The sequence below is a fragment of the Myodes glareolus genome, chromosome 14, assembly GCF_982192425.1.
Source record: "Myodes glareolus chromosome 14, mMyoGla1.1, whole genome shotgun sequence".
NCBI lineage: Eukaryota > Metazoa > Chordata > Mammalia > Rodentia > Cricetidae > Myodes > Myodes glareolus.
Window position 1 is genome coordinate 73,805,607 of NC_142039.1, and position 143,783 is coordinate 73,949,389.

Genomic DNA, 143,783 nt, shown 5'->3' on the forward strand with positions numbered 1-143,783 from the left:
GGGACCTCCTCCTTTTTTCTTCTCAGTTCTCTCTGTCCAGAAGTCCCGCCTATACCTCCTGCCTAGCTAATGGCTGTTCAGCTCCTTACTAAACCAATCACAGTGGCACATCTTCACACAGTGTAAATGAATATTCCACAACAAATATCCATGTTTTATTGTTCATACATAGTCATGCATTGACTTGGCTATCCACATGTTTTGCTCATACATAGTCATGTGTTGCCTTGGCTATCCACATGTTTTATTGCTCATATGTAGTCATGTGTTGCCTTGGCTATCCACATATTTTATTGCTCATGTGTAGTCATGTGTTGCCTTGGCTAACAACACACCACACATAGCAGTGGTCTCATGAGATTGAAGCGCATGATGCTGCACAGATGCAATTCTAGTACTTTGGAGGTGGAGGCAGGAAAATGTGAGCTCTAGCCTAAGCTATGAGGAGAGTTCAAGGCAAGCAAAACCCCATCTCAAAGAAATAAAAGCCAATCAAATAACCAAGTAAGGTAATGTTGCCTAATGACGTCTGTGTTGGTCTCTGTAAGCGGTCCTCTGTGCTGTACAATGACTAAATCACCACCATATGCTCTCAGGACATATCCCTGTCGTACAATATGAGACTCTCCCATCCATCTGTATGAAAGAGCTCCTCTTTGCCCTCCCCAAAGGCCCATGTTAAAGGTTCTGTTGCGAAGGCAGTGCTACTGGCAGGTGTTTGAACCTTAAAGAGGCTTAAAAAGGTGGGGCCCGGTGGGAAATCAGTGGGGGCAGCTCCTGAAGAGGGTGGTAGAACCCCACACCTTTCCTTATTTAATCACCGGTAATGAAATGAGTGGTTTTACTTGCTAAGTGCTCCTGTCCAAATGCAATGGGCCAGTCAGTCATAGCCAGCGCCCTCCAAAACTGAGCCAGAATGACTCTTCCCTTTGGAAGTTGTCAGTTGTCCTTATCACCACAATGCAAAACTGACTGTTTGGTTTGGGAACCAGCTATTCCAAGTGAAGAGATCTCTAAATAGGAAGTTTGGCCCACTACAGTGAGGAGGAATGTGACTTTAAAAAAAAAAAAGTCTTCTTTAGAGTGAAGCTATCTACACTCTCAGAGATTTCTATCACTGCCTCTCAAATGTAGGTAAGTACTTTAGGATATGCATGTATTTGAAGAAGACCCTTGCATGAAAGTGCAGTCTAAATGAAAAACAAGAAATGTTAAAAGAATAAGATGTGTGTGGGGGATAAGAAACCAGTGCATAGGTGGGGAGATGGTGGTGCACGCCTTTAACCCCAGTACTCAAGAAACAGAGGCGATCTCTGTGAGTCTGAGGACAGCATAGTTTACAGAACAAGTTCCAGGAGAGCCAAAGCTACACAGAGAAACCCTGCTTCCAAAACAAAACAAAACAAAACAGTGCACAGAGCATAAAAAGGTATCAGTTTTTTTAAAAATAAAAAAAATTTAAATTAAGAAACAACAATCTCACGGATATGGGTGTTTTGCCCGCGTCTATGTCTGCACACTGCATACATGCAGTGCCCGCAGAGCCCAGAACAGTGCACTGGGTTCCCCGGAACTGGAGTTAGAGGCGACTGTGAGCCACTTTGTGGGTGCTAGGATTGAAGCCTGGTCCTCCAGTAGGGCACTGTCCTACTTAGGCTTACTGCTGCTGCCATGATGAAACACCATAACCAAAGCAACTTGGGGAAGGAAGGGTTTGTTTTTCTTACTCTTCCATATTACTAGAACCCAGGACAGGAACTGAAACATGGCAGGAAGCTGGAGGCAGGAGCTGAAGCAGAAGCTATGGAGGGGGGTTGCTTAGTGGCTTGCTCCTCATAGCTTCCTTAATGCTAACGAGAAAGGAACAACAGCAGCAGAGAGACCTTGGATAATAGAAAAGACTTCTGAATTAAATTAGCCAGTGTATTTCAAGGATGTGTTGACCTCAGAATGTGTAACATGAGGGCCGGCTTGTTGGGGTATCCATCCCGCCCAGTACCCCACAACCAGCAAGTTCCAAAGAAAATCACACACAGGACTCCATAAGATTATAAAGCTGATTGGTCCATTAGGTCAGGCTACTTATTAGTTCTTATGACTTATCTTAACCCATTATTCTGATCTATGTTAGCCACACGGGCTCAGTACCTTTCTCAGTGTGACAGCTTACATGTTGCCTCTTCGGTGGTCTGCACAGGAGTGGCTGAGGGAACTTCTGCTTCCAGAATACTTCCAGTCTCTTTGTTCCACCCCTACTTCCTGTCTGGCTTTCCCGCCTATACTGCCTGCCTGGCCAATCAGCATTTTATTAAAATATGATTGACAGAATACAGACAATTCTCCCACACCAAGAATGGAAACCAGGAGATGTGCTGCATGGGGAAGGGGTTTCACTCTTGTTTCCACAGGAGAATAAAAACTATGGATACCATCAAAATTAATAAAGATTCCCTTTCAAAAAGTGAACCAGAACCCTCTTGAGACAGAGAAATGACAGGTCATCCACAGAGGTGACAATCATACAGGTGGGGAAAAAAAAAACCTCACAAGGGTTGGGTAAAGTTGATGTGAGACACAATTGCTCCTGGCAGCACCGATCTATTCCCGAGAGAATGTTGGGCACCGAAGACACTCCACTTGGAGCTTGTTTTCTTCTTGGCAAAACTGGCCTTTGGGCAAGGAACTGCCCATGTCTCATCCACTGACAAAATGCACTATGTCTGGTCAGGAAAAGCAGGATAAAAGAGAAAAGACTGCCAAACCTTGCCAAAACAGGGTAAGATGGTTTTGAAAATTTTCCTGCCTTGGAAAATGATCTATCAGTTACTCTAGGCCTTAGCCAATGTTGGTTGCTCCAACGTTGCAAATGAGACTTTGGGTGATTGCCCAGGTAGCCAGTTGTCTCTGTCATCTACTGCACATTTTGGAAGTTGCTTGATTGTACCTCCTGCTTACTCAATAATATTATCTCCCTTCTCAGGCCTTTGATGTGGTTGAAGATTAGTCAGTTGTAGTTACTTTCCTCTTAATATTTAGCCACGCCATTTCTAATACAAGATTTTGACTCCTTAGGATAGAATGATTATTGAAACATTTAGCATATGTTCCTAGCTTAATATTGCTTTTTCTGGTTGTAATTCTAATTTTTATACTTGATATTTGGTCTTATTATATATAGTTTTGTATTAGGCTTAGAACGCTTTTATTTAAACAAAAGGGGGAGGTGCTGTAGGAATTCTTTCAGCCAGTAGCCTTTACGTTACCTGCCCATGTGGGTGTAGCCTCTTATACTATAAATGCCTATGTAAAGCATGCACTCTCACTTCTGGCTTCTGGATTCGGTTCCTATTCCCCATTCCTGCAGAGGACTGTGATCTGTGATTCTACCCCGAAATAAATAACCCTTTATTATACACAATTCTGAGCTAGTGTGAGATTATTTTGTAACTTCCATCTTCACAGTCTCCTTTTACACTTAAATGCTGAGCCATCTCTCCAGCCCAAACTCTTAAATATCCTAATTTCCCATCTGCTTTATCCAGGAAATTGCCAGAGAGAAGTACTCTATCCAAATAAGGGAACCAATCAAGAAACAAAAACATGAGCATCGGATAAATAGAAGCTGGGGTGGGGGTGGGGGTGAGAAAAAGTCTCCAGGAAGAAGACTATGCCGGGGCTAGAGACCAACTGGCCCATCCTGATGCTGGCAGGCAGAGGGGCTCCAGGGAGCTCATCTCCCGTGTGGGGTAACAGTGTGTTTGAATCATATGAATGAGACTTTCCAACTCTGATGGGATCCATGATGAGATGCTGAGAGGCAGACTAAAGAGAGGGGCTTATACATGCCAAGCAGACAGACGCTTCTAGCCAATTGCCTGTTCCAGAATACCAGTCTCGTCAGCCAATGAAGTAGAGGCAAAAGCTGTACCACTTCATGGCTCCCTGTCTGTTCTGCCACAGACACTGCTCAGAAGCGCAGGCAGCAGAGAGCTGGCCTGCAGCTGTCCCACGGCTGGCGAGGGGAGCTAGCTGGATTGGAGGTGGAGGGTACCTGCAGCTGTCCCACGGCTGAGCGTGAGGGGAGCTAGCTGGATTGGAGGTGGAGGATTCTGTTGGTGTCAATGTGATGCGGAAGTGGATAGGTCTCTGGGAGTTCAAGGCCAGCCTGGTGTACAGAGTGAGTTCAGGACAGCCAGGGCTACATAGAGACTGTCTCAACCAACAACAAAACCCCAAACTTAAGAAAGTCGCTGTCTCCATTCTTAAGGAGTCCAGGTTTGCTATAACTTGGCCAATTAAGATCAGTCAGATCTTTAATATCTAGCTTCCTTGCTCATGGAAGACACTAAATTTTCTACTTTTAGATGCTTGGAATTTAACTTGGAGCCTTACACATGCTAGGCGAGCCCTGTGGCACTGAGCGATAGTCCCAGTCCTCACTTAGAAGTATCTGGGAGTCTTCCTCCCCTCTTATTGGTTCACAATCCCACAGAACTCTTCAGACTGTAGGTTCTGCTCCCTACAGTCCTGTCCTCCTGTTTGCCTGGTCAGGTCACGGATACTGCTATCTAGAGACCAAACACTTCTTAACGTTCTAGCTACGCATAAACTAGCGGGAAGGTGCTCCCTCTGGAAACCCACGTGGGACAGACTGACACGGTAACGTCAGAGTTGATCTGCCTACTTCTATGTCTGTAGTGTAGATCAGGACATGCCACATGAAGGCGGTCTGCCAGTCGGACTACCTATCCATAAGATGAGCTGCCAAGTGAAGTTGATCTGCCTACTTCTGTGTCTGTAGTGTAGAACAGGACATGCCACATGAAGGCGGTCTGCCAGTCAAACTCCTATCCATAAGATGAATGGCAAGAAATGTTATTTTTCCAGCTATGGTTCAGTTTCTCTGAAGAATTATTGCTAAAGGAAGAAATAACAAATAGTCAAAAATACTGGTCAAAATCCCAGTAAAAATGTAGTTTTTCACTCATAAATTAAGGGCAGTCACAAAGTATGATTTATTCCTATAAAAATGGATTCAGTAAGTTCTTAAAATACTTTCCTGACACAAGTCACAGGAAAATGGCAGAGACTATGGTGGCCTCTGTTGCTGAGACAGACTAAACTGGGGATCATTTAGCAAATGCTTTGCTCCGTGTCTGCTGGAAGGTATTCTACATACATAGCCCCACTTTGGGAATTGATGGATAATCTCATTCTGGACACACAATGTGTGCTTAAGGAAGTGCTGTTGTAGATTTCTCTGGTAAAGCATCAGACTCTTTGCCATATATAACTGAAATGAGCGCTTCTCAAAGTGGTTAAATGTTGCTTTTGAAATATTTAAGAGTAAAGGAATGATAAGTGGTTTTCTTGTTTTTAAAGAGGTTTACTGGTGGTTTAGGAAACGCGAATGCACTCTATTAAGATTTTAACAGCTGGTGATACCAGAGCCACCTGGGAAATGTCTGGTGAGAGGAGATGCATGTAGACTGAGGCCTCGAACTGACAATTTAGACGCTGCCTGGCCTTGAGATGATGGCACTGTCAACACGGGGCTGGCTTTGGCATAAAGCCAAACTTCCCATTCTTCCCAATTAGAGGATGCAGTCATGTTAAAAAATAACAAAACCAACAAGTTTGAAACTGGAAAATTATTGGAACTATCAGTTAATAAATTCTGCTAAGTCCTCGGTACTAAAATGTTGGGAAATGTCACTGCAAGTCCCAAACAAAAGTGGACACATTCAGCCTCTCAAAGCAGACAAATAGCTACTGGTTTTAGTCAGGTCTCAGTGAAGACATTTTCTCCACATGGATATTTTAGTGAAGGAAAAGCTAAACCAAATAATTGAGATGATCCTGTTCAGTAGCAATGAATCCTTAGCTTGTTTGTTAGATGTTTGCTCGACCCTTTCTGGTTCCTCACTGTTAAATCTCTTTAGGCTCAATTAATTCCATTCATTTATAGATCGACTGTTTCTTGTGTGTCAGTTGAATGGCTTCCTGTTTCCCCCAATTCTGCCTTAGCCGGCTTTTTATATAATCCTCAGTAAATGGTAACCACAGGGAAAAAGCCAGCATAAAACTGGGCTGTATATTTTCAAATGGCAAGTTCAGTGCTCACGTCCAATGTGGGTGTCTGTTGCAGGAGGGGGCCTCTGTCTGTGGGTGTCTGTCTGCTGCAGGAGAGTCCTCTGTGTCTGCCTGCTGCAGGAGGGGTCATCTGCGGATGTCTGCCGCACGAGGGGTCCTCTGAAGGAATCTTCTGTAGTCTTAGAGACACCTGGATGCTGACATTAAGTTTCAGTTATTTTGCCAGAAAAATAAATCCTCCCCAAATTCTTAAATTCTTTGCTGGTTTCTGAGATCCCTTCTACTGTTCCCTCCACTCCTGTCCCTAGTCATGTGTCTTCTCAGCTGTCACTGGATCCCAGTGGAGATCCAGGGTAAAGCACCACACGCCTATAATTTGCTGCTGATAACTGAGGACATGGGGCCAAGTGGTGATTCTTTTCAAACAATGCATAAGCTGCTTCTTAGGCTGGGACAGTGGTGACTGTCTGCAACCCCATCACTCCAGAGGGCCTGGACAGCGAGTTAAGAGCCGGAGACAAAACCTAGACAGAAAGGAGGAGAGATGAGGGCAGGGTAGAGAATAGGATAGAGTAGGAGTGGGGAGAGGAGAGGAGACAGAGGGAGGAAGGGAGAGGAGAGGAGGGGGAAGGGGAGAAGAAGAGGGGAAGGAGAGGAGAGGAGAGGGAAGAGGAGAAAGTGAGGGGGGGAGGAAAGGGGAGGGAAGACGGCACGAGCCCTTCTGGGGCTGCAGAAATGGTTCAGCTGTTAAAAAGCTTAAGACTTTCTCAGACAACCAGCGACCAGTTCCCAACATCCTCACCCCGCAGCTCACAACCACGTGTACCTGCAGCGCCTTCTGGACAACTTGGGCACCCTGCAATATGTGCGTATTCTCTCTCTTACACCACATAGAAAATTTTAAAATGTTTTTAAGAAAAGACACTTAAAGCTCAATGTTGAGTGCTTATGTAGCACACGCAAGGCTTTGGGTTTGATCCCCAGCACTGTGAAAAACTGATGCTTCAAATCAAGTCAAATGAACAGTATTTACCTATCTGGACTTGAAAAGTTGTATTTTGTTCTGTATATACTGTAACAAGCTTCAAACATAAAACCATAAATAATTTTGAAGTAATTTCCTTTGTTCTACTTTAATGACATAAGTATTTTTAAAAGGTTTTTAAACTTTACTGTTTTCTGAGTGGCTCTGTTCCTTTAGCACAATGAATGAAGTCTACGAAGTGGCTCTGTCTCTCTTAAAGCAATGCCGCAATAATCCAGTAGGGAGCGCTGTGTCGAAAGTAGTCAGTAGAATAGAGTAGCTAAATCTAATCTAGTGTCTTTGGGTTCCAATTACCTTGCAACCACTCCCAATAAAGGCGGTTCTGTGGCTGAGGACTGTTGCGGGGGATCCACCAGGGAAGACAGCTCAGACATGGGCTTAAGTCAACACCCGTGCAACCCTGAACCTTCCTTAGGGTGTGCTCTTAAGCACAATAACCATATCCTGTCATACTTCAGTTAACAAGAACAATTAGCTAGAAGAAGAACTAACTACAGATGCAAAAAGGCAAGGTTAGTACATTTAGAGATTTCCCACAACTGATGGGTTAGGCCTTTGAAAAGTTTTTGCATGCTGAGTTCTACCGTCTGACTGGCACTTCCATCTTGGAGTCAGTTGTGCTAAGGTCTGGGGCCCCATTACAAGGACCTTCACGTAAAAAAATATTAAAACATTAAAAGAGACAAATACAGCTTGCCTGCCGTGGGGGCTTTCTCTAAAGTCTAATGAAACTGGAGAGAGGGCAAAAGAAAACTAGCGGAAACATTCAAGACTTACCAAACTTTTCTGCTTTACACCTTCCCTTGTTCTGATACTCCCATGCTGGGGTCAGCTCAAAGGATGTCATGACCATGAATACCATTTTCAGTACCTGGTGCCTGTGAGCAGCTCACTCTAAGAGCACCCCCGTCACTGCACGCAGGTCAGGTGTGCTTTTCTGTAAGAATTGAAACAGGTTAAGCCCCTGGGAAAGTCGGCTGTTAGCAGCAGCAACTACAGCAACACTGTCTGCAGGGTAGATGAGCTCTCGTGGTAAACTAGGTACGTTACCCTCCTTGTGATAAATTACAGCCCAGATAGGCCCGGTGCACACTCAGCGTGCAAGAGACATTGATGCAGAGGATCTCATTCTCACATTTTGTAAGTTTTGAAAATGTTATCAAGATTAAGACAGCCTATAGCTTGTTACAGTTTTAAATGTAAGATACACATATTTTTAAAATTCCAAGACTTGAACTGCCGCAGTGAAGGACCTCCTGCTTGGGCCCCTGTGGATCATCCCACATCTAACGTCTGGGACAGCTGTACTGAGCCCAGACCCTGCCCCTTACTGGTGATTCGATTCCATTGTAAGCAGTCATGTGAGGCGCCTGTTCTTCAATGAGCAGAATTTTATTGCTGTAGGTTATTACAAACTGAGTAAGTGCTAACGAAAAGAAAGTCTGTATCACTGAAAATCCTATTTCTCCTGACTCTCAGAACTCCAAGTTCATAAGGACTGAGGGACCCAAAAAATTACATCAGAAGAGAGAGCAAACTGAAGCAGTATGAAGTGCCCGTGAGCTCAGCAGAGCACTGCCTAGCGCGCCCACAGCCCTGCGCTGACCCCGGCACAGGAATCTGGGTGCATCACTGAGGTCGTTACTAAGGTCCTACCTAGCCTTACCAACTTCTCCTAGTAACACTCCGGTTAGGGAGGGAAAAAACATTTTCCCTTTAAATATTCTGTTGCATGTGGAAAAATAAAAGAATATAATGAACAACAAAAATCTTGTTTTATATAAGCTGAGAGGTGGTGGTGCATGCCTTTAATCCCAGGTAGGGAGGCAGATGGATCTCTGAGTTCGAGGTCAACCTGGTTGGTCTACAGAGCAAGTTCCAGGACAGTCAGGGCTATACAGAAAAGCTCTGTCTTAAAAAAAAAAAATTATATGTGATGATTTTATATGTGATGAGAAAGTCAGACTGGGGAGATGCTCGTGGTAAAGTGCTTGCTTCTTAAGCATGAGAATCTGAGTTCAGGTCCTCAGCACCCACAAAAAAGAGAGATGTGGTGGTGAAGACTCTAACCCCAGCACGTGGTGGCAGACGGGAACTGGTGCTCTTGGGGTCTTTCTGCCTCGCCAACTTAGTCTAAATAGTGATCAGGTTCAGTGAGAAACCCTTTTCCAAAATATTACGAGGAAAGTCATCAACTTCCTTCTCTGGCCCCCAGAGGCACATGCACAGTGAATATGCATGAGCAAGCAAAAGCATGCACATCCGAGCAGGCAAAAGCATGCACATCCGAGCAGGCAAAAGCATGCACATCCGAGCAGGCAAAAGCATGCACATCCGAGCAGGCAAAAGCATGCACATCCGAGCAGGCAAAAGCATGCACATCCGAGCAGGCAAAAGCATGCACATCCGAGCAGGCAAAAGCATGAACATTCATTCCCTCAATGGGAAAATGGAATCTTGGGAGGATGTATCTTATATTTTGATTACTCTATTAGCATACTGACCTAACTAGAATGAATTGTTCACACCTAAATCACATGTTTGGGATATTATGTATATATGTTTGAGTATATAAATAAAATCTATCAGAGCATATACAAGATACAAATTAAATGTTTAACAAAAAATGGGGAAAATATACCTTTGTTACACGGCAATCAATTCACAGCTGTATTATCTGATATGATCATTACAGTTTTATATAACTTCTGTTGCTCTGCTAGTGAGAACACGATTTTATATTTCCACAGGTAAAGTGAATGTTTGAATTGGTAGGCAAGAGGAATTCTAGCATCAAAACACATAATTGTATGAATTATTTATTAAGGCATAGCACATTATTTAAAAAGGAATTTACAATTAGTACCCTCATTAATAAAAAGGTTTTTACTAGTCCATAAGTTTTGGTTTTTGAGACAGGGTCTCTCTATGTAGTCCTGGTTGTCCTAGAGCTCACTGTGTAGACCACACCCAGCTTAATATATAACTTATGTTTAGTTAAAGGCACTCACTTTTGTCACAAGACTAATATATGATTGTGCGTGCGTGTGTGTGTGTGTGTGTGTGTGTGTGTGTGTGTGTGTGAAAGATACACTTTCAAAATGAACCAGCAGGGAAAAAAAAAACCACCCCAACTTTGGCTTATACATGAAGGTCTGGAAAACAAAATACTTCATGGCATTACATTGGGATGCTGTCTATCACAGACAAACGCGGTAGGGAAGAACTACTGCTCATTTAATTGAACCAGAAAAACTAACGAGATTGCATGGACATGTTGACACCCAGTGCCGTCAAGCCTGTGAAGCTGGAAACCTGAGGCTGTCAAGCCTCAGCTCTTCGCCTATCTGACGGATGCATTACCCATGCATACCCTTATAAGACCACACTGCTCACAGTGGTGTCTTTCCTTAGAATGGTGGAATGTTCTGTGTTACTGTCCCTGGAGCTGCGGACATGGCCCACAACTGGCATCATATGAGAGGGATGTGCGGTGCACAGGGCAGGACAAAGATGGAAATTTGCAGTCTGTTGTATCATCACACAAAGAATATAAAATAACTATAAAAATGAAAGATGCCATGTTAGAGTTAAGGCTGACGTAACACCTCTGTGGATCCCAAGAGCTGTAACACACCCTTGCCCCCAGGCTGAATTCTGGCAAACATTTCTGTCTTACCAAACAAACACGGCAGGTAGAGAACTCTGGCACAGTTGGGGTTTATCTGCAGTTTAAAAAACAGCAATATATGTATACTTAAACATTCTAATACTTGAGGGTTAAAATGTACTTCTAAGATATGCCTTTATATTATATAGAATAATATACATTTGAAGTGTGTTTTGGTCTTAGTTTTGTTCTTCAAATGTATTAAAAAATAAAGGAAATATGGCAGAGAACTTCAGTACACTTACATAAGTAGAAACAGTTCAATGTACCAAGCATTCAAAAACCCATTTATAAAACAGTAAACCCTAAAATACACTCTAGTACCCAAGACCTTTCTGTGTCCTGGGAAGAAGCTGGTGACCCTGGGCTTTCATTCTGTAAGTGAGAAAAAGGGACCTCTCACATGATTGCTAAATTAGAAGTTTTATTGTCCAGGGCCTATGCTTTGAAGTGACTAGGTTTCCTCGGATACTTCAAGGGAATCAGCAGTCACCGACCGGACCCCAGCTCCAAGACTGGAGCGCCGTAATGACAGCTCCGAGGCAGAAATCTGACGTAACTCTCTGCGACACAGTTTAACAGGCTTGACACCCTGGAACTGCCCCGCACTTCTCAGTGTCTGGAACTGGGGCAGCGGTGGACTCTGCAGCTGTGTGAAGAAAGGGGCCCCTGGTTTATCGGCACTGCTCGGCAGATGGCCACTAGAGGGTGCTACTGAGCCATGGACTGGAAGTGAGTCTGGGCTTCCCTCCCGAATCTGCTGTGGCACCGTTTCCGTTTCTAAGCCGCTTGAAGAACTGTCTCCTTCTCTTTCTCCTCCGTTCAATTTTGTCTTTTCAGTTCTAGAGGCCCATTTTGACTCTTCAGAAGCCGCCTCTTCCAGATTCAGGACTCCATCTCCAGCATCACGTTCTAAGGAGGAGCCACACAAACAAAGCAAACATCTTCTCAAAACCAGGTACTTTTGGGACAACAGGCTAACAAATCACATCATTATGACTATTATATATATGATGCTTTCAGATTTTTACTTAATGACATCTTCAAATAGATGTGTGGCTACGAATCAATCCTGACTCACATAAACATCTTGAAATGTGAATAACATTTTTGTTGTTGTTGTTGTTGTTTGAGACAGGGTTTCTCTGTAGCTTTGGAGTCTGTCCTGGAACTTGCTCTGTAGACCGGGCAGGCCTCGAACTCAGAGATACGCCTGCCTCTGCCTCCTGAGTGCTGGATTAAAGGTATGTGCCACCACCACCCGGCGTGAATAACATTTTTTTTTTCAACTCATTGACGATGAAAAATCAAGTAGTGATTTTGGTACTCTCTAGAAACTTGAGTACTTTGTGTGTCTCTGACATCTTTTTAAAGAAATAGCTATTCATTTTTTCTATAGTTTAATGCAATTCAGTGTTTTATGCATACGGATGTTTGCCTGCCTGTGTCTGCACACCTCACATCTTTGGGACTAGAGCTGGCAATGACTGTGAGCTGCCATGTGGGTGCTGGGAACCAAACCTGGGCTCTCTGAAAGAGCAGGCAGTACTTTTAACTGCAGAGCCACCTCTCTAGTTTGGAGAGTTGTGTATATAAGTGCATGTATGTATGGGTATCGTGTGTGTGCAGGGCCTGAGGAGGCAGCGAGGGTGTCAGAGTCCCTGGAGCTGGACTCACAGGCGGTTACGAGCCACCTGACATGAGTACCAGGAACTGAAGTCCGGGTCCTCTGCAAGACCAGCGAGCTCCTCCCCATCCTTCCACCTCCCTCTATCTTTGTCCTCCGCTTGGCTGGTTACTCGTTAATGCCAAGTCCTGGCCAAGTTAAGCTTGCTCTGCCCTTATCTCCAGACCTTCCTCATCACATACATGTATGAAAATCTGGTCATGTTGGCCCCCTCGCATGATAGCAGTATTCTGTTATCCATCTGTAGTCTGTGATTTAGGGTCAGGTTATTTCAGAAATATTCATTGCCCCCCTATTTTGAGGTCTTATAAAAAGGAACAATGTATAACCTTCCAGGAACTTTTGACTTTTGTAGAGTACTCTGTCATGGTAACTGTTCTATTATGAAGGGGCTAATTTTACATATGTACATTTAATTATTAGACAAGGATATGTCTGAGTTTAGTCATATCTTTTTTTTTCTTTTAAATTTCCACCTACTCCCTGCCTCTCTTTTCCCTCCCCCTCCCCTCCCCTCCCTTTAGTCATATCTTTAAATGTCTGGAGGGCATGCCTTAGGACTGACCTTAGGAACACATGGTTTTACTTTCATTTGGACAATATTGTTAAAAATCTTGTTTAAAAAGATTTATTTATTTTTATTATGTGTTTTTGTGTACATCTATCTGTGTGAGGCCAGAGGATTTCTGAGCCTCTGGAACTGGAGTTACAGGTGTCCGCTGGCCACCATGTGGGTCCCAGGTCCATAGCCAGAGCAGCCAGTCCTCCTGACCACTGCATCTCCTGTTTACAGTGGCTGGTTTTTTATAATACAGGAAAGTAACAGATGCTAGGCTGCCCTAAGGGCTAAGAGCCAAGGACAACAAAAGTAATTGCCCCATAGTAGGCAATTAATAAAAGCAATCATTCTATAGTTTGTAATTTTAACACAGCTTGTATATTTAAACTTCACACATTTTTAATGTTTGAAAGTCAAGTACATCCCTCAATAGCGAATGAGAACATGAACAAACCTGTAGCTACAACCCTAACTGGTGATTGAAGTGAAATGAACAATCCTATAGCTACTGTCCATGCTGGTGCACTCCAGGGCAGATTCACACGTTTGAGTTGAGCCTAAGCCTCACCATACGCTTGCCGAGCGCGTGTGAGTGCAGCACTCCTAGACAAGAGTGCGTGTGAGTGCGGCACTCCTAGACAAGAGCGCGTGTGAGTGCGGCACTCCTAGACAAGAGGCAAGGGGTTCAGTTCACTGATTCACTGCACAAGAAAGAATTAAGCGCAGTATTTAAACTACCATAACATATTATTTGAAACCACCTTTATTTGGAGTTAATATATTTTTTAAACAATGCTTTGGGCATATTATACTTTCATTTTCAAATTTAACTTGAATATTTTCCATAATTAATAAAGGCATGCCCGTAATAAAAAAAACAAAACAAAACAATCACTTGGGATGGTGGTCAGGTGCACTTTACTCCCAGCACTTGGGAGGCAGAGACAGGAGGATCTCTGTGAGTTCGAGGTCAGCCTGTTCTACTAGAGCTAGTTCCAGGACAGCTGGGACTACATTGAGAAACCCTATCTCAAAAACCAAACCAAACAAACAAACAAAAAAAGAAAAGAAAAACATTATGATTCTCTCTCTCTCTCTCTCTCTCTCTCTCTCTCTCTGCACACACACACACACACACACACACACACACACACGTTCATTTCCCCAGCACTTCCCATGGGTCTGTCTTATACACAAACCGAGTAAACAGTTTGTCTACAGAGAGAAATTAAGCACCTCCCCTAAACAACTTGTCACTTGGGAAGAGGGTTAGCATGTCAGGTGACACCTGAAGCCTTACGCTCTGCTAGTGAGAGCCGCCACGGCGATGCTCCTCCGGTAGTCTCCTTCAGTTTCTTCTTAAGATCTCTGCTGGTTTTCTTATAGAAGTAAAGATCCTTTTCCAGCTGCTGGATTTTATCTTCATATTTTCTAAAGGTTTCTATAATGCCTTCTCCATCTTGCTCTACAAAGCAAAAATTGACATTTAACCTTGGCTTACACAACTGACTCAAAACTATAGCTCAGAATAGCTCCAGACTCGCGTTAAAGGGTCAGAAGCATTTATATGGATCTGTTGCCTGAAAGGATTTCCGCAGCCACAGTATGGATTCTTCTCGCTATACACCTTTCTTCAAAGGATCGATCCCTTCGTTCCCTTCTCTTCCTACTCTCTGCCAGCTACTTCCTGCCCTGCCTCGGCGCCTTCGCCATGGCTTATCAAGAACAACAGAAACGGGCATTCCTCTAGAAAACAGCTCAAGTGTGTAGACCTCTGCACATCATCTATGTTAATACATTACCTGGGGCTTGCATCAGACTGTGGCTATATGGAAAGTTATATGCCTGGGTTATAGGCCCAAGAAATACACAGAAAAAACCCACAAACAGAAAAGCTGTTAGTAATGAGTCTAGAAAGGTTAAATAATAAAGAAAAACACTACAGAATGGGAGTGGAAGCTTTGGTTGATGTTCTAGGTAATAATATTTGTGACTGTGTACCACTGTTCTACAATGATAAAATCTAGTTTTCTGATCTTCAGAAAACACTTCCAGACTTACACCCTCCTTTGTATAGTACATATATAAAAAAACTTGGTTTCCATCTTCTTTTGCTATTCTTATATCTTATTTAACCCATCATCTAGCTTTAAAAATGACGTGCAAGGTCCCAGGGTCTGGTCTTCAGCACCAAAACCAAAAAGGCCAACCAATCAAAAGCCATATAGCTTATCAGTTTAATTTCCCATATGAATACAGCTGAAATTAGAAAATTCTCAAATTGTTAATTATAATTATAGCTATTGTGCATAATCTGTATGCATAACTATAGAAACAATTTGATTTTTATTGATTTTTTGAGACACAGTATCATGAGAATCATGAGAATAAGAGGTGGTAGCAATGAACCCAGGCTTCACACATGATCTGTAAGGACTCTTCCAAGCGAGCTATGAGTTACTGGTGTGTGATCCCAGTCGTCTCAAAACAACAGCGTTCTATTCAGCTCCCACTCTTAGACATGGCTACAGAAAGGAGAAGGTGTGTCTGAATGCAGTGGTTGTGGGACAGGCCAAGGGAAGTCCTGTTCACTGTGCAGAGACATGAACACTGGAAAGTTAAGCTGCTGTCATTTCCTCAAGACCCAAATTTATGTTTTCCAATTTTCTACTTCTTTCAAATCCCTTCAACCAATCGCAGCTCTGTGATCATGAGTGTCAGGGCTGAGCAGCCTGAATTAGAGTGGAAGCAGGCTCAGCTAGCAAGGACTGTGCTGCCGCAGTGCCTGTGTGGACACCAGCCCGCTCCTCAGGTAACGTGAGGCCAGACTACTGTGATAGCTCTCCAACACCAGAATCTATTGTTGAACCACTGCTGGCCACTAATATTACAATATTATGTACCCATCAATTTTGATCTATGATCTAACCTTAATGCATAACATTTTATAATCAACTAAAGTTATAACAAGAAATAGAATTGGGAGTTGCAACAGAATCTATCACTTCGTCTGTACATGGAAAGACGGATCACTCGCCAGCAACCACCCGCCAGGATGACAGGCCTTCTTTAGTGCTGGGAGCAAGCAAAGGGGACGGCACTTCGAGCATGAGTCATCTTACACCAAATGACACAAAACATGGTAGCCACACATGTAAAGGAGCAACTATGTACACACACTGGGAGATGGCATGGGGCCTGGCTTCCTTCCTCAGCACGCCCCTGACCCAGCTGACCTCCAAGGACTTGCCTTTGAAGTGATCTAACAACAACTGCATCTTTTGTTCATGCTCCTTCTGCTGGAGGATCAGTCTCCGGTCACACTGCAGCCGCAGGTGCTCCAGGGCAGACTCTAACTCGTGGATCAGAGTATCCTGCTCCAGAACCTTCATCTTCATCTCCTTATTCTGCAGCTGTTGTTTGCGTTCAGCTTCTCGCAAATTAATCACCTATCAAAGATGGGTTTTGACCTTTTAAGAAGGTATCTTACATAGTCTGACAATATAGATTAGTATACTTTTCTTGGACTACATGAAGTTGGAGCTACTTAACCTCAATAAGATCTTAAGTGCCTTTTAAAGGTGTAGGATACATGGCAAATGTTTTAAAACATAACTAGAAAATAGCCTAACAACCTTTTGAATTTGTTGGCATTCTGAATTGGTAATATTTTCATTTTCAACATAATATTTCACTAATAGTTGCCCTTCTAAAACTTATTAGATATGATCTCTGAGTTCAGATTTTATAATTCTCCTTCTTGCTTGCTATTTCTTTTGGAGACATGGTTTTTGCTATATAGTCCTGGCCTCGAACTTGCCTCTTAAGTGCTAGGAATATATAGTCACGTGCCAGCACGCCTGGCTATAATTCTGTAACTCTGTTCCTCTAGTCCACATGGATATTGGGGATGCTATATTCTTACAGCATCCACTCTGTCCTCAGTTACAGAGTATTCTGGCCTGAAGCACAGAGGTGCCACTTCAGGCCGTACGTGTGTCTGCTGTGCCATAGGAAGCAGAGCACCGTGGACAGCGTCTGTGCAGTAGATCCTGACAGGACTCTCAAATGACCGCCACAAAACAACACCCACTTCCACACAGTGGCCTTGGCTGAGCCCTCAGGATGCCACCCGAGACTCTGTCTCCAAGCCTAGGCCACATGCCAACAAAATACAATGCCAGCAGCAGCCACCTACTCCTGTCACAGTCTCAGGAGACTGACTAATATTTTCACTTATCTGTTTCGAGACGGTCTCACTGTGTAGCCCTGGCTGCTCTGGACTCTCTCTGTTGACCAGGCTGGCCTCGAACTCACAGATCCACCTGCCTCTGCCTCCCAAGTGCTGGGATTAAAGGTGTGCGCCACTATGTGAGCTTTGCATTCACTTTCTATTTTACACAACCACACCTTGAAAAAGTATTTGTCTTATTTTGTATCAACTGTTGGATATTCTCACTAATTCAATATATTTTTAGGGGGAAATGGTACATATTTAAATGAAAAAATAATAGAGAAAATAAGAATATAGTTCTCAATGATACAAAGTATGCCAGTATCAGAAAGTTGCCAGCTCTGTAAGATAACCTGATTAAGCAATCCAGATTATAAACCTGTTACTGTCACTGCCACCGGAGCACCACTTCGTCTCCGGTCAACTCAGGCATCATGGTCAGAAACGCACCAGGTTCATGTATCCACACGGTGGAGGAACGACAGCCTGCAGGGCCCTAGACTTCTCATGGATAGCATTTATGTTTAGAAGCAAGAAATAAGGAAGTATATAAATTAATTTGTCTAAAAAAGACCTCCTATCAAGGGGACCTCACAAAGTTAGGTTTATTTTGATAATTCACACACCTTTCTGGAAGCGCTCAGTAACGTAAAGAGAACAGTGCTTAACGGAAGTCAAAGCGCCAGCTCTCCCAGCCCAGCACTTAGTTCAGGATAAATAAGGGGACCCTGACCCTCTTTTGTAAGAAAAGTGTTGTTCCTTGGATACATACCTTTTTAAAATATTTGAAAAGAATAGCTCTGATCTCGGTAAGATTCAGGCAAACTAGTTTCCCCACGACATCTGCCTCACTCTGAGAGAGAGTCTGGAACGATGCTCTAAGTGAGTTCTGGCGACTCTGGATGCTTTCGTTCTTGAATTCAATTGCGGCTTCCAAAGCTTCTATTCCTTCTTCAAGTTGGAAAAGAAGATGTTCTTCCTAGGGACCACAGAGAGCATTTATCTTAAAAAAAAAAGTTATAGCCTGAACTTTGTTGTACGCTTACTTTGGGTCTTACCATGTGACAGAGTCTCCGTCTAAGGGACTATTCCATGACTCTCACCATAGGATGGGTCACTTAACAGAGATGTCCAATCTTTACCACAAACATTACATAACAAAATGGAAGAAACAAAAGCTAAATGGGTTCCATGATGTTCCAAGGCTATGCAGCAAACACTGACTACCTAATCCAGAGGATACACCTGAACATGACCTCAGCTCACAGAATCTGCAATACTGTCATCTCCCTCCATAGTCCTCTAGTGCATTTAAATGTAGAATCCCCACTGATGATGGGGGTACTGTTGTACCTCCAAAGACCTGGCAAAGCAGACAGCGCTAGGTCAGGAGGAGGGGACATTGCACTGGGAGCCAGCGGCTGAGCACTGCAACCAGCAGAGTCTGGAAGGAAAGGAGCAGAGGTGACAGAGTAGTCAGGACTCAGGACTGGGACACGTCATAGGATTCCTAGGAAATGGACCAGCCGTAGAAGCATATGCCTAAAACTCCAGCACTTGGAAGGTTGAGGCAGGGGAATCATGAGTTCAAGAGCTGTTTTAACCCCCTTCTGAGAAAAAAAAAACCCTCCTATGCAGTGTTATTTTAAATGGTGGCAATATAGCATTAGATAATATACAGCGTGTATCAGAACAGAAAACTGGCCTTTGAGTTGTCCAGATTAAGGCTATCGGAAGGAAGGAGGGGAACTCGGATCCCTGGTGACTGAGAGGTGGCTGTCTCTGTGTCCTGTGTCTGCACTGAGGTCCCCAGAGCAAGCTTCTTCAGGAAGACGGCTTTGCCCCCACACACATCTGCTCAGCACAGTATTTATCACGTGGTGTAAACTGTTGAAGGACTTAATGAAAATTTAAAATTTTCATATGTCTGATTATTTTTTCCACCTCTCCTGAGGGTTTTCCAGTGACTCACAGACCTCCTTTTCTCATCTTGAGAATCAGAGAGTGACCTCATCTAGCAGGGAGTCGAGCACTCACTTTAAAAGGCCATCTTATTAAATCTTCTGGGAGAACGATTTGGGGAAAACATTCAATTGCCATTTCTCCGGGCTAACCATCCTTTGATTATATAATAATTGTTCCAAAATAAACAAAATGTATTTTGAGAGATTAATTTTTACAACGTTTAAATTATGTCTATCTGCGTACTGTCTGTGCACATGCGTGCAGGTGCCCTGCAGAATCCAGGCGAGGATACTGGCAGGACTGGAGCTGGAGTGACAGGCGGCTGCAAGCTGCCCAGCGTGGATGCAGGAACTGAACCCAGGTTCTAGCCACTGAAGCCATTTTTTCAGCCCCAACAGAAGAAAGAAAACCATCTTAAATACCTCTGAGAGGTTCATAGGTGAGTAAGGAAAAGGAGCCTAGAAGTGAGTTATCTAAAGAGAACAGTCTGACTTTTTAATTGATACTCAGATTGTATTTTATCACAAATAAATATCAAAGGTGTGCTGAGAACTACTTAGCATAATTTTAGTTTTCACAGTTTTGAATATAAGTTAAGGAATGGCTAAGCAAACGAGGTGGTCTAACTATGGAATTCTGAGGGCTACTACTCCAAACAGCTGCCGCCCACGGGCACTGACACGGCTCAGGGAAAGGCTTTTGCTGCCAAGCCTGACTACCTGAGCCTGTTCCCTGGAATCCGCACGACAGAGTAAAGAGCCAACTCCCAGCTGTCCACAGACCTCTGTATATGCGGAATGGCACACATGCATGCACACGCATACATGTGTAAGTGTATACATTCACGTGCACACGCACAACCACATGAAACTTTAAAAGAGTGAAGGGGTGAAAACACAGTGACTACCACCTACGGTTGTGGGTCCCACGAACTCAAGGTAAGTGGCCATGGTAAACCGTCACAGCACACACTTGTAAACTCTCATCTAAACTGAAGATGTTGATAAAGATTATGAGAGAGTAGGTCTGGGTGTGTCCTAAGGATTTATTTTTCTAAGAGGCTTCCCCAAGAACATCGGCCTAAAGCAGTAGTCTCTAAATGTTTTAAATTAAACACTCTCAATCAAGAAATAAAACAAAAGACTAACAAAAGTTTTCATGCAAGTATTGTGTTACATGTACATTTGGGATGAAAGAATGTTTAGACATAAAAGAAGGAACTGAAGTTGAAAAGGCAGAACAGACAGAAAGGTTACTGTGTTTTCCTCCTGTACACCACTTACTAGAGAACAGCTCTGAATTATTAGCAAACTTCCGCGTTCATCTTGTCACCTCCAACAACATGTGCAGCTGTGCAAAGCATTGACTTAATAAGACAAGCCTCATGCAGAAAAATGAAGACGAAGCATTTTCAACGCATTTGAGCAAGATTAAAAAATCCTGACAACCTACACATGGGGAGTAGAACAATGGCCATCAGAAACTCTAAGTGGGGAGGATGGTGAGAGGTTAGCTGGCACCCCGAAACAGTTAGACCTAGTTCTCATGTTCCCAGTTAGATCTGTCAGCTTGACACCGCGAGTCAGCATCTTAAGCAGGGGTTTCCGAGACAAGGCCGACCTGGGGATAGACCTGTGCGGGACTGTCGTGACTGCTGACATGTCTGGGCTGTCTACAAAGCGATCGGAGCCCCAGCCTGCACATGCGCCAGCAAGCAGTGCTGCTGCACGTCTCTGTTTCAGGTTCTTTCTCATGCTCCTGCCCTGACTTCCCTGAGGGGAGGACGCACCTGTGAGCTGAACAACCTTTCCTTACTGGAGCTGCTTCGCTCAGAGGGCTTTACCAGGGTGGCAGAAAGGACGCCAGGGCAGAGACTGGCAGCAGAGGAGAGCTGGTGGACCTGACCACAGTTTAGAGAAAGATGTAGAAGACCTTAAACTGAGGGCTAAAAAAGCTGCTGGGTGCTCAGAGCTTTTAATAAACATTGTGGGCGAGGAAGATAAAGAAGCTAAGAGAAACACAGATGCTGGAGGCCTGGAATGGGCAGGTCGGAGGGAACTGTGGTGGGGCCATGGTGAGGCATGGAGCGAGAAGTGAGAATGATGGATTGGCTGGGGCTGAGAACCACCCCACTAAACGAAGTGCCTCCCATTGAGGCAGCAGGGAAGCATCTGCTCAGGGTCAGCACACAGAAGCTGGGTCCAAGGGGCCAATACTATGTCTCACACTGGTAGCCAAACTCGGCAATTTATAAAAGTTCCCACAAAGCATGAGAGACGCAAGATTGCAGGAATCACAGAGAGCCTGGTGGCATGTGGCAGGGACAGAAAGGCCAGGTGTTCCGGAGGGCCCATTGGTGAACGCGCAACCCTGGTTGTAGTGGAGAACATTAAGAGATGCTGGGGCTGTGAACGTCTGGCAAGGACAGTGGCAGGTGTACAGGGAGCGGGCACAAGCTGCAAGTCACACTGTATACTACAGATGGCAGAGATGAGACCGTTCAGCCTTTTGGAGCTGGAAAACGGCAGTGAGGGAGTCCCAGGGCCCAGGCGCTGAGCTACGGGATCCGGATTTACACTGCTGATTGTCTATATGCCCCAGCTCTCTCCTGCAGGGCTAGGAAAGTGTGTAACTTTATTCCGCAGCAGCCCAGAGTTAAAGAGACTTTGGACTTCGCATTTTCATTTATGTGTATGTACATGTCTGTGTGTGTGTATGCCACATGTGTGCAGGTACTCCCAGAAGGCAGAAGATTACATGAGTTCCCCTGGAGCTGGAGTTACAAGTGATGGTGAGCCACTTGAAATGGGTGCTGGGAACTCCAGTCCTCTGGATGCAGCCAGTGCTGTTAACCACTGAGCCATCTCTCCAGCCCTAAGAGACTTTGAGCTCCTCCCTTCTTCTTCTTCTTCTTCTTCTTTCTTCTTCCTTTCTTCTTCTTTTTCTTCTTCTTCTTCTTTCTTCTTCTTTTCTTCTTCTTCTTCTTTTCTTTTTCTTTTTTTTTTTTTTGAGACAGGGTTTCTCTGTGGTGTTGCCCTGGCTGTTCTGGAACTCACTCTATAGACCAAGGCTGGCCTTGAACTCACAGAGATCTGCCTGCCTCTGCCTCCCAAGTGCTGGGAATAAAGGTGTGTGCCACTGTAGGGAGCCATCCGGAGAAATTGCCATTACAAGATGGCGCTGGCGTTCCTGCAGCTTGGAGGTAATCAAGTCCTTATTTGGTATTGCTGCGTGGGGTTGAGCGCCCTTTGCCTGCACATGCACAATTGAGCCTTGTCACTGGCCAATCCTGAGGCTCCAGGCATCAGCAGACTGGTATTTACCAATCAGGGCAGTACCCGAGTCCCCTCACCCTATTTAAGCAGATGCCACTTGGCTCTTGCTCTCTCTCGCTTTCTCTCTCTCTTCTTGTTCTCTTTTGTTTCTTGCTCTCTCTCGCTTCCTGCTCTCCCTTTAACCAAGAGGCTCCAATAAAGTGTGATGTGAGAAGAATCCTCGACCGTGGTCGTTTCTTCCTTGCTGGTCAAGGGGTTTGCCACATGCCACCACCACCCAGTCTCAAATATGTAAATTTTAATTTTTGTATTTCATCAAAAAATGGAAGTGTTCTGTTTCCAGTGAATTGTTGGGCAATCTGCTACTAAAATGATCTAATGTCTATCATTTCTTGTAAAAAATATAATTAGAAAAATAATGACTGTAAAAAGAGAAAATAATTTGAAGCAATTTAAAAACATCAAAATTGCAAGCTATCCCATACCTATTCACGTCCTGGTCACTTTAGAATCTCCTGATAATGCACCTCTAGCGACCTATTGAGATGCTGACCTTGGCTTTAGAACACAGCAGCGAGAGCAGAGGCACTTCAGTTAAGCCAAAGAAAGCCAGAGAAGCTTGCAGGGCTCAGCGGAACCCAGCTGTGTTCCACCTGGGACGGTATTGTTCAGGGAGTGTTGCCAATGTTCTGCCACAGAATTCCACAGGGAACAGAAGCCATTTCCTGTGAGAGCGACCTCGCCTGTCGCTGGCCTTGACTTGCAGTCGTCTGCCCAGCCTCCCAAGTGCTAGGATGTGGGTATGTACTAACGACCATGGCTTCACTGTCTGCCAGCAATGGGCTCTGCCCTCTGCAAACGGGTTTCTCACTTCTGGCTGCTCTATCTCGTAATGGCTCTATCAAAACATTCACCATGTTTTTTGAAATCCAACTTACGGTTGCAATCCACCATGGCAGCGCTGACACTGCTTTCCCCGGATGAACTCTGCACTACTTTGTGTAGATAATGTAACTATAGCTTTACTACGGTACCCATAATTGTCTGTTTAATATTCTTTAGGAATTCAGTTTCTAGTATGTCCATCTTCCCCATGAGAATATGGATTCTCAGGAGAAACACGACCTAGCAGTTGGCTTCCTTTGTTTTCCTCTACATGTTTTCCTCGTAGCAGTCCTGGGCAGACAAAATTCTTTAAAGCTTGCTGTGTTTAGGTGCTTATCTGAAAGTTCGGAGCTCTGGGAGCTCTAAGTCATAAAATAGTGAACAGATGTGTGGAAAGTCCCTTCAGTTGGCAGACAGCTGTCTACGGTAGCCTGAATTCCCTTCATCAGTTCATTCAACACTGGATTTACAGGAAACCTACATGGTACCCTTCCTGCTGTTCCTCAGGAGCCCCTCTAATGCCTTCCTCTTGCCCAGGCTAACACATAAAGCACAAGGCTCCTGGGGTTCACCTTCTTTCGGCAGCTGCCCTTGCTTTGGTAAAGATAGGCTATAACGATAAATATCCGGAGAGAAATTTCAGGGCACTGGGATCATTTCCCACTGAAGTAAAACATGTTCTAAAAGACTAAGTTTGGGGTAATTTGACAGCCAACAAAAGAATCAATTCTTACATAAAAAAAAAGAAAAAAAACCAGGCTGGGTGGTGATGGTGCATGCTTTTAATCCTAGCAGTTGGCAAGCAGAGGCAGGTGGATCTCAGGTTCAAGGCTAATTCCAGGATAACCAGGGCTGCACGAAGAAACCCTGTCTCAAAAAACTAAAACCCAAACCAGACGGGAAAAGCTATACGCCCTCTCAGCTGAAAACTGTAAGTGGAAGGTATTTCATTGGAATTTGTGTTTTCATGTGAATGGTAGAGAATTTTCTCTGAAAACCCAGCCCTTTCTCAGTCAAGTTTCTACAGAAAGAATTAACTCTCAATGCCATAGGCATGTTTTATGTAGTGAACTACCTAGCAATGTCACCAAAGACACCCAGGTGACAGATGAGTTGAGGGCCAAGACTGACCCTTGAGTCCCACATGGTAAGAAGGGAGAGCTGACTCTCCTCCATGCTGTCATGACCCCACTACACACCATGGTTTGTGCACACGGGCAATGGCCTCACAATGTGACAAAGAAAAAGCAAGCTATGTGCTCTCCTTGAAAGACGAATGGGAGAGACTTTCCTGTGATCTGTGATTTCAGGTGAGAATCAGCTGAGGAGGCACGCACAAGGGATGTTGAGTATTGGTTCCCTAGTGGCACACTCAAGGGACCTATTGGTTCCCTAGTGGCACACTCAAGGGACCTATTGGTTCCCTAGTGGCACACTCAAGGGACCTATTGGTTCCCTAGTGGCACACTCAAGGGACCTATTGGTTTCCTAGTGGCACACTCAAGGGACCTATTGGTTCCCTAGTGGCACACTCAAGGGACCTATTGGTTCCCTAGTGGCACACTCAAGAGACCTATTGGTTCCCTAGTGCCTGAGGCCACGCTCAAGGGATGTATTGATTCTCTAGTGCCTGGTGGTCCAGGAAGGTCCATGCGGAATGCCATTCTGTGAGGACATCTGTCTCTCACCAAGCATGGCTTATAGAACCACACAGATGCCAGATGAACTCATTAGCTGACACAGTCAGAAGGGTTTATCAGGTTTATGATCACATGACCCACATCACTCGTCATAGGACAACTCCAGCTCCAAGGAGTACTGACTTACTTTGGGGGACAGCACTCTGCCACTCTGAAGCTTCTCATCCACACTGTCTCTTTGTCGCTGGAGCTGATCCTTTTCTTTCTGGAGAGCCTGAACCTGTTCTGAGATCTTTATTTTCTCCTCAGCTGTGCAGCTCTCAAGTTGTAAACTTTTCTCCGACAACTCTTGCTCCAACGAGTTCAGGCGATCTGATATTTTTAGACTATCTGTGCTTAAGTCCTAAAAGACACAACCCACCAGTAGAAAGAGAGTTACAAGAAATTCAGACAGCTTAGAAAACAGAAAAAAAAAAATCAATAAGAAACTAAATGGTTCTATTTTTATTTTTTATTTTCTGCCATAAACTTTCTCAAGGGATCCATTAACTAAAAATTTAAATTTAATCGTTTTTTAAAAGATATATAGGTTTGAAGTATGAAGTTATGGGGGCCAGGGAGGCGGCTCAGTCAAGAGCACTGGCTGCTCAGGCAGGATGGAGGTTCAGTTCCCAGCATTCATGAGACAGTTAACAACATAACCAGTCCCAGGGAATCCAGCGCCCTCTTCTGGCCTCCTTGGGCACTGCACACACATAGTGCACTATACATGCAGGCAAAACACTGACACATTTTTAAAAAATCAAAGGTTTTGAGCGTCGGCATTTTTCTTTTTATTATTTTATTCCTTACTTCATTACATGGTAAGACTGTTGTTACAGTTTCTTAAGATGCTAATATTTGGTGTGTTTCAGCATACTTTTTATTCTTATTTCATTATGGTCAGAAAATATAAGAATCTGGTCAAATTTGTGGAGATGTCCATTATTAAAATAATTTGTAAAGATATTATATTATATACTTCCATATGGTTTCTAACATACACATAAACTATCATAAGGTTTAACATATCATAATAATAAGCAGAACCATGTGCCCAAATAAACCTCCTTAATTTGTTTTAGTTGGTTCTTCTGGTATTCTGCCCTGTGTGTAAACAACCAACTTTAGACGCTGTTGTAAACCACAGGGTAAGAATTTAGCACTCACACCTCCCCTTCTCCACGTGCTGTCATCCTTCCTCTGTTTTCCCACTGAAAGTCATAGTGAGCTTTTAGTTAAATCAATATTCACTTACCTCATATGAACTTGTGACTATTATCCATAGCTAATATATCTGTAAAAAATGATCATACTTCTACCTGATATATCTATTTTGTACCATATAACTAATTCTAGCATGTGAGTTTTGGGGATCAAACTGAACTGGTGGCCACTCCCATCCACTGAGCTGTTTCAGCCTGTTCTTTGCTTAAATGCCCACGTTGAGTAATGTCTGCAGATCATAAATCCTTCTTCATACGTGAAGCGCATGCTCCTCCAGCAGCTCCCCAAGGCAGGAGACACTCTATGGAAGATGCTCTACCTTCACACTAATTAGGCCTTTGGACTAAGAAGAGGAGTTTTAGTTGAAATAGTTTTCCTCATGAATCTGAAGGCTGCTTCAGATCTTCTGAATCCCAGTGAAGAAAGCAGAGAAGCCAGTGCCATTCTGGCTCCTGAGATTGACAAGTGACTAGTTTTCTAGTTGGGGTGCTGAAGATTGGTTTCTCCTCAGTTCACCTAACCCTTCCACAAAGCTTTGCTCTGAACACTTTTCGACTGGGACCTTGATGGGCTTTTATGTAAGTCTAAAATCTCATATTATGTTGGGAACCTTTTCTTTTTAAGATCTATTTATTTTTTTTGCCTTTAATCCCAGCACTTGGGAGGCAGAAGCAGGAGGATCTCTGTGAGTTCAAGGCCAGCCTGGTCTACAAGTGCTAGTTCCAGGACAGTCAAGACTGTTACACAGAGAAACCCTGTATCGAAAAACAAAAAAGATTATTTATTTTTATTTAATATGAATGTTTTGCCTACATGTGTATAAATGCAATGTCTTAGGGTTTCTATTGCTGTGAAGAGACACCATGACCATGGCAACTGTTTTTGTTTTGTTTTTCGAGACAGGGTTTCTCTATAGCTTTTGGAGCCTGTCCTGGAACTAGCGTTTGTAGGCCAGGCTGACCTCAAACTCACAGAGATCTGCCTGCCTCTGCCTCCCAAGTGCTGGGATTAAAGGCGTGTGCCACCACTGCCCGGTGACCACAGCTACTCTTATAAAGGAAAACATTTAATTGGGGTGGCGGTTTATAATTTCAGAGGTCTAGACAATTATCACTATGGAGGGGAGCATGGAGGCTGGGAGTATGGTGGCATGCAAGCAAGCGTGATGCTGGAGAGTCTACATCCTGATCCCGAAGGAACCTGGAAGTGAACTGTGACACTAGGAGTAGACTGAGCAAAGGAGACCTCAGCACCCGCCCCACAGTGACACACTTCCTCCAGCAAGGTCACACCTCCTAATAGTGCCACTCTCTTTCGGGGCCATTGTCTTTCAAACTACCACATGCACCACATATGAACCTGAGGAGGGTGAATAAGGGCATGGCTTGATGTGTGCTTTCTCTGATCCATCTTTTCACATTTCCTGCTACTTCAATGCTGGCTTCCTAGTTTATCTGAGATTTCCTCCTCTTTATTTTCTATTGATTTTTCTTTTAACTTACTCTCAAACATTTCAGCTTTTCCTGTCTACCCTTTCAATTCCTAACACTTCCTCATGTCTTTAATGACCTGTGCTTCCTGTTTTATGGTTACAGTATCTTTTTTTCTTAACCACATTTACTAGCCTAGGCAACCACTATTCTACTTCCTTTGGAATTGCCTAGTCTGGAATAGTATTACACAATACATATTGTGAATAGTTTATTTCACTTAACTTGTGTCTTCAAGGTTCACCCTATGGAGCAGATACCAATGACTCATTACTTCCTAAAACCAATACTCAATACATCACCAGCTGATGAACACTTGTGGTGTTTCTATTATTCAGCCATGGTTCCATAAACCTTGAAGTTTTTATATAGACACGTGCTTTTATTTCTCTTGAATACATACCTAAGGAATTGTTGCATAACAACATGTCTGAATATTTAGCCTTTAGAGGAACTCCAAGATAGTTATCCAAGGTAACTGTACCATACCACAATCCCAACAGCAGTAACCGAATGCTCCATCCTTCCCCTGCTCCCTGAGTGATACTTCTAGTGAGCAGGCTCTCACTTGAGGTTTTCTTTGTATTAATTACTTTGATGACTGACATGATTGTCATCTTATGTGGTTATTGCCACTTTTACATCTTCTTTGGAGAAAAGTCTTTTCAGATCCTTTGCTCTTTATTAGGTTATATTTATTTTGTTTTTGTTTTAGACAAGACTGTGCTATATAATCTTCCCAGTTCAACAACCCCCTAAGTGCTAGCAGAGCAGGCAGGTTAACCTTTTATTATCAAATTTTAAGTCTTTCTCAACCTCTTATCAGATAAAGAATTTGCAAATACTTTCCTATATTCTGTAAGCCATCTTTTTACTTTGCTGGTTGTGTCTTTTAAATCTCAAATATCTTTAACTCCATCTTATTTGTTTTTCTTTTCCTGCTGTGTTTTAGGTGTGACACCAAGAAATCCCTACTGGAATGTCACAAAGAGCGCCTCAGAGATTATCAGCAGTCAAGAGCGCTCACTGCTCCTGCAGAGGACACAGGTTTGGCTCCCAGCATCCATATTAGGTGGCTCACAACTGTCTGTGATTTCAATTTCAGGGATTCAACACTCTCTTCTGGTCTCTGTGGGCACATATATGTATACATATATGCAGACATATACACATAAAAAATAAATCTTAAAAATTACATTATAAAATGCCTATGGTCCAGACTGTGTGTCTGTCCAGTAGGCTTATAACTTTAGCTCTGATTTTTAGGCCAAGGCCAGGTGATATATTTTAATTTTTATTTCTTTTGTGGCAGGGCTAACGCCTTCAACAAGGTCTGTAGGTCAAGTGGGCCCAGAACTCCTAATCATCTGACCTTATCTCAGGAATGCTAGGTTTACAGGTGCTAACACCATGCTTGGCTTGAGTTAACTGTATACGAAACATTTTTCTTTTCTATCATTTTAGATAAGTATTCAACCTATCGTGGTCCTTGTCTGAAATGCATACAGCAAAAGTCTTGTATATAGTCCTCAAACACTAGAAAAAATGAAATCTTTTAATGCCTCTTTCTGAAAAGAATCCAGTGGGCTGATAGTCTTCAGTCTGCATTTCTGCTAAGAATTTCAAAGAATGAAGGTGGTTTTCATTGCTATCTCCTTCCTGCTTATCTCACTGTGTTCTGGCACCTCTCACTGCTGGAGAGGAGTTCCGTGGCTAACACCATGCGCTGCTCCTGTACAAGACCCAAGTTTGGTTCTGAGCAACCATATCAAGTGGCTCCCATCCACCTATAACTCCAGCTCCAGGGGACCCAACATCCTCTCCTTCAGGACCCCTGCACACACACCCTCACACAGACATATATATGCACCTACTTTTAAAAAACAAAATCTTTTTTAAAAATTACACTCTCTAAAATCAGAAAACAGCTGTTTTCTGTCCTTTTTCCATCTTGTCACGTAAATGCTTTCAGAAACTGTTTTCCTCCACCTCCCTTACTTTCTTCTCCTCTTTGTGAATAGAACAGATGGGAAAGAACCAGGTAATTCTCTTCTATCATTCACTGTAATTTTGATTTGTTAATCTTTCGCTGTTATTTTACATATTTTTGAGAAGTCACACTCGGAGAACATTGAACATGTTACTTGAGAGTGACAATGCTCCAGAGACAGTCACTTGATAAAGCAGCAGAACACACTGGGGATAACCTTCTTTTCCTTTTAACTACAGTTGATCTTTATGTGCATGTGTATCTGTGTATGCACACGTGTGAACATGTGTTTCATCTTTATGTGCATGTGTATCTGTGTGTGAACACATGTGAACATGTGCTTCATCTTTGTGTGCATGTGTATCTGTGTTTTTGCACACATGTGAACATGTGTTTCATCTTTATGTGCATGTGTATCTGTGTTTTTGCACACATGTGAACATGTGTTTCATCTTTATGTGCATGTGTATCTGTGTGTGCACACATGTGAACATGTGTTTCATCTTTATGTGCATGTGTATCTGTGTGTGAGCATATGTGAACATGTGTTGAGGCCAGAAGTCAGCGTTAGGTGTCTTTCTCAATGGTTTTTTCACATTATGCTTTGAGACAGGGTCTCTCAGTGATTTCGCCAGGCCAGCCAGCCAGGTCCAGGAACCCCATCTCCGCCTTCTCAGCACAGAAATTACAAGGGAAAGTTTCCATCCCCCACTTTTATGTGAGGTCTCAGATCTGAACTCAGGTTCTCACACTTGGATGGAAAGAAAATTACTTAATAAGCTTGTGATTTATCTTTTAATTTTACTAATTTTTTTATGCTTATGGGTGTTTTGTCTGAATGTATGGTTGTGTTCCATGTGCATTCCTGGTGCCCAACAAGGCCCAGAAGAGATTTCCTGGGGCAGGAGTTGTATAGAAATGGTTGTAAACTTCCATGTGTGTATGCTGAGATCAAACCTCGAACCCCTGAAGGGGCAGCCAGTGCTCTTAGTCACTTAGCCATTTACCCAGCTCCGGATTTACCTTTTAGAGAGAACATATCCCAGAAGCAAAGAAAACTGACAAACACGATACCTGACTAGATCGCAGCTTCTTATTTTCAAGTTGGCTCTTCTCCTGGAGCAGGGCTTCCTTCTTAGAGACAATGGCTTCACGTTTCTTCAGGTCTTCCTCCAGCATCTCTAGTTCTTGGCGTTGGTTCAAAACTTTCTCAACTTCTTCATCTAACCATTTCTTTTGTTCATCCAATTTCTATATTAAAAGAAACACTATGGTTTGTTACTCCCCCACCACAAAAGATACATCATTTCAAGGGGCTGAAACTTCTAAAATGAATGCTACAATTATCAGAGCGGTTCCTGTTCCCCTGGCTCTGGTGATCCTGAGAGTGTGCTGCTGTGTTGTTTTGTAGGGAGTTATAACTTATTGCCCCACAGTGGCACAGTCCAGCTATTTCTGCCTGACAAAAGCATCCCAGTGTCTGTTAAAGTCAGGCTGGGCGTCTCACTGCTGCAGAGACCATGCTTCCACCACGCTGCACTGGTGGTCGCTCTCTCCACCTGCCACCTCCACCCGAGCTATTCATGGGCTGCAAGGGCAGTCTGGTCAGCTCCCTATGGCTAGTTCCTGATGTGCTCTGGCCTGCAGACGGCATTCGATACGAGGTCAAATGAGTAAGTAAATAAATTCCTTATTCAATCAACCAATGGAATAAATACACCATGGAAAAGAAATCGACTTTGTAGATTGTCAACTTCAAAGGCCACGAAACAAAAGGAAGGGTGGGAGGGCATACAAAGCGTGATAGTATTTTGTTAGACATGACCAGGAGCAAGTACAGACATACATAAAACACGACTAAAACACATGCCATCACAAGCACATTGAAATGTCATTAAATCACTAAAACAACAAATAGAGATGTCAACATAGCACTGTTTTCCAGTCCACCCTGGGCCCCATAGAAAGAACTAGAAATCTGTATTAAGACAGTGAGAAACTAGACACGGGGTCCCACGCCTGTAATCCCAGTACTCCAGAGCGGAAGCACAAAGATCAGAAGTTCAGGAAAGTTTTGGAGTAATCTGGGCTTACCTGAGACCCTGTCACAAAGCAACTGCACAAAGACAACAAGGTAATAAAAATGCAGGAGAAAAAGGAGCAATGGAGCCGGGGCAAGAAAGATGCAAACCCAGCCAAATCTTAGAACAGACTTATGAAGTATGATCCTGTAAGCACTGTCAACCCACACAACACTGTGCCTCAGTTTAGCCTCCAGAAAAGGGCCTTAGGACGTCCACAATTAAGTTACTATTCATTGCATTTCTCAAGTGTGAGTGGGGTCTCCAGTAGACAAAAAGACAATTGCTGAAGACATTTCTGAGTGCAAGTGGTATTGTGAGAATACAGCCATACTCTAAATGTTACCATTAAAATACATAAAATGTAAATATTTTCAAATTTTAAATAGATGTATTTGTATTCTGAATATGATTACAATTTTAACTACACTTTTTTGCTTATATAAATATTTTTAATCTCTTTGACCTTTGAATTTAGTTTATGGGCTTTGGTTTTATTTTTTAAAATATAACACAAAAATACTATATGTTATAGTACATACATAATTTGGTTCTGTTTGAAAGTAGAGCTCTGGATTTTAAAAATAAACCTTCTGAGAAGACATCTGTCTTTAATGGGATGAAATATAATCTAGTACATGGATTTCATACCATATTTTAAAAAATCATTTCTACTAACCAAGAAGGTAACACATTTCTGGATGAGAAATAATTTAATAACATTTTTTGAAAGAAATACAGAACATTTTACAAACAAGCAACAAAAAATCTAACATTTGAAGATTTTATTCAGAATCTGCTATTTTTTAACCTATATTGAGGCTCTCATCAAATTGAAGAGAATTAGAAGTACTGAACAGAGCTGACCAACCTGGACTTGGTCCACACTTCTGAAAGGACTTTTCCTTCTGTCCGAGCTAAGCCCGTCGAGGTCCTCAGCCTCTGGGGTCAGACCTTCTCCCTGCCCAGTTGTTAACTGCAGGTCCTGCACACAGAGAAGTTAAAAATGCCTTATTCACATTTACTCCCCACCTCTCATTAATACGCAGATAAGCACTCTCTCTGCTTCCTCCTCTTCCCTCATCCCGCCGTCCTATCCCTCCCAGTGCTGGTCAGACCCCACAGCCACACGTGTGCCACGTGTGCTCTGCTGCTCACAGCCACCGTCTTAGAGGGATGCCCTCAGCGTTCACATTCCTATTACAATAGCAGAATAAGATGAAGAGTGAAGCTAGTTGAGCTCAGAGGCAATAAGGTCAGGGTTTGCTAACGAAACTGAACCTTTTTCATTTTGTGCTACAGATTTCCGTGTGTTTTCTCTTCCTTTCCGAGACGGTGGCCCTCACAGCCGCCGTGATGCCCACCTGCCGTGCTGTGTCTGAGCTGAGAGCAGGAATGCAAGCCTGCAGTGCAGAATCTCGGGCTGGAGCAGTGGCTTGGTAGTTAAGAGTGGGTACTGATCTCGCAGAAGACCTGAGTACCCAGAACCCATGTTGGGGGGCTCACCACTGCTGTACCACAAGCTCTGGGGGATCAGGTGTCTCTGACCTCTGGAGGACCTGTGCTCACAGGCACATACACACCCATATATACAGAATTAAAAATGGTAAGCATTTTAAAAATGGGAGCCTACAGTTTGAGAACAGCCTTATAAGGTCAGACAGACTCAAGCCTTGTTGAGAGCAGTCTCCACCTCCATCAGCTTCCCTCCACATCTGAAGGACTAAATCAAGATGCCCAATGCTCATGGTGTTCCTCTACTACTGACACCTGGAGTCAGGCAGGAGGGCATGGATGAGACGCTTCATACGTGCGAGACAGCAACTCAGGAAAAGAAATATGGGAGGAAGAGACTAAGGGGCCTGGCCTTCTAACTCAAGAGACCTAAGGATTATTTCAATTTTCAGAGTAATTTGAACAGATATTTGGTTAAATATGGGCTTGTTACTGACCTATGATGGAGAGGTATAGAAGATGAAAGTGTTGAGTTACTTTCACAGCGATTCCACCTCATAATTTTTTATCTACTGACTTTGTGCTTAGCTGAGCCTAGTTTACTCCTATACTCTTACTACTTGGGAAGCTTGCTGTGAAATAATCCTCTTGTACAATGTAAAGATTCATCACTTGAATTGGTTTAATAAAACACTGATTGTCCAGTAGCCAGACAGGAAGTATGGGTGGGGCGATCAAACTAAGGATGTTGGGAAGAAGGGCAGGTCAGGAGTTGCCTGCCAGACGCAGAGGGAGCAGGAGATAAATGTGCCATCCTAAATAAGGGTAACACCACGTGGCAGAGCTTAAATAAGGAGAATGGCTTAATTTAAAGTGTAAGAGCTAAGCCAGGCATGGTGGTGCACACCTTTAGTCCCAGCTCTGGGGAGGCAGAGACAGATGGATCTCTATGAGTGAGTCCCAGGTCTACACAGTGAGCCACTATGTATGCCAGAAGGGCACTGGCCTAGCAGTACACACTTGACCGTCAGCTGTGAATCTGACCTACGTAGTAACATCCTGTCTCAAAAACAAGTAGAGAGAGCCATCAGAAGTGAGTGTGGGACTTTCATTAGTATACTTTTACTTCATTTTTCTACTAATTTATGTTTTACAAAAGAGTTGAACTGTGGCAAATGTATAAAGAAGTAAAAACTGCTTCTCAAAGATAATTTCAGAAGTGCTATCAGAAAAGAAGCCAATGGAAAGATCAAAACCTCTGAGTTCTGGAAATGAAACGATCACATGGTCCGTATGGGGCGCTCAGCCTTTCTGAAGGAGCAACAGGCACAGATAGGAGACACTTGGTATCATGGGCATGGACTCTAGGTGGAAATGCATGCAGGCCAGTCACCAGGGACAAACAAAGACCCAAAACTGAAGGCGACGAAAGACTGGGCTAACAAGCTAGGTGAAAAGACTCGACACAGTTTATAATGCCATTGGAGAAAAGATAAAATAAAGCAGGGCCAAGCTCTAAAGCAGAAGCCAGAGCAGCCTGTCAATCATTCCAGCAAGGGGCCCAACATCAGGAGCCAGCGTTAGTGGGTTAAGGCGGGCCAGATTCTAGCCAGCAGTACCCTCAACTTTGTGGATGCAGCAGGAGAGATACACACACTCAGCCACCAGATATGGGGATGCCATAGTGGGTGAGAAATACAGGAAACATAATGGACTGGAACTTCTTACTCCAAGAGAAGTAAGTTATATAAAGGAAATGTTTACATTTCAGCACAAGCTCTGAGTGAAGGGACAGGTGTTTTCTACATTCTTGCCTTATTTCCAGCGCTGGCATGAACGGTGGCACAAAGCTGAACTCACAGAGAACTGCCCTGTCATGCCCCAGGAACGTCAGGACACTGAAAGCAGCTTCCTCTGAGCAAAGGTACCTTAACCCAGGAAGTGACCCTCTACAATGCCTATTCATCCCTCCCACGTGTTCCTTTAGAAACCGCTGCCTTTTTCTTGTATCTGTAATTCCTGTCAATACAAAATAATGGTGAAATTGATGCCTGAGCAAGACTTGAAAAAAACAATGACCTAATGATAGTATTTAACTGTTGGAGAATATTCGTACACCGTGTGAAGATGTGCTGCTGTGGTTGGTGTGATGATGAGATGATGTGCTGTGGGATGATGCTCTTGTACACTGTAAAGATTTGTCACTCATACTGGTTTAACAAAATGCTGATTGGCCTGTAACCAGGCTGGAAGTATAGGCAGAGCAGCCAGACTAAGAGGTTCTGGGAAGAAGAAAGACAGTCAGTTACCACTCAAATGCAGAAGAAAAAAGGTGAGAATTCCTCACTGAGAAAAGGTACCAAGCCACATGGCTAAACATAAATAAGAATTATTGATTAATTTAAGTTGTAAGGGCTAGTTAATAATAAGCCTAAACAATAGGCCAAACAGATTATAATTAATATAAGTCTCTATGTGTTTCTTTGGGACTGACTGGCTGAAACTTCCATATACAAATGGTGCTCAAACATTTGGCAAGAATTTCCATAAAGCCTACGAAATCTTAAAAAAAAAAAAAAGAAAGGATTCTAGACAGACAAGAACAGAGTCAAGCACAGCTTCTTGGTAACCTACTCCAGCAGGCTCTGTTTGCTGGTGGTGAGCAGAGGCATGTCTTAAGAGAGTTTTCCTGACTCGGTATTAGCAGCACAAACCTTTCAGCTCTTTTAAGAGGCTCTGCCACTAAACACTTAAATGGTGTTTATGAGCAGCCAGCATCAGGCTTCTTGGTAGTGGTATGGACCTAAAAACTCCACAGAGCTATGGCAATAAATATGGTTCCTGCCAGTACCTCTGCCATGAAGCTAGACTCTCAAAAAGCTAAGGAATGGAGTGGAGCCAGCTGCCAAATCCACAGCTTTAATCCTAGCCATATCGCTTAGCAGATTAAAGACTCATGCGGTCAGAAAAAAAAATACAGAATACAGTACAGACAGATTCAGATGGAAAAAACTCTAAAGGATTTACAGTGTGTTTAAAAGTATATGAAGGTCAGCCAGGCAGTGGTGGCTCACGCCTTTAATCCCAGCACTCAGGAGGCAGGGGCAGGTGGATCTCTGTGAGTTCAAGGCCAGCCTGATCTACAAGAGCTAGTTCCAAGACAGGCTCCAAAGCTACAGTGAAACCCTGCCTCGAAAAACCAATATATATATGAAGACTTGGGAGAGGAAAGAAAAGTGATAGAGAAAGTCCTTTAAAAAAAGAAACAAAGTAGTTGGGTGTGGTGGCACACACCTTTAATCCCAGTACTTAGGAGGCAGAGGCAGGTGGATCTCTGTGAGTTAGAGGCCAGCCTGGTCTACAGAGTGAGATTCAGGACAGTCAAAGAAACACAGAGAAACCCTGTTTCAAATAACTAAAAAATAAAAAGAAATAGTTTTTTTTAGGCCACATAAAAATGGAAAATACACAGAGAATCTGGATACTGTATTTTTTTTTAATTGTTTGCCAAGGAAGGAGCAACAGCTGCTAAAAGACATTTGATTATAAATGCTGCTGGGTTAAACCAACATATATATTTTAAAAATATCTTGACTTCAAAATATAAGTCAAAAGATATGATACTCTTGGAAAGAGGTTTTGCTTTTGTTTTCACAGAAAATGAGAGGCTGTGGATTCATTCTGCATTAAGAAAAATCAGGTTTGATCAATGAGGACCCCCTGAAAAGTCTCCAATAGGAACAGATGTCCCAGATGATCCAACATCTCAGAGCACCTGTGTTACTGTTTCCTCTGAGTTCTACAACAGAACAGCTTCAAGACTGCTGACTAAGATGATCCAGCCTCATAGAATACTCCAGCCAGGACTTGACCATAATCCTAAATTTTTTTTGGGTCCCCATAAGATTATCAGTGCCCCCAGTCAACAGGAAGTAGCCTAGAAAATCAGGCCCACATTCCCAAAAAAGTGGATTATGGATGTTTGTCTTTATTTAGTGTGTTGGTTACAAGTTTTTATGAATAATGATTAGGAAAAAAAATCAAAACTAAGGAGATTAGATTTAGAGTTCTTGTTTTGAAAAGAAAAAGAGGGGAAATGCCATGGGATAATGCTTGTACATGGTGAAGACTCGTCACTAATATCGGTTTAATAAAACACTTACTGGCCAGTAGCCAGTCAGAAAGTATAGGCAGGGCAACCAGCTAAGAAAGTTCTGGGAAGGGGAAAGGCAGAGTCAGTCACCACCCAGGCCCAGAGGAAGCAAGATGAGAATGCCTTATTAAGGAAAGGTACCAAGCAATGTAGCTAAACATAGACAAGAATTATTGGTTAATTTAAGTTCTAAGAGCTAGTTAATAATAAGTCTGAGCTAACATCCCAAACAGTTTATAATTAATACAAGCCTCTGTGTGTTTCTTTGGGACTGAACTGCTGTGGGGCCAGGTGGGACAGAAACTTCTGTCTACAAAGATTAATGGCCAGTATCTAGGCAAGAGGCATAGGCAGGACTTCCAGACAGAGAAAAATTGAGAAGAATCTAGACATGCAGAAGATACCAAGAGATGCAGAACAAGTTGAACACACAGAAACGAGAAGAGGTAAAACTATCACTTGGTAGAATGCAGATTAATTTAAGTGATTAGAGCTAGTTGGGGGCAAGCCTAAGATAAAGACTAAGCTTTCATAATTAAATCAAAGTCTCTATGTCATTACTTTTGGGCTGGCAGTCCAAAGACTGTCCAACAAGAAAGCTTGCTACATTTGGCCCTTGCAGAGACAGCACAGAAACAGGACTACTATAAACTCCATGTAAGAAGGAAACAGGTTGGTATAACTAATAAAGCCCAGCGTCACAGCACAACCCATAGTTTTAGACATTCTCCCTTATTTCTTTGCAAAAGCTCGGTATGGTGTCTATGACTGTAACCAAAGCACTCTGGAGGCTGGGGCAGAAGGAGCACATGCTGCAGGCCAGCCTGAGTGATAGAGACACAGTGTCTCAAAGCCAAGCAAAAGCCAAATCATCACAGGGATGTGACTCGGGTGCCCAGTGCAAGCCTCATCCACAAAAGACCCTGAGTTCCCAGTCTAGTGCAGCTAAGACAAAACAGGGAAGAAGAGCCTGTGAACAAGCCATTCTATGCCCTGGAAATGGTTTGGACAAGTATAAAGTGGACAGACAGACTAAGTTACCTCTGAACAAATGCCAAGGTATCCTTTTGGACTGAGCATGGTTCTTTGTTTTACAGGAATGAATATAATCTTACTACACTTGGAGCAATCTGTTTCTTTTCCTGGAATACCTACACTGAACAAGTACTACAGAGTGTAAGAGTTTAAGTTGTAGGTAGAGTTGCATTTCAGCAGGTTATAGCACGGTTTTAGGGTTTAGACAGCACTATGTCGGAGGTAAACCTTGGTCTGTGTTACGTGAAACTCCCAAAGCACAGTCTGACAGGCAGGCCTGATCCTTATATGGATGGAAGAACAGAGACCGAGACCTTGAGTTGCTTACAACAGAGACAGAATTAGAAACACTACAAACTGGCAACCGACATCCCCAAAGACGGCAGTAACACCCACTCTCAGGCTGCCCTCTAGAACCTGCTCCAGGGACAGCTGGAGGGCGGCTCCTACTACCTCCAAGGTGGTAGGCAAGGGCAAACACCAGTTTCAGCAGCAAAGAAAGGGAAGTTTGGAAAACAGAACAGAACAGAAACGTGGGGGAGTCTGTCCTAGAGGGCTTGTCCCTGACTGGTAAAGGACAACCGCAGCCTACAGAAGGACAGAGCAGGACAAAAGGCAAGACTAAGAAACTGCACAGGTAATTCTATAGGACCGAGGGTGTGGAGGGAGGAGGGAAAAAGGAGGGGGAGGAGGGAACGGGGGAAGGGAGAGAAGGTGCTTGCAGCAGACTACACCGGCAGAGGGAAGGAAGCTGGGAAAACCCTCTCTTCTCAGCACTCAAACAGCCAGGCAGGTTAGGAGGCAATGGTCCCTCCTGGGATATCTCACTCCGAAAATCCAAAACAAATGTGACAGAGCTGTACTCTGAGATTTGAGCTGGAGAATACCTCTAACTAAAGAGGGAAACTTTCAACCACATAGTCTTCCATGAGGTGGGGATGTGACCTAAACTAGAGATCCCAGTGGCCCACAGAGACAGGCGCAGCACCCACGCTAGGCTATACTAGGGACCGTACAGAGCAAGGCCCAGCACCCGCACTCACAGTCAGGGCCAGCACCTGAGCATAGCCAGTGATTCTCTCTCCTTCATGCTCACCCCTCCCCCACTAATCTCTAACTGCATTCAGCAGACCAGTTGGGTTTGCCCTGCTCACTCTCCTCCCCTCTTCTGATTGGCTGTCACCTCCCAGGTGCTGGGCTATTCTGGGTGCCTGGCCTCAGCCCTCTACCTTTAGCTGCCTCACTGTCTCACATCCCTTCTTTTTACTTCTCCCTCTGGGTTCCCCTTCTGACGCTCACCCTGAGTGCGATCTTCTGCCCCTCCCTAGCCCTGGATTCCAGGATTGAAGATGCTGGGCTACCTTGTCCCTTTACTCTTCCCAATCTCTGTAGTCTGGGGCCAAGTTTTTGGAGGCAGGATCTCAAGCTGTAGCCTATTTTGATCTTGAACTTTCAATCCTCCTGCCTCAGCCCCTTGAATGTGAGAATTCCAAGCCTGAGTCATTAGATCCAGCTTTCTTTAAATACACCATTTGTTAGCTGTGGTCAGTAATCTACCCATCAGAAGTCTAGACTTACTCATCTAGCTTTGTACCCTTTAACCAATGTTCCCCCATTTCCCAACCCAAACTTAGTTTTGACAACACCCTTGTCAGTTCCGTCAGGAAAAAAGAATATCATCCTCAACAGATGGTGCTGGTACAACAATAATTCTACATGCGAAAGAATGAAGCCAGACCCGTGTGTCACATCATATATGAAAACCAACACCAAACAGATTAACAAGCTACAACCACACAGCTTCTGCGAGCAAAGACAGGCCTTGGACATAAAGTGACTTCAGAATTTAAAGCCGCTGTGCATCAGAAGCATTGCAGGAATGTGATGAGGGCGCAGCTCAACTGGTACAAGTCCTGTCTATGCGGCAGGAGTCCTGGTTCAGTCCCCAGCACCACATAAACAGGGCATGGCTGTGCAAGCTTGGAATCCAGCACTCAGGGAGAGGAGCCTATACGGTCGGATGTTCATCAAGGCCATCTTTGTTACATAGTGAGTTGGAGGCTAGGCTGAACTATATGAGACCTTAGCTCAAAATAGAAAAGGAGAATATCTGATATGACTGGGCCTTTCAACACCCTGCCATGGAAAGGGGAGGGACTCGTGGGTCCCCTACCCCCAACAAGGATTTATGAGCAGTTGACAGGGGAGGGAGAACACTCTCTGCAGTGGTGCAGCCACTGGTAATGAGTAAATGCTCCTGTACACAACTCAAATGAGTAGTGGGCAATAGCAAAAAATAAAAAAAAGACAGGAAAATTAAGGGGAGTGAAGTGGGATTGGAAGAGAAAGTAATTAACGGGAGTGAGAGGGGGCAAAGGGATAGCAGGGGAAAGCAGGAGATATCCATGTGGGAAAAAATGTCATATTCACCAACCCCACATCTGACCGAGTGCTACTACCCAATATATATAAAGAACTCAAGAAACTAAACATCAACAAACCAGATAATGGAATACAGATTTAAACAGAATTCTCAACAACAGAATCTCAAATGACTGAGAAACACTTAAAGAAATGTTCAGTATCGTTAGCCACCAAGGAAATGCAAATCAAAACAACTCTGAGATTCCATCTTACATTTGTCAGGATGGCTAAGTTCAAAAACACAAGTGACAGCTCATGCTAGAGAGGATGTGGAGCAAGGGGAAGACTCCTCCATGGCTGGTGGGAGCGTAAACTTGTGTACAGCCACTATGAAGATCAGTATGGCAGTTCCTGAGAATCCTGGGAATCTATCTATTCCAAGACTTAGCTATACCACTCTTGGGAGTATACCCAAAGGATGTTCCGTCCTACAGTGGGGACACTAACTCAAGTGTGTCCATAGCAGCTTTATTCATAATAGTCAGAGACTAGAAACAACCTGGATGCCCCTCAACTGAAGAACAGATAAAATGTAGGACATTTACACAATGGAGTATTGCTTAGCTGCTAAAAAAAAAAAAAAAATGATGATAACATAAAATTTGCAAGCAAATGGATGTAACTAGAAAAGATCATCCTGAGTGAAGTAACCCAGACCCAGACAGACAGACAGGGCATGTACTCACTTATATGTGGATATTAGTTGTAAAGTAAAGGATATCCGTGCTACAGACCCAGAGAGGCTAAATAACAAGGAGGGCTCAAGAGGGGATGCATGGACTTTCCTGGGAAGGGGAAAGAAAACTGGGGCAGGTGGGGATAGGAACAGGAGGGATTAGGTCGGGGTTAGGGGATGGAGGAAGAGAGTACTCGAAGAGATGATTTGAACTGGGGAGGCATTAGGAGGCCAATGTGGAACCTAGAGCAGTGGAAACTCCCTAGAATCTGTAAGGCTGACTCTAGTGAAGACTCCTAGGAATCGGGGGTGTGGAGCCTAAACAGGCCATCTTCTGTAACCAGGCAAGGCTTCTGGTGGTGGTACTACCACCCACAAAACCTCACAAGAGGGAGCACATGCCTGAGAGTGCCTGGAGGGCCAGGAGCCAGAGGCTGGACAGCCCAGAGACCTGGGAGAGAACCAAACACGGCTGACAAAACAAAGTCAATAAAATGATTCCTAATGATATGCTGATATAATCACGGACTGGCGCCTAGCCCAGTCATTATCAGAGAGGCTTTATCCAGCAGCTGATGAGAGCAGATGCAGGGATCCACAAGCAAACACTAGGTGGAGCCAGGGGAACCCTGTAAATGAGGGAGAGGATAGACTGTAGGAGCCAGAGGAGTCAAGGACAGAAGAATATGGTCCACAGATTCAACTAAGCAGGGCTCTCAGGGGCTCACAGAGACCAGAACATGGAGCCTGCATGGGTCTGAGCTAAGTCCTCTACATACACACTATAGTTGTGTAACTTGGTGTTCTTGTGGGACGTCCAACAGTGGAAGTGGGGACTGTCTCTGACTCTTTTGCCTACTTTTGGGACAAATGAGAAGGGAGGTGCCTAGTCTTATTGTAACTTGCTATGCTGTATTTGTTTGATATCCTTGAGAGGCCTGCTCTTTTCTGAAGGGAAATGGAGGAGTGGATCTGGGGGAGAGGGGTAGGTGTGTGTAGGGGGGGGATCTGAAGGAGTGGAGAGAGAAGAAACTACACTTGGGATGTGATGTATAAGAATAAATAAGAGCCAGGTTGTAGGTTGTAGTGGCACACACCTTTAATCCCAGCACTCAGGAGGCAGAGGCAGGCAGATCTCTGTGAGTTCGAGGTCAGAAAATGTTCTAATAAAATCTACTCTGTGTTACTAGTAGGAATACAAAATGATGCTGCTGTTGCTATAGAAACCCAGCCACTGGCAACTCCTCAGAAAGCTAAAGGAACTTAAACACTTGTAAATTTAAAAGGTAACAATACTATATCAACGTTCTTATGAACAATAGCTAGGAAGTCCAACCTCAGCATCCACTGATGGGTAAAAACAAAAACGAATAAACAGGCCGGACACAGTGGCACATGCCTCTAATCCCAGCCCTTGGGAGGCACAGGCAGGCAGATCTCTGTGAGTTCAAGGCCAGTTTGGTCTACAGAGAGAGTTCCAAGACAGCCAGGTCTACACAGAGAAACCCTGTTGGGAGAGGGGCGATGGTCTTGCTGTTTGTTCAGGCTGGTTTCAAACTGATGAGAAGCCACCCTGTCTCAGCCTCAGGATCTGGCACACACACAGCTGGCACACACACACTGCACCCACTGCCACAGTGAGGAGGGTGAGGGTCCGACAGGTCCTACAGCACCAACGAATGCCAAGGGACAGATCATCCCATGTACAAGAAATACATGAAAATGCAGATTCACAGAGACAAGATCCATCAGAGCTTATCAGGAGCTGGAGGAATGGGGGACAGGGAATAGCCATTAATAGTTACGGAGTTTCTCTTTGAAGTCTTGAAGATGTTTAAAAAACAACTATGATGGCTGCACCTAGCTGTGAATATAATTAATGCCACAAAAATAAACATTTATAAGGGTTGGATGGTAAGTTTTATATTACATATATTTTGTCATACTTCATGAAAATTGACAGGGCTAACAAGCTGGCTTAGTAGGCAAGGCACTTGTCACCAAGCCTGATGACAAGAGTCTGACTCCCAGAACAGACGTGAGGAGAGTGGGAAAGAAGGACAAACTCATGCAGCTCGTTCTCTGACTGCCACACGTGCACAAAAATAAGTGCAAAAATGAAAATTTAAAAATTATAACAAAAATAAAATTTAACAATATATCAAAGCCCATTATAGGGTAAAGAAATTATAACCCAATAAAAATTATAATAAAAAATTTAGGATGGACAGATTCAATGCAATGTCAATCAAAATCCCAGCAAAATTCTTCAAAGACCTTGAAAGAATGGTACTCAACTTCATATGGAAAAATAAAAAACCCAGGATAGTCAAAACAATCCTGTACAATAAAAGAACTTCTGGAGGCATCACAATCCCTGATTTCAAACTCTACTACAGAGCTACAGTACTGAAAACAGCCTGGTATTGGCATAAGAACAGACAGGAGGACCAATGAAACTGAATAGGAGATCCGGATATCAATCCACACATCTTTGAATATCTGATTTTTGACAAAGAAGCAAAAAATATCAAATGGAAAAAAGAAAGTATACTTAACAAGTGGTGCTGGCATAACAGGATATCAACATGTAGAAGAATGAAAACAGACCCATATCTATCACCACGCATAAAACTGAAGTCCAAATGGATCAAATACCTCAACATAAAGCCGGACACACTGAACCTTATCGAAGAGAAAGTGGGAAATACACTTGCATGCATTGGCACAGGAGACCACTTCCTAAATATAACCCCAGCAGCACAGACACTGAGAGAAACAATTAACAAATGGGACCTCCTGAAACTGAAAAGTTTCTGTAAAGCAAAGGACACGGTCAACAAGACAAAACGACAGCCTACAGGATGGGAAAAGATCTTCACTAACCCCACATCAGACAGACGTCTGATCTCCAAAATATACAAAGAACTCAAGAAATTGGACACCAAAAGATCGCATAATCCAATAAAAAAAATGGAGTACAGACTTAAACAGAGAACTCTCAACAGAGGAATCTAAAATGGCTGAAAGACACTTAAGGAAATGTTCAACATCCCTAGTTATCAGAGAAATGCAAATCAAAACAACTCTGAGATTCCATCTTACACCTATAAGAATGGCCAAAATCAAAAGCACTGATGACAACTTATGCTGGAGAGTTTGTGGGGAAAAGAGAACACTTCTACATTGCTGGTGGGAATATGAGCTGGTACAACCCCTTTGGATGTCAACGTGGCAATAGAAAATTAGGAAACAACTTTCCTCAAGATCCAGTAATACCACTTTTGGATATATATCCAAAGGATGCTCAATTGTGCCACAAGGACATGTGCTCACCTATGTTCATAACAGCGTTGTTTGTCATAACCAGAACCTGGAAACAACCTAAATGCCCCTCGATTGAAGAATGGATAAGGAAAATGTGGTACATTTACACAATGGAGTACTACACAGCAGAAAAAGACAACGACATCTTGAATTTTGCAGGAAAATGGATGGAGCTAGAAAACATTATTTTGAGTGAGGTAACCCAGACACAGAAAGACAATTATCACATGCACTCACTCATAGGTGGGTTTTAAAAATAAAGCAAAGAAAGTCAGCCTACAAACCACAGTCCCAGAGAATTTAGACAACAATGAGGACATTAAGAGAGACTTACATAGATCTAATCCACATGGGAAGTAGAAGGTAGAAAAAGATAAGATCTCCTGAGTAAATTGGAAGCATGGGGACCTTGGGGGAGGGTTGAAGGGGGAGGGGAAAGGCAGGAAGGGGAGCAAAGAAAACTGTAGAGCTCAATAAATATCAATTTTAAAAACTGAAATAAAAGATCAAATTGAACTCTAAAGGATATATTAAATAAACGGAAAGGGATAATAAAGACCCCCCCAAAAATTTAGGATGGGCAAATATGTCATAAGTTCCATAACTAGGTACTGTGTTGGCTTTGAAATGGTCTGAAGGCAGATTACAACCCATGTTAAAATACATCTAATCTGGGGTGCTGACAATGGAGGAAGCTGGGTGCTTCAGGAACAGACGCCAGTGTCTTTTGTTCAACCACTCTAGAAATAAGTTGTCACTTAAAAAAATTCTATGCATTTCTAAATATGCTGCAACCTTGGGTTCTATTTGCTGTTTCAACAGAACGGAGCCTGGCACAAGAACTAGGAAGTGTTTTTAGGATTGTCTACTTCTTTTCCAGAGTCCGGGGAGGTTAATTCTGATGAAGCAACTTTAGTTAAGAAGAAACCAACTCAAGGAGGGCTAATGCTTTTCTCCATGCACCTCGTGCAGGAGCAGAGAAAGCTGGCAGTGAACACAATGCCAGCCTGGCTCCAGATCGCAGGCTGGCCCGTGTTCCTTTCCAGCTATCCACACCATAGAACACCCAGTATGCAGACTGGCTCACTCGCACTTTTAAGAGGATGCTAGCAGTCCACCTGAACTCTCCCACCCAGCAGCTGGAACAGCATACGGCACAGCACTGGAAAATGAGCAGTCCTTTACAAATGGCACCGTGTAGAAAGTGACCTTTATAAGCTTACATTTTCGTCATCCTTAAAGATCTGAGTTTTTATCATTGTAACTTGTGATGTCAAAACCTTCAAGGCAGTCCTCAGAGTTGATTAACAGGTTTACTATGTGGCCAAGAGCTTTACAGGAAAGAGGACATCACTGAAACACAGGCAAGGCCAGAGACACTGCACAGGGCAGCCGAATGAGCCTGGGCTTCGGCCTGAGCCTTCGCCCTCTCAGACAACGCTAAGCAGGAAGTATGGACAGTATTACTTTGATTTTTTGCTGGTCTCTCTTAATCTCTGCATCCAGGTGCTTCTTTTTCTCGCTCTCCTCACGAAGTCTTCTCTGCAGTTGCACTTTCTGGTACTTCAGGTGATCCACGTTCTGCTCCAGCTCGCTGGCGCGCCTCTCATTCTGGATGGACAGTGAGGCTAGCTTCTTACTATCTTGCTGCTTCTTCTGTAAGACCTGGGATCACATGGAATAATCCAGAATAAGAAAGCATATTTCTCTCATTTCCTAATGACACAATAATTTTCCTCAGTGGTAAGGACGGTCATTGTCTTGGATTTACATTTATTTTGGACAGGCTCACCAACACATGCTTACTTTTCTACACCCCTTTTAAAACCGTTTGAGTTAGGATCTCTTACTTCTAACTCTGTAATTGAAGAAAACCCTGTGTTTTCATCAGATATCCAAAGAAGGCTGAAACCTGTATTGACAATCAGAGGAAACCCACCTCTTTTGCTTTTATGATGAAGTCTAATTTAAATTTAGATGGCATGAAGTATTCTATTTACTATAGTCTGCAAACCCCTGCAGTGTATTCAGTAAACTGTATCTCTCTCTCTCTCTGTCTCTCTCTGTCTCTCTCTGTCTCTCTCTCTCTCTCTCTCTCTCACACACACACACACAATCTCTCTCTCACACACACACATTTCTCTCTCCTCTCGAACACACACATATCTCTCTCTCTAATGCACACACACACACACACACACACACACACACACGCATGCACGCACAGGGGCTCACACCTATACTCTCAGTACTGAAAAGGCTGAGGCAGGATGATCACAAGCTCCAGGACCAGCCTGGGCTAGACTGAGGCACTGTTTCAAACACACACATACATGATAGACATGTGGTAAAAATTAGAACACAAACTGAGTTTATAAATAAAAGTATGCTACCCCAGACTCTTTATCTACCTGTCCTGTCCTGTGACACAAATTATTCGTGGCATGTTCATCAGATGTAGGGAGACATGCATGTAAATGGTGCCCCTCCCTTTTCTTTTCTATGGCTCCTGGAGGTCTAAAACTTCCTGCTTTGTACATGACTACACAATACTCCACTCCTATTTGTCTGATTCAACTGTAGCCTGAATTGTTGAATCTTTGAAGAAGTTGACTAGAATTGGTCATCTGCCCTGAAAGCCCATCACGTCTATAGTCAGCTGTTAGCAGCACTAAAGCAGGCTCATGTTTACAGCAGTATTAAATGCCAGCGTGCTACAGGTTAATCCCAGTCAAACAAACGACACATGTAAGACTTGTATCATGGCACTGGGAGATGTTCCAGGGGGAGGGAATGGTGACTATCTAGCTTCAGAAGGCAAAAACAGGAAGATGACCACAAGTTCAAATACAGCCTATTCTACACAGCAAGTTCCAGGATACCCAAGGCTACAAAGCAAGACTCTATCTAATAAACAAACAAACAAAACTATGGGTGCTATTAATAAATTATACACATCGTAAGTAATTATTATCTTCATTATAGCAAAAGATTGTTAACATAAACAATTTGTTCTGATTTAAATATTCGTGGAAATAGTACGATTTACAGCAGTGCTATTCCAAGTCAGTCTATGGACCAGCACTGGTCAGACTGCGGCTTGCATTGCAAAGCATGTTTTTAGACTGAGGTAATATTATTTCTATGCAAGACATCTCGTTTACTTCAGACAGAGAAGAGTTCAGGTTGGGCTTGAACTTGCAATCCTCAGATCTCTGAATGTTGGGAGTATAGCAGTGTGCCATCTTACCAGCTCCTTAAAGACTTTTTCTTATATATAGTTCTTGAAATTAAAATATAATCACATCATTTCCTCCCTTCCCTTCCCTCCCTCACCTTCTCTGCATGCTCCCAGATCTCTCTCAAATCGATAGCCTCTACTTCTTTAATTGCTGTTACGTGTGTGTGTGGGTGTGTGTGTATTCCTAAATATATAAATGCAACTGATCAGTCTGTATAATGTTACTTGTATGTATATAATATTGGAGTTGACCAACTGGTGTTGGACAGCCAATTGGGGGACTTTCCCTAGAAAAGACTATTTCTGCCATTCTCGGTAACGAGGGAAGCTGTGCACTGACTGGCTGTATTTCACTGCAAATGATGAGCTAACGCTGTGCACACAGACCCACCAGCATACTGCAATCTCATGCTGGCTTTCTCACTTACTATAAAAAATAGCAAAAATTAACAATGCTAGCATTGAGTGTTTTTCATATACTATTAAATATAGTGTGCAGCATAACAAACTTATTTAAAAATCAAGTAAGGCTGTCATTGTATTCCACATTTATTCCACAGAGGCTCAGACGTACACTTGTATCAGCATTTTAGTATGAATGTAGAATATAGCTCTCTTTGAAAATATAACATTTTCACAACTTTAAAAATTAAGCTTTAAAATGGAAACGAACTGTTTTGTTGGAATAAAAACACTAATATTTCAATATTCTAAGATGCACACTACAGTACTGAAAACTAGTATTACATTCTGCAACTTGAGATGAGTCAACTAACTTTCTTTCTTTGTGAGTAATGGAAAAACCTCCACCGCCAAGGGTGGTGATTAAAGATACATATTTCTATTGGGCTTGTGCATGGCACGTTGAGGACAGTGAGCAGACGGTTACTGCAGCCTTGTCTTAACCCAACACCAGCCAGCACCGTCAGAGCACAGGACCTTCTAAAGGGCACATTCTGTTTCAGCCCTCCTCAATCAGATGTGCTTCTCTGAGGCCCAGTTGCGTCTTTTTTCTTTCCTTTTCAGTACCGTGGATAAAAAAGAATATACAGCAGAAAGCAGGAGAAGCAAAGTAAGTTCCACCTATTCAGCTATTCAGAGTTTTATTAGGTTGTTTTTGTTTTTGTTTGTTTTTGGAGTGGAACAGTCATTTTTATTTTCAACAAGATAAATGCCTGCTGCCACCCTCTGGTATGTCAGGATTTACCACTGTTGAGATGCATAGGTGAGCAGACCAAAGGAACCCTTCCTTCTGAAGTCTCTAGTACTACCTTAAACATTCCAGTAATAGAGCTCTGAATAGGCCAATTATAAGTCAACTCTATCTACAAATGCAGAGTATAAATATGTTTCTACAATATGGAAACAATAGATAAAATTAAAAAAACCTAGATATGGTAACATACCCCTTTAATCCAAGCACTCAAGAGGCCAAGGCAGGACAATGGTGGAAGCCAGTCTTGGCTACATAGTAAAATACTGCCTCAAAAACACAAAGCAAATGAAATACATAAAAAAGAATTGGAAGAGGCATTCTAGAATCTTCAAAGTTCTTGGAAATAGCTCCCTTGCATAAAAACCTTTCTGTACAGAATATTCTTCCTGAATAAGGTGTGTGTGTTCCCCCCGAACTGAACTTAGAGCCTCACGCATGCTCACCAAGCAACACCCTAACCCCAGAAAAGCAGCTTTAACTCTTCTTAAAGTTGTAGCCAAATCCAAAGCTCTTGGAAATGAAGCCTAAGTTGTAGCACTCAAGATCACTTTTAAACCAGTCAGTTCTGGTCCTAAAGACTGTCTACAAAGTGTCACACTGGTACCTCCCCTTTATATGCAGCCCTCAACTGTTAATCTTCTGTTCTTCAGAAAAGAATACAATTTCTGCTACCTTGATGTCTTATTATATATGATTTTATGCCAATATTTAATGTTTACAGAATAAGGAAATATACTATGCAGACTGCAAATACATAAAGTAATGGGCACACTAGGCAAAAGGAAATGTCATACAGCTCTGAGGACTAAAAACTGAATCCCATCTCTCTCAACACAGGAATCTTCTAAGACGAGATTTGTTTTCATTTTGTGCTGCCGGGGATCAAAATCAGAGTCTCCCACATACTAAGTAAGGACTCTACCCCCTGAGCTTCATCCTCAGCCCATTAGGAATCAGAGTTAAGAAAGGATGGCTTGGCTAGCCATGGTGGTGCACGCCTTTAATCCTAGCACTCAGAAAAACAGGCAAACAGATCTCTGAGTTTGAGGCCAGCCTGGTCCACATAGTGAGTTCCAGGACAGCCAGGGCTAACATGAGACTATTTTAAACCATAAAACCAAACAAACCAAAGAAAGGATGGCCATATGGTGTCAGCCACTCACCTGAACTCTCAGCTTGGCAGCGTCCATCTTCTTACGGAACTCTTTCTGTAATTTTACCTTCAAAGCTACATCAGAAAGATCTTTACTCTCCAGCTCCTGCAGCTGCTTTCGGGTTTCAGTGAGCTCCACTCTCGCTTGCTCAGCTTCGTGTTCCAGCTTTGTTACCTTCAAAGAATACTGTCTGCTCACAGACTTGGCATTGTTACCTTCACCGAGACAAGGGGGAAGAGTAATTACAAACCACAGCTCCAGCCCTCTACTCTAAAACAACACCCAGCTTGACCTCCAAGCCCTCTTCATGACTGTCCCTATTCGGTTCTAGCTGATCTCTTCACTAGTTATCCTTTGTGTTTTAATGTTATAAAGTTTAATGAGATCAATTTTTTATGTATGAATGTGTGTATTTGTATATGTAGATGCCCATGTGTGTGGTACCCACTGGGGCCAGAAGAGGCTGTCCAGTCGTCTGCAGCTGGAGTGGGGAATGGTTTATGAGCTGCCCCATGTTAGTGCTGGGAAGCAACCCAGGGCTCTTGAGCCCCAGCAAGTTGTTTTTGTCTTCCAAATTTGCAGCTGAAGTTTGCTAGTGTGGAACTTCAGCTAAGAGATGAGAAGGCCAGAGAAGTGGCTCAGCAGTTAGAGGGACTGGCTGCTCTTCCTGAAGACCTGAGTTTATTTCCCAGCACCCACACAACCATCCGAAGCTCCAGTTCCAGGGGATCCAATGTCCTCTTCTGGCCTCTGTGGGTACCAGGCACACATGTGGTACACACATGCATGCTGGCGAGATATCCACACACATTAAAAGAATAAAAGCTCCTAGGAGGGGCTTTTCTTCTTAGTTAGGGTACTTTAGCTTTTTACTCTCCATGATGTCTTCTTAAGTTAAAAACAATATGAAATATTTTCTGCTAACTTAACCAACAGTTAGGCTTTATTTTTCTTCGAGGCAGGGTTTCTCTGTGAAACAGCCATGGCTGTCCTGGAACTTGTCTTGTAGACCAGGCTGGACTCGAACTCACTGTGATCTGCATACCTCCGCCTCCCAAGTGCTAGTATTAAAGGCGTACGCCACCACTGCCCGGCAAAATATTTTTCTTAAAAAAACTTTATTATGCCAGGTGGGATGGCAAATGCCTTCAATCTCAGCATTTGGGAGGCAGAGGCAGGTGGATTCCTGTAAGTTTGAGGCCAGCCTGGTCTGCAGAATAAGTTCCAGTACAGCCAGAAACCTGTCTCCACAAAAAAGGGAAATTTTATTATGAAATATTTTAACACATTAAAAATAAAGGACTAATAGATGGAATCCTATTGCTTAGATTTAAGAGATCAGTATTTGTAGCAGCTATTTCAGTAAAGCCTATTTTCACTTCAGTTTGCCTCAATATGGATCCCAGATATTATTTTGTTGTTGAGACAGGGTCTCACTATGTAGCCCTGGGTGGCCTAGATCTTGCTATATAGTCCTGGTTGGTCTCAAAATCACAAAGACCAACCTGTCTCTGCCTCCTGAGTGCCAGGATTAAATAAAGGTGTGTGCCACCAGAGCTAGATCCCAGATAGTCCGTCATTCCATTTATATCCCCTGAAAACTACCTGTGTCAAGTGCAGACAGAATCACAAAGTCTCTATCCCAGCAACAGCATGAGTGCCCGCTGCTTCAGACCCACACTTCCACACTTCCAGCTTTACTATGCCTTTTTAATTGGTTTATTTTAATCAGGATCTACAATAGGTTCACAATATAGCTGATTGTTATATCTATTAGGAAAGCTTTAATCTATGGCAAGCAAGATGGCTCAGTAGGTAAAGGCATTTGCTGCCAAGCCTGACAAACTAAGTTCAATCCTGGGAACCCACATGACAGAAGAACTGACTCTCTGTATTGATGCTATGGCATGTACATACAGACACACAATAGATAAATTAATTTTTAAAGTATCCTTTAATACAGAGCTAACTATTTTTCATTTCATTATAGTAATTAAATATTTTAAATTTTTATTTATGTATAATTATTCATTTTGTATGTGTGTGTGTGTGTCCAGTGCTGCAAGTGGAGGGGCCTGAGGCGAACCTTCAGGAGTTGGCTTTTCTTTCTACAGTGTGGGTCCTGGGAATTAACTCAGGCCCTGGAGTTGATCACTTTCGGAGCCTGAACTGTGTTTTGGCTCTTTCCAGCTCCATGAATGCCTCTGTTGTTCTCAGTAAATCCCAGGTGTTGTGTTGGGTACGGTGGCACATGCCTTTACTGCCAGCTCCCAACGCTCGGAAGGCAGAAGCAGAGGCAGGTGGATCTCTGTGAATTTGAGGACACCCTTGTCTACAAAGCAAGCTCCAGGACAGCCAAGGCTGTTAAATATATTTGAGAAACCCTGCCTGGAAGAAGGGAAAAATCCCAGCTGCTACTTAAATTAGCAGAAACAGTGCAACATACTTTACAGCTTGTACTTGTTTAATAAAGTGGAGTTCTTAACCTAAATGAACAGTGAGATAACTTCTCTCTCACTCTGAAATTCTATGAGCACATAACAATAATACATACAACTAGCAGGCTGGTAGAAACCACACACGACTACTGCAAACTTTAGCAAACCTTAGATAGCTGTCAATTCATTATTTAAAAAGTATTTTATGAATCACTAATCAAAAAAGTATAGGGCCAATTTTCTCATAAAAAGATGCTGAGCTGCTATGGATTTATGACACACTGACCAAGTACACACCTTTACCCCCCCATACACACACATTGCTGTGGAGGTATGACATGCACACCCCTACCCCTGCATCACAGTAGAGGTGTGAGGTAAACACCTCTATCCCTGCACTGCTGTGGAGGTGTGAGGTGCACACCCTACCCCCTGCACCGCTGTGGAGGTGTGAGGTGCACACCCTACCCCCTGCACCGCTGTGGAGGTGTGAGGTGCACACTCTACCCCCTGCACCGCTGTGGAGGTGTGAGGCAAACACTGGGGAGGTTCGAATGAATGCCGCCATAGACTCAAGTATTTGAATGTTTGGTTTGCAGTTGGTGAAACTGTTTGGGAAGGATTCAGAGGGGAGGCTTTATTGAGGGAGGTGTGTCACTGGGGGTGGGCTTTGAGGTTTCATAAGCCTCACTATTCCCAGTTTGCAGAGAGCTTGTAAACTGAAATGAGAACTCTGAGCTACTACTTCAGCACTATGTGTGCAAACTACTACTCCACTCTCCACCACAACAGTAATGGACTCACCATCTGAAACTTAGAAGCCCCCATTAAACTCTTCTGAGCTGCCTTAGTCATGGTGTCTCTTCACAGCAATAGACAATCACTAAAATAACTGGGGAGGCAGAGACAGGCAGATCTCTATGGGTCTACGTAATGAGACCTTGTTCAAAATGAAGAGATACACACTGATTTCATAAGACACTAAGGTATAAAAAGCATATTGGAATACACGAGATATAGTACCTATGTCCCTGTCATTACTAATGACTGGCGTGGGTGTTGCTTGGGAGAAGTCTTCACTGAGAATACTAAAAGTTAGGGAAGCCCCACACCATCTTTGTCTATGAGGGAAAAGATAGCCTGTATACAAGCTTGGATGCCTTCTCTGTTAAAGCACTCACAGACGTACACAACTACAAAAGCATATGCACTCAGTGAGCTCCAGGGTGATACCCCACTCCTAAAGCTCACTTATTCCAGGAGGCACAGATATTGCAGAGGCACTATCCTGAAACCCAAACCTAGATCAGCTCCCCACACTCCTAAGGGGGTATCTGAGGGAACACAGAACTTAATGAAATGTCTGGGCTTGCCAGAGTGAGGGTGACATGGTGTATGACTGTCACTAAGAATGAGGGAGGAAGCAGACTTTGGAAAGCAGAAGGAAGGACCAGTAGCTAGACAACAGCTTGTAAGAAAGAACATGGAAACGGGGAAGCCATGTTCTTGCTGGAACAGATTTGAGACTCAGCATAATTTATATGGTTGATAAAAATGCTGGCTTTGCCAGGAGGACCTCAATCACCAGAACTCATGTAATGAGAGATGGTGTAGAGGCACACACTTGTGCTACCCTAGTCTACTTGGTGTATTTCAGCCAGAGAGAGACTCTCAAAAACTAGGCAGACAGTGCCTGAAGAACACCCATGGTTGTCCAGGCCACTGCAGAACACCCACGGTTGTCCCGGCCACTGAAGAATACCCATGGTTGTCCTCTGGCCACTGCATGCACACAGCTCTTCACCCCACTCCCACACAAGGAAACATTTTCTTCAGTTCCCTTAAATGAGACCAGAGTCATTTTGCATAGGAATTACAAATAAATGATGGTGTCTCTTTCACCTTCAATTCTTTACTGAAGTTCAAAGTTGTCAGGTTTGACCATTTAGATTACTGGGAAGAAAAAGACCAAAGAGCCTGAGTCGCCCTTAAGGCAAACCTAACCTGCCTTACCATGGGTGTCCACCCCAACCTGATAAAAGTCAGACACAGGACAAGAAATAAAAGCTTGGCTCATCAAAGAAAATAACTCTTAAGACCAAATCTTTACATTTTCAGAGAAATAAAATTACCTATATCCAAAGTACAATATTTAATGTTAATAATAAACTATAAGGCTAGGGATATAGCCCACTGGTAGAGTACTTGTGTGGTGTGCTCAAAGTCCTAGTTTCAATCTCCAATACAGAAAAAATAAATAAAAATGAACTATTTAAGTCAATGGTGACTAATAGTTAAAAATCTATTGAAAAAAAAAAACTGGGCAGTGATGGCACATGCCTTTAATCCCAACACTCCGGAGGCAGAAGCAAGCAGATTTCTGTGAGTTCAAGGCCAATCTGGTCTACAGAGTGAGTTCCAGGACAGTCTCCAAACAACACAGAGAAACCCTGTCTTGAAAAAACAAAAAGAAAGGAAGGAAGAAAGGGAGGGAGGGGAGAGGAAGACAATTATTGTTAGGGCACAACTTACTGGACAGTTGCCCAGCGCATGCAAATACCTAAACTGATTTTGCTTTGGTTTTGCTATTGCTGTTGTTGTAGTTCAGAGTGATGTCACTCTGAAGCCCAGACTGGCCTGGAATTCACTAGCTAATCTAGATTGTCCTTGAACTCACAGAAATCATCCTCCTCATCCTCTAAAGTGCTAGGATTATAGAGGTGAGGTCCAGCGAGGTCCTGGTTTTAATCCTATGCGCTACAGGAAGAAAAGAAAGGTGAGATAAATATATTCATTTTAGATCCACATACTAAATGTCATAATTTATCTACATAGAGCTAACACTATCAAGAACAATTCCAATGCAAGTCCTGGCCTCACAAACTTGTGCACATGCTGGCGAGACACACCCAGGTACAGAGGGAGGCTGTGAGTTTCATGCCACCACATCAGGGCAATCTGAGGTACTTTTCTTTCTCACACAAGCATAAGACACCATTACCTGTTTTTATTAACTCTTTGATCAGATCTTCTTTCATTCTGATGTTAATTGTAAGTTCTCTCATTTTTTGTTTTGCTTTATTAAGTATGAGTTCTGAAGTCCTTAATTTTTGCATATTTAACTCTTGACTCTCCTGTAGACATTCCATCTTCAAATCTTTAAAATTAAAGACACAAAAAAATTTCTGTGTATAAAATATTTTAACTGAAGTAGAATTTTAAAACAAAAACAGAACAAAAGCAATTTAGAGTGTCTCGGTTACTTTTCTATTGCTGTAAAAAACATCATGACCAAGGCAAATTATAAAAGATAGCATTAAATTTGGCTTACAGTTTCAGGGGTTAGAGTCCATGATGAATGAGCAAAGACATGATGGCAGGAACCGCTGACAGCTCACATCCCGACCCACAGTGATAAGTGATAAGGGAATGGTGTGAGTCCTTTGAAACCTCAAAACCTGTCCCCAGTGACACACATCCTCCAACAGGGTCACACCTCCTAATCCTTCCCAGAGAGTTCCACCAACTGGAGACAAAGTGGTCAAATAAATTTGGGGGCTATTCTCATCTCTACAATCTCAAAAGAGGTAGCAGAAAGGCGAACAAGAAGAGAACGAAAACAGGAACAATGTACAGCAATTGAGATCTAAGCTTCTGTCTTACAGGAAGTTTTTAATTTAAAATATACACCCTTACACACACACACACACACACACACACACACAGACACATATACATATATATAAGGATATATTTTTATCATGTCCCATAAGGTTGGAAGAACAGTTTTTATTCCCTTTAACTAAAGTCACTTGAATTAGAGATGAGATCTCCAGGTAAAGAGAAAAGTGAGTGTTTTCCTATGTTGCTGTAAGCAGAGAATGTAGTCTTTAGCTTACTCTGTTATAGAATAATCTTTTCGTACACTGTGAAGATTTATCACTTGGATTGGTTTAATAAAAAGCTGAATGGCCGATAACTTTTGGTTATTCAATGAGTTACAGATGTTCATCATCATTTAAGGGGGTTGGTTATAAGCTGTTATTGGTCATGGTCAGGAAAAACTAGACAAAGGAGTTAGATTCAAGATCTCTTTCTGAAGGAACAAAAGGGGATATAGTATAAAATGGTGAGATTGAAGGGTAGACTGCTGAGTCTACCTTTCAACAGCCACTAGTCTCAAATATTTTACAATGGTATGTATTTTTGTAAATATTGATACAAATTTAAGGTTACTTTTGTTATGCTGCATATATGTTTCTACTATTGTTTAAGGTATTTTACCTATGCAGGTAATTTTTAAAGGTTATGTAAAGTTTTAGTCTTTAAAAGCTACTTAAGGTAATAAATACAGGTTAATAGTCTTCTATAACTATCAAACTTATAGCCACGTTAGGTATGTCTTCAAGGTCATACAGAGATATATTTTAAATAGGTGAATACCTTCAAATACTTCAAAGAGCTACAGAATATGGCAATGAGACATGCCTGTTCCTGACGGCACCAATCTACATCAAAAAAGGGTGATGGGCATCGAAGAACCTCCGTATGGAGTTTGCTTCTTTATGGTAAAAGCTAGACATTTGGGCAAAAAGGTGCTCTTGCCTCAATTGCTGACAGTATACTCTCCAAACTGGACCAGTAGAACACAAAGAAAAGTGACTGTCAAAATTTGCCAAGACAGAGTAAGACACTCCTTTCAAAATTTCTGCTCCACAGAGAAGTCTATCAGATATTCTAGGCCTGTAGGCTAAAGATGGATACTCCAACATTACAGAGGACCCTTGGGTATCTGTCCAGGCAGCCATCTGTTTCTGTCATTTGTTTAAGTTTTGGAAGTCACTTGCTGCTGCACCTCCTGTTTACTCAAGTAATATTTTACCCTTGGGTTTTTTGTTTGTTTGTTTGTTTGTTTGTTTGTTTTGAGACAGAGTTTCTCTGTGCATCTCAGTCTGTCCTAGAACTCACTCTGTAGACCAGGCTAGCCTCAACTGCATAGAGATCCGCCTGCCTCTGCCTCCTTGAATGCTGGAATTAAGGATGTGTGCCACAACCACCTGGTCTCTTTCTTGGATTTTTGTAAGGAGTTGAAGACTTGGTACTTATAGTTGCAGTTTTCCTTAGTTATAATAAAATGTTAATTAGGTACAGAGCTGATTTAGACTCATCAAGATACAATAAATAATGGAGTATTTTCTCCAAATATTCCAAATACAATGAACATTAAATGTAATTCTTACCTAATAATTGTTCTTATTGTTTACAGTTTTATTATGTTAGAATTAAAACCTTTCTTTTTTATTTAGACATTAGGGGGAAATGTTACTGAATAATCTTTTTATATACTGTGAAGATTTGTCACTCAGATTGGTTTAATAAAAAGCTGAATGGTCAAGAGCTAGGCAGGACTTTCAGGACAGAGAGGACCCTGGAAACAAGAAGGGTAGAGATGCAGAGAGTCTCCAGCCAGAGATGAAGGAAGCAAGAAAGCAGCATGTGCAGTATAGAGTAAAGGTAATAAAGCCATGAAGCAGAAAGTAAATTAATAGAAATAGTTTCATTTAAGTTATAAGAGCTAGTTAGAAATAAGCCTAAGCTACTGACTGAGCTTTCATAATTAGTAGTAAGCCTCCATGTCATGACTTGGGAGCTGGCAGAAGGGACAGAAAATCGCATCTACACTGCTCTTCAAAAGTGTGCTCCAGTACAGTAAGTCAGTGTCCTGAGCAGAACACAAAGCTGTTTTTGTCCAGGTTACTTCATATTCATAAACAGCCTTTTAAGAAAGGAACTAGGCATACATTCATGTACATTCTACCCGAGTTTCTTTTGTGGCTGCAGACTGAAAGTAACAAATGACTCAAGGATGGGTACTTGACTAGTACATATCTTATTTTTACTATTTCTTAGTTTTATTCATATCTAATTTTGGTAGGGATTATATGCATAATCTCTTTAAAAGATGTCATTTCATAATTTGACATTTTTCATGTTAAATTCTCTATAATTTACTTTTGTGTATTAACCCACTTATAGTTCATAAAGAGATAAGTTAAAATATCTTTTCAGCTTAGCGGGAAAAATGGCTCAGAAGTCAAGAGCACATGCTGCTCTTGCAAAGGACCTTGGTTCAGTTCCCAGCATCTGCACTGGGTAGCTCACGCTGTAACTTCAACTGCAGAAGATCTGACACTCTGGCCTCTATAGACATTTGTGCTTATGTGTGCATACCCACACAAGACACACATGGGCTTTAAATCCTATTAGAACCTTTGCTACATAATTTCTCATTTTTAAAAATTTAATTAAAATATAATTACATATTCCCCCCTTCCCCTTCCTTCCTTTAACCCCTTCAATGCCTGTGTCACTGCCTCTCAAATTCAGTTTCTTTTTCTTTGTTATTGTTTTTATATATATACACACAGGGCATAACTGATTTTAAAATGTATAAAATTCCATCACCTTTTTCTAAAGCATTGCTGCGGCAGTAATTAGGCTTCATGATGGATCACTAGTAGAATGCCAAGTGGACAGACTCATAGCAGATTGCCTACAGTGACTTTAGGGTAGTCAGCAGGACAACACAGATCACAGCAAGTCTGGACTTAAACTTCTGTTCTGAAGAGTTTATGTCTCCAGCCAGACTGCTTGGTAGAAACCTTTTTTTGTTTTTGAGATGGGGCTCATTAAGTAATCCAGGGTTACTTCAAACTCTTAATCTTCTTGCCTCAGGGTACTAAGTGCTGAGACTTCATGTGAACCAGTACACCCATGTTTTAAAAAAATTAAAGCCAGGTGTGGTGGCGCACACCTTTAATCCCAGTACTCCGAAGCAGAGGCAAGTGGATCTCTAAGTTCGAGGTCAACCTGGTCTACAGACTGAGTGCCAGGACAGCCAGAGTTACACAGAGAAGCCTGTCTCGAAAAACCAAAACTAAGAAATTATTAAGGAACAAATATCTTGAAAAGACGAAGGACGACTGAGAATATGGAATTAACAGGAAGTTCTGCTACCCGCCGGCCCTGACAGTGCACGGAAATTCTAAAAGGACCGTGTTAAAGTCAGACACCACATCTGTGCAATCTGGGAAGGACACTCACCTCCATTTCCCAGGTAGGACTTTTGTGTTTCATCCCGATTCTCACTTAATTCAACAAGAGAGCAAGCAGAGCCTGGCTTTTTGACCCACGAATGACTTCTAGATCTAAAAGAGAACATTTATAAAAGAACTAAAGGCAACTTCCTTGTTAGCATAACCTAGGCTTTCAACTTAGATTGTCCAAAAGGTAACAGAGTGTTTTAGAAAGGTGATTGTATGAAACAAGCAGATTTTACCAATATTCTTTCAGATAAAGAGATCACCTCCATCTTGGATGCAATGTTTGCAGCCATTGTAGCAGAATTTAGAAAGTAAAAAAGACAAATCTTGGGCTGGAGAGATGACTCAGCAGTTAAGAGCATTGCCTGCTTTTCCAAAGGTCCTGAGTTCAATTCCCAGCAACCACATGATGGCTCACAACCATCTGTAATGAGGTCTGGTGCCCTCTTCTGGCCTGCAGGCATACATACAGACAGAATATTGTATACATAATAAATATTTTTTAAAAATCACTTCATTTTAAAAAAAAATCTCTGGATGCCTAAGTCTAGTGGTTCAGAGGTTAAGAGCCTTTTTTGCTTTTGTGGAGGATCCAGACTTGAATCCCAGCACCCACACGGCTGCTAGCAATCATCTGCCATTCCAGTCCAAGGAAATCTAAAGCCCTCTTCTGGTCTCCTCGGGCACCAGGTAGGTGGTACACAGACATACATGCAGACAAGACACTAACACACATAACACAAAAAAGTAAATAAGTTTTTAATAATAAAAATGGCAGTTTTTAATAAACTTAAGTGTGGGATGAAGTTTTCTGCTGATTATCAAATCAAAGTTAAAGTATCTCCTGTATACTCAGCACAGTATGTTCAATTCCTGGTGTCAGTCACATGAAATATGTGTGCACTGAACATGCATTAAATTTCTTTGAGTCCATTACATGGTGCCCCTTTTGAGATGAAATAAGCTCTTGGTATTTCAACAGAGAAAAAAAAATGGCCTGTTCAAACACTATTTCTTAGACAACTGATTTAGCAGAGACTCCCCACTGCTTTATAAATGGAGGAGACAGTACAGTGAGTCAAACCACCAACAGCTACAGCAGTGGCTGCTGATGGGGTCTCTATGTAACATACCTCACTCTAGGCTTCTCGGGGCCCTCTGACTCCTCTCCATCACTGTTGTCAGAAAATTGGCAGTGGATGACTTCATCTTGGTCTTCTAAGTGGCCCACGAGCGTCTGGCTTCGTGTCCGGAACCCGGCAAATACTTGATCCAGAGAGCATATAGGAGGATTTGAGCAGACCTGGCAAGTGACCCCACCCAACAACAAAAGAGGTGATTATTTAAGCCAGCTCTTATCCTAGAACTCACAATGTATTGAGGGGATCTAGGTAAGAACTGGTGGGTGGCCAGTCACTGAAAATACACTCCGTGCAAACATCCAAACTCCACAGTACTACTATGCGTCACAGACACAGCTTTCTTTCAGACACTAGACAGCTATTCTCTCCTATTTTCAGTGATGGTTTTATGGAGAATAGTGTTCAAAGACAAAGCTGAAGAAGCTTGATAGTGCCCCACTGTCTGGCACAGTTCTGCTCCCCAGAATAAGTGTTCATAACTCAAGTGTCCCAGTTTAGAGCTCCTGTGGACATGTGGGGCTGCTGAGGGATACACAGCTCCTTGCACCCCAATTCCAGCACAGGGCAAACCTCATATCCATGCACTCCCCCTGCTGTGATAGCATTCCAACCCTGAAAACCAGAGCACGTTTGTGATCCTTGATATACGCAGAGGAGAGAAGTCACTGCAGTGCTGCTCCAAATGACACAGTTAATGGACATCACACAACAAATAAACCCTGTGGGCCAGCTAGGAACATTCAACATTATAAAATATTTCTACTGTAAGCATATTTAAGTGCTCAAAAAATGATCCTGAAAACAATGGTGGGTAGAAACTGCTTTTATACTTTGTTCTAGATTCTGTTTCCAAACGCTTCCTTGTACATTACCTCTCAATAACTAAACAGCAGGGCGACTTCTCAAAAAGAAAGCAAATAATGAAGTCCTAAGGAGACATTCAGCAGGTTAGTGTGAATCACTGCACCACTATTAAAACTGTAATCCACATAGGATGTGTGTACACCAGGTATTCAGTAGTTACCTCTAGCGAGGAGCTATTGGCAGCTGATGATGCTGAGAAAGAGGTCACTTTCCTGAGGAATGTGGCCACTGATAGGCTCCACATACCCAGTGATGACTCCACATCCATGCACATATGGGCAGCACTAACTGGACTCAGTGGATTAAATAAGCAAATAATTATAAAAGGAGGACATGCTGTTGGGAAGGAGATGTGATGGGGGTCCTGTGGGGACTTGGGAAGGAGACATGACAGGGGTCTTGTGGGGAATTGAAGGAGGAGAGAAGGGTGGAAATTATTATATTCATGTATGATAATTTCAAATAATAAACTAAAACTTAAAAATTCAATTAGCTAATAGTAGAGCCCTCACATGCCTCCTTCCCAAAGTGTGTACTTGGCGCCAGGTCTCTTGCATCTGACTTTTGTGTTCCTGTGGTTGGTCCCCTAGGGAGACTGTCAACAATGAGGTGGGCAGAGAGTAAAGTTTTCTAAGTGGCCTCTCACTTTCGAGGACTGAGGCACAAGAGAGAAGGCACCCTGGCCCTTTCCTACAGTTCTGTTTCCGACCACTGCTTTCCTATCACACGCTCCCAAGGCCATGATATTCTGCTCACGACGGGCCTGGAAACAGTAAGCCAAGCAATCAAGGATGAGTTAGCCCTGGAATCCAAAACCTAAAGAAAGCTTTCCTCTCTTCAGCTGCTTTTCTTAGCTGTGTGGTCACAGGGGGTGCAGAAACCTAACATTCTTTGATAACGGTCAATGGAAATTAGCCACAAATCCAACCATAAAGAAAATCGTAGCAGCTTCCCAAAGCAAAATGGAAATTAATAATTACAATGGCTTAAAATACAAAACCCGAGTACTTAAACCTGAAAAGCTACAGGTAAGATCTTATTTGTCTTACTGACCCTGGGGCACCCAAGCCTGGGACTAACAGAGGCCCCGTGGACACAGAGTAAGGACACAGTGGGACAGTGCTGTGCCGGACCGCCACCTGAGCCTGGGACAGAACAGATCTATGGGTGTATGGCGAGGACACAGTGCAGCAGTGCCATGGGGGTCACACCCTAATAAGCTCTGTACACTCTACTGGGGTCCCCACACTTACTCTAAGGAGCATGAGATCCTAAGGGCTTAGTTACATCTACACCTGCCTGACACAAAGTCCATCCCCTATGTTCATCTTACAGCTTCACCTGTTTCTCATCCTACTGACTGACTTACTATACAGATCTCAAAGAAATTATTCCCACTCATAAAATTTGTAAGTAAAAACAAAAATTCAATCAAATAATTATGTCTTCTTCACAGTAAATTCTTGGATGCTTTATTCATGATAAAGCCACACTGGGGCTGGAGAGATTGCTCAGTGGTTAAAGGCACTGGGCTGCTCTTACAGAGGACCCGGATTTGGCTCCCAGCACCCACACGGCAGCTCACAACCAGCTCAACAACTCTGGTCCCAGGGGATCTGATGCCCTCTTGCAGCCCACACAGCACCAGGCAAGCATAGTAGGCAGAACCCATACACACAAAATAAAAAATTTAAAAAGACAATTCTATGTAGACATATATTTGCTACCTACATCTTTACAAACATTAAAACTAAGTTTCATGTGATGTTTATGCCATCCTGACTGTCAACTTGATAATGCTGAATGACACAAAAGTTGAAAACAAAAACAAATTAGATAGAACAAGCAAGCAAACAAATGAACAAGCAAAACCACCGAAACTACCCTCATTTCACCCTGAGAAGTTACAGGGACAGTATCATGACACTATCAAACTTAGTCATGTCTGAAAATACGAAGCAGGTACAGCTGCTGCCGTCACTCAGCACCCCTAAGGTTATACGGTATGCTTTTGTTTACTAAACTTTAACCTTAGGAACGCTTAAGAGGAAAAGTACATATAGAATTGTCCATAAAACCAAAAGGCAAAGAAATCCTCCTAAGACTTTACAAACACTCAGATATTATAAATAACTTGAAGATCTCAGCAGAATTGAGCTAACACTTGACTCACCTGCTTGGAATCCTGCCTTGATGGGCTGTAAACACGATGTCCCCAGTAATTGCCAAAGGGCACTGTGTGGGGTCTCTTCTCAGACCCCCTGGCATCAGGTCCATCTCCACAATTTTCCTTAACTGAAGACGTCATTGACAGGTTAAATTTTGCAAGTTCTTCGCCCAGCTGATCCAGAAGAAGTTGCTGTTCTATTATCTTTTCTTTCTTTGTAGAAGAGATAATTGAGAAGCAGAGAACTTCAGTATATGTGTAATCACGAATAAGAGCTAAGTTACACTGGCCCAAACCACAACTGCCTAAAAGGCAGCTCATACTTCCCTCTGGGGCCCATCAGTAACCAGTACTGTTCTAAGAGCCAACAATGTTTTTCTTCTTCAGTGCTGGCTCAAATCCAGGGTCTTGTGCACACCAGGCAAGGACCCTACCATTTAGCTGTATCCCCAACCCACAGAAACTTACTGAATACTACACAGAAATAGGCAAAAATACTACAGAATAATAATGTTCCATTAACTATGATTGGATAATTTGACACTGTGATTCTAAGCGTTTTACTTAATTGGGTATTTTTATAAAAGTCTGAACTTTCTGGCTGAAATACAAGATGTACCAGACAAAGCCGATAAGCACAAGTATTTTTTTTTTTAAGCACAGGAGATTACAGCAAAGGAGACAGAAAATGGTGGATTGGGCAAAGTGAAACTTTATCTGACAAAGGAAGTCCAACACCCAGAGACAGGAGACAGTGACACGACAGTCATGGGCGAGAGAGGATTTGGAACTCCAAGGCAGAACAGACTATGACAGGATGTGTGTCTGGTCTGAGGACAGTCTGGGTTTGGAGCATGGTCAGTGCAGAAAGTTCTAACTTCAATACTTGTCTCCCAAGCACAGAAAGTGCACCATGGTGCCACCTGCCTTTAGACCTTGTGTTCTGCAGGTAGTCATAGCTGCATGAGACCCTATCCTAGAAGCAAAAACAACAAAAAACGTAAACAACAATTTATCAGACAAGGCTGGAGAGGCGGCTCAATGACAGAACTTTCCCAGAATGTACAAAGCCTGGATTCAATCCCTGTGCCATAGCTCACGCCTATAACCCCAACACGTGGGAGGTGGAAGCACAAGTTCAAAGTCATCCTTGACTATGTAATGAGTGTGAGACCAGTCTCGAACAACCGAGGCAAAGACCTGCTAGGTGTGGTGGAGCCTGTGGTATGAAAAAAAAAGGAAGCACCAGGATCACAAGTTCAAAGCCAGCCTCACACTGTGTGATCTCGTCTCAAAAAGCAAAACAGACAAAAAAAATGTTATTCATCTTAACTTCACATATACTATGAAGTTTAAATAGGGAGAAAATTACTAAGATTTCATTATGTTGATATAGAATAATAAGATACAATCTTATTTTAAAATTACCTTGTAGGATCATTGAACTTCTCAATATTAAGGCTGGGAGTGGTGGCTTATGCCTTTAATCCCAACACTTAAGAAGCAAAGGCAGGAAGATCCCTGTGAGTTAGAGGCCAGCCTGTCTACACAGCAAATTTCAGGTTAGCCATGGCTACAGAGTGAGATTCTGTCTTAAAAACAATGGAAGGACTGGAGACGGCTGGATCTGGTGGTGTAGGAGGTGAGACAGGAGGACAGGTTCTAAGTGCAAGGCCTTTCTGGGCTATCAGTGTGTTCAAGATCAACCTTGATGACAGAAAAAAGTCACAACTCAAAATGAAAAGTAAGGGGCTAGAGAGATGGCTCAGGAGTTAAGAGCAGTGGATGTTTTCAGAGGACCCACGTTCCATCCCCAGTGCCCAAATGGCAGCTAACAACTGTCTATCTAACTGTACTCTCCTGGGGCCTGATGACCTCTTCTGGTATGCAGACATACATGCACACAAGACACTTCTACACAGAAAACACATAATTTAATGAAATAAAAAGTAAAAAGAAGATTGAGGAATACAGCTCAGTAGTAGAGTGTTTATCTAGCATGTATGAGGCTTTAGGTTCAGTCAGTTCCCAGTAACACAAACACACACAAAGACACACATGCAAATATACACAGAAGAGGGGAGGGAGAGAGGCATCGAGGAAGCTTGGGATTTGTACATAAATGTACAGAGTGCTTGACTAGCATTCATGAGGCCCTGTGTCATATTGCTGGGTATATATGAATATATGAAAATCAGCACAGTCCCACATACCAATAAATAATCAGGAAGATAAAATTTTTGTAAGCTACATTTTTAAAAAGTATTTAATAAATCTAGCAAGGTGTGGTGGGTCGCATCTGTAATGCCAGTACTCAGAAGGCAGAGGCAGTTAGGTCCTGTCTCAAAGAACAAAAGCCATCTAAACAAAACAAGAATAAAACTAACAAAATATGTCTAACACTTATACAAAGTAAATTATTGGAAAAAGATAAAACAAAATATAAATAAATGGAAGACTATACTGCGTTCACAGATCAAAGGATGTTATTTTTGGCAGGTCATGACTTTAATTCCAGCAGAGGCAGGCAAACAGCCTCCCTCCCACATGCTTAAATAAAAAGGAGTCTTTTATAAAATGAAAATTATAAGTAATTTCCTTGATGACTATTGTCTGAATTAGTGTTTCTACTGCTGTAAAGAGACACCATGACCACAGCAATTCTTATAAAGGAAAACATCCAATTGGGCAGCTCACAGTTCAGATCCATTACCGTCAGGGCAGGACACGGCAGAGCTCAGGCAGACTTGGTGTTGGAGAGGCAGCAGAGAGTTCTACATCTTCTGCAGGCAACAGGAAGTGGTCCCAGATCCTGGGTGTGGCTTAAGCATATATGAGATCTCAAAGCCCACCCCCCATAGTGACACGCTTCCTCCAACAAGACCATGCCTACCCCAGCAAAGCCACACCTCCTAATAATGCCACGCCCTTTCGGGCATTTTCTTTCAAACCACCACAAACACAGACAAAAACACGTAAGAAAATATTCACAAACAATTAAAGAGCACAGAAAAGGAACATCCACATGAGAGCACAGAAAAGGAACATCCACATGATCACACTGGCTTCATTCTAGCAATGCAGAGATAGTTCAACACAGGTTAGAGCAATAAATCTAAAAAAAAAACTATAAAAAATGCATACTATAAATGGCCTCAAGGTCAGAAATCACATGATCATCCCAATAGATGCAGGAGAGACTTTGACAAAATCCAACATCCTTTCATGATAAAAATCCTAGACAGACTAGGGATGAGGGGATCATATCTCTGTATAATAAAGGCTGTACTGACAAACTCACAGCAAACACCATGGTAAATGGAGACAAACTCAAGCATTCCAACTAAAAACTAGAACAAGATGAACAGGTATACTTTTACCACTGTTTTTCAATATGCTATGTAGCATGAATAATAAAAACCCGGAGACAGATATTGGGTTCAACCTGAAGATCAGAAAAGCAAAGCAGCCAGCCATGGCTCTTAACCTCTACCTCAGTTCGAAATGGCGATCCTGCCTCCATGAATCCTCAGATGGAAACTGAGTTGAGGTCTTTTCCTATTTTATATTCCTCTCCAGTGTTGGAACTAAAGGTGTGCACCGCAGTGCCTGCCCTCTAAGGCCAACTAGTGTGGCTACTGGGATTAAAGGGCGCACCACCACTGCCTAGCCTGTATGGCTGACTAGTGGAGCTGGTTTACTCTCTGACCTTCAGGCAAGCTTTATTTATTAAAACGCAAATGAAATGTCACTACAATGCTATTTAAAGCCTTAGTTAGAACACTGAGACAGGAAAAGCAAATGTAAGGAACCGAGACTCAGGAGGCAGATCTCTCTGAGTGTGAGGCTAGTGTGTCCTACAAATCCAGGTCCAGGCCTGCCAGGGCTACAAAATGAGACTCTGTCTCAAAAGACAACAATAACGGAAAACAAAGCAGTCTAAGTGTCCTCACTGGCAGGTGATCGCCATGAGTCGGAGGACTCCAGCAGACAATCTCAGCGCCGACACTCAGCAGAGAGGCACAGTCAGCATGGAAAACCACTCGCTCTCCAGTACAGCTATGACAGGTACACTGAGAAACACTCCTGCTCACAACAGCATGAAACCAAAGGAAAATACTGTTGTGGGAATTCATTCAGCCAATAGCCTTTCGGGTATCAGCCCGTTAGGGCGTGGTCTGAGGTACTATAAGCACAGACAAAAAGCATGCTCATTCTCCCTTGGGTGGTGGCTAGAGTTCTGCTCACAACTTCCAGGGCCCACAGAGGACTCTCTACTCTTATTGTGAGTTTTTCCCCCAAATAAATAAAGACTTGTTCTCCTTTATTCAGGGCTCTTGTGGACCTTGATAATTATGCCCACAAAATACCTTGGAATAAGCCTAGACCAGGGGTGAACAACATCTACAGGGAAAACTTTAAAATCCTAAGAAAACAACTGAGGAACACATTAAAAGATGGCAAAACTTCTCAGGGCAACGGTTGGAATAATTAATATTGGGAAAATGTCCATCTTACTTCTTCACAGAATCAGAAAACAGTCCTAAAATTCATATGAAACCACAAAAGACCTGGAGAGTCAAAGATTCTGAGCAAAAAGAACACATACATAATTGTCACGCCTGGTTTCAGTTATAAAGCAGAGCCATAGTAACAAAGAACAAAGTAGTATCAGCACAAAACCTAAGTAGGATCAACGGAACTCAACAGGGGACCTGGATTTAAGGCCACACAAGTTCATCCACCTCATTTTCTCCTTTTGAGACTGAGTTTCTCTATGTATACCACTGGCTAGCCTGAAGCCCACTATGTAGATCAGGTTGGCCTCAAACACAGAGATCTACCTATCTCTCCTTCCCAAGTTTGCCACAGTCAGTGATCCACCTGACTTTTGAGAAAGATGTTAAAGCCAAACAAACAAAACCCAAACAACATCAGCAACAAACCCCACTGTTGAAAAAATACAGCCCCTTCAACAAATGTTGGAAAACTGGATGTCGACATGGAGAAGAAGGAAACTGGGTCCTCATTGCTCACCCTCCCCAAAAATCAACTGCAGACGGACCAGGGGCCTTAATATAAAACTTAATATAAAACTTGCAAACACTGACGCTGCCAAAAGAGAAGGTGGGAGGTGTCTTACAGACGCAGTACAGATGAGGAGTTTCTAAGATTCCAGCGCTCAAGAAACAGAACAACAATCAGCAAGTGGCTCTCATGAAATTAAAACGCTTCTGCAAAGCTAAGGAAACTGTCAACCAAATGGAGAGGTGGTCTACAAAATGGGGAAATCTTTGCCAGTTACACATCTGACAGAGAACTAATATCTAGAATACACAAAGAAACTAAAACTAAACATTCCTTAAAAACAGGACCATGGATCTAAACAGAGAGATCTCAAAGGAATACAAATGGCTACTCAAGACTTTAAAGTGGTTCACATCACTCACCAAGAAAGTGAAAACTAAAATTACTTTTAGACAACATCTCACCCTAGTCACAACGGCTAATGAAAAACCGAAGTGATGGCAAGGTGGTTACTAAGTTAGGAATGTTTGTTGCCAGTCCTAATGTGCTTCCCATGGTCCAACTCCAGTAAGTTAGCCTCTGACCTCCAGAAGTACACGGCGGCACGTGTACATACATGCACTGCGTGTACGGGGAGGGGGGCATAAATAAATGTAGAGGAAAATAGAAGGGCAACAATGGTGGCAAGAATGTCGGGGAAAGGGCAACTCTCTCTGTTGACATTCTTATATGTGGATTCTAACTTCAAAACCTCCAGACTTCCACGCCAGTTGGAGTGAATGCTTGCACAGCCCAGGTAGCAAGAACAGTCCATTAGAGGTGGACAAGAAAGTGAGTTCTTCATGTGGGTGGGAAGAGCAGAGAACATCTGCTATGAAGTAGAGGGAGCAATATTAGGGGTTGAAAACTGAGATGGGATGAGGGTACAGAGATGGTGAAAAGGGAAGGCTGGAGAAAGGGTCAACCCAAACCTGCACAGGAGTACAAAGACTATATAACCAAAGTAATTCTGAGCAAACAGCATGCTACATGCATTAAAACACAGAATGTCTGTTTATTTAAACAATGTGTGTATATGTTACACAGAACAATGAAACAGAGTTCTTACATCAGTTGTTTATAGTCAACTGATTTTTGACAAAGACAGTGTGCTGGCTAGTCTTATGTCAGCTTGACACAAGCTAGAGTTATCTTTCAGGAGGGAAACTCAATTAAGAAAATGCCCCTATAACATCGGGCTGCTGGTCATTTTCTTAATTAGTGACTGATACTAGCCAGGTGGTGGTAGTGCACTCCTTTAATCCCAGTTCTTAGGAGGCAGAGGCAGGTGGATCTCTGAGTTTGAGGCCATACTGGTTTACAGAGTGAGTTCCAGGACAGCTGGGCTATACAGAGACTCCTTGTCTTGAAAAACAAAGGCAAAAAATAAATAAAAAGTTAGTGACTGATGGAGAAGGGACCAGAACACTGTATATGGTGCCATCTCTGGGCTGGTGGTCCTGGGTTCCATAAGAAGGTAAACTGAGCAAGTCATGAGAAGCGAGCCTGTAAGCAGCAGCCCTCCATGGCCTGTTGTAGGATCAACCCTAGCACATACCTTTAATCCAAGAGCTTTCTGCTTGAATAATGTAAACATGATTAAATAAAGTCAACCATAGGTCAAGAGGCAGAGCAATCAACCTGTTGACAGAAAGTGAACATAGGATGATTAAGAAAAAAACATAGAGAGTAAGGGGAAGTCAGGAGGACAGATAAATGCACAGGAAATAGAAGGAAGAGACAGAGTTTGAGGAGACTTGTTTGAGATGGCAGGAGAGAGGAGAGGCTTTTGGGAGAGTAAGGTCAGCTGGGTGCTTTCTCTGTTTCTCTGAGCTAGCAGGCTTTCACCCCAGCATCTGGTTCCCAAGTCTTTATTGGTAAAATTGGCCTCTGTATCAGCTTCTGCCTCCAGGTTTCTGCCCTGTCTGAGTTCCTGTACCAACTTCCTTTGTTAATGAACAACATAGAAGTATTAAACCAAATAAACCTTTTTCTCCCCAATTTGCTTTTTGGTCATAATATTTTGTCTTCAGCAACAGATAACCTACTAAGACAGAAGTTAGAACCAGGAGTGGGGTGTTGCTGTGACAGACCTGACCATGTTTTGGGGAGGATTGTGGAAGGACTTTGGAACTTTGGGCTAGAAAAGTCATTAAGTGACCAGAACAATGCAGACAATGGAGGCCTGGCTTATGAAGTTTCAGAGGGAAAATTCAATACTCTATCGTGGGCTTTTTCTATTTTGAATTAAGATTCTGTCACTCTTTTCAGTTGTGATTAACAAGAGACCAGCACAAGTGAAGTGGAACCTTTACGTTACTGTGACAATTGATGTTGGTTAGCTGGAGCTAAGAAATTAGTGGTGATTCAGAAAAGACAAGCATCAATCATTGAGCGAAAATCTTCTGAGAAGTGTTTCCTCACAGACACCACACAGAAGCTGTGTGCCAGAGGTGACCAAGGTTGTACCTCATACTGAAAGCCAAACTTTGGTATTGTTAAGAATAACCAAGGTAGTGCTGGTTTTAAAGAAATGAAGGGGTTATGGAAAACAGTTGAGAGCTGGCACTGTAAGAGGCCAGGAGAAGTCATTCATGACGATGTAGCCTCAGTGGAAATTAAGGGCCCAGGACTGAAGGGGTCATGCAGAAAACTTGAGGCTTAATACCAGGGAGAAAGCTCATGAGAGGACATGGTGAAAGTGCAGCCCAGTTACAGCAGAAGACCCCAGCATTTTGGTGATGTGGGATTCCCCTCTGTATGCTGTGAATATATTTTATTACCATTGGTTAATAAAAAATCTACTGTGGTCTATGGTAAGGCAGAATATAGTAAGGTACAAAATCTGAACAGAGATAAATATAGAGAGAGTAGTCAGAGTCAAGGAGACACCATGTGACAGATGAAGGAGACATCTGTAGACCACAGCCTTCTGGTGATACACAGATTAATAGAAAATGGGTTAACTTAAGATGTAAGAGATACCTAGAAATACACCTAAGCCATTTGCCAAACAGTGTTGTATTAATATAATTTCTGTGTCTAGGCAACCAGGAAACAAACAAGCAGTTTCCGCTCACATTTTAGAGATGCCGGTATCATGGGATCACAAACAGCAGCAGCACTGAAGTGGAGCCTGCTCAAGCTTAGAAGACAAACCATGTGTGCTGCAGAGGAAAGAGCCAGAGAAGTGACCCAAGTCCCTTGGAGATGGTGAGTGAATCTAGATATTGGATGATGAGTTATTTATACTCTTAGAGTTTGGTTTTGCTTTGATTTGATTGTAACTGTGTCCTGGTTCTTTGTTATGGAATATTTGTTTATACTGTAAAGATGAGTCTCTGTCTAAGGTGCCTTCTCATTGGTTTAATAAAGAGCCAAATGGCCAATAGCTAGGGAGGAGAGCATAGGTGGGACTTCCAGGGAGAGAGAGAACTTGGGGGAGAAGAGAGGTGGAGAGATGGCAAAGAGACTCGGAACAAGTTGAGCGTGCTGTACTGAGGAAAGGTAAAAGCCACATGGTAGAATGTAGATTAATAAAGGCAAATTAATTAAGTTATAAGAACTAGCTGAGGGAAAACCTAAGGTACAGGTCAAGCTTTTGTAATTAATAAGTCTCTGTGCCAATATTTTTGGGTTGGTGGTCCAAAGAAAGTCTGACAAGAAAGCTTGCTAGAGTTCTTTCCTCTTGAAACAAAAAAGTATTTATGTTTTATTTTATTGGAGGCCACAGTTGAGAGAATTTGGGCATTAAAAGAGATTGGCAATCTTAAAGAGACTGAAATTTTAATGCATTAGAATTTGTAACAACTGTGGGATTTTTAAGTTATTTATGATTTTAATGTGAGATCTTGGTGAGAAATAAGACAGGAAGGATTGTGGCTTTACAGTGATGTGTTTGTGTGCCAAACTGACAAGAGGTCAGTTATGCTGGCTAGTCTTAGTATCAACATGACACAAGCTAGAGTTAACTTGAAGGAGAGAACCTCAATAGAGAAAAATGTCCCATAAGATCCAGCTGTAGGGCATTTTCTAAATTATTGATTAATGGAGAAGGAGGGCCCGCTCTAGGCTGGTGGTCCTAGGTTCTAAAAAAAAAAAAAAAAAAAAAAACAGACTAAGCAAGTCATGATGAACAAGCCAGTAAGGAGCGCCCCTCCATGGCCTCTGCATCAGCTCCTGCCTCCAGGTTCCTGCCCTGTTTGAGTTTCTGTACCAGCTCCTTTGATGATGAACAGCAATATGGAAATGGTAAGCCAAATAAACCCTTTCCTCCCCAATTTGCTTTTTAGTCATGGTGTTTTGTCACAGCCATAGAACCCTAACTTAGGCATACAGTAAAAACACACAGTGGAGAAAAGACAGTATTTTCAAGAAATTGGACATTCATACAGAGAACAAAGAAACTGGACTTCAGTATCTTCTATATAAAAATCAACTTAAAATGGGTCAAAATGCAAGGTCTGAAATTAAAAGGAAAAAAATAGGAGAAATATTGCAGGACCCTAGTCTGAGCAAAATATTGTGTTTTGTTTTTGAGACAGGGTCACACTATGTAGCCCCAGACGGCCTAGAACTCCCTATGTAGACCAGGCTGGACTCTAAATCACAGAGATCACTTGCCTCTGCCTCCTGAGTGCTGGGGTTAAAGGTATGAGCCACTACAATTGGCCTTGGACAAAAAAATTTAAATATACAGGCATATCTGTGTTATTTATATGAATTCCAAGACAGAGAATTTCAAAGACTAAACTAAAATCAAAGAGCAAATCACTCATGTAGTTTAAGAGGTTAAGCTCATGAATTAAAAAAGTTTAAATTTTATGATTACCTTCCAATTGCTTTGGGGTTTGGGAAAAGACACACAGAGAGAGAATGTCACGAGAGACTGAGTCCATGGTCTTGCACATACCAGATAAGCTGTTTACCACTGCACCATACCACCAGTCCTGCTTGCAGACCGTAACACCACACTGCCTAGTAATTTGACAAAAGTGAATGAAAGAGTCTGGAGAAACTATAATTAATGCATAATTTGTAAATCAAATCCAGAAGTATTTTCTTTGTCAGTGAAACACATGCCAGGTTAACAATAAACATAGTTTCCCCTTAAGATTTAGGGCTTAATAAGTAATTCAGCTGCCAGTGTCCACAGCTATCCACCAGAAATGCACCTCTGGAAAGCACCAGTCTATGGTTTAAGATGCTCTCCGTCCATCCGGACGCTGTGCTACAGACTCTGTGCACGCAGCCCTACCTGTAATCTGTTCACTTTCTGGGCTTCTTTCAAAGACACTGTGTGCCCTTTGTTCTCCTGCGCCATCAGCTGCACCTGATTCCTTAGCTCCTCCATCTCCAGCTCCTTCTGAGTGAGCAGCACTTGGTCAGCAGCCAGGGCACACTGGGAGGGAAGGAAGGCAGAGCTCAGAATTGCTCAGAGAATTACATGATGATATAGAAGTCAGAACAGCTCGACGATGCCATTTAGCGTTTTGTTCTTGTCCCTTCACTTTTCCTAGATTCCTTCTGAGAAAGACATACATAGAGGGGGCATCACTATGACTCCATGAGAATTAACATGAAAATATGATTTTCTTGATAATTTTTTCCTCTATATAAAAATTAGTTACCTAGGGTCTAGAGTACAATTGTAACTTTGCTAAACTTGTCATGAGACTTTAATGTGGGTTTTAATAATCAAAGCTCTCATCTTCCTATAAGACCTTTAAGATATAAAAACTCATTTGGGCATTTAAATAGATACATTCACTAGCAAGAGACAGATTCTAAAGTCCAGAGATAAAATGTAATGTATTTATTTCTTGTTTCTGACTAATTTTGTTAGGTTTAGCATAAACTTAAGATACAGAGTAAACAGTTTTTTAAACTAAATAAGCACAAAGAATCTGTCAGGCAGACTGATTGGTGTTAAGCATGGGTGTGCCTTTAAGGTCTTTTGTACAAAGGCTGAGGGAAAGCACCGTAAATGTGAACGGTACCATTCCATGGGGACAGAAATGAGTTGGAACACCAGCATTTACCTGTCTTCTTCCTGATGTGGTGCCTTGTGCTCCAGCCGTCATGACAGCTCTGTCATCAAGGACTGGATCCTCAAAACTGTGATCCAAAATGAGTCCTCCTCTCTGTAGGCTGCTCTTATAGGGGATTTTGTCCCAGCAACAAGTAAAGTAACTGACAGAAAAAAATTGCTACTAAGAAATGGGGCAATTGTTGTGATGAAGCTCATCACATGACCTGGTTTGCTGGAGGACTATGAAAGAGTTTGGAAAATTAATGTAGAAAACCTCGAATGCTACACTTGGAGCTTAGCGGGTCATTCTGGCAGCAGTTTGGTTGGCCAGAACACCAGAAGAAATGTGGAGCGTGGAGACTCAGTTCATGAGGCCTCAGAGGGAAACCGGGACTCTAATGGGAACTGTTACAGGCTGACAAAGTCTGTCCATGAGAACTTGAGCAAGGCTGAATTCAAAACATTCTGGACTAATTTGTTTAGAGAAGAAAACTTCAAACAAGAAAGCATTCAAGTTACAGCATAGTAACTACTCAAAGCTCTTACCCAGATTTACACAGCGAAAGTGAAAGCTACAAGCAGAACAAACACTGTCGGCAAAATGCACTGCTTGCCAGGGAAAGAAACGGGTAGGAAGGTGGCTAAAAAAATAGCTATAATTGTTAATGAGATTAGAACTGTTAAAACAAACAAACAAACAAACCCAGTGCTTTGCACTAGGGCAACAGGAAATGTGCCTTGATGGCAAGATTCTACCTGAGAAAGGCTCCATCTTGTGAGAATGAAAATTCATTTGAAAGAAGAGAGCTCAAGCTGCTGCTGCTGCTGTTGAAGGGGTTCCCTTCCAAAAACAGTTGCCCGGGACAGCATTTCATCCAAAGGTGAATACAGCTGCAGCACAAAGGAGCCAGACTCCATCTCCTGCTGCAGCACAACCTGGCAGCATTATCCAGAAGATAACTGCCTTTGTAGGCATGGCAGAAGCAAAAGTGGAAGGTTATGGAGGCTTGTACCAAGTTTGTAGAAAGCCACTGAGACTAGTCAATGTATTGCAATGTAGAATTCCCTGCAAGGAATCCCTGAGGGTCAATAGGTAAAGCTGCGAGGGCAATGCCTACACTGTAATGGAACCTCAGAACATTGGAGATGCCAGGACCATGGGACACTGATTAAGGAAAGCTATAGACATGCAGTAAGACAAACCTAAGAGAGAGGCTATCTGTACAAAAGCAGCAGAGCTGGAGAGGTGTGGTGACCCAAGTCCTTTGTAGCCCAGATGATATATCACAAGCCCCAGATGCTGGACATGAAGTTGCAAGATGTGGTGTTTTCCTTGCTGGGTTTCAATCCTGCTTTGGTCCCACTTCCTCGCTAAGCTGTTTCTGTAATGCATATGTTTATTTGGTGCCATTGCCCACTGAAATTGTAGGAGCCCAAAGTTAAGAAACCTGAGTCTCAAAGGATACTTTAGACTTCTGAGCAAACTTTAGACTATAGGGATGTTTAGAGATTAAGTAAATATATTTTGTATTGAAATGAAAATGAGACCAAAAAACAGGGATGGAGTGTTACAACCAAAAATAATGGATGTCACGTTGATAAGGGATAGAACTATGATGGTTGATCTTCATTGTCAACTTGCTAACTTCTGAAATTCCAAAACAACTCTTGGAATTTACTTGTCCAAATAAATGTAGCCCTTAAACAAGTGCTGTCTGATTCAGGTGTAAGAGCTCACATTCATAGCCAGCACTTAGGAAGCAGAGGCAAGAGAACTACCTAGAACTCAAGACCAGCCTGGATAATCGATTAATACCTTATTTCAAAGAAGATAAAATAGATCTTGGAATGTATCTCAGAAAGGAAAGTACTTTCCTAGCATATGCAAGGCTATGTGTTCAATCCCATTACCACCAGAGTGGGTAGGGGTGTTCTATTAGTCTGCTAGGACCACACACTCCTAAAATCTCAGAACACAAGCAACAAAGGAAAGAGTTCAGGCCAGCCTGGCTGGTCTACACACTGAGGTCCAGCCAGGGTTACATGGCAAGACGCTGTCTCAAAAAACACATTAATTAAAGTAATGTCTAAGTACCTGGTACTTCTTAAGTTCTCTCTTCAGCTGGAGAATTGTCACATGCTGGGGTCCTTCCTCCAGGTCCCCAACGCCCTGGTGTCCTGGAAATGGGGTGACGACAGCCTTCCTGACTTCCTGAGTCCTGCTAAACCACTCCTGGAGTTTGTGCTGCTGTTTCTGGTTTAGTCTGACTGCATCTTTTAAGTCCACCAGGAATGCAAATGCTTGTTCTACGCAGTCCTGGTAGCCCAGACATTCTTCCTGGAGCTGGGTTACCTGCTCCTCTAGAGAGTGGATCCGGTTTTGGTCGGAAATGCCCTCTGACGGGGTCTGGCTGGTTTGGCTGATACTGGCCTGATGGCTCCGCAAAGCTTCTCGAAGCAACTTAATCTCAAATTCCATCTCATCCATTCGGTCTGACTCTGGGCTAAAGTTTAAAGTAGGTTTGTTTCGAATGTTCCGAGCTCTGTTGGCATATTTGAGAGAATTTAAGGACTCATCAAAATCTGAGGAGGATGGGCTGACACACGTGATCATGACAGTCTTGGCACTGCCTCCCAGGGAGTCTTTGAGAAGCCGGGTAATTTTAGCATCCCTATATGGAATATGAGCACTCTTCCTGCGTGGGTCCCCAAGGGCACTGATGACGTTCCCTAAAGCAAGCAGCCCACTGTTGATCTGAATGGACTCTTTGAATCGCTCACCAGTGTTCCCCGTCTTGGTCACTCTTTCGGATCCAGCCAAATCCACAAAATGGAATTTGGAGACAATATGCCGATGTGAATACCACTCTCCATCTTCAGCTGTCTCTGGAGTTTTCTCAACTTGGCAAATGCTTATGGTAAAGATCGCATGGGATCTACTGGAGTGCTCATTCATCTGGGTGGTGCTCGTGTGCCTGGCAGCGTTCCCCACCTCCAGGAGACTCATCACTTCATCCATGCTCTCTACTTGGCACTCCTTGGCCCCAACAATCACTTAAAACAGAAAGTTTTAAAACCATGCTTTCATCAAAATCCAGTACAATTAAATCAATCACACAACAGTTACCCTTTACTAAGCAACCCTAAAAGATAGTCCCTTTAAAAAAGCACTAATGTTTCAAACTAGCATGTTTCCAGTGTTTCAAATACTAGCATCAGTCAGTTTCATTCAAACTCCAAAAGGAACAGTTTTAATAAATGATATTATGTTTAAATTTTCAAAGGCATATTTTATTGGTTAAGATCCAGTTGTTGCTTTTAGACAAATATCATACTTAATTGTTTAAAATGGCTGACAATATCTCTGGAGCTGGACTAATACAGTTCAGCGGGAGAGTATGTGCAAAGTATGAGGCCCTGGCTTCAAGCTCTAGAATCAAGAACAAACAAACAGAGACAAGGAACACTTTGTTTCAATATTTTGATTATAGTTATTACAAGAAAACAGGAGCCATGCCTGGTGGCACAAACCTGTGACCCCATTTATTCATGAGGTTGAGGCAGGATTAAAGTTCAAAGCCAGCATAGGTGTTTGATAGTAAGGCTCCGTCCCAAATCAGAAGGCTGGTGACACAGCACTGCCCTAGCTGGATGACTTTCAGCACAGCAAAACAAGTACATTAATAGAAAACAAAAGCAAATTCACTGTGCATATATTGTCTTAATCCTTGGAATATTGATGTGTTTTTCTAGATGCCACTGAAGGTACTCAACAATTTCACTGAGCTATGTCACCTGTGTTTCCCTTGTCATCTTCCCGGATGTGCAGGTCCTTCATGGATGTCTCCAACTCTAGGAGATCTCTTAGGTCTTCCTTATACACCTCTATGTATGACACTTTGACTTTAAAGTCCATGCTAGGGTTTTCAGAGAGGCTCTGAAATATCTCCTGGATAGCTCGAGGGATGATGCCCTTTTGACCCTCCACAACTGATGCTGAAAATTCAGAAATAGAAAGCATAGCTGAGACTTGATATAAGAAAGCTAGAATCTAAAATTTAGGTTTAATATATTTTTCTTATATTTCTTTTATAAGAATTTAAAAACTGGGCAGGCATGATGGCTCACACCTTTAATCCCAGCACTCCAGAGGCAGAGACAGCGTGACTGGCCTACATACAGAGTTCCAGTCAGGATTACATAGCAAGACATGGTCTCAAAATGTATAGTAATTAATTGAATTAATGAGTGCAAGGACAGCCTGGTCTATATAGCAAGTTAAAAGCCTGCCAGGGGACTGGAGAGATGGCTCAGCGGTTAAGAGCATTGCCCGCTCTTCCAAAGGTCCTGAGTTCAATTCCCAGCAACCACATGGTGGCTCACAACCATCTGAAATAAGATCTGATGCCCTCTTCCGGCCTGCAGGCAGACACACAGACAGAATATTGTATATATAACAAATAAATAAATATATTTTTTTTTAAAAAAAAAGGCCTGCCAGGGCTAAACCACACAACCATAACATTCGGGGGGAAGGCTGGGGCATGATTCGTCAGGTAAGAGCACTTGCTGCACAGGCACAGCACCTGAGCCGAGAGCTCCAGCACCCATTTAAAGAGTCAGGCATGGCACACATGTGTCTGTACCAGCAGGCAGAGATAGGAGGATCACTGGAGTTTGGTGATCACCAGCCTAACTCCAGGTTCATTAAGTGAAAGACCCTGTATCAAGGGACTAGAGTTGAGAGTGATATACATGCATGAAATCAGACATGTGTGTATACATACCAAGCACATATACCTATACAAAATAATTCAGGCCAAACATTTTCACATGTACCCCTCATGCAGAATTTATTCATTTATCAAATATGCATTTAGTATCTACTGCATATCATGCAATATTCTAGGGCCCTGGAAACAACCAATCAACAAAGTGAAAATTCTCTAATGTTGTGGGATTCCCCTGAGAAGAAGCAGTAGCAACAAAGACAACTGTAGACTCTATGGTGTATGAAATGTAGACCATATGGTATATGAAATGTAGACCTATGGTATATGAAATGCAGACCCTACGGTATATCAAATGTAGACTCTACGGTAGATGAAATGTAGACTCTATGGTATATGAAATGTAGACTCTATGGTATATAAAATGTAGACTCTATGGTATATGAAATGTAGACTCTATGGTATATGAAATGTAGACTCTATGGTATATAAAATGTAGACTCTATGGTATATAAAATGTAGACTCTATGGTATATAAAGTGCTGGCCACACACGGTGGTGTATACCTAACAGTCCATGGGGGTGCTGAGACATGGGTATTGAGAGTTCACAGTCAGCCTGGACTATAGAGCAAGACTATCTCAAAAGTAAATAAATAAATGAATCCAAATAAACAAAAGCTGGAAGAGCGTCTGGAGGGCGGGTAAAGAGACTGGAGTGTGACTCTATTGCAATGGTAAAGATGAAGGTCATGAGCAAAAGCTTGAGTGAAGGGCGCGTGGGGAAGGCACTGCCTGATGTGATCACAAACAAGATCAGCATGGCCAGAACATAGGGAGCAGGAACAGAGGAACAGAGATGAGGTCAGAGGGGTGCAGACTGCTGTACATCCACAGTCATTCTGACGGAGGTCAGGGCCACAATGGTAGAACAGTAGCACCACTGTCTGAAATTTACAGACATTCTCCCTGCTGTCTTGTGCAGGAGTACGAGTGGAGAGACCGCTTCAGCACAGTACTCTGGTACTGAGGGGCTGGGGAGACAAATGGTCCTGAGATGATATCGGGATACAATGACAGCATGTAGTATAATAAGGCTGGCTGTGGCCACTGAGGACAAGATGGGGGAGAGCAAAAGCTGAGCTTTAGGGCACTTTAACGATGAGTTCACTTGCCAGGGCACCAAAAGGGGAGCAGTAAAGCCGGAAAAACACCAGAGTGTGGTCGGTCACCTGGAAACCAAGCAGAGAATGTGCTAATGGGTCTGGTAAGGTGAGAAATGGATTGACCACTGGATTTAGCAGAGTGAACATCATTCAGAATTATCTCAAAAGGTGCAATCTCAGTGGCAGTGGAAGTCTGAATAGATTGAGTTTAAGAAAGAATGGGGAGTGGGCTAGAGAGATGGCTCAGCGGTTTAAGAGCACTGGCTGTTCTAGAGGTCCTAAGTTCGATTCCCAGCAACCATATAAAGGCTCATAACCATCTATAATAAGATATTGTGCCTTCTTCTGGCCTGCAGAATACACGCAGACAGAACACTATATAACAAAATAATAAATAAACAAAAATCAAAAAAAAAGAAAAGAAAAAAAAAAAACCAGGTGGTGGTGATGCACGACTTTTATCCCAGCATTTGGGAGGCAGAGGCAGCTGGATCTCTGAGTCTGAAGTCGATCTGGTCTACAAAGTGAGTTCCAGGACAGTCAGGACTGTTGCACAGAGAAACCCTGCCTCGAGAAAATGAAAGAAAAAAAGAAAAGCTGCGCTGCAAAAAAGAAAATCAGTACAAAAGTTCCCAAAACCCAGAACTAGAACTTCCATATGGCCGCTATAATATTCCTAGGTATCTTCTAAGTATCTATTTCAGCAGCTTTTTTATTTTCTAGATTATTTATATTTGTGGCTGTTTTGACAACATGTATGCATGTGCACCATGAGTGTGCCTGGTATTCGAGGAGGTCTGAAGAGAGCACCGGGGTCTCCTAGTACGAGAGTTGAGAAAGCTGTGAGCCACCATGTTGGTGCTGGGACTCAACCCTGGTTCCGTCTTACAGGACCAAGAGCTCTAATCCACCAAGCCATCTCTCTGGCCCTGGTTACCTTACTCTATGCCCAAAGGATTCTAGGACATCACGGAGACACTAGCACATCTCTGATTACTGCTGAACTATTCACAACAGCCAAGAAATGAAACCAGCCTAGAAGTGCACCAGTAGATAAACATGGTACATATCACAATGGAATTGATACAGCCATAGGGAAAGTGAAACCATTACACTTGCAAGAAGTAGACAGAACTAGAAATCACAGTTAAGGAAAATAAGCCAGACTCAAAAGACAAACACCATATTTCCTCTCAAGTGAAATCTGAAATTAAAATTATAAGCATATATATGTACATATGTGTGGCCACAAAACTAGAAAGGGGATCATGAGAAGGAGGAGATCTAACAGGAGTTGGGGAAAATGTCATGGAACATGTAATAAGAAGCAAAAATGGGAACTAACTAAAGGAAGAAAGGGATCAGCTGGAGAGAATGGGGGCATAAGATGAGGATAGGCAAGGCAGCCCAATGACTGAGAAGGACATATAACATGTGTATACCAAGATGCCTGAGAAAACCTATTGCTTTGTCTGTTAACGTAAAGAACTAATTGTAAAAGGCTATGAGAGGGTAGGGTCTAGTGCACATACTTGCAAACCAACTCTGGTGAGGGCTGAGGCAAGGGAATCATAATTTCAAAGACTACTTGTGCTACAGAGTAAGTTTTAAGGGCAACTGAGTGACGTTCCCTTGCACCAAAAAGGTAAAAACAAGGCTTAGGGATCTAGCTCAGTAGCTGGTGCTTAGCCAGCAAGCACAGCAACCAGGTTCTATTTCCAGGACCTCAGAATCAAAATCAAAATTTTAAGGTCTATGATGGACTCAAACAGATGGCCACACACCAGCGTTTGGAGCAACAAGAACAGGAGATAAGCCAAGGCTCATCAGCAAGACAAAGTCAAACAAAGCACACCCAATAAAACAGCACTCAGTCACAAATGAAATGAAGTCTTCACACACATTATAAAAGGGGAAGTGAGTTGAGAGTCTTACCAACATGGCCTCCTCCAATGGTGTATGTCTTCCCAGATCCAGTTTGTCCATATGCAAAGACCGTTGCATTGTAGCCCTCAATGAGCGACAGCACCAGGGGCTTTATGCATATATTATAAACTTCATCCTGAGTGGAATTTTTGCCAAAAACAAAATCAAAAGTAAAAACTCTGTCTCTGCCAATGATAATCTGCTGGGTATTGGGAACATCCCTCACACAAATTTGATGTTTATGAAGAACTTCTTTGCAAAGTAGAGGTCTAATCCTTACAGCAACTTTTACTGGTATTTCTTCCATGGTAGCTTGAACTTTACTGAATAGATTATCTACTTAATGTTCAGTAACAGTGTGAGAAACACCCATTTTATGGAAGATCTGGACTCCTGCATATCAAAATAAAAGATATAATTTAATTACTGGCTCCATTTATGCAAATAAAACCACACATTTCAAAGCAAAGTCTTTAGAACAGATTCTTTACCAGTATAAATTATATTACAAAGAGTTTATCTGACTTGCAAAGTGCTTAATTAATTTAATAATTAAATAATTCAGCATTTAGGTTTGGTTCAAAATAGTTGAGGGGACTGGGGACCATGAATTGGTTAATTATAAAGCTAAGGAATAAATGCAGAAATTTTCACCTCATTGGTTTGTTTTTGACAGAATCAGTGTGGCCATATGCAGTTGAAATTCACTTACTGTAATCATTAAAAATTATGCATAAATATATGGCTCATAAACAATATTCAGTCAAGTTTTTTAAAGCCTGCATATAGCAGCTATTCTTCAGATTCAGTTTGGTCCTCGGAAACCTATACACTGTCAGATATAAACTAAAAACAAAAACCAACAGCAGGGAAATCTAACTGGCTGGTAATATTTAGGGACACACCCACAGGATTTTTGAAATGTGATCAAATGCAAGGTACTGGGCCCCGTGCCTTATCATTGGCCAGGAATGGGGTCTTCAAACACCAGCTTCTCCGGATGTGGCGGGAGAGTAGAAGTTAGGGAAGCGGTCCCAGCAGAAGACGGAGCTCGCAGCATCTCATGACGGCATAAAGGGCCCCGGCGTGACCGGGGAAACAGCCCCGGGCGGGCGGCGGGCACCGCACCGAGGCTTCCCCCGTCAGTCCGCCTCACGCCGCAGCCGCGCGCGCCCCGCCGCCCTACGGCCCGCGCCCGCCCCGCGGCTACCTCAGGACCGCGCTCGCCCGCCACGTCCGCCGCTCTCCGCGGGGCCGCCGCAGACCGGTGCCGCCGGCTTCGCGCCCGTCGGACCCGCGGACACACCGTCCGGCTCGGGATAGCCCGGGTGTTCGCAGGCCGGCGCCCCACAGAGCAGCCTTTCTCCGCCCCGCCGCGCCCACGTCTTTTGTTGTTAACAGTTCTCACGGCAACGGCGCAGCACACCTCCCGCCGCCCCTCCGCGACCCCGCCCCCCGCTGGCTCCGCCCCAAGGTGTCCTGACCTACGTAGGCCCAGGTTCACGCTAAAGCCGCCCACAGGGCCCCGCCCACAGGGCCCCGCCCACAGGGCCCCGCCCACAGGGCCCCGCCCACAGGGTCCCGCCCACAGGGCCCCGCCCTTCGTGGAGTCCCCTGCTTGCCTCTGCTCCAGGAACCTTCTCTGAGTATCCCCAGTTAATGGATGTGAGCCAGGCTTGAAAATGAATCCACGTTGAGTTTCAGTCTCCAGCTACTATCTCAGGTAGCTTGTTTTTGAGATCAGGGCCTTCTGTAGCCCAGGCTACCTCCTGCCTTTGCTTCTGGGGACTAGGACTCCAGGCACCTGGCATCACACTGCTTATGTGGTGCAGGGAACTGACACCAAGGACTTTGTCCATGTAGGCAAGATCGTAGAACCCGAACTAGTGAGTGGCAAACACCAGTATCCTCAAGACCTAGGCAAGAAGACTTTCAGCATCAGCCGGGTCTACACAATGATACTCTCAGGAATTTTTAAAAAAGGTGGGGTGGGGTGGAACAATGGCTTTCAACTTTGACCTGTCCCATTAACAGAGATATAAACTTGAGAACCCAACATACTGAGGTAGTATGAAAAAAAATTACCGTATGACTCAATACATGTTTAAGTACATAAACGAAAACAAGTTTCATGAAACAATAGTTAGCTCTGCTCTAACTTTTTCAAAATTTTATTTTAATTTTATGTGCATTGGCATTCTGCCTGCATGTGTGTCTGTGTGCCGTCATTCATTCTCATAACACAGCCAAAGTATCTCAAGCGCCATTGCCATATCCTGTAGTTTACTTCCTTCTGTAGATGGAGATGTCTCTAAATGTCATCGCTGTGCGGCCTGTCTCTTCGTGTGACACCTAGAATCCTCCTGAGACGGTGCCATCTCGAACACATTCAGCCACTGTTCTGAGGAGCGTTTCATTGTCCAGGTTTCAGAGTTGGAAAGATGGCATCTCAAGACAGGTGTCTCTTATGCTTGTAATTCTGCTGTTGTCGTTATATCTCTCGCTGAGACTGAATGATGGCAGGTACCCGAAGATAGCACTGCTTGGAGGAGTGCACGGGATAAGGCAAAGAGGAAGGCCCAAAATATTCTGGATAGGGGCTGGAGAGATGGCTCAGAGGTTAAGAGCACTGGCTGTTCTTCCGGAGGTCCTGAGTTCAATCCCCAGCAACAACTATCTATAATGGGATCTAGTGCCCTCTTCTGGCAGAACACTGTATACTTAATAAAACCGCTGGCTAGACAGCATAGAGGAAGACTGTGGAACCTTGGGTATGACAGTAACAAAAGCACCCAGGACTTCCTGGGATAGCAACTGGAGAACTGCCAAAAATGGGTTGCTCATGAGTGCTTAAGCATTGCCGGGCCGTAAACGAATGATGTCCATGTGGAGTGTGGGTCCCCTGGAGGTGGAGTTACAGGCAATTGTGAGCCGCCAAATGGGTGCTGGGAATTGAACCCAGGTCCTCTGGAAGATTGGGAAGAACAGCCAGTGCTCTTAACCACTGAGCCATCGCTCCAGGCTCCTGTAACCTTTTTTATGGTTTATTTAACTTTATTTTATGTGCATTGGTGTGAAGGTGTCAGATCCCCTGCAACTGAATCATCAGACAGTTGTGAGCTGCCATGTGGGTGCTGGGAATTGAACCCAGGTCCTTTGGAAGAACAGTCAGTACTCTTAACCACTGAGCCATCTCTCCAGCCCCTCCTGTAACTTTTCTTATGATTGACTACAACTCCCTAAATTGATTTCATCGGCACAAAGGGTATAGTACAGTGATTGAACCTGTATTTATAACATAGATGGCCCAGAGTTCATTCGCCATGACTTTTTCTTCAAACAAATAACTGATTTCAAAACTCAATAATAGAATGCAACCTGCAGCTTAATGTATTTTGGTCTTCAGTGAAGCTCTAACTGACGATGGATAAGACAGTTCTACGTAACAGCTACTGCTGTACCTTGATGTCCTAGGGTTGATATTGCTCTGATGAAACATCGTGACTCAAGACAACTTGGGGAGGAAAGGAAACCGTTTATGAGGCTTACATATCCTGAGTACAGTCCATTGAGGGAAGAAGCCAAGGCAGGAACTCAAATGGAGCAGGAACCTGGAGGCAGGAGCCGATGCAGAGGCCATGGAGGGGTGCTGTTTACTTCCCCCCACAACACTCGCAAATTAAGAAAATGTGCTACAGGCCTGCTTACAGCCCGATCTGTGAAGGCGTTTTCTCAACTGAGCTCCCTCCTCTCGCACTATGTAGCTTGTGCCCAACTGAATTAAAACGAGCCGAACACGGGTTTAAATGTGCTGCTGAGAAGTAACGGTTGTCTCCTCAATTATCTGGAGTCTGTCCTTGAAGAAATAATGAGCAGCCCCCCTCTTTCCCTTCTTTGCCTCATGGTCTTGAGGTGCTCCTGTGTGCTCTCGCTGCTAGCTGTTCGCCTGTGGTGGCGCCGATTGGTCGCGGACTGAAACCTCTGAAACTGAGAGTCAAATTCTTCCTGCTCCAAGGCTGTGTGTTATTTATCTTAGGTGTTGTCTCTTTGCAGGGTCATTTTCTCCGCTTGCTGAAAACCCTGCAGGGACCCCTCCAGGCCTGGCTTGAGCCCTGGAAACCTCAAAGCCTACCCCAGTGACACCTCTTCCAACAAGACCACACCTCCTAATCCTTCCCAAACAGTTCCACAAATTGGGTATCAAGTATTCAATTACATGAGTGTGGAGGGGGGTCAGTCTCATGAAACAAGCACAGATGTTTTGCTTTAGTAACAGAGAGATGACTGATACATTACTCATCCATTGCATTTAATCCCTTGTGTCGAGCAACAAATTACCCTGAAAATTAGTGGCTTAAAACAGACTTCTCACAGCTTGAGTCGGAGCCTAGGGAAGGCTCAGCTGAGTCATGAAGCTCATGCTCTCTCCAGTGATCTGTCTAGAGAAGTGGTTTTTAACCTGTGAGTCACAGCCCCGTCACAGGGGTCACCTAAGACCATCTGAAAACACGGATGTTTACAATTCATAGTAAAATTCATAGCAAAATTACAGCTATGGAGCAGCAATGAAAATAACTTTATGGTTGGGAGTCACCACAACATGATGAACTGTGTTAAAGGGGTTGTAGCATTAGGAAGGTTGAGAACCACTAGAGTATAAATAAAATTAAGGGGAGAACAGTCCCTGATAAATAGAATGCCTTCTGCCAGGCAGTGGTGGCTCATGCCTTTAATCCCAGCACTCAGGAGGCAGAGGCAGGCAGATCTTTGTGAGTTTGAGGCCAGCCTGGTCTACAGAGCTAGTTCCAGGGTAGGCTCCAAAGCTACAGAAAAACCCTGTCTCAAAAAACCAAAAAAAAAAAAAAAAAAAAGAAAAGAAAAAAGGAAAAAGAAAAAAAACCTGTAAGTAGACACAGAGACAGCCTCGCCAGGAGCCCCACTATACCTGATGCTGCATCTAATAACCAGAACCCAATGACACCACTGGTACTCATGGTAATAGACATACAACTCTGTGAGCAGAAACCTGATGACACCCACTTGAGAGCATATCAGCAGAGACCAAGGGCGATATAGAGATGCCACCTTATCTGTCGTACTGCTGAAGAGTGTCCCCTGGGATCCTGACCGCCTGCTAGGACACGCCAACAGGTGAGCAGCCTTGGGGAGATAGACTCAGGGTCACAGTTAGGAACTTAGTGTGTGAAGGCTGTATGAAGACTCTCAGCATAATAAAACAGATTTTACTAAATTATATACACTTTAGGCTCATGCATTCCACAGACACTGTCATCCTTAAATCTCTTTCAGCTCCTGGCCCCAGGTTACACTTTGAACAATTTAAACAAAGACTGCTTAGTTGAGATGGGAGATTTACACAGCAAAGATATTATATATTATGGGAATTATTTTAAGTACACCAGTGTTACTTGTTGTGGGAAATTTTGATTGCACTCAAACACTCCCGAGAGTGCCAGTAAAGTTTACTTTGAAAAGAGGGCAGAGCTAGCCACTAGCCAACCAAGATTAGCCATAGAAGTTTTGGAGGACTGAAGACATAAACACCAGAAGTAGTAAGGAGGGGCTTAAAAAGATTCTTGGCTCTTTTGGATAAAAGGAGAGGTCACTGGTTACTGGTTGCTTCTTCTCCATCACTGCTCTGATCATTCAGGTTTTTACCCCAATTTTTTATTCTCTGGGGCTGCAGAGATGGCTCAGTGGTTAAGAGCACTGACTGCTCTTCCAGAGGACCCGGGTTCAATTCCCAGCACCGACATAACAAGATCCAGTTGCAGGGGATCTGACACCTTCATACTAATGCACATAAAATAAAGTTAAATAAACCATTATAAAAAATTGACTCCCAAGTTTTTATTGATGAAAGAATAATGGGGCAGATGCTTCAGTTACTCTTTACCCGGGTTCATCTTGCCCAGCTGGCAGAATGTTTTTCCTGCTAAGAGCACAGGAGACTCAATGGCAGACCAGAAATTTAGGATGCTTGTGGAGTACCTCCCAAATCTCCAACCTCCCTGCCTTTCTTTATGGACTCTGTTTTGCGTTCATTTGTTCGAAGGAATCCATGTTGGGTCAAGGGAAATGTAATCCAGCATTGGAAACACTGAGACAGAAAGATCACGGGTGGGGACAGATCTGGACAGATGGAGAGTCTGTTAAAAGAAAGGGAGATGAAGGAGAGAGTAGGGGAGGAAGAGGGTGAGGGAAGAGGGTACACCATTTAATACACCCCTTCCTTTCTGTTTTTGGTTTTATGAAGCCCTGGCTGTCCTGGAACTCCCTCTGCAGACCAGACTGGCCTCGAACTCAGAGATCTGTTTCTCAAGTGCTAGGATTAAAGGAGTGTGCCATCATTGCCCAGCAGAATTTCTTAAACTAGATTTGATTTAGCCTGTTTTATTGTCTACATAAACTTTTTTATTGTCTATACATTTTTTTGTAAACTAGTAGAATCAGGCTCTTTATTAGATCCATGTTCAGAGCTCAGGGAAAGATTGGGATGGGTGTGCACTTCCTGCTGCAACACACCAGATGGGTGATTCCACACAATCAGCTTTTAAAAATTATTTATTTTATGTGGGTGTTTTGCCTGCATGTATGTCTATGTACCACATGTGTGCCTGGTGTCAGACAAGGGCGTTGGGTTCCCTGGAAGTGGAGATACATATGGCTCTGAGATGCCATGTGGGTGCTGGGACTAACGTTGATCCTCTGCTGGAGCAGAGTGATCTCAGCCTCTGAGCCACCCCTCCAGCCCCTCATCAGTATGACCTAATGACTTTGGTGATCACTGATAACCACTTTCAAGATCTATTCATTAGATGGCTGAACAGTAATGCTCAAATTCTAATTGTTTTACATTCATTAGCTCAAATTACTCTGTATTGAAGTCCTCCGTAACGGTGTTCGAGCAGGAATAAGAGGGCTAGTGCTGCTTCCCCCTTTTATTTCTCAATTCTGACGGTTATGAATTGGTCCCCACCAACATACTAAAACCTAACAGTTTCTTTCCCTAGAGTGTGTGTAATTATGAATTTATAGATTTTTGTTTGCTCTCTAATACTATATTCAGTTCTCGAAGAGCCTCGAGGCGTCTCAGACACCACTGTCACCTAACAGTTTGAAAAGGATTTGTTTTTGTGTGAGCATGTTTTGTCTGCATATACGTCTATGTACCACATGTGTGCCTGGTGCCTGAGGAAGCCAGAAGACATGAGATCTCCTAGAACTGGAGTCACGGAGAGTTGTAAGCCTCCATACAGGTGCTGGGAATAGAGCCCAGGTCCTGTGCACACATAAAATAAAGAAACACACAACTTAATCGAATTTTAAAAATCGAATTTCAGGCTTGCAACATGAATACTGGTTCATATCCTGTACCACCTGGACTTTAGTTCACCCTGAGAACAGTGAGACGGGAAGAAAGCGATGGGGCTGTAATAGCTGCTCTTTACATTATGAAAATCAAACTAACAGTTTCTGTCTTGGAGAAAATCTTGACGGTTACCATCTAAAAAATGAAACTTTTTTGTTCCCCATAGGCTTACTGAGGTTTTTGTTGTTACTATTTGGACGGGGCCTTATATTATGGTCCAGGCTGGATTGCACTAGAATTCATTATATAGCACAGACTGGCCTCAAACTCACAGCCATCCCCCTGCCTCTGTCTCTAGAATTCCGAGACTGCAAGCATGATCCACCATGGCTTCCTACAGATGTTCTTCGGCTGACAGACTTTGAGCTCTGTCATAGCAAATATGGAAATCTACATGTGACATTTGGTGGCCTGGCTTCCAAATGCACAACTGCATTTACAGCACAGAGGAAACCATTTCAGAAAGCAGTCTGAAAACTGCAGCAACATCAGAAGTAAGTGGTGCCGCTGCGGGTGGGAGACAGACAGATCCGCCACGCAGAGAGAGCTGGGTATAGAGCTTATTTATTGGATACTGAGAGGCGTATAAGGGTATGAGGGTTATGGAGGGAAGAGAGGTAGTAGCATTAGTGAAAACTACTTGCAGCAAGGGGCTGGAGCAGTTGAGAGTGCTTACTCCTTTTTAAGAGGACTTGGTTTGGTTCTGGGCACCTTCATCAGGAAGTGGATAACCTCTGCAACTTCACTTACAGGGAAGTCTGACAACTCCGGCCTCTGCAGGCATGCACGTGGCACACATAAACCCACGCAGGTGTGCGCATGCACACACACAATTGTTAAATCTTTAAAAAAATATTTATACTGGTATGATGGTGCACACCTTTAATCCCACCACTCAGAAGGCAGAGGCAGGTGAATCTCTGTGAGTTTGAAGCCAGCCTTCTCTACAGGGCTGAATGAGATCTTGTCTCAGAGAGAGGGGCTTGGAAGAAGAGGTACAGAACATGGCAGGAGTACAAAGATTAAGCTGAAAACTATCAGTTAGGATGCTTTGAGTATAAGTTACAGCAAATTAACCGATGACAAGAGCTGAATCACCGGGACACACACGTGGTGATAAGGAGACACTCAACACCTGCAAGTTGTTCTGAATTCTACACATGTGCCATGGCAAGCACATGCATTGCACACACACACAGTAAATAACAAAATGAAAAAAAAAACATTGAAAATGTAATGTGGTTTTTAATCTCAACCATGAAGCTCACAGAGAGAACAGGTACCACAGGTACAACAGAGCTCTGGATCCTCAAATTGGCTACAATAGGGGAGGGTGAGGCCCTGTGGCAGTGTGCTTGCCTGCAGAATGTCAGGGGCCCTGGGTTCCATTCCCAATATTGAATGGAATAAACACAAAGGCTACTGCTGTCTCAGCTGCCATGCTTTGACAGACAGACCCTCTCTCAAAGAAGAGAGATTTCGCTGGGTCCTTCCTGAAGAGCTACAATCCCCATTACCAAGATTCACAAGCCTGGAGACAGGGTGGGCATCGATCGCCTGGCCTATCAGATCCACAGGCTCCGATCCTATAGGGTCACACAAGGAGGGACAGCTACTTAGTGGAAGCTGTGTCCTGCTCAGGTCAGACCTTTACACACCCAGTGTCCAGCAGATGGCAGCGAGGTGCCTGGACACAGCAGCTCTCCCTGGCTTCCATGGTCACTGTAAGAATATAGTGGTGAGGAGAGCTCAGCTTGAGTTACTGGTACTTGTTAGTGCCCAGAATGGGTGCTGGGAACCAAATGCATGTCCTCTACAAGAGAAGCAAATGTCTCTTTAGCACTTGTTTTTGAACTTTAAGACAATCCAGGATGGCCTAGAACTCATCTTCCACCTTCTGAGTACTGGGATTATATGTATATAAATTCTTAGAAAAGCAATAGTCTAAGTGCTGGAGAGATAGCTCAGTGATTAAGAATACAGGCTGCTCTTCCAGAGGTCCTGAGTTCAATTCCCACCAACCACATGGTGGCTCACAATCATCTATAATGAGATCTGGTGCCCTCTTCTGGCCTGCAGGCAGACAGGCACGCAGAATACTCACTAAAAAAAATGTATAATTTTTTTTAAAAAAGCAATAATTACACACCAAAGACTATCTCTATCTAATATTAAATTATTATAACACATAGTAAATAAGCTGGCGTGTGACTCAGTGGTAGAGCACTTCCCTGGCATACACAAGACATAGGCTTGATCCCCAGGGCCATAAAACACAAAAAAGGGGAAGAGGAAGAAAATGACTACAAGTTGAGAAAAGCTACCAACTAAAGACATGGATATTATCATTAAAAATTATGCAGTATGATTATGGGGATACAAAATGATATGCTAAGAAAAAAAACAGAAACAAAGACTGGATAGTCAATTACCTATTCTTGTAATTTTTGTCTTTCTATCAAATCAAAATTGTGCAAATGACTGCAGGATCTAAAAGTGCAAGTCTTTCCCCTGGATCCATCCACATGCGGGTCAGTAATAAACGCAGCGGGTGCGATGGAACGGGACTGCGCTCATGTCATCCCTGTGGTCGCGGGCGTAGTCCCACAAGTGATAATCCAGAAGGATGGAGTTGATCTCACCCTGAGGCTTTTCACCCCTTTCTTCAAGAAGCTCCAGAAGAGAGTCCCGGATGAGCTCAACACACCAAATCGAGCAACCTCTAATTTCCACCTCTTGTTTGTCTCCATTTGAGAGCATTTCTCCTGCAATAATTAAAAGAGAGGAAGAAAAAAAAATCATTTTATAAACCTCGGCATTAATGCAAGATTACAAGTTAAATTCACAGTGACAGAGGGTGTCTGCCATGCTTCTGTCATAAAACTTAAGGCACCCAGTAATCAAGAACTCACTGGATGTGAGCATCACAATTTAACAGCTTGTTACTTTCCAGCGACAGCAGAGAGACGGAAAGGACGGCTCCAGGAGCACAGCCCAGCGAACTTCAGATGGATAAAAACCCTGTTTACATTTATTTCACAAGAGAAAATGAAAAAGTAACAGAAACTCCTCTACCTGAGAGGTAAATCAGCATGAAAGTGGCAGTCATTTTCTTATAAAAAGAAGTCACGCTCACATGAACTTTTCAATGTACCCAGCCTATTCAAACAAGTAAGATGCCCAGCCTTACTCTTCTGTAACTGTGCCCAAGCATGACAACAGGTAAGCCCAGGAAAGAAAGCTCTCTCTAAAGCCTGTGCATGCCACCTCTCTCTGATCCCACCTCCATCACAATGGAACCCACTCAGCTCAATCACCACACATTAATCACTGCATCTGTTTCCCACATCTCCATGAAACAAATTTAGATTTTAGTTATCCAGCTCTGAAATGATAATGTCCAAGTAAACACAATTTTCAATAATGGCTACATTCCACAGTGTAAACAAGAAAAAACATTTTCTTTATATTTCAATTACCCTTGCATGTTTTATTCCTTCCTTCCTTTCTTTCTTGGTTTTTTTTTTTTTTTTTTTTTTTTGAGACACGGTTTCTCATTGTATCCCTATCTGTCCAAGAACTCACTCTGTGGACCGGGCTGGTCTCCACTTCACAGAGATCTGCCTGCTTGTGCCTCCTGAGTGCTGGGATTAAAGGTGTGTGTGTTACCATGCCCCATTCAACATGGGCTCTTTCTCCTTGTAGCCCAAACTGCTCTGGAACTCCCCACCCTCTGCTTCTGTCTCCTCAGTACAGGAAGCCACCGCCTTGCCCAGCACATAGATCTCAATGCCAGTGCTCTGTTTTGGAAGCAAAGGAGAGTTGTTTGTAAACAAAACCAAACAGCAACAAACCACAGAGGGGCAACGAGGGGCTGAAGAGATGGCTCAGCAGTTAAGAACTCTGTTCTTCTAGAGGACCCAGGTTTGATTCCCAGCAACCACATGGCAGCTCACAACTGTGTGAATATCCAGTCCAGTGAAGTGACACCTTCACTCCAAGTCACATAAAGTTAAATAAATCATAAAAAAAAATTTAAAAAAAATAAAGGCTGCAAACCTTTGCGAAGCTTCTCCAGCAACTTGTCGGAGTATTTCAGGGCTCCAAGGTAAACGAGAATCTGCGGCAGTCTGTAGTCAGCAAACATGGTGATGCTGGAGATGTCTTCAAAACAGCCGTCCCCCTTTCCTTCCAACACACTCCATGTGTCTGCCACAAGGATCTGGGCTCGCTTGTAAAAGGCAATCCTTCTCCCCTGTGATTGGAGAATATACACCACTGGGGCTTCTGAAATCTTACTGGATTCTATTTAAAGAACGCCCAGATCACCTGGGTCTGGACCTCTACAGCCCTCTCCACCCTCAAGCCTCTCATGAAATGGTCTGCCCCCAAAGCCTCCAATGTATAGACTACAAAAAATACTGATAATTAAAATCTATTCCTAGTCTTGATCTCTGTGGCTATAATCTCCATGTTTTATATCAGATCATCTACTGAAAATAATCCACAACTAGCTCTCAGAACATACAACTACCACCTCAGAATATCTGAATTAGCAAATACCATAAATAAATACAGTTTTGTGTGTGACAGGATCACACGACAATGCCCTGGCCAGTCTGGAACTCAGTCCTCTCGTCAGCCTTCCAAGAGCGGAGGCTGGACATGTGCACCACCACATACCCCTGGAATTAATTTAAGGACAAATCCCATAGAGAAAGTCCACAAGGGTAGGAAGTGTTACTCAGAGATAGAGGACTTCCTCTGCATCCTGGAGGCCCTGATTTGACCCTAACATCACAAAAAACATAGCAAAACAAAACATCTAAAGAACTGTTGAAGATGGCTTATCAGGTAAAGCCACTTGCCACCAAGTCCAACCTCCTGAACGCCACTGTGAAAAAAAACAACTCCTAGAAGTTGTCCTCTGACATCCACATGGGTGCCTTGGCACACATGCAGTGTACACATAGGTTTGGGTGTGTGTGCACATGCACACACACAAGTAAGTGTAAAAACCGAAGTAAATTTTAAACAGCAAAAAAAAAAAAAAGATACCTAAAAACACTCCAAAACACTCCGTCACAATGAGAAATAACCTATTACCCAACTTAAGGTTTACCTACTTTTATGAAATGAACAAATATTCATTAAGGACTTTGGGGTGGGAGGAGGCTGGTTCCCTGCACCCACACGGTGGCGGTCACAGCCATTCCCAACACTGTTGCTTCTGAACTTCACAGGCACTAGGCACATACACGGCACACACATACACAGGCACTAGGCACACACACAGCACACACATACACAGGCACTAGGCACACACACGGCACACATATACACAGGCATTAGGCACACACACGGCACACATATACACAGGCACTAGGCACACACACGGCACACATATACACAGGCACTAGGCACACACATAGCACACATATACACAGGCACACACATGGCACACATATACACAGGCATTAGGCACACACATGGCACATATACACAGGAAGCAAAACATGAATGCATTCATACACAAATCAGACATATCTAAAAAAGAAGAAACTTGGGGTGGGAAAGGAGACTTCACCACTTTTCTGTGGCCGTGGCAAAGCACCATGACCCAAAGCAGTTTAGAAAAGGAAGAGTTTATTTGGGTTGACAGCTCCAGAGGGAGGTCTGGGGCAAGGGGCCTGGCCAGTGGCACACACAACACAGGAAGCTGAGAGCACAGCTCAGACACATAAATCAGAACAAAAGATATTCAGCGGCAAGGATTCCAAAGGAATTTTACAAAAATGAAACCTAGGTGTGTAGGGAGCATAAAAGAGTCATCATTTAAAAAGTACTCCCATTCAATTGTTTTGTATCCTAGAAGAAATATTACTAAAAAAAACAGTGTGGAAGAAAGAAAACATACACCAAGCTTTTCAAGAAGTTCTTTTTTCCTAAAGAAAAACTGTTATACATTCCACTCTGATTTTCATCCAACTCTGTGAACTTTTTAAAGTATTAACTGTGCTTCTTTAGCCTCAGGTGATGCCATTCTATCGAGGGTTGAAACATTTTAAAAACTGACTGGAAAACAGAAAGTGACGGGTGTGAAATGCAAATTTTGTTACTGCTTCTAGTCCACCATGAGCTAGCTTTCAATTTTAAGTGGCTAGCATTAAAAACAGCTCTGGCAAGAAAAGCATTAACTCGGAGTTAGTGCCCATTCTAAAATCCTTGGCTACAAACTCACCCCAAACTGCGCCTCATCTCTGTAAGAAGGAAAATGTTCAACGACCAAGTGCATTAACCTCTGTGCACTCTTTTCACTTTTTTGGACACAATTAAGAAAAGAGCCGCCGAACTTCTCCAGCAGAATCTTCCCAGTTTCATTGAGAATCCGATGTCGTTCTTCTATTAAAGGCATGGGCACAGCAGTGTCTGAACGGAATATATCCCGAACTTGATCAAGAGTCACGGTGGCATAGTAGGAGGCGCTGGTTACTGGTATCCCTTTAAAGACCGAATTCAGAGATGGAGAAGTTGCAAACAATATGGAATCAAATTCGTGTTAAACAAGACGGAGTGCGAAGGTGCTGGCCTAACCTGAGCATTCGAGGCAGTAGGATGGGATCCCTGTGCGTTCAAGGCCAGCATAATCTGAATTCTACACCGGCCAGGGCTATTCAGTGATTCTTTCGGAGGACTAGGGTTCAATTCCCAGCACCCACATGGTGGGTCACGGCGTTTTGTAACTGCAGTTCACGGGGATCGACGCCCTCTGTGGCCTCCGTGGGCACTGCATGCACGTGGTGCCCAGACGTGCACGCAGGCAAAAACCAAACGGGAAAAGGAAGAACCCCAAAACAAAAACCATACAAATGAAAAATAACTCTAGAATAAGTAACCAAATGAGTGTTCCGGACGTGCATCAAAAGTGCACAAATAACCCCACCCCTCGCTGTCTGCTTACTCAACCACTCAATGTGGGGCGTGTATTTCCCTTGCATAAAACGTTCTATAATCTGTCCTTTTCTTCTCCAGGCGGTGTTTGTTTATATATATATATATATATTTTAATTTTTCACTTGTTTTTCTGCGAGAGGGTCTCGCTCGCTATGAGACTGGCCTAAAACTACGTTGCTCAGGCTGGCCTAGAAACCATAGTGATCCTCCTGCCGTGGCCTGGAGTGCTGGGATTGTAGACAGAAGCCACTACGCCCCACTTAAAGTGATTATTTTTTCTTTTTCTTTCTTTCTTTCTTTTTCTTTTTTTTTTTTTTTAGAAAAAGAAAACTGGCTTTGTCACCTCTGCTGAAGGCCGCGTTGTTTCGGTCGGGCTTTTGCTCTAGGCGGAGAGAGGGACACCTCCGGAAGCGCGCCCGGGGCTGCCGGCGGCGAAGGGCCACACCCACCTTGGTCGAGCGCCCGGTTCACGGCGGCGCACAGGGCCCAGTAGCCGGTGTATGCTGTCCCTCCGTAGCGCACCTCACACTTGCGCTCCTCCTGCTCCGCCCAGAAGGAGAAGTTGAGCGAGTCCACCATGAAGACCCAGTCGAGCGCCGCCTCGTCTGCTCCGCGCGGGTTGAGCTCGTGCAGGGCCTTCCAGTGCTCCACGCGCCAAGCCGAGGCCGCGGGCAGCAGCAGCTCAGCCGCCCTGCGCACGCCCTCGAGGTCCACGAGTACGTCGCGACTGTTCTCGGCCACGAACCTCGCGGACTCGCGGGGCGACAGCGGCGCCTCCATGCTGAGGGTTCCCTCGGCCCCCGACGCCGCGGGGAGCCTTGGCCGCTGCCACACCCTCGGGCCCACTTCCGGGTCGAAATCCGGAAGTCGCCCAGAAGACTTCCGGCCGGCCTCTGGGGATCGCGCAGGTCGTGGGACTCAAATTGCTGTCCCGCGCCGCCTGGTGGCGAGATGGAGACAGACTTCGGCGGCCGCCAGCAAGCGGACTCCCGGGCCCCTCCGCACACCCTTGGCCTCAGTCCCCAAGCTTCAGAATTAGTCGGAACATGGAGTAGACGAGGGAACAGTATTGTTAAACCTCATGTCTGGCCTTGTGCTCGACCCAGAATTTCCTGCACGTGACAGGAGTGATGGTGACCCTGGTTTGCAAGTAAAGGGGGAGGGATACACACTCATTGTCGAGGTTCCCCACCCCCAAACAATGGCCAAGGCTGAAATTTATACCTTTGTTTGCCCATCAGATTTAATGAAGGGACTGTATGAACCAACCACAGACGCCAATCATTCTGACCATTAGGTTGTGACAGGGTAGGACAGTGCAAAAGTTCCTCTGTCGTGTATTCTTGCTGAAACAATTTCAGGTTTATCTAGAATCTGATCATGATGGACAATCCCATTGACAATTACCCAACTCTATTCTAGGACCCAGAGGTCAGCAAACTGCCTTCCAGCCAACTGCTTTTCTTAGATTTTGCTATAACTACTTGCTTCTTCAAAACTTCCCTGCAACTGCTGAGCGAGGTGACAGGAGGTGGTTTCTGCCTTTAAAAAACTGGTGATTGGGCAGGTTGGTGGTGGCACACGCCTTTAATTCCAGTACTAGGGAGGCAGAGGCAAGCAGATCTCTGTGAGTTTGAGGCCAGCCTGGTCTACAGAGCAAGTTCCAGGACCGGTCCCAAAGCTACAGAGAATCCCTGTCTCAAAAAACAAAAGCAAAAACATACAAACAAAAAACCCACCCTGTGACCATTGGAGACACTCAGGACCACACCCAGGTCCCTGACTACCCAGGTGGTCCCAACTGGCTGGGATAAAGACTTTCAATTGACTATCACCTGTAAGTGGTCTTCTCTATTGGGGCTACTATTTTCAGTAATGATAGACATGTACTTATATCGTTGAGAAGCCAGGTGTGGTGTCGGCACAGCATTTATTCTCAGAACTAGGGAAGCAGAGGCAGGTCTTCAAGGCCAGCCTGGTCTACAGTGAGTTCCAGGACAGCCAGGGTTATGTAGAGATCCTGTCTCAAAAAGTAAAACAAACATAAAGGAGGAGAGAGTAAAAGAAACAGTTTAACGGGAGGTGGAGGTAGGATAGCCAAAGTCATCCTTAGTTAAGAACCAAGTTCGAAGGCATACATACATGCATACATATTCTTTCTCCCAAAGTGGCCAACTTTTCCCACCTAGGCAGCACCGTCTTCCAGTCTTACCACTGTTCATGTCTATTCAAACTCTGAATCCATTAATGGATTAAACCATTGATTAGCTCATTGATTCAGTCTTCATATCTTGTAGTCTCTGGAAATGTCTTTAGAAGCATATCCAAGGGGTGTTTTGCCCATCTAGGTATCTTTTCCTCCAATCAAAGAAAATCAGTCATCACTGTTAACATTTTATATTTTCCAATGTGTTAGCATGTAACCACTGTAATGATCTGTCCTATCCCTTTAAGAGACAAGACCCTCCCACTCCCCTCCCTCACACCCCCCCCCCCCACTGCCCACAAGTGGATCTTCCTCCCTCTTCCAGCCTGCAAGCTCTCTCTCTGACCAGTCTCTCTTTGGAACAGGGGGCAGAGGCCTCTTCTCCTCCCCTCCTCCTTCTCTCCCACTCCTCTTTCCTTCCATAACCCACTGAATAAACTATATCCAAACCCTCTCTCTACATGGCATGCCTTTCTGTCTCTGTCTCTCACCCGCCTCAGCTCCTCGTGTGACTTGGCTGCCCCTTGTGGCCCACTGCTGCCCCTTGGGGAAATGACGCTATTTTATCTAAACCATTACAACTATCCCAACTCAAATGAGTTCCCCATTTTAAAAACTTTATTATTATACTTTATTTTACACGATAAAGTAGCAAGGAAACTTAAAGAATAATACAAGTCAGATATACTACAGAACAAAGCACTATGTGTGCTCAAGGGCCTAGCTCTCAGACTTAAATGTCAACAAATGAATCTCAAATGGCCTAAAGACACTTAAGGAAATGTTCAATATCCTTAGCCATCAGGGCAGCGAAAATCAAAATGACTCTGAGATAGCATCTTACACCAGCCAGTCAGAATGGCTAAGATCAAAACTGTAAGTGTCAGATCATGCTAGAGAGAATGTGGAGCAAGGGGAACACTCCTCCATTGCTGGTGGAAATGCAAACTTGTTCAACCACTTTGGAAGTCAGTATGGCGGTTTCTCAGAAAATTGGGAATCAACCTATCTCAAGACACAGCAATACCACTCTTGGGCATATACCCAAAGGATGTTCAATCATACTACAAGGTCATTTGTTCAACTATGTTCATAACAGCACTATTTGTAATAGCCAGAACCTGGAAATAACTTAGATGCCCCTCAGCTGAAGAATGGATAAAGAAAATGTGATATGTTTACACAGTGGAGTACTACCCAGTGTTAAAAAACAATGACATCTTGAAATTTGCAGGCAAATAGAAAAAAAAGAGACCATTCTGAGTGAGAGAACCTAGACCCAGAAAGATGAGCATAGTGTGTATTCACTCATAGTGGATACTAGCTATAAAGCAAAGGATAACAAGCCTATAGCTCATGATCCTAGAGAAGCTAAGTAACAAGGAGAACCCTAAGAGAAACATGTATAGATCCCTCTGGGGAGAGGAAATAGACAAAATCTCCTGCAAAAATTGGGAGCATAGGGGTGGAGGGAGAAAGGAGGGCAGAAGGGGAAGAGGGGAGGAGAAGGGGAGGGGTAGGAGAACTTGAGAACTTGATCTGAAATGGTCGAGATGGGGGAAGGACAGAGATGGAGAGCAAGGAAAAAGATATCTTGATTGAGGGAGCCATTGTGGGGCTAGCAAGATACTTGGCACTAGAGAAATTCCCAGGAATCCACAAGGATGATCCCAGCTAAGTCCCTAAGCAATACTGGAGAGAGTGCCTGAACTGGCCTTGCCCTGTAGTCAGATTGATGACTATCTTAAATGTCACCATAGAACCTTCATCCAGCAACCAATGGAGACAGGAGCATAGACCCACAGCGGAGCACTGGGTTGAGCTCCCATAGTCCATTTGAAGGGTGGGAACAGTGAGAATACAAGTAAAAAGATCAAGACCATGAGGGGTACACCTGCTGAAACAGCTTGCCTGAGCTAATGGAAGCCTCCCAACTCTAACCTGACAGCGAGGGAGCCAGCATAGGACCAAACTAGGCTCTCTGAATGTGGGTGACAGTTGCATGACTGGAACAGACTGGGGGCCACTGGCAGTGAGATCAGGATTTGCCCTATTGCTTGTACTGGCTTTTTGGAACCCATTCTCGTTGGAGGGATACCTTGCTCAGGCTAGATATAGTAGGGAGGGCCTTGGTCCTACCTCAAAGCAATGTGCCAGACTTTGTTGACTCCCCATGGGAAGCCTTACCCTCTCTGAGCGGATGGGGGGTAGGAGTAGCGAATGGGAGGAAGGAAGTCTTAAGTGTCTGAGCTTTTTCTTGGCTCGAGATTTTTTTCTCAAATGGAAGCTACAAAGCTTGAAGGAATCATAGTCATTTGTACACACAAACTGACAGTGCCTACTTTTATAGATCTCCTAGAGGAGACCACAGTTTGGGGGTCCCAACATGCTTGAGAATGCATAGTCACATGTAACTGGTCACCTGGAGCACACAAAAAGCAGGCAGAGACCTGCCTCAAAAACAAGTTGGAAAGCTGGGTGGTGGCGGCACATACCTCAGAGAACTTGGGAGGCAGACAGGCAGATCTCTGTGAGTTCGAGGCCAGCCTGGTCTACATAGTGAGTTTCAGGATAGGCTCCAAAGCTATGCAGAAAAACCCTGTCTCAAAAACAAACAAACAAAACAAATAAAAAACAAGCTGGAAAGACAGAAATGACTTCAAAATCATGTGATGGCCTTCACATATGTTGGAGTACCCAAGCACTTCCACTCATTCCTACTGACAAAATGCATGATGTCCGGACAGGATAAGCAGGATACAAGAAAAAAGACTGTCAAATCCTGCCAAGACAGGGTAAACCGGTTTTGAAAATTTTCCTGCCTCTAAAAATGTTCTGTCAGTTACTCTAGGCCTTAGCCAAAGTTGGTTGCTCAAACATTGCAAATGGGACTTTGGGTGATTGATTGCCCAGGTAGCCAGTTGTCTCTGTCATTTGTTGCACATTTTGGAAGTTGCTTGATTGCACCTCCTGCTTCCTCAAGTAATATTATTTCCCTTCTCGGTCTTCATTGGGGTTGGAGACTAGATAGTTGTAGTCACTTTCCTCTCATGACCCGGTCAAGTTATTTATATACAAAACTTAAACTCATTAGGATAATTACTGAAACATTTATCATGTTTTTTGCTTGATATTGTTTATGCTGGTTGTAATTCTAATTTTTATACTTGATATTTGTTCTTATTGTATATAACTTTGTAGTAGGCTTGCTTAAAACTTCCTTATTTTGAACTTTCTTAAACAAAAGAGGAGGTGCTGTAGGAATTCCTACTGCTAGTAGCCGTTAAGTTACCCGCCCACTCGGACGTGGTCTCTTATACTATATATGCCCTTAATAAGTGCATGCCTGACCTCTTTTCCGGCTGCGGGATTCAGTTGCTGTTCCCCATTCCAGCAGAGGATTGTGATCTTTGAGTCTACCCCTAAATAACCTTTTAGTATACTCAATTCTGAGCTAGTGTGGGGTATTTTTTAGTGTCCTTCTTCAGTGTTACTTAACCTAGTGTTAGGCACTTGTCTTAGCGGTGTCACACAAACCTGACAAGAACACTTGAAGACTGTTTTACCATGGCAGCAGGAGGTTCAGCTAGCCATTCACAATGACACCTCCATTTTAGATGTTTTACTTGCCTCAATTAACCCAATCCAGATTCCTCATAGGTAATTTTCCCCATCACACCCTAGGAATATGCTACTAGTCCCTCGATATTCATTTACTTTTTGAGGTATGACTTATTAATTTGCTTTGTTTCTTGTCTTGACAGGGTCTCATGCAGCCATGGCTAGTCTTGAACTCCTTCCTGTTCCAGCCCTTCCTGTGCTGTGTGAATTTGCATTAAAACTTTGTTTTTCAAGACTGGGTTTTTCTGTGTTGCTATTGGTTGTTCTGAAATCCCTCTGTAGACCAGGCTGGCCTCGAAGAAATCACAGCCTCTGCTTCCCAAGTGATAGGATTAAAGGAATCTGCCACCGCAACCCCGACTTTTTAAATGGGTCATTGAAATTACATTTTTGTTAATACCAATTTGAAATTTTTGTGTATTTTGACATGGGTGGGCACTCTGACCTTCTCTGCAAGTGGAGATCAAAGGACAACTTTGTGGTTCTGGGAATTTAACTCAGGTCGCAAGGCTTATATGACAAGTGCTGGCTGCCTCCTGGATTTAATTAACCAGTACCCTCGGTGTTTTTGTTGGTTCTAATACAATGAGAAACATTGCAATATTACTTTCCAAGAATTCTGCAGTACCACGAAGCTGTCCCAGGGCATAGCTTTCCAAGGGCATCAAGGTATTCAAGTATTTATGTTAAATTATGCTAAAAGGCAAACCTAAAAGAACATTTGTTCTTCCATTGATGTTATGGGGAGGGGGCTTATTTTATCCCAAACCTTAAATTCACTTAAAAGCCAAGGCAAGGTAAGGTCTTGCCTAGGATGCAAATCTCAGGTTACTTCCTGCTGGTTTTGCAAACGGATTCATCTAATAGTTCCATAACAAAACCATATATATATGCCCTTCCACAAACTAAGCTAGTTACTCACTCTAAAAAGCCTTTGGCAAGCACTACTCAACGTGTGCTAGAAGACCCTGACCATTTCACATCTCTACCCCATTGTTTTCAAACTTAAGCTATGACTTAACCTCAAGCTTACCAGAGCTGAAAGCAAATTATTCTGAGGATATGCAGAGCCATGCAGCTATTTTAAACTATCTCCAATGTAAGCTACACATTTGAGGATCAATTTACTCAAAATTACCAAGCACTGAGGTCTAATTAGCATCAGCAGCTTCTCTAAAGAACTTGTTTTCATGTGCCACCCTTAAGCAGAATATCTCTGTGCTAGAACATTTCACACACCAAGAAAACCCATATAATTTAAGATTATTGTATTTCCTTATAAGAGGAACACTTCAACCAACTTTGTATCAGTCAACCCCCTTTCAAATTGGGCACACATCAAAACTAACATCATGGAAGTTTATTTAAGATGTGGATTTTTGAACTACCAATACAGATGCCAAGTCTACACAAAACATCCACAGGAACTTTTTCCATTTTTTGAGTCGTTCACAAACATTTCCTACATAATTCAACACACAACAGAGAAATGGTACATCCTTTTTCTTTCATTGTGCATACAATGGAAAAAACAAGTATATATATTTTTTTTACAAAGTTCAACTAACAAGACACTAAAGCGGTTGACAATTTGTCTATAGGTGAGAAATTATCTAACAAAAATAACCAGGATTTACTCAGCATCAGCCACTTCTATAACCAAGTGTTACTCTGATTAATAAAGCTCACTGCCCATTAGGCTTCTGGCATATATTTAAGATGGTTAACTCTTGCAATATTGCTTCCCACCTTAATTCTCCCCATTAACATAGAAAACTGCTGAAAAGTAGTGGCAAACATTTGCAAAAACAAACAAAATCCCAAGCTTATTATAAGCATGAATATGTGATGGAAATTTATCAAGCCACATCTTTCCAACCATTAAGAAAATCACCCAAACTGAAATTGCCAATGTGTTTTGCCTATGTTCAAGGCGTGCACTTATATCCAACAGAGGAGCTGAAAATCAAACTTAGTGTTTAGTTTAGGGGTGGGCTGGAAAGTTCAACCACCATTTGAAAATTGCCTTAAAAAAAAAAAGACCACCAAAAATAGATTCACTAAATTTATTTTAAAAATCATAAAACGTTTCTTACAAAAGAGCATTACATTCTGCACACTGCTCTGAACAAATGCCAGGGACATGTGGACTATTACTTTCCTCCCTGTCCCACCCCCCCAATGTTACAGTGACCACAAAGCAAGGTGTTCACAATAATTACACGGGGGGAAATTTTTAAAACCACCAACAATAAAGAAAAATTAAATTCACTCACTCTGCTGCGGTTTCAAATTTTTAATGTTTGTTTTTGCATGCCCTCCCCCCAACCCTGTAAGTAACTAAAACATTATACATCTTGTCAACACTACACCTCAAATGCAGAACACCTATGAAGCAGAGGAATGTTGGCTTTTTAAACAGAAGCAGATAAAAAAAAAGATGCAGGACTCCTTCAGTTCTTCACTAGTCTTAGAAAAACTTTCCAGAATACTGCTTCACACTATAAAAAAGAAAAAATATCTTGCATTAGAATCCTTCAACATCTGCATACTGCTTCACACTATAAAAGAAAAGAAAAAAAAGTACGAATTAGAATTTTTGTTCGAAACATCTTAATCAACATTAAGACAATTTCAATGCTAAATTAAAATGATAAACACGTCCATTACAACTAGAAGAATTTTAAAGAGCACTAGCAACTATAAATTAAAGCAATGTAACTCAAGAAATGTTAGACAGTAGTGCAGAGTAAGAAGATGAGACTAGAAGCTGTTAATCCTTGGTAGAAAGGACAAGGCATGCGAGGCAGGTGTGAAATGCTGCGATTTCCAGCACCATCATGTCCTGCAGAGGTGGCCTGTGCCATATGGCAGACTGTGATTTGTTGTCGTTTTAGTTAGCTAAGAACAACAAAATCACTAGTCTTCCACACAGAACTAGGCCAACATCCAATGACTCTTCTACATTTTCTACAGGCTCTGTATAATTTATTACAAGTGGTGGTTTTGGCAGCAGTTTTCACCAGAGAAATGAGAAGTTTGCTTGGTTAAGGCTTCTTCCAGCAAGATTAGTATTGAATGTCTTCATTTTTAGTAAGAAAACAGAAGAAAATCAAGGCAGAGCTATTAATTAAGATGTTTAAGAAGTTAGATTCCCCAAGTGACGGAAACACCATGGTTTCTAAAAGAAAAATCAGTTGGGAAGAAGAGCTCTTTAAAAGGTTTTAGTGTGCATGTGCTAACACAAACTGAAGCTCAGACTGACCTGTTCTGCAGCAAATACTGTGCATTCTGTATCTGGTCCTGTGTTCCTGTGATGGTAATAATCCGGTCTTCAGATCCTTCCAAAGGCTCATCAATTTTGATCGATGCTCCTGACTCATGACGGATTTGTTTAATTCGCTGACCACCTTTGCCAATAATAGATCCAGCCAACTGAAAACATATTTAAATACAAGCTTAATGACAACTTTAAGGAAAACTTCATCCCTTATCAATGATCATTTATAGAATGGCAGTCTTAAATTTCTGAACTATATTTTGGATTATGTTATAATTTAACATTTCCTTAACTAATCAGAAATCCCAAACCACCTATATTTATTAATGGCACCACCTGCTGTTAGATTTAACATACTCCCCATAAATTCTTAAACCTTATCCCAATCATAAATTGAAAGTCTTTGCTAAATCTACAGAAACAGCAGCCATCACAAAAAATAATGAAAGTTTCCTGAATTAAAAATACTTACATCTTTGGGAATAGTTACTTGTGTGGTAATAATAGGTCCGCCAAGATCACCATATGAACCACGACCCCCTGCATAGGAATAATCTGATTTAAATAATGAGCAGTAAGTTCTTGGAAAAATAAGTATAAAAACAGTATTTGATTTCACAAAGAAGAAACTTACCATATCCAGAACCACCCTAAAAACAAAGAAAAATAAAATTACTTATTTCAATATTCCTAAAACAAAGCCCCAAAAGCCAACAAAACCCAGAGCCTAGGAAAAAAAAAAAAAACACACAAAAAACCCCCAACTTCCCCCCTATATCAACCCACACCCACGCTATTCCATTAAGCAAATTAAAGATTTAGATGCACAGATTTCTAAGAAGCTAGAAATTATCAGGGAGCGGGGACACACACAGACCATTTATTTCTAATAGGCAAATTATATTGCTGATAATTATATTAACGTTATTAATACTCAACCTGTGGTTCATAAGCCATCTGCCATTCTGATGGACTCCATGTGTCAATTGCAGAGTCCCAAGTTTCATCAGCACTGAATCCAACCTGTATTACACAAATAACAAAGATGGCTGTGTAATCTTGCACAAAATATTTGATTAAAAGGTCTCTTACCAAGACACATATCCTTATAAATCAAAATTCTTACCATGCCATCATAGCGGTCTCCAGGCCTTCCTCTTCTGTCATAAGCCATTAGATCTCTGTAAGCATAACGTGTTATAATACTTTTAGCCGCACACCAAGGCAACCCCGTTTATTGCAGTTTCTTTTAATGTTGTTGTTTGGCTAAAACTTACCCCCCTCGGGGAGGTGGTGGTGGAGGAAGAGGAAGATTCCGAGCTCTGCTGCCACCCCGGCCACCACGACCAGGAGGAGGTGGGGGAGGTCCTCGACGAGGGCTCATATCATCATAATCTCTTCTAGAGGGAGGTATGGGACGCCCACCCCGACCAGGAGGCATTCTGTCAAAACCACCTCTTCCCCGCATGGGAAATCCCACAGGACGTCCACGGCGGTCATCAAACATCATTGTAAAACCACCATAATCATAGGTTTCATCATAAAAGTTGGGATCATAAGGCTGTGCACGTCCTTTGATGGGAGACTAAAAACAAAAACAAAACACTTTAAAGACTGAAGAGCCTTGGTCTTATGAATCCATTTCAATTATCAATTAACCAGCCTCAAAAGGTAATAGAGGCAGAGATAGGAAGAGGCAATAACGGAAAGGATTTCAAAATTCCTCTATTAAAGCTGGCAACAAACTCCCACGGAAATGCCAAAATTAAATACTGCCATATTTCTGCTAGTGTGAAAAACTGAATCCAACAATACCTCAGAGATAAGGTCAAGGATGATCTTGATGCACTCTACAACCCTATCAGGCTTTCCTCCAATAAGAACAACTCTGTCAGTGGAGTGAGGGCAGCATTCCTGGAAAAGCTTGATTGTTGTCTGAGTGTTCTGTAACACATTCACACAAAGAAAATTCATCAGAGGAAGTTAACACATCAAACAACATCCAGGCTCCCTACTTCAGACATATGAACCCAATAACTCCCAATATAAAAAAATGTGGTCAAATATACAGCACCTAGAAATGATACAAGTTTAACAAAACAATTTAGTTTTGTCACTTTAAGACCTAAGTAAATAGCAACGGGGTTTGGGAACAGCACAAAGAACCAACTCTGCACAGAAAATTATGAAATCCAGCAAGGAACAATACAAACAAAATAATGCCTTACTTCTCGAAGTTCTTTAATTTTAGCACCTTTGACACCAATAATTCCTCCTGCCAGACTTTGATGAATCAACAGTCTCAACTCGCAGTCAAAGTCACTTCCTTTATAGTGTTGGTACTGTGGAGGGAGAAATACACAATTTTACTCTCTTATAACTATCTTCCCGACATACTATCAGCTTATGTTTAAGCACAACATAATGCACTGCTGCAGTAAGCAACCTGAATTTATATCTCAATAACTTTACCAGTTATGTGCTTATTATCCTCAATAGCCAGGCCCAAAAAGGACAATCTGCACCACCTTAAAAAACTATTTTATTTTCAGGTCCTGCAACACCATACCCACACTGCAGCCATTTAGCATGTCGCTGTTACCACAAAATCATTAACATTCAAATAACACCATAATAAAAATGACTGCAAAGCACTTTGCAAATGTAGTTAATTCCCACTGCAGCATGGAGCAGGGTCAACAGTGAGTTGTAAGACCATTCATATATCATATTTTTAAGCCTTTTTCTATAGAGATGGGAAAAGCACACTATGTTAAAAACAAATCGATCCTATGGGCCAGGCTCCATACTTCAGTGGGGTTCAATGGCACTATGACATACATTTAAGCATTCCACAGCATCAGATTCGAGCGGGAGCTGGCTGGTTGCAGTGGGTGATGGCAACTGCAGGCCCTGAAAGTAGAAAAATAAGAATAATAGGTTAAGTGTCTAGCGTGATCAGGCTATTGTCGCATATATTGGTAAAGCTACTACAACATATTTTAAAATATATTACTATTCCAGAAAACAGCTTATTTAACAGTAATATCCTTTCTCCATGTATACCCAGCAAATAAAATGTTCAGACTCTCAATGCCAAATAGCATTACCCATGGGTTCACTGCTTCCTGTCTACCGAAGAGCCATGACAAACTAAACTTCCTTAGATGGACTACAACCCCGCAACTGAACTGTACACAAACCCTTTCTCCCTATTTAAAAAAAAACAAAAAAACAACAAAACTGCCTTAAATGTATCTAAATTGCCCTTTACTTTTCAACATTGTCAGCTTAAGAAAACAGATCCTAAAATCAAGGCCTTTTAATCATAATACATGACCACAGATATTTACTATTCCAGGAGTGGCCGGCCTGAATTTTAAAGACAAATAGAGAACGTTACATACTACAAATGATTTTCTGCTACAGAACTGTTCAATTTCTCTCCCGTCCCTCAGTACACTCCAATAAAACTTAAACACTGACCCTCAACTTGCCTAACATCTTTTTATTATAACAAAAGAAACCTACCTCTTCCAAGGTAGGGATGATTTTCTTCAGAATTTCTCCAATCGTTTCAATATCAGCACTGATACTCAGTATGCTGCCAAATATCAAATACCACATAATACAAAAAGGTGGAAAAGAAAAATGAGTTTGGTCATCAGCAGTTTTGTCATCTTTTAGAGAAGTAACATCACATTTACTTTAAATAAGTCCCCATTTAAAGTAACCTATTTATGAATTTTGTACATGCATTTTATTTTATGCCCAATACAGACATAACATTATTAGAAGACTTTGAGAGAGAGAGACAGAGAGAATGGGCTGCTGGAAGGGCTCAGATTAAGTGGCAATAATCGACCAGAATTGAAGCAGAGTTGAATTCTCATGTTCCCCGCCACCAAGTTAAGGACACCCTCGCTGTTACATTGGTAATACTGGCACACCTTCTCTTGGGTAAAGTGGGGGAATATGCAAGTGGTGAACATTGTATCTGGAGTAAGGTTATGGATACCAGTTAGAAATTAGACTACTAATGGGCTCTGCAAGAAAACAAATACAAATGCAAGACAAAACAAAGACAATACAAATGAGAAGTGAAGGAAAGTGAACCAGTTAGCGTTTCATCAGAAAACATTATGAACGGACAATGTTGGGAAGCAAGGTGGGCCACAAAGACAGAGCGAGAGACTATTTGGGTAACAGTTTGATTTACAATGCAGCAAATATGCAACACTTCAAGCTGTGCTCCTTCCATCGAAATAAAATTAGTGGATCGTTTGGGTGGGCAACTCACGGTAAAAGTTCAGTGACAAAAGGACTTAATGGGGAAAATAAGACAGAAACTTGAAAAACAATACACCGTCTAAAGGGGATACTATTTAATTATATAAAAGGCAGGTAATAAAATACATTTCTCTCTTTCTAATCAGGCAGTGAGGCATAAACTGTTGGGACATACCGCTCGGGGCCACTGCTGTCTGGGACTGAAACACTGGCATTGTACTGCATTGGTCATTGGCGTTCGTGGATGTTGGCATTGGGCATGGGCATTCAATCAGAAGTTGTCAAGTATTGTACCCGTTTGGCAACGAGCACATTTTTGGGCATAGCCAACCAGGGTTTTCACATGGGCGTTCAGGGGCGGATGGGCCAACGTCATGGTGGGCAACGCAGGGGTAAGTCGATCCAGTACATGGGCAACGGAGATATATGGCCAAAAAAACAAGGAGAGGGAAAAGGGGGAAAAGCAATAAATTTTAATTTAATACAAACTATACTCATACTCTCAATTAATGAAACAAGCTTAAGTTGTTCTGAAGACTAACACAATAATGGACTTCTCTATACCTGACTGTGGCTTAACATTTAAGGACCTTAAATGATGGTTCTAGTTTTGTTTTTGTTTTTTCTTTTTTAAATGTTTCAGTAGCAGGCTGGCTCGTGAGGGTAGACACAAAACCTGTCATGACTCAAAAGTTTACTGAAATTCTTGAGGAAAATGGGGGAAATAACCCAGATAATTATACAGAACATCTGGATTAAGAGGAGAAAGAGGTTCAAAGACAAAACAAAAATTCCCACACCAAACCCCCAACTAGTTAAGACTGTTTTGGTTTCATGAGGTGTCAAACACAATCCTGTATCTCAAAAGCGGGTTTATAAAAATTAAAACAAAATTTAAAGTTTATAGCAATAAAGAGAAACACGAAGATCTGTTACCGAGAGAAATGAAATACTGTTAGGTACTCCACACAGCTATTCGCCTCTATTTTACTGAGATAAGTAAGGAAATTTTGGTGCAATCAAGGTCTAGAAATACACACATACTTCTGGTGCTGCCAACATTTAATGTGTCTAATCACAAGAGTCAACCCACTAAAATTATGAAGACTCAAATTCTAGGCAGATAGTTCGACTGGCAAGATTACTCTTTATTCATGTTTAAAAATCAGTTAACATTAGCTCCATGTTGCAAGCTGTGGAACAGATGGAAAGTCTTTTAAAAGAAAAGTTGTTTTTATCAGCCATCCACAATGGCGTTGAGTAATACCAATTCCCTCTCTCACACAGAGGAATGATGTAATTAAGGGTTTTCACACTTTGTCTCTATTTCTAATTAAGATGTTTTGTCTTATTTGAAGAGAATTAATTTGAAGGGCCTTCTCATAAAATGAAAAGATTTAATTACATACGTTCCACCATCAGAGCTTTTAAAAGAGTAGAAATCCTCTACACGACCATTAATAATTACAAATGGTTTGTAGTTACATTCAGTGATTTCTAAGATGTGAACCTTTAAAATTCTAGAAACAGACAACGAATGTTTGTTTAGTAGTTTAATACTTACGTCTGTACGCAAAGCCTTAATGTTCTTGCCTCCTTTCCCAATCACTGCCCCAGCATTCTGAAAGACAAAAAATTACTGTGCATTTCCATAAAATTATTATTCCTACCTGTATTTTTAAACTTTAACAACGAAGTCTGCACACAATGGGGAATCTACTTAAGAATAAAGGGAAACCAAGATTCCACTTACTGAGTATGAGTAATTTTACAATATAATCTATGGAATATTTAGAACACCAAACATGAATGTAAAGTTTCTAGAAAGTACACAATACTTTTACAAGCGTTATCTTGTGAAAACCAGGCAAAAATCTATTCAGCAAATACTTTTATACTGTGACTTGAGCAAAGTTATCAGGTAACTAAAATCAAACTAGTTCCCCAGGGAAATAAAACTGTCAACGCCCAGAGTCCTGCTCATTCTTCAAAGCCATTTAATAAGGCTTTCACACCTTCAGAACTAGAGCACTACCCAGAGTTCTCAAGTCTGCTTATAAAGAGCCAAACCAACTAACTTGTAGTCTCCCATCTGTTCTGCCAGCAATCAAAGGCAGAGGACGGAAGGATAAAGAGCTAAGGTCAACTTCACCAATGAAATCTTTCAATCTTTCGTTTAATGTGGAAAGTTCTAAAAGCATTCCTGGGATTCAGATTAGGACTTAGAATGAAATATTGTAATTTTAAGGACAAAATTTAAATATCCAAAATTCAAATGACAGCAAGTTGTATTTGTACCTTGCTCTGAAGCAAAATGCGCAGTTCAACCATCTCATCAGTATTTCTAGATCTTTTAAAGGCTTGCTCCTCTTCCATATCTTCTGCAGGGCGTTTACCTAGAAATTGGAAGTTCATATTTTGAATTAGAAATATACTCAAGTAAGTGTATTTTAAAATACACTTTATGAAGTCCCCACTGTTTCCTTGGTCTTTTCCCTTTACAACAAAGATCATAACAAAATACTTCAAAGGATTAAAAATTTGGGTGAAAACAATTTGTACTCGTTGTTACCTGTGCAAGACGGGGTTACTTCTTGTTCATAAAAACCAAGATTTAACAGAATCTCACGACTACAAAATTATAGTTACGTGAGAGGTAACCATAGCACACACATAAAGTTATTGTCATAATGAAACTAACAACACATTCATAAATTGCTTATAATTAAAATAGCTCACCAAATTCACCATTGGTTTCAGTGTTGGGGAAGGTTTCTTCTGGCTGCTCGGTCTCCATTTTCTTGAATTAAATGGATACACCAACCTATAGAAAAATAAAGAAGCTAGTACATTTGGCTTATTGGAAAGCAAATACTATTTGCTTAAAATCTTTAAAAGGGACTGTTCTTCCAGAACACACACACAGCTTTGCAGCGCTGAACTGACACTCCAGAAACTGCAGCAGTCTATAAAAACAAACACAAATCAACTACGTTTTTACTTTTATTATTCAATACTATTACTGGGTCGCAAGTCTGATTTGAGGAAGTGGGCTGTTCCTTCCTAGTCTAAAAAATTCAGGCGGGGAACAAGAGTGGTGGATTGCTTTTGGACTGTCTCAATGAAACACAACAGTTCAACTCACTACATCTCACCACCATGAAAAGAAGGATCTCCCCCAAGGAATTCAGGAATCGCGTCCTCAACAACTTACTTCATTTCACTACAACTGGAAAGTCAACTGCCCTAAGATTTTGTTCACAAAGCTAATTCTGGGAAAGACCGCACCGCAGCACAAAATTAGTGTTATTGTAAGACCAGTAGGTAACTGAAATTATTTTGGCTGTTTGCGAATGACAACACCATTTCAATGAAATCTGCCAAGTTTACAAATATAACGGCAAATAGAAGTTACTTTTAACGCTCACAGGGAGCAATCTAAAGCCCTGACCAGACTCAAACCAGCGCCATTCTCCAGCAAAGCCAGCGGAGCCTTCAACCACCACCATTCACTATGGTTGCAAACGGTGCTTTAAAAAGGCTACAATTCCCAACAATTTCACCTCTAATACAGCTTAAAGACTGCAGTCAAAGCGACACAATCGGTCCGGTCCTCTCGTGGCCGTACCAAGCGAACGGCCACCACAACAAAGCCGAGACCAAATCCCACTTACGCCTCCTCCACCCCACCCTACCCCGAACGCCGGCTGCTAGCGTCGCTAAGGGCCGCTCGGCTAGCTCTGCAGCCACGACGGCAAACGGATGCAGGTGCGGACGACAGCAGGGTCGACCGAGGAGAGTAGAGCCCACGTCCCCGAAAGCCGCTCGCTGGAGCGGGCTCGGCCGCGCGGAAGCTCGCGTGCTCCCACTGCCCACGGTCCGCCCCGGCCCTCCCCTCCCGGGCTCGGCCGGTGGCCTAGCGGAGCAGCGCCCGCCTCCCTCCCTTTCTCCTCACCCGGATCCGACAGGAAATGGCGGCCCGCGTAATGGCGACTACGTGCGACTAGGCGGCGCCGCGCGCGCGAGACCCCCTCCCCCACCAACCCAGCACGCGGGCCCGCTCGCTCGGCCCCCGCACCTCCCCCCACCGCCCGCCCGCTCGCTCGAGACAAAGCGGCGGCTCTCGTTCCATCGGGGTCCCGGCCGAGGAGGGACTCCTGCATTCCAGCGCCGTTCCCACCCCGGGCGCCCCCCAGCTCCGACCCCCGGGCATCCGCTCACGAGCTCCCCGGAGCCTACGGCGGCGGCGGCGGCGGCGGCGGCAGCGGCAGCAGCAGCAGCGCGCACGCCAACTGCAGAGGCACGCTCAGGGAAATGGCGGCCGTGGGGGAGGGGAGTCCGGGCAATGTTCCCCGGCGGGCGGGGGACCGAGCGCCGGCCCGAGCCCCTCCCGACAGCCGCGCCGCGGCTCTAGTCCCGCTCCCCACCGCGCGCGCCACTCGCCCGGCTCCAGGGGCTCACCGCGCCGAGTCTGCCGTTGCCTCCCGGCCGCCGCGCCGCCTCCGACGGTCGGTCTTTGCTCCAGACAGAGGCCGAGGACCCACCCCCTCCCGCCTCGGCGCCGCGCCCCATTGGCTGCCCGGGAGTCGGCGGTGGCGCGAGCGCGCGGCGATTGGTCCCCGGCCGCGTCAATGACGGCGCCCAGAACCCCGCCTCCCGCCGGCGACTCCCTTCGGGCTGGCAGGCCGCGGGGCCTGGGACAACCCACCCGGGCTGGGGCTCCCGCCCGAGCCGCAGGCCGTCCCGCGGCGCCCGCCCGTTTCCCGGACCCGCCGCTTCCCCACGGCCCCGTCCCCTCCGACACCTACGTGAGGGGCCGCAGGCGAGCGGGAGGTGAGCACGACGGCGACGTACGTGCAGCGGAGGCACAGAGGATAATGGCGTCTGCAGCGCTGTAGCCCGGAGCGCCCTCCTCCTCTCTCGTTCGCGCACTATGTCGCGAGGGGGGGGGGGTGAAGGGGACGGCGCTCTCGCGAGATTTGCCACGGGCGCTCACGTGTGCCGCGGAGGGGGCGGCGCCAGGGCGTTTGCGAGCCCCGAGGGGGTGGCTGCGGGTCTGGAGGAGGGACGGCCGCTTGCCGCGAGGTGGGCGGTAGGAAGTGGAACCCGGGAAAGGAAAGAGCCCGCGAACGGGAGAGGGAGCGCGCGGCGACGGGCCTGGGAGCCTACGGTTGTGGCGACACGAGGCGGGACGGCCAGGTCGGTGCTCGGCCGGGGTTCCATACCTCCCCGTCGCGGCTCGCTCGCTCCCAGCGCCGCGGGTCTTGCGCGCCCCTCTGCCGGGCCCGGGAAACCCGCTGTGCTAACGGCGGGCGGTAGGGCGGGCGGATGGCGCGGCCCGGGAGGGGCGCTGGCCTGGCGAGGCCTTCACGTCGGTCTAACTGACCCAAGTCACTTTCGCCTTGGCCCCGTAAAATGCAGAGCGCAGAACACGACATTGGCTCCCGCGCGTCGGGGCAGCGTTCATTTCCCCGCAGAAAGCTCGCAGGCCGTGTGGCCGCCCCTCCTGGGGAAGGGCCGGCTTCGCTACTTCCCTCTGTTCTCACCCACTGCCCCAGACTCTTGCTGGGACGGCAAGATGTCGGTCTCTGGAAGCCGTCCTATTCAGTGAGGCTTCCGTGCTGGTCCACCCGTGTCCTGACCCTTGAATGATCTCAGGATATCTATGCCTGCATCCTTCCAAGGAGCGCTATTTATGGTCGTTGCGTTATCTTTTACTTACTTGGGCAGAGGAAAACTGGGAATTGAGGAGTTGGTGAGGCTTGAAGTGCGGGTGGACGTCCGTAAGAAAGGTTTTGAGACAGCCTACGTAGCCCTGGCTGCCACGGAATTTACTACGTAAATGAGTATTCCAACTCATAAACTCCTGCCCCTTACTCTCAGGTGCAGAGATTAAAGGTGTGTGCCGCCATACCTGGCCCACAATTTTTAATTGTTTGGTTTTTTGAGAAAGGGTCTCACTCTAACTCAAAGATCCTCCTGCCTCTGCCTCCAAAGGGCTGGAATTAAAGGCATATTCACCACACCCAGCTAAAATTAGCATTTCCATTGCGCCTTTTTTTTCTTCGTTGTAACCAGTGATGAGTGGGAATCCAAAGGAAACTACTGGAACTATCTCGAGTAGATGCTAGTGGAAAGTTACTTTCTCTAAACTCAGCTATACTCCTTTGGTTTTGTCTTTTTAGGTTTCCTCTTTGAGCAACTGAAAGTTTGCCTCGCCTCCATCTTTCATTTTCTGTTTGAAGTTGGACGTTTTCAGTTCGTTATTAAAACCCCTGCTCAGGTGGCACGGCCCTAGATTTGGGCACTGTGCCAGTCCTCTTCATTTAGTGGCACCCGGGTTCATCAGGGGTTAATGGTTAAATTGTATAGGCTAATGTTTTAGAGCCAGTTTTACTTAACTGGGATTTAATATAATTGTAACTACCTTAGCTAGCTGGAATAATATTAAAAATACTATAGGTACCATATCCCGTGCTCCCTACCGTATGCCAGACTTTGTGTGTTAAATGCTGTTACAGTACTTGGAATAAGTTGTGGTTATCTTTGTTTCATGGGTGTGGTTGTTCCTGCCTTTAATCCTAGCACTTGAGAGGCAGAAACAGGTGGATTTGTGAATTCAAGGTCAGCCAAGGGCTAAGCAGTGAAACTGTCTCTAGAAACAACTCGGACAAAAACACGGGGGGGGGGGGAGGGGGGGGAGGGTGTGTGTGAGAGGAATCAATGAGTAAATGTGCTTGTGCTGAGGCCATGCTTGATGATGTAAATTCTGTCCCCAGAATCCACGTGGTGGAAGGAGAGAAGTGACTCTCAAATCTGTCTCTAATCTTCTCATTCACGTGTACACACACACACACACACACACACACACACACAATGTAAAAAGTACTGAGGATAAGAACCATATCCAAGGTCACATAACAGAGCTAGGTTGTAGACTCCTAAATGGAATGTATCCTTATATTGGGTTTTGGAGGATGCACAGACAGCTCTTATTATTCTTATTTTTATGTCAACCATAATATAACAACCCCCCCCCCACACACACACAAGACAGGGTTTCTGTGTGTAACAAGTCCTGACTGTCCTTGAACTCACTTTGTAGACCAGGGTGGCCTCGAACTCAGAGATCCATCTGCCTCTGCCTTCTGAGTGCTGGGATTAAAGGTGTGCACTACCACTGCCCAGACAATGTAACAATTTTTCATCCTTGATTTTTTTTAATTACCTTTTCAAAATTCTGAAATTCTTTGAATTCTTTAACAAGTTAAAGTGGGTTTAAAAAGTAAATGCTTTAATTACATTGTGTGTGTGTGAGAGAGAGAGAGAGAGAGAGAAAGAGAGAGAGAGAGAGAGAGAGACTCTAAGTGGAAGCCAGAAGGCAGCCTTGTGGAGGAGTTGGCTCTCTGTTCACCGTGTGGGACAGTAGCGATGGACTTAGTCATTACACTTAGTGGCAGGCTGAGCCATCTTGCTGGCCCAACTTTTATTTTTTAAATAATACCCATAAAGTGAATGTAGATTTTTGTCGTTGCTTTAGAATCTCAGCTATTGGTTGGGAGTCACATACACCATCTAGGGATGCTGCTTTCCTGTTAAAAACATTTGAAGTTGATTGAAAATTAATCTTTGAGCCAGATATGCCTAAGCCTTAGTGACAAGTAATGGAACCTTCCTACTTTGTTCTCTTCCGTTTCATTCCTAGTAGTTGGGATTTAGAATGAAGATTTGCACGGACATCCAAATCTATCAGGCACAAAAGTTAATGCAAATATTTTTTTCTTACCATAAAAGCAGGGAGGGTTAAGTTCTGAAATTTTGTATGTGGCTACTATACTAAGAAAACATGAACATATTTTCATGTCATTAAGTAGTCCCTAAAAACTTCTTCAGAGCTGGATGTGGTGGCGCACGCTTTAATTCCAGCATTTGGAAGGCAGAGACAGATGGATCCTCCCAAGTTTGAGACCAGCCGGGTCTACAAAGTGAGTTCCAGAACAGCCAGGGCACTTATGCAGAGAAACCCTGTCTCAAGAAAAGAAAGAAAAAACCTTCAGGTTCTGGAGGGCTGGTTCGGAGGTTCAGAGCATCTAATGCTCTTCCAGAGGACTGGAGTTAACTCAACTGCTTGTAACTCCAACTCCAGGGATCTGACACCTCATCTCCTTGGCACCTGCACTCGTGTGCATATGCCCAAACATACTCAACATTTTAAAAAATCTAAGATTACACACCTTTCTGTTTCATGAACATGATGCAGATTTTTTCTAGATAACATTCAAAATCCCTCTAATATAAAAACATGAACATTGACATGATTGTTCTCATATCTTTTTTCTTTTTCCTCTAGCCTTCCCTTTTCCCCCTTTGTAAGTCCAAGAGATTGAACCCAGGGCCCCAGAGCTAACTATTCCTTGTTCTTGCCTTTATCTTTATTTCTAATTGGGTGTGTTTTCCTATTTGTTTTTGGAAGCAGGGTTTCTCTGTGTAATAGAGCCCTGGCTGACCTGGAACACAGAAATTCACCTGCCTTTGCCTCCCAAGTACTGGTATTAAAGGCATGCGCCACCATGCCTGACTCTGATTGTTCTTTTAATATTGGTTCTAGAAAGTAAGAATGTGTGTTACAAGTTAACATTCAGTTTAAGAGACATCTTTTCCAAAGTTGTTTCTCTTCCTGTGTTGAGGAGTTCTTAAGACTCAGAGGCTATTTGTCTGTCAGCTAATGGGAAATTGTGTCATCCTAGCTAGCCTTCCCTTCTGAGCTGTTACCTGCTGTGACTGTGGTAATACAATTCTATAGGAGTGGGGATGTGTCTTACCAAAAGCAGGTGGGGTCCTGGGCTAAACTATCTGCTATGCTTGCCTTCTTCAAGGTGGCTCAGCCGATCAGGGCACTGGCCACACAGCGTGAAACCATAGTTTTGTCCCCAGAACTCACCTGGTAGAAGGAGAGAACCAACTCCTGCAAGTTGCACAAACTTCTGCATGGGTACCGTGGTATAGCTGCGTTCCCTCCAGACACACAAGTGATGGTAGTGTGTTACAGTTTCCTCTGAACTGCTCCATCACACACTGCACTAATTTACTTTACTAGTTCTCTTCTACCAGACTTTAATGACCCATTGAGTTTAGAAATGAAATGAGGAAACAGGTCTACAAAGAGTAACTTTGTCTCAACAGCTTATTTCTGTTTATCTCACCCTATTTTCCCCTTCCTTTCCCCCTGCAACACAGTGTTTCTCTGTGGAGTCCTGGCTGTCCTGGAACTCACTTTGTAGATCAGGCTGGCCTTGAGCTCACAGAGTCTCCTCATTTCTAGCCTATTTTGTTTCCGTTTTACCTTGACTGTTAAGGAGTCCCCAGAACTATACGATCATACTCTTAGATTCATGAAAATAGGACAGTGAGTCTTTAATTCATTTTAGAATCCTTGCTTGTCTTTCCTCCCGGGGTCATTTCTCTGCAGTAGAGGCTTTGAGTACTCCACTGGCACCAGAGTTCATGCTGTTCTGCGAAGTGAATTCTCTCTCTCTCTCTCTCTCTTTCTCTCTTTCTCTCTTTCTTTCTTTTTTTAGTGGTAAGTTTTCTTACAGACATGTTAGACCTTAAATAAGTTCTGTCTCTTTAGTGTCTTCATCTCTAGAAGAAACAGATAATGTGTGTGTATGTGTGTGTGTGTGAGAGAGAGAGAGAGAGAGAGAGATTTGTCTTTAGTACTTTGCTATTGTATTATTATACTGAGAAGTTTATTTTTTGTTTTTTGTGTTTTGGTTTTTTGGGACAGGGTTTCTTTGTGGCTTTAGAGCCTGTCCAGGAACTCACTCTGTAGACCAGGCTGACCTTGAACTCACAGAGATCTGCCTGTCTCTGCTTCCCAAGTGCTGGGGTTAAGGGTATGTACCACCACCACCCCGCTGAGAAAATCAGATTTAAGTATTACTGACAGCACAGTTGAGAATATTTAGGAAAACAAGTAATACTGAATTCTCAATATCCGCCCAGATACATATATAAATTTTAATTGTTAAAATATGAAGTTATTATAGCTTTCAAAAGAACCTAGTGAGCATTATTTAAGTAAAATTTAAATTAATAGAGTGTGATTACTTGGAGAATCATGATGGCCTTATTAGTGACCCCTGCAACCTGAGCGTCAGGCACCAGGTCTCGGCAGTGACTGAGACAGCTGAAGCCTCGGCCAGGGCCTTGATTTCTCACACGAATGAGAGCTCTGGTGCCTTTGCAGCCTGGTGAAGTGAGACCTGACCGTGAGGAACAGCATGAGAGCCGTGCTAGCTCCTGGCAGGCACCATGACTTAGGACCATCCTGCATGCTGGACAGCACCAAGACAAGGTGGGAAGTGATAGATGGCGGAGTGATGGGAGAGGAAGAAGTGGGCAAGTAGGTGGTGGAGGCACAAAAGATGAGCGCTGTGCCCTGTCTGTGAGATGCACAGGAAGCGTGGAAGGCAGCTGTTGTTCTTGCTCCTTGGGAAAAGGTAAAATACACAGCTCATCAAGAGAGTCAGCGACAGACACAAGCGCTAGTCGGCCTGCGAGTTTTCCCTTGAGAAAATCGGCCACCATATGAGTCACCTTGACTCCCAGAACCATGTCTTAGCCCAGGAGGAAGAGAAGTGCCTGCAGAATGGAGACCCACAACCGACTGGACGTGCCCTGCTGGGTTTACTTCTCATCATTGGTTGTGGTGGTTCAGCTATGAAACTGGACAACTCTATATTGAATTACAGTTTTGCCATGCTGTGTCTAACGTTGGCCAGAGATTTATTTCCTTTGGAAGCTTTGGGTTGGACAAACACTGAAGACACACATGCAGAGTAGGCAGGAACACATCTAGAGACCCCACCTAACACGTGGCTTGCCTGTGACACAGCCGCTACTGTGTACAAATATGGGGTGGAAAGATGGGAAAGAGAAGCGGAACGGTCAGCACTGTAAAGAGAGGCAGGTCTGCAGATGCGAGGGTGGAGAGGAGCAGCCTGATTGAGCAGCCTGTGAAGCCACCCAAGGCCGTGAAGAATTCCTGGCCCATGCTGCCACAGAGGAACAGATTGCCAAGAGGCGAAGGCTGTCTTCACTGAGAGCTTCTAAGTCTGAGTTCAGTCAAAAATTAATCTATAAGGGTAACAAATAAATGATCAGACCTTGAAAAAAAGGGGGGGGAGGGGATGATAAAAAATGAATCTGATTATAATTTTGAGAAAATAATAAGATATAGTAATGACTTTTTCAAAGATCTGACATTTACCCTTTCTTATGCATATCAATCTTTGAACAGCCCTATAAGACAGATGGTGATACTGATGAAAATACTGTGTCAGAGAAGTTAAAGTACTGACGTTAGGTCATGTAGCCTTTACCTTGACAGAGCTAGCTTGTAAACATTCTGTTTTTCCTCATTCTTAGTACTTGTAAGGTTTGCATATTGACTGGGTACAAAGTCAAGTAGTTTTTAGCACTGGAGAGAAAGGTGTGAAGGGTGTGGTAAGTAATTAGGCCTGCCTGGGGGTTTGAATGGTAGAGGTGCTGTATTTAAGTCTAGGGAATCAAGTGGGCATAGATGTTCTTGTTTAAAAGAAACAAGTGTAACTTTAAGTTTATTGAATCTCTTTTCTTTTTGTTTTCAGGTGGATGTGTATACTCCTATTTTAAAAAAATGAGTTTAACTAGTGATGTATTAAGAGTTGAAACCTGGCTTTTGGCAACATGGCATGTTAAAGTGCCTCTAATGTGGCTGGAAGCTTGTGTTAACTGGATCCAAGAAGAAAATAATAATGTTAATTTGAGCCAAGCACAAATAAATAAACAGGTGTTGGAACAATGGCTTCTTACTGACCTGAGAGACTTGGATTATCCTCTATTACCTGATAACATTTTAGAACTTCCAAAGGGAGAACTGAATGGATTTTATGCTCTACAGATCAATTCTTTGGTTGACGTAAGTCAGCCCGCATATTCCCAGATACAAAAGCTGAGAGGAAAGAATACAACCAATGATCTAGTTTCAGCTGAAACACAGATTACTCCAAAACCATGGGAAGCAAGGCCTTCCCGGATGCTGATGCTGCAGCTCACGGATGGTGTTACTCAAATTCAAGGGATGGAGTATCAGTCTATTCCAGCTCTCCATGGTGGTCTTCCTCCAGGTACAAAAATTTTGGTTCATGGACGCATTTCATTCCGTCTTGGTGTTCTCTTGTTGAAACCAGAAAACGTGAAGGTGTTAGGGGGTGAGGTAGATGGTCTTTCAGAAGAATATGCTCAAGAAAAAATACTTGCAAGATTAATTGGTGAACTTGATCCTACAGTTTCAGTCGGACCAAGTAATTCTGATCACAATGTGCCCAGAGTTTCAGGGGGGCTGGATGCTGTCTCAGGACCTTCGGATGAAGAACTCTTGGCAAGTCTCTATGAAAGTGAAGAGCCTGCAGCAAGCAATGGTACATCACCCACGGAAGGAAGCTGTTTCAGCACAGGCAGCTCCTCAACTACCACTCCTACAATTCAGTCTAGTTTTGAGCCCAGATGTAATATTTCTTCAAAGCACAAGGAGAAGCCAAACCAATCTGTGCATTTCACTAGTGGAGAGTTTGATGACTTCTCACTGGAAGAGGCCTTGCTTTTAGAGGAAACTGTCCAGAAAGAACAGATGGAAACAAAAGCATTACAACCATTAACTTTGAAGAAAAACACAGATAAATGTGTAGAGATATTTTCACATAAACCTAATACTCTGAACCACACTTCTTTGATTAATAAACAAGGAAACAGCAATTACAATGAAAAAAAATTATATGAACAAATAGTTTACAAAGACAAATTTTTTAGCTGTCCATCTGCAAGAGACCATCATAAGAGACTCTTAACCCAGGATTTTACAGATGACAGTAAGACTTTGGAAGTCAGTAATACAACTGAGCCAAACATTGACAGTTCAGATGAACATTGCTCCAGTAATAAAATGTTAAACAGAAAACTAGGAACCGGTCTATCAGAAAAGAGTTCAAAGGTTTCTAATGAAAATAGCTCCCCTTTACAGGCTTCTTCTTTAAGATCAGTTGAGAATAATACTGATCTCTCTATTGACATGGACTTACATTCTCCGCCCTTTATCTATTTGTCTGTTCTAATGGCCAGGAAGCCAAAAGAAGTCACCACTGTGACAGTCAAAGCATTTATTGTCACTTTGACTGGGAATCTCTCAAGCTCCGGTGGCTGCTGGTGTGTGACTGCAAAGGTTTCTGATGGTACTGCCTATCTAGATGTGGACTTTGTAGATGAAATACTTACCAGTATGATAGGTTTTTCAGTACCAGAAATGAAGCAATTAAAAAAAGACCCTCTTAAATATCAAAACTTCCTAAAAGGGTTACAAAAATGTCAGCGAGATCTGATTGATTTGTGTTGCCTAATGACTATTTTATTTGATCCTTCTTCACATAAAGCCTTGGTACTTGAATTACAAGATGTTGGTGTGGAACACCTTGAGAACCTAAAGAAGCGGCTGAATAAATAATTTGACAAAATACTATTAGAGTACACTTTAAAACATGCAAATATTCGTATTGTTTTTGGAACTCTGTAAAGGAAGGAAAAAGCTTTTGAGCTTAAAAATGGGTGAGATGGCTGAGTGGCTAAACAGGCTTTCTGCCAAGTCTGAGGACCTGAGTTTGATCCTTTGGTCCCTTGTGGCTGAAGGAGAGAAACAACTCCCAAAATCTGCTGTCTGTCCTTTACACATGCAGCATGGAACTCATGCACACATAAACACACACACATACACTGAAGACATTTAAAAATAAAGATATTTAATCAAAATGCACATAAAGGGTATTTTTGTTTGGTTTGGTGATGATGGGCCAGGACCTTGTAATGCAAGCAAGCCTCTATCATGAAACTCATCTCTAGACCCCTATCCTCCCCTTTCCTGGAAAGGGTCTATATTCCCAGGCTAGCCTCAAACTCTCTTGTACAGCTAAGAGTGATCTTGAGCTTCTGTTCTTTGTCTCCATCTCCCAAATGCCTGGATTAGGGTTCTTCAGTTTCAGTTGGTGCACTAGTTTAAAACCATGACTGTGTGTGCTAGGCCAATGCTCTACTGACTGAGCTAATCCCCAGTCACCCATGTTGAAGAACTTTGATGAATCATTCTTGCTGAGAAACTGGCTTTCTACTTGTTGAATATGAGATAACGGGTAAAGAACTGTGTTGGGCTGACAAAGTGGCTTGGTGGTGAAGGGTATTCCTGCTGAGCCTAATGACCCGATTCTTCTCTTGCTCCTACATGGTGAAAGAACTGTCTCCCACAAGATGTCCTCTGATTTTCACATGCGCCCCACTCCTACGCATAAGGAAATGTAATATGAGGATGTTCCCCAATGAGATACATTTTGGAAGTTGGAAATTGTAAAAGTAGTTTTCCCCTAATATTTCAAAGGTTTGTGCTGTTATTTAGGAGTCTTTATATTTACCGTCTGTGCATGGTTCAGAGGACAACCTGTGAGGGCTGCTTTTCTCATGCCATGCAGATCGTAGAAACAGTCATCAGGCTTGGCAGCAGCTACTCTCTTGCTAGACCATACGACTGCCCTATAGTTTTTGAGATGGCATCTCACTGTGCACCCCAGGGTAGTCTCAAATTCATGAGGCTTCTCATCCTCTGAACTAGCTGTGCATATAAGTTGTTTCATTTTGTTATGACCGTTTGAAAAAGACCACACTCTTTCACTTTGCTATTACAAGATTGTGTTTGGGAGGTGAGGTTATTTTAATCTTTTCTCTTAAAATTATAAATGGGGTGCTGGAGAGATTTTTTAGTGGTTAAAAACTGACTGCTGCCCTTCTAGAGAACCCAAGTTTGGGTCCCAAGATGGGCTGCTGACCTAGTTGTGGGGGCCAGCCATGATAAGCTAAGTATGGGCAGGTCACCCAAAGGAAGTTCTTTACTTAAAACCATTATCACCTGCCAGAGTAGAACTCTGGCCATCAATAAATTTAAGTGGAGGCCTGAGTCTCAGTTTACCCTGAGGCAATGCCTTGTTGTAGGAGGAACCACAAGCTGAGATTACCCAACCTCCACCCAAGAACAGACCATTCAAAGGAAATGCCTACCATTCCAACCGCCTTAGATGGGATACCTGCCAGCATACCTCACCAGGACACGCCTAGACAAATGTCAGCCAATCAGGTTTCCTAAACCTCAGAAACCCCTCACCCCCACCTTTACTACTATAAAACCCCAATTCTAACTGAGCTCAGGACTCTCTGTTTATTCCAATACATTGGATGTGCGGAGAGACTGAGTTTGCAAACTTGATTAAAATAAAGGTTCTTTGCTTTTACATATGGGACTCAGTCTCCTTGTTGGCTTTTGAGGGGATTTGGCAGATTTGGGCATAACACAAGCAATCCCGTCTCCAGGGGATCTGACACCGTCTTCTGGCTTTCCCAGGTGTGGCTGTGTGCACAGTAGGTACGCACACATAATTAAAGAACTTTTGAGACAATTTCTCTGTGTAGTCCTGGCTGTCCTAGAACTTGGTATGTAAACTAGGCTGGCCTCAAACTTGAAGATTCACCTGCCTCTGGGATTAAAGGTGTGTGCCACCGTGCTTGGTTTCGTAATTGAGAAAAACGAGGTAAGAGGATCAAGGATCAAAAGTTGGTCATTCTTGGCTACATAGAGGCCTGCTTGGACCACATGAGACTTATCTTACAAAAAAATTGAATAAAAAGATGTAAAAATGTTTTTCATTGAAAAACAGTTCAAAGCACAAGAATATAAATAATTTGTGATATTTCATTTGTATTTTAATAAATAAAGCTTGCCTGGGGATCAGAGAGTAAAACAGTTGCCCTGGTCAGCCTTACAGACCAGGCCACAATAACATACACCTTTAATCCCAGTAGCCACACTAGTTTACTTTACGAACCAGGCAGTAGTGGTACACGCCTTAAAGCCCAGCTCTAGAGAGGATTATAAAATGGGAAGAGACAGGTCTCACAGTCTCATTCTGAGATTCCTGGAGGCAGGATCACCATTTCATACTGAGGTAGAGGTAAGAACCAGTGGCTGGCTGTTTTGCTTTCCTGACCTTCAGATTGAACCCCATTATCTGTCTTTGGGTTTTCATTAATCATGCCACTGTATTTTTAACACGTCTTCCATGTGTTTAGGTGCATACAGAGGCCTGAGAAGGGCATCAAATCACCTGGAGCTGGAGTTGTAGGTGTCTGTGGGTGCTTGGAACTGAATTTAGGTCCTCTGGAAGAGTAGCAAGTACTCTTAACCACTGAGCCTTCTCTCCAGTTCCAAGAATACAGATACAGATACTGTTGATACATACTCACATAGTACTCCTCTGTAGACTTATCCTTATGAGATCTAAGTTGTGTGTGTGTGTGTGTGTGTGTGCGTGTGTGTGACATTTTCTTTTAAATAACTGTGGATTGTTATGGCTATTCTTGGTTGTCAAATTGAACCACAATCCAAAATGGTGAGCGACTGCTTTTGCTTAGTTTGAAGTGGGTGAATCCCCTTCTAGTCTGGTAGGAAGATTTAGACCTTTGATCCAGATTTTGAGATGGGAAGACATGCCTTTAATCTGGGCCACACCTTCTGCTACAAGTCTATATAAGGACATGGAAGAAGGAAGCCTTTGCTTTTTGTTGGTTTGCCCTTGCCTTGTTAACATCCATTTCTTCACTGGCATTGGAGCCTACTTCTTTGGAATTCCAGCCTATACCGAAGGCCAGCCAAAACATTCAGCTTTATGGACCGATCAACTACTGGAGTTTTGGACTTGTTCACAGCAAGCCATTGTTGGATTTTCTGGAGTACAGCCTGTAAATCATTCAATAAGCCTCCTTTCTATAGAGAGAAACATTCTGTGAGTTCTGTTACTCTAGACAACCCTGAACAATACATGGATGGTGCATAAAAATATATTAGCTCTTCATATTGCATCACTGAATAGAAGTACGAGTCCATTGTTCTATATTCATTTCTGATGTTTGAATTGGGGCTCTTTAGAGGATCAGAACCAATAGAATGAATATACATTACACAAAGAATTTATGCAATTGGATTAAACCATGTTGGCAGGGTAGTCCATCAGTGATCATCTGCATACAAGGGAGAATGGGTGCCAGAATCAGTCTGGCTTGAAGAGGCTTGATGCCCCAGCTGTCCCTGTCTGATGTTAAAAACCTGAAGAATTCCTGGAGAGCTTAATAGCTCTCTTGTTTTGGAAGGTCACAAAAGATGGATTCCTATGTCCTGCATGGGTGGCAGGAGCCTCGGAATGCTTTCTATCTGGGGGAGGGGCTTCCCTCAGTCCTTCCAGGAAATATCATTACAAACCCACCCAGAGGTGTGTCCTTTATTTGCTTCTAGACCCAGTCACTTGGCAAACAAGATTACTGTGATTTGGTTTCCAATCTAATCTGGTTTGGATTGTGTTTAGTGGCTTATTAGTTGGTCTATATTTTGTTGTCAAACCATTCTTTGTAGGGTTGCAAGAGTGCTCTTTTTTTCCTTTCTGAGACAGTCTCTCTGTGTAGCCCTGGCTGTCCTGGAACTCACTTTATAGATCAGGTTGGCCTCAAATTTGCAAAGATTTGCCTGCCTTTGTCTCCCAAGTGCTGGAATCAAAGGTGTGTGCCCCCGACACTCAACTAATCTCTTTTATTAATTAATTTTTTTCTTATATTTGACTATATTTTTCTGCCTCCAAGTCCTCAGGTCCTACCCACCTCCATACCTATCCAACTTCTCTCCAAAAAGATAAAAAAAACGTACACACCAACACCAAACAAATGTAAAAAATACCCATGGTGTCTATTTCATGTTGGCCAACAATTTCCGGGCATAGAGCCTACCCTGCAGTGTGTTTGATGCTCAGTTGGAGAAAACAGAGTTCCCTTTCCCAGCAGGTATCAATTGTAAATAGCTCCTTGGCTAGAGATGGGACTTTGTGTCTACTTTCCCTTCCTTGTGCTGAGATTGTGCCCTGTTTGAACCCATGCACGTCTTGTGTGTGCTGCTACAGTCTTCAGTGAGTTCATACATGATCAGCTCTGCTGTGTCTGGAAGACGGTTTCTTGGTTGCCACTTGGTTACAATCTTTCTAATTTTCTCCTTGTTTTCTCCTCCTTCACCTTTAATATCAGTCTCTTACTATCCTCTTAAATACAAGGTAAAGCCCGAACTCCTTATCCAATTTGTGATCTAGTCGGACTTCCTTTTTTTGTCTCAACTTACCCCTTTCTTCCCGCCTCGAGTTTTGCCCCATAGTTGGTAATTGTCCAAATCTGTACAGGTATGCACCTCCCACTTCGGTGTGTCTGCTCTCAGTACTCACATTCCCTATCCCCCCACCCCCCGTATTTCCAGCTCAGCTGAGCACTAGATGCCAATCTAAATGTTTCCTGAGCTACACACTAGGCTTCTATGCCTTTTGAGCATCTTTCAGACTGGTTCAGCCGTTTCACTAACTTACTTGTTTCTCTGTCACTGCACTGCTAGATGTGTTCCCAGGGTAACTTGCTATCATGTGCACAGTAGGCTGTTAGGAGCATCTCTGGTCTGCACACACCATGCCAATAACATCCTTCTAGTTGTGGCATTGCTAAGTATGTCCTAGGGAAAATATCCCCATTTAAGTGCTGTTACTCGCTGGGACCTAAGCTGCTTGAGCTGTGGGGCTGAGCAATTGGCCTGTGTAAATGCACTGTGGTTTCATCTGACCAACAGTCTACAACCGGCTCAATACCTGTCTTAGTTACTTTTCTTGGTACTGTGATAAAATATACTGACCAAAATAACTTAGGGGACAAAATGACATTTCATGGCAAGACATGTACAAACAGTAAAGGAGCATATGAAGACGCGAGATTTTATCAGCTGATAAGAAAATACAAATTGGGGTCTGGAGAGACATCTCAGTGGTTAAGAGCTCTTACCGCTCCTGTAGAGGACCTGGGTTTAATTCCCAGCACCACGTCAGGCAGCTGAGAACTCCAGGGAAACTGATAATTCTGGCTTCCAAGAGCACCTGCCCTTGTGTGTACATAGCCACCCCAACACCAACACACATAGAATTATAAGCCTTTTATTTTTAGTTTTTGGAACTGGGGTCTTTCTATATAGTCCTGATTGTTTTACAATTCTCTGTGTAGACCAGTCTGACCTTGTGTTCTCCTGCTTCTACCACACCCAGCCTACCAGGGTTATCTGGAAGCTCCTTTATGACTTCACACAGTGCCCTGTAGCAAGCTTTCTTGTTGGACTATCTTTGGATCTGAAGCCCCCAAATATTGACATGGAGACGTCTTATTAGTTAGGAAAGGTTGGTCATTGGCTTAGGTTTGTCCCATTAGCTCTTATAAGTTATAAATTATAACTTAATTTTCCTTCTTTCTTTTTTCTTTTTTTTTTTTTGATTTTTCAAGACAGGGATTCTCTGTAGCATTTGGAGCCTGTCCTGGAACTCGCTCTATAGACCAGGCTGGCTTGGAACTCACAGAAACCTGCCTGTCTCCTGAGTACTAGGAATAAAGGCATGTGCTGCCTTTATTCCTGCCTGGCCTTACATCACTGCCTGGCCTTACAGCTTAAATTAACCTTTTATTAACCTACATTTTGCCACATGGCTCAGTTACTTCTACTCTGTACCATATGTCCAACCTTTTCAGTTTCTCCCTGGCTTCTTGATGGCATAATTCATATACTTAGATTCCTTCTCTTCTTCTTTCTCCTTAGAAATCCTGCCTATCCTCTCCTACCTAGCTGTTGGCCAATCAGTTCTTTATTAACCAATCAGAAGATGCCTTGGCAAAGATGTATTTTCACAGTGTACAAAAAGATAATCCCACAACATTCCCCCTTTTTGTCTAAATAAAAAGGAAAGGTTTTAATGCTAACATAGTAAAAACTATATACAATAAGAACAATCATCAGGTAGGAATTAAATTCACAATATCCAGTGTCCTGCCATTCTTACGGAGTCTGTGTGGTCTGTGCGTGTGCTGTGCTTCCTGCATTCGAGCCCTTGCACTTTTGGCATTACCTGCTTATGTTCTAAGGAATAGAGTCTGGTTTCCCCTGGAAGGAAGACAGTATGTTTAAGTTTCCAGAGTCTACTGATGAGCCATTGCCATATACAGGAGGATATGATGCTAATGGAGGAAGATGGGCTAACACTCAAGGGAAAAAAGGTTTCCAGGTTTAATCTGGTGCTTATTAAAATTAAGACAAATTCAGCAAAAATGGGATAAGGACAGAAGAGAGAGATAAATGCCTGTAACTTCTTGGGACTGGTTTAGGGAAAGGTGTGAAAAGGAGTTAGAAATATGGAGAAAGAGAAGGAAAGAAGTTCTTCTACATAGATTGCCGAAATATATAAAGCCTGTAAACTGTTGACCACAACTGCTTGCCCTTAGCTCAAAATGCCATGAGCTCATAGGCTAGGTAAAGATTTATATGAGAACTAACGCCAAGCATGTCTAGCACGACCAACCGCAGACTCATGCCGGGGACATCTGTCTGATGAAATTCTATTCTCATGTATCTGATATAATGATTCTAAGAATAATCTGTACCACATGAAAAAAAAACAATACATGCTCTTAAGCAATCTTTTCTATATAAAGGATGAGCCTCATGCCTAGTAAAGATACGTTCAGATGCAATTCCTTTGAGTCTTGTGTCTGCCATTTGCCAACTCCGTACCACTTCCTCCTGAGCCCCTGTCCTGCAGGTCCCAGTGCTCCAGCTGAGCTGGTTTGTCCCTGTCCAGTCCATTTGTATTTGGCAAATTCAGAGAAAATACTCTTATTATTTATCCTATCTTCATGAATTTAAAGTTTTGTATCTAAACCATTTTATATAATAACTTGTACTACTAACTTAAGAATATCTTTTTAGACCTTAAAACATTTTCTTACACAACTTAAGCTTTTATGTCTCTTAACCTTATAAACTTTACATATTTTTAAAAGAGTTTTTTATTTGATAACAAGGAAAACTATAGTGATAACTATCTAGTCTTCTACCCCATCAAAGATGTGAGAAGGATATATTACCTGAGTTAACAGGAAGTGCAGATCAAATAACTTCCCAAATTATCGAAATGACAGAAACAGCTGATTGCCTGGACAGTCACCCAAGGTTCCTCTGCAGCATTGGGGCATCCATCTTTGGCCTACAGGTCTAGAATATCAGACAGACTTTTCTGTGAAGCAGGTACTTTGAAGGACTGTCCCACCCTGCCTTGGCAAAGTTTGGCAGTCACCTTCTTTTGTGTCCTACTTGTCCAATTTGGACAGTATACTGTCAGCAGTCAAACAAGGAGAGTTTCTTGCTAGCTTTGCCACATTAAAAGCAAACTCCATATGGTTGTTCTTCAATGCTCATCATCTTTTTTTTTTAAGTAAATTGGTACTGTCAGGAATAGATGTGTTTCACTGTCATGAAAAGCTTTATGTTATTAAAACATCCTAAATGCCATATTCTGTAGGGCTTTGAAGTGTTTGAAGACCAATCTATTTAAAATATATCTGTTTGACCTTGAAAACATACCTAACATGACTACAAGTTTGTTATAGATGACTAACTACTAACCTGCATTTCTTTTTCTTTCTTTTTTTTTTTCGAGACAAGGTTTCTTTGTAGTTTTTGGTGCCTGTCCTGGAACTAGCTCTTGTAGACCAGGCTGGCCTTGAACTCACAGGGATCTGCCTGCCTCTGCCTCCCTAGTGCTGGGATAAAAGGCATATGCCACCACCGCCTGGCTCTAACCTGCATTTCTTAATTATTCTAGTTTATAAAAATAGCTTTCAAGAACTAGAAATTTACATTACATTGTTAAGTGAGTTGCATAAGTACAACACCTTAAACAAGAGTAGAAATATATATACAGTATGTTAAAACAAAAATAACCTTAAATGTCTAATCAGCATACAAAAATTCATAACAATGTAAAATATTTGAGATAAGTAGTTGTTTTATTTAGTTTAAAAGTACTTAGTGATCTACCCTTTTATCCTATCAATCCTACATCCTCTTTTTTATCTTCGCAGAACAAGATCCCTTTGCTTAATTTTTTTCCTGACAATTATGAATAACAATTTGCAGCTAACCCCCCTAAACAATAACAAATATACATGCACCAAACAACCAAAACCCACCCATGCCACCTCTTGGGAATGTAGGTTTTGTGTTCTTTAGACTGCTTCTTTTTGTCTGTTGACTGCCTCCTGGGGACCCTAAGGAAACTGGGATAATGGTCAAGTCCTGGGAAAGCTAGCTGTTGTTGCTTAGGATCTGTGTAGGAAAGTACAGGCCTTGTCTGAAATCCTGGATGGAGTAGTCTGTGAGACTGAATCATCTCAGCTAGCAGCTCTGAAGTTGTTTTAGATGTAGAATTTTGAGGAAACTGCAACAGAGGCATTTTGAGAGGCTGGATCACTTAGGATGCTTGTCTTCATTGGTGTCTGATCCCTTTTTTCTGAAAATACAATCTTTTAATAGTAACATATATATCTGTATTAACACAAGTATGGAATGTATGGTGTGTACAAGTTATCTAAAGATGATTTTCTGTGCTGGGTGGTGGTGGTACATGCCTTTTATCCCAGCACTCAGGAGGCAGAGGCAGGCAGATCTCTGTAAGTTTGAGGCCAGCATGGTTTACAGAATGAGTTCCAAGACAGGTTCCAAAGCTACAGAAAACCCTGTCTCAAAAACAACAACAAATAAACAACAAAGATAATTTTCTGTTCTATGTTTGAGCAGGAAAAAGACATCTGTCAACTTTATAACTTCGTTTGGTCTACAGAATCAAACTGTAATATAAATCCCTTTCCCTGTCATGTGAAAGGATATCATGTAATAAGTCATGAGGACTCTGTAATCAACAAGGGTTACAATGTTTATTTGTTGTAACCCCAGAAACCTCACCTGTCCTCTCCTGTGTAGCTATTGGCCATTCAGCTCTTTATTAAACCAATTGGCAAAGACATAGCTTCATAGTGTATAAAAACATTATTCCAGAACAGTGTACTTTAAGGACCTCTTTATTGGACATATTGCCTGAGTAACTTCCTAGAACTTTCCTGAAAGCCTCCATGGCTCTGACAAGAAGCAAACTGAGGAAGAATTTAACTCGGCTCATGATTTAAAGAGATAGTCACAGGAGTCAGTGGGTTATTACTCTCATCTAGGCATATCAAAGTAATGAAGACTGAGACTTGAATGCTTGTTTTTTTTTTTTTATAGGCAAAACATCTTTCCTCTCCTTTTTTCTCTTGGTGTTACTAATTTTCACTGTAGGAGTTTGAGTATGAGATTTAAAGAAGTATCTGTTTGGCATTTGACAATTTCAATGAAATAATTCAAAATGTCTCCTTAGCCATGCCTAACTTCCTCTCATCTGGAATTTCAAAAACTTTCCTCTCTAGTCAATTCTCTATCTAGTTTTTGTGTGTATCTTAACTAAGGTTTCATTGTTGTGAAGAGACACCACGAGTATGACAGCTCTTCAAAATGCAAAGCTTTAATTGGGTGGCTTGCTTACAGTTCAGAGGTTCAGTCCATTATCATCATGGTAGGTCATGGTGGCATTCAGGTGGACATGATGCTGAAGAAATAACTGTGAGTCCTACATCTTATAGGCAACAGGAAGTCAACTGACTCACTGGGCAGTACCCTGAGCATAAGAAACCTCAAAGCCTGCCCCCACAGTGACACACTTCCTCAAACAAAGCCATAGCCACTCAAACAAAGCCATACCTTTTAATAGTGCCACTCCCTATGAGATTATGGGAGCCAATTACATTCAAACCACCACAGTGTAGTTTTATTGTTGTTTTATTATAGTGCTGAGGTTTTCTAAAATCCATTTTCCACTGACTAAAGTTCTCTTGAAAAACCTGTTTATGGGCTTAAAAAAATAATGAGATAGGATCTCACCGTGTAGCCCTGGTTGGCCTGGAACTCACTTTGTAGACCAGGCTGTTACTAAATTTACACATCCTCCTGCCTATGCCCCCAAAATGCTGGGATTAAAGGTGTGTAGCCCCATTCCAGCTCAATGGACTTTTGTGCATGTGCCTTTTCCCAGCTCACTAGCCTGTCTCCATTCTTGGATAAGCAGTCTTTGTTTCTATTACTGTCAGACAAATAAACCTCTGTGTATTAAGGATTTCATTCACAAGTGCTGTTCTAGGCTTAAAGCCTTGGGCTTTTCCTCCCAGTGCCACCACCTGCTGTGGAATAATTCTTCTGTGCACTGGGACAATTTATTGCTGTGATTGGTTTAAGAAAGAAGCTGAATGGCCAATAGCTGAGCAGGATAAAGTCAGGTAGGAAAGCCAGACTAGGAGAACACTGGAAGGAAAAGGGTGGAGCCTGGAGTCTCCAGCTGGATAGAGAGGGAGCAACAGTTGAACATGTCATGCTAACAAAGGTACCACCACAAGGCAGAGCATAAATAAGGAATATGGGTTAACTTAAAATGTAAGAGCTAGTTAGTAATAAGCCTGAGCTATTGATCAAGCATTTATCATTTATGTAAGTTCTCTGTGTGGTAATTTGGAAGCAGGTCCAGGGATGGGAAAACTCTGCCTATGACTACCATTCCCCCTCATACTAGTGACACTGCCCCTTCACTTACCTACTTTTTTTTGATTAAGGATGTCTAGCCCAGGGTGACTTCTAATTCACTGTGTAGGTCAGAATGATCTTGAACGTCTGATCCTCCTGCCTCTACCTCCTAAATGCTAGGATTATAGACTTATGCCTCCATGCCTACTTTTATGCAGGGTGAGAAATCTAACACAGGGCCTCCTGCATGCTCAACTATCTCCTCAAAACCAACAAAACCATTCTGAACCACTGTCTCTCAATACTCTTCTGATTTATTTTGACACTTCAGATATTTCATTTGTAAATATTTCCTCAAACAAAAATGTGTAAATAATTCTCCAAAAGATACTTTTTAATTGTATGTATGTATGTATATATATGTGTGTATATATGTGTGTGTGTGTGTGTGTGTAAAATATTTACTCTTTTGGGAACCACTCCACACAGCTCTTAAATTACACACGGAGACTTATTCTTACTTATGAATGCCCAGCCTTAGCTTGGCATGTTTCTTGCCAGCTTCTCTTAAATTAACCTGCCTACCTTTTTCCACTGGGCTTTTACCATACTTCTTACTTCTGTATATCTTACTTTCACTCTTACTCCATGGTTGGCTGGTGCGGGAGAATTGTCTGCAATCTGTCAATCGTTTTAAATAAATGCTGATTGGCCAGGCAGGAAGTATAGGCGGGAAAACCAGACAGGAAGTAGAGGTGATGCAATGAGAACAGGAGAATTCTGGGAAGCAGGAAGCTCCCTCCACCAATTCTGCCCAGACCACAGAGAAGCAAGGTGTAACCTGCCCCACTGGAAAAGGTACTGAGCCACATGGCTAACACAGACAAGAATTATGGGTTACCGCAAGATGTAAGAATTAGTTAATAAGAAGACTGAGCTATTGGGCCAATCAGTTTATAAATCTTATGAAGTCCTGTGTGTGATTTTCTTTGGGGCTTGCCAGCTGTGGGGTACTGGGCAGGACAGAAACCTCAACAAGCCGGCCCCCTCATGTTACAGTTGGCTGGGTGGCTAGCCCCTGATGTCCTCCTCTCCTTGCTCTTCATCCTCTCTTGTTCCTCGTTCTTTCTCCTCCCATATTTCTCCTCTAGTTATATCTCTGTCTGCTAGCCCTACCTATCCTTACTCCTGCCTTGCTATTGGCCATTCTTAGATAGGCACAGTAACACAGTTTCACAGAGATAAACAAATGCAGTGTAAACAAAAGTCACACACCTGAAAATAATACTCCCCAACATTGCCCCTTTGTTTCTTTCTAAACAAAAATGAAAAGTTTTAACTTTAACAAAGTATAACTGTATACAATAAGAACAATTATCAAATAAAGATTACATTTACAAGGTACTGAATTCCAATTCATTTGTGTCTGGTAAATTTAAAGAAAATACTCTAATCTATTCTGTCTTAGTAGATCCAAAGTTTATACCTACCTTACTTTCTATCATATCTAAGGAAAACTGCAACTTTAACTATCTGGCCTTCAACTCCATCAAAGGCACCAGAAGGATCTACTATTATTTAAATAAAAAGTGCCTTACAAATGACTTCTAAAAACTCTAGAAATGACAGAGATATATGACTGCCTGGACAGTCACCCAAAGTTCCTTTGCAACATTGGGGCATCCATCTTCAGCCTATAGGCCCATAATATCTGACAGACAGAAGCAGGAAATTTGAAAGACAGTCCCATATATATTGGCTGTTTGTTAGTCACTTTCCTCTGTATCCTGCAAAATATCCAGGAGTTTTTTCTGTGTGGCAAGAAGGACCATCCCATCTTATTCTGGCAAAGTTCAGCAGTCACTTTCCTGTGTGTCTTGTATGTCTAGTTTATACAACATACTGTCGAGCAGTCCAGGCAAGAGCAGCTTCTTGCCCAAATGGCTAGCCTTGCCACATTGAAAGTAAACTCCATAAGGAGTTTCTTTGATACCCTTCATCTCTGAAGTATATTGGTACTGCCGGGAGCAGATGTGTCTCATTGCCATAAAAATCCCTAAGTAAACAAAACATTTTAAATGTCATTTTCTGTAGGTCTTTGAAAAGTTTGAAGATCATTTGTCTATCTAAAATATATCTCTATATGATCTGGCAAATGTATGTAGCATATCTAGAAATTTGATTGTTATAGATGACTAACTACTGACCTGTGTTTCTTGATTACTCTAAATAGTTCATAAAAGCTTTCAAAACTACAATTTTACCTTCCATTTTTAAATGAACTGCATAGGTACAACACTTTAAACAAGAGCAAAAACATACATAAAATGTGTTGTAACAAAAATAACTTTAAACTGCTATCAATATACAAAATCCTCTAAGCAAGAGTGTGTATACACACACACACACACACACAGTGTATTGTAACCAAATTATCTTAAATTTGTATCACTATACAAAAGTCCTTTAATCAAGAGTAAAAACATACATACAGTGCAACAAAATTGATTTTAAATTTGTGCCCATATAACAAAATCAATGCAAAATATCTGAGATTAATAGTTGTCTTTTTGTCCTAGAGTCCCCTCAATGTAACAAACATCTAACCAATGATCACTCACACACCCTTTTCTCTTGGGAATATGGACATTGTGTTCTCTGGATTACTTCCTGCTGAATGTGGGTGAAGTATTTTTTTTTTATTATTTTTTTTAGGGTTCCAGAGAGAAAATTTGAGATAATGGCCAAGTCCGGGGAAGACCAGCTATAATCTTTGTTGATAGATATCTCCTGTCAAGTTTCAGGAGGTCCCCCTGATCAACCAGATCCAAATCAACCTGGAACGAATCCACAGCTTCTTGTTTCCTCTTCAAAGCATTTTTGATTTCCATTTGACAAATACATTCTTTGACTTTCTTTAAAGTTAAGGCATTCTTAAAATATCCAGACTGGTTTATTTCCACAATCCCTCTTTCAATTCCGGGTCTCTTAGCAGCTGTCCTTTGCTTTTCAGCAATCACAAAATTCAAAATCAGCATAGTACTATACAGGATCAAGACTACCTGTGTGTTTTCCATCTTCATGTGTTTTTTTTTTCTTTTACATTATTTCTACTGTCTCTTTAAAGACTTTATGATCATTTTTATTTTTAATTTCTTTCTTTCTATGACTGCCTCTACCCATTTTTTTCCATCTTAAGCCTATGTACATTGTAAAGCACACTTGAACCTGTTCGGAGGTCTAGACCTCTGTTACTGTGTATCTCTATTGGAGGTCTTTTCCGTCTAGACCTCTGTTACTATGTATCTCTAGTCTCTTTTGACCGCATGAGCAAGCTTTAGACTGTTGAGTTGCACCTGGATTCTCCATGTGCTCCAGTAGCTGGTTCCACGCACTCTCAGTTAGGGTTGTGAAAGTCAAGCCCAAAGCTTGCGTCCTGGTCGGAGGTTTGTGACCCAAGAACTGCTTTAAACCCTTCTAGCTGTGGAAATCGGTACTTGTCGTCCTTGCATTTTGCCACAAGCAGTTTTTATTTAGCCTGCTGTTTCTAGTGTCTACTTAATGCTGCGGTTGAACATCAGCACCCTTTAAAGAAGCTGTGCCCTTTTTTTCCCCCGTTTTCGCAGGCTGTAGATGGATATTCAAGCCCCATGATGGTATGCCAAAATATTGTGTGATGTTTTACTCTTTTGGCGTTTTAGATTCTTTTGGGGGAAGCCACCACCCAACTCCCAAATAAATCACACACAGAGGCTTATTCTTAGTTATGAATGCCCAGCCTTAGCCTGACTTGTTTCTTGCCAGCTTTTCTTAACTTAAATCATTCCGACTACCTTTTGCCTCTGGACTTTTATCTTTCCCTATTTCTGTACACCTTTCTTTATTTCTTTCTTCAGGATTTGCTGCGTAGCTGGGTGGCTGGCCCCTGATGTTCTCCTCTCCTTATTCCTTTATTCCTTGTTCTCTCTCCTCCCAGATTTCTCCTTCTAGTTATACTCTCTGCCAGCCCTGCCTCTCCTTGCTACCTCTTCCGATTGGCTGTTCATCACTTTATTAGACCATCAGGTGCTTTAGACAGGCACAGTAACACAGCTTCACAGAGTTAAACAAATGCGGCGGAAACAAAAATCACACACCTGAAAATAATATTTCCCAACGCACGCGCGCGCATACACACACACACATCTTAAGTACATAAATGCAACTTGCTCAGCAATTTAAGAAAAGGAACCCATGGAATGAAAGAGCAGAATGTTGGGGGAGTATGTGGGAGAATTGAAAGGGAGGAAAGGGAAGGTGGAAGAGATGTAATTATAATCTCAAAAAAATTGAAAGACTTTGAAACTATATAACTTAGTGTATCTAGAGAGATGGTTCAGTAGTTAAGAGTTCATACTGCTCTTAAAGAAGATCTGAGTTCGGTTTCTAGTACCTACATCAGGTAGCTTGCAAATGTCTCTAACTCCAGCTCCAAAATACCCAATGTCCTTTTTCTGGCCCTTTTTTACTCCCTTTGTTTGTTTGTTTGTTTGTTTTGTTTTGCTGCTTTTGTGGCGCTAAGGGTTAACCTCAGGCCTTGTGCAGGAAAACTGCTTCTCAGAGCTGTATCCATAGTCTCTGTCTTACTTTGCCATAGGCAGGGCTCCTTCCCTTTAATCCTCACAGTTTAAATTTTCCCACATCTTTCTCCATCTCTTAGGCATCTCAGCATCAGAGCTGCACCTCCTCTGTACTCACAGCCATTTAAAGGAACACTGCAAAAGCCAATGTTTGTCTGTCCAGACCACTAGGGTTTTCTCTGTATCATGAGTGTTTCTTTTTCTTTCTTCCTTTTTCAAGATAGGGTCTTGCAACCTTGCTCAGACTGGCCTTGAACTCACGGTTGCCCAACCTCCCTAAAGCTAGAATTACAAATCTGGGCTGCCGTACCTACCTGATGGTTTTGTCTTCACTCTTGTATTCCCTGTAACACCACTTTTAATTTTCTGTGAGAACTTTCCCTTCAGATTTACCACCTGGCTAAAATGTCTACTTTAAGAGGCCTGGCTTTTTTTTGGGGGGGGGGTGTCTCATCTTTAGTAGACCTCCCTCACAGAGCTATAATCGTTTGTATATTCTGTAGTTCGCTTTGTGGAGGTTTTTTGTTTGTGTTTTTCTTGAGAGATGTCCCTGAAGCCTGGGCTGTGTGAACCTACAGAAGTCCCCCTGCCTCAGCCTGCAGAAAGTTGGGATTATGGGCGTAATGCTTGGCACCTAGCCCTGGTTTAAACTGGGGCAGTCCACAGAGGGAAAAAGAGGCAGAGAAATAGCAAGGCTGGTGGGCAGGTGAGATGCATACAAAGCCGTTGGCTGTATTTCATAGGCGTGATTTGTGACGCCTCTGTATAACTACAGTAGTGATGTCAGAGACCACTGACAGACAGATTATCATGATAGATACAATAATAAGAACGTCTGTGGTGCTGGGACAGCTACCAACACATGACAGAGACAGATGAGCACCTGGCTTTGGAAGGATGGTGCCAATAGCACGCTTGATGTAGGACTGCCGCAAACCTTCCATGAATTACATTGTTCATAAACAAGGAATTACCTGCAAAGCACAAAATGAGGTCGGCCTGCACCAGGACTGTCCAATGGGCATCTTCCCATCCTTCCGTTCTCCTCATGCAGCTGCACATTAACAGTGTGGTGTTGGACCAGTAAGGCTGAGGTTGGTCCATTCCTAGGGCCACATAAATACCATCCTGTCACAGTGGGCAGTAGGAAGCTTGTGCGTGTGACCTTTTAGGTCACCCACCAGGCTGGGCTGTTTTCTACAGCACTCATTATTAACTTGGTTGTCACCTGCCTGTGAATTACAGCATTGTCATGGACACAGGAATATCCGAGCTTTAGCAAGCAGCTGACCTTTATTGGACCTTTCCTTGGAGAAAAGTTGGAAAGGAAAGAAAAGTGGAATGTCAAACAAAAGCCACCAGCTCAAACAGTTGGCAGATGCCAAGATATCCTCACTGTTACCAAGTGTTTTCTTCAGGAACTTTATGATGCCATTAGGGTAGATGCAGACCGGCAGTGAACTTGCTTCAAGTGAGATAATTCACGGGCAGCACTTGGCTCAGAGCCTGACACAGGGTGAGCTCTTATTTCATTATTTATTTGGAATCCATGCCATCCACCCCCTCCCCTGCTTTCTTCTTTCCCAGTACTGTGTGGATAAAACAGTGCCCATTCTTGCTCTCGAGGACTAGCTGCTCTGGGGTCGGAGGTGTTAGAGCAGCCACCGGCCCTGGGAACTTCAATTCAGATTCTGTCCAGTTCTGCTGGGTCAGCATAGCCTAGCAGACTGGTAGCTGCTGGGAGATTGAGGTCATGTTCTAATTGCTATGCACAGCCAAAGTCTCCCCTATGGAGCTGAGGGCAGCCTGAGCTCTGTTTCACGGTGATGTGATGTAAGCCAAAACACAAATACTTGCATTAACAAGTGTACTCATTTCTGGATATGTAAAGGCATTTTTATCAATTAAAGATTTTTATTCAGACCAAGGTAGAGAGTTGCTGTCTGCTGGCCTCTGTTCAGTTCACCTTGCAGACAGGAGGTGGCCCATCAACTCTTGTCCTATGCAAATGACTCCCTGTTCTATATATCTGTTTTTGGCATTTCTAGCTTCATGATAGACATTTCCACTTGGAATTTCAACTATGAACACCTGCTCCTGACTTCTATCTGTGTGTTGTCATTGATGTGTATATGCAGACTCCAAGAGTGAGGGACTTGGAAGCTGATTGCTGGCTTCAGACCATTGCTATACTAGGTTGCAGACTTGAAGTTATTTGACTTCTGGAGATCTTAATTATACAATCTGTATAATGGGATAATAATTACATATCCTTCATCAAGTTGCAAGCATTTGGATCTCTGCTTGGTATGTCGTCACTGTTTTAATTAGTTGCGTAAACAAAGCACACCTTAAAATAATATTCTACAACACCATTGCTAACCTCCAACTCCTCCTACAAGTTTCCTCTCATTTTCATAGCTTTTTAAAAGTTACATGTATGTATGTATGTATGATGTATCCTCCTATGTGGGTGTGCGCATGCGGAGGTCAGAGGATAACTGGCTGGAAGAGCCCTTTCTCTCCTTCGGCCACGTGGTGCCTGAGGACTGAATTCCTGTCCCCAGGCTCAGTAGCAAGTACCCTCTTAGTCAAGGTTCCTATTGCAGTGATGAAACAGCGTGACCAAAGCAACCTGGGGAGGAGAGTGTAGACTCATATACAGCTAATGGGTCTACATCATTGACGAAGTCAGGACAGAAACTAAAACAGGGCTGGAACCTGGAGGCAGGAGCTGTTACAGAGGCCATGGAGGGGTGCTGCTTACTGGCTTGCTCCTTGTGGCTTGTTTAGCCTGCTTTCTTTCCTTTCTTTTTTCTTTCTTTTCTTTTCTTTTTTTGAGAGGGTTTCTCTGTATAACCACCCTGGCTGTCCTATAACCCACTCTGTAGACTAGGTTGGTCTTAAATTCACAGAGATCCACCTGCCTTTGCATCCCGAGTGCTGGGATTAAAGGCATGCATCACGACTACCCAACTTGGTCTGCTTTCATATAGAACCCAGAATCACCAGCCTAGGGATGGCTCCCCCTCACAATGGACTAGGCCCTCCCCATCAATCACTAATTTAGAAAATACCCAACACGCTTGGCTACAGCCTGTTCTTATGGAGATATTTTCTCAGTTGAGGGTCCCTCCTCTCAGATAACTAGCTGGTGTCAAGTGGGCATAAAAGTAGCCAGCACAAGCGCCTGTCTTTTCATTCTGTCTTTGTTTTTTTCAGTCCACTGAGTTTAACCAAGGCTGTTGATGTGAGCGTAAGTACAGAGTTGCTCACTGGAGCAGACAGGACCCACCAGAGGCTTTACTATCGAAGATAATGACTCTCCTTTCCTTAGGACCCATCCGGAGACACTTATCCTCCCCGAGGGAGCGGTCAGGCCCTCCTGAGACCATCTCCATCCATGACTGACTGTTGCTAAGCCCAGTCAGTTGGGACTTACACAGGCCCAACGCTGGCAACCATGGCTGCTGTGAGTTAATGCCGGCAGTGACTGTATCAGATCCAGAAAGCAGCGTTTAGCAGCGTTCCTCCCCATCGCCGGCTTTCCGTCCCATTGTCCCCGGTGCTGCTCCCTGAACCTTGGAAGGATGCTCCT

At 42.9% G+C, this 143,783-nt stretch overlaps 4 protein-coding genes and 1 long non-coding RNA gene across 16 annotated transcripts; 2 read left to right on the forward strand and 3 right to left on the reverse strand.

Annotated features, from left to right (window-relative positions):
- Nucleotides 1-9,944: 9,944 nt before the first annotated feature.
- On the reverse strand, nt 9,945-84,498 carry Kif27 (kinesin family member 27). 4 transcript variants are annotated; one of them, XM_085699624.2, is made up of 18 exons: nt 84,405-84,498; nt 83,204-83,587; nt 79,169-79,369; nt 77,469-78,427; nt 74,600-74,743; nt 64,282-64,488; nt 61,236-61,405; nt 60,104-60,207; nt 56,001-56,156; nt 50,571-50,776; nt 46,418-46,615; nt 32,752-32,865; nt 30,874-31,050; nt 25,241-25,456; nt 18,061-18,267; nt 16,305-16,503; nt 14,343-14,519; nt 9,945-11,720 (listed from the first exon to the last, which is right to left on the reverse strand). In XM_085699624.2, the coding sequence occupies exons 2-18, from the start codon at nt 83,499-83,501 to the stop codon at nt 11,263-11,265; spliced, it is 4,191 nt and encodes a 1,396-aa protein (XP_085555750.1). In that variant the 5' UTR covers nt 83,502-83,587; nt 84,405-84,498; the 3' UTR covers nt 9,945-11,262. The 4 variants fall into 4 exon arrangements, with proteins under 4 accessions (XP_085555750.1, XP_048303645.1, XP_048303642.1 ...); XM_048447688.3 differs by lacking the exon at nt 84,405-84,498 and adding an exon at nt 84,149-84,276 and having other exon boundaries at nt 14,355-14,519; XM_048447685.3 differs by lacking the exon at nt 84,405-84,498 and adding an exon at nt 84,149-84,276.
- LOC146892112 (uncharacterized) lies at nt 38,893-91,189 on the forward strand. 2 transcript variants are annotated; one of them, XR_015005236.2, is made up of 3 exons: nt 38,893-39,160; nt 72,389-72,555; nt 90,886-91,189. It is a non-coding gene; the product is annotated as an uncharacterized LOC146892112 (long non-coding RNA). The 2 variants fall into 2 exon arrangements; XR_015734909.1 differs by lacking the exons at nt 72,389-72,555; nt 90,886-91,189 and adding exons at nt 49,218-49,263; nt 50,636-50,950.
- Nucleotides 91,190-91,812: 623 nt separating this feature from the next.
- Nucleotides 91,813-98,386, reverse strand: Qng1 (Q-nucleotide N-glycosylase 1). 2 transcript variants are annotated; one of them, XM_048447683.3, is made up of 4 exons: nt 97,991-98,386; nt 96,829-97,088; nt 94,647-94,842; nt 91,813-93,352 (listed from the first exon to the last, which is right to left on the reverse strand). In XM_048447683.3, exons 1-4 carry the CDS (start codon nt 98,319-98,321, stop codon nt 93,120-93,122), a joined length of 1,020 nt encoding a protein of 339 aa, XP_048303640.1. In that variant the 5' UTR covers nt 98,322-98,386; the 3' UTR covers nt 91,813-93,119. The 2 variants fall into 2 exon arrangements, with proteins under 2 accessions (XP_048303640.1, XP_048303641.1); XM_048447684.3 differs by having other exon boundaries at nt 97,885-98,017.
- A 6,327-nt stretch (nt 98,387-104,713) lies between these two features.
- Nucleotides 104,714-115,885, reverse strand: Hnrnpk (heterogeneous nuclear ribonucleoprotein K). 5 transcript variants are annotated; one of them, XM_085699629.2, is made up of 16 exons: nt 115,747-115,885; nt 113,678-113,762; nt 113,237-113,334; nt 112,503-112,559; nt 111,114-111,157; nt 110,180-110,252; nt 109,490-109,561; nt 108,877-108,990; nt 108,464-108,592; nt 107,926-108,233; nt 107,775-107,829; nt 107,588-107,671; nt 107,283-107,298; nt 107,121-107,203; nt 106,634-106,803; nt 104,714-105,869 (listed from the first exon to the last, which is right to left on the reverse strand). In XM_085699629.2, exons 2-16 carry the CDS (start codon nt 113,733-113,735, stop codon nt 105,839-105,841), a joined length of 1,392 nt encoding a protein of 463 aa, XP_085555755.1. In that variant the 5' UTR covers nt 113,736-113,762; nt 115,747-115,885; the 3' UTR covers nt 104,714-105,838. The 5 variants fall into 5 exon arrangements, with proteins under 5 accessions (XP_085555755.1, XP_085555753.1, XP_085555754.1 ...); XM_085699627.2 differs by having other exon boundaries at nt 104,714-105,929; XM_085699628.2 differs by lacking the exon at nt 115,747-115,885 and adding an exon at nt 115,400-115,517 and having other exon boundaries at nt 104,714-105,929.
- Nucleotides 115,886-115,997: 112 nt separating this feature from the next.
- On the forward strand, nt 115,998-124,790 carry Rmi1 (RecQ mediated genome instability 1). 3 transcript variants are annotated; one of them, XM_085699625.2, is made up of 3 exons: nt 115,998-116,137; nt 121,188-121,295; nt 122,590-124,790. In XM_085699625.2, exon 3 carries the CDS (start codon nt 122,619-122,621, stop codon nt 124,476-124,478), a length of 1,860 nt encoding a protein of 619 aa, XP_085555751.2. In that variant the 5' UTR covers nt 115,998-116,137; nt 121,188-121,295; nt 122,590-122,618; the 3' UTR covers nt 124,479-124,790. The 3 variants fall into 3 exon arrangements, with proteins under 3 accessions (XP_085555751.2, XP_085555752.2, XP_048303635.3); XM_085699626.2 differs by lacking the exon at nt 121,188-121,295 and having other exon boundaries at nt 116,003-116,137; XM_048447678.3 differs by lacking the exons at nt 115,998-116,137; nt 121,188-121,295 and adding an exon at nt 121,332-122,059.
- Nucleotides 124,791-143,783: the final 18,993 nt, after the last annotated feature.

What these genes read in the sequence shown, in the direction of transcription:
- Kif27 (XM_085699624.2), bottom strand. Translation starts at nt 83,501, where the DNA reads ATGGAAGAAATACCAGTAAAAGTTGCTGTAAGGATTAGACCTCTACTT. An exon ending in CAAAGAGTTAATAAAAACAG is followed by an intron (nt 50,777 to 56,000) that starts GTAATGGTGTCT and finishes GTCTCGGTGAAG; the next exon opens with GTAACAATGCCAAGTCTGTG. An exon ending in AGAAGCTGCGATCTAGTCAG is followed by an intron (nt 25,457 to 30,873) that starts GTATCGTGTTTG and finishes TGTGTCTTTTAG; the next exon opens with GACTTAAGCACAGATAGTCT.
- Qng1 (XM_048447683.3), bottom strand. Translation starts at nt 98,321, where the DNA reads ATGGAGGCGCCGCTGTCGCCCCGCGAGTCCGCGAGGTTCGTGGCCGAG. An exon ending in GAGATGAGGCGCAGTTTGGG is followed by an intron (nt 94,843 to 96,828) that starts GTGAGTTTGTAG and finishes CTCCAATCACAG; the next exon opens with GGGAGAAGGATTGCCTTTTA. An exon ending in GCTGGAGAAGCTTCGCAAAG is followed by an intron (nt 93,353 to 94,646) that starts GTTTGCAGCCTT and finishes TAATTATTGCAG; the next exon opens with GAGAAATGCTCTCAAATGGA.
- Hnrnpk (XM_085699627.2), bottom strand. Translation starts at nt 113,735, where the DNA reads ATGGAGACCGAGCAGCCAGAAGAAACCTTCCCCAACACTGAAACCAAT. An exon ending in TCATCCCTACCTTGGAAGAG is followed by an intron (nt 109,562 to 110,179) that starts GTAGGTTTCTTT and finishes TTCTACTTTCAG; the next exon opens with GGCCTGCAGTTGCCATCACC. An exon ending in AAATTAAAGAACTTCGAGAA is followed by an intron (nt 108,593 to 108,876) that starts GTAAGGCATTAT and finishes AATGTGTTACAG; the next exon opens with AACACTCAGACAACAATCAA.
- Rmi1 (XM_085699625.2), top strand. Translation starts at nt 122,619, where the DNA reads ATGAGTTTAACTAGTGATGTATTAAGAGTTGAAACCTGGCTTTTGGCA.